We start from the raw sequence: 143213 nt of genomic DNA, 5'->3' as shown, positions 1-143213 counted from the left end.
CTGGGGCTCTGAACTCCCCCGGGTGCTGCGACCTCACGAGGGTGGCTTGTGTTCATCGTTCCGTCACCTTCTCCGACAAACCTTTCCGATGGCCCCGTCTTACACTCACTCCCACCTTTTTTAAGAGTGTCTTTACTTATCGGAGAGAACGCGTGGGGGCGCAGCAGGCGGAAAGCGGACCCCCTGCTGGGCGGGGAGCCCCACCCTCGCACCCTGGGATCCTGACCCGCGCCGAGCCAGAGGCTCCCCCGACTGCGCCCCCCGGCGCCCCGCTGCCGCCTTCACCGCAGCGTGAGCACCGCAGAGCCCGCTCCGCGACCCCGTTCACCGCTCCGCCCCCAGCACCTGCGGGACGGACGAGTCGGTAACCGAGGCCTGCCCGCAGCTCGGCCGCCCGCTGTCCCTTTCCCGTCACCGCCGCTTCGCGCTCAGCGGAACTTTTCTTCCCTTTTCTGAAAACCGCGGTAGAATCCACAACCCGGTGAGCGCAAGTGCCCAGCAGGCCGACTGGATACATTGTATCGCCGTCGGACCGCCTGCGGCGACAGCGGCACCGCCGTCCTCCCGTGAGGTCACCCCGCCCGCGCAGAGCCGTGGCCGGGGCCTGCGGCGGCGTCTGCGGGAGCCGCTGCAGCCGTGCGCGGGTGTGGGGGCGCAGCGGGGCTCCCTGGCCGGAACACTGGGGTGGCGGCTGCGCTTCCTGCTGGAGGATCCCGCGTCGGCCTCAGAAGCCGCGGACGCAGCGTTTGTTTAAGCGTGACGCGGTCACGTGCCGCCGTCCGGGCCAATGAGAGCCGAGCTCCGCGCCAGGCGCCGCCCCTCCCCGGGCGACGGGCCTCGCGGGGGAGCCGGACGGGCCGCCGCCATCTTGCACGTGCCCCGGCTGGAGCGCGGAGACGAGGCCGGGCGCCGTGGCCGCCGCGGTGCGACCGTGAGGTGACGCGCGGACACAGGACGTGAAGGTGGACGCTGGTGAAGACTCCCGGCGGCCTTTTTCTTTCCCGGGAGACAGACGAGCCCGGACGTCCACGCCGCTCCCAGCGGTTCCGGCCGTGGGCGGGACGGTCCCCACCGAAGCCTGCTCGTCCTGGCGGCCCTGCCGGGCGGCCCCGCGGCTCATCGTGCCTGCGGGGCTTGTGCGGCCGGAGCCGTGCGGGGCTCCGGGGACACGGCGCAGCCCTCGCGCTGGGAGGCGCCCCGCTGGCCTCAGGGCGGTCGGGGTGCGAGTGTGCGGCCCCGCCCGAAGCCGCCGCCGGCCCGGAGCACGCGCTGGGGCGGGGGCGGCGGAGAGCACAGGCCGGGCCGCCCGGGCAGTCACTGTCCCCGCCACCCGGGGTCGGGCCGCCCGGGCCGTCACTGTCCCCGCCACCCGGGGTCGGGCCGCCCGGGCCGTCACTGTCCCCGCCGCCGGGCCTTCCGGGGGCGCCTCGCGAGTGCGACGACGCGGCTCCTTCGCGGGGGTTCGCGGGGAGCCGGGCCTGCCGCGCGGGGCGTCTGCACGACGGCGTCTCCGACCTGGACGCCGCGCGGGGCCCGCCGCGACCGCGCGCTCACGACTGTCCCCGTCGGCTCCGGCCGCCGCAGGAGCAGCTCCGGGGCCGGGAAGCCGAGGTGCGCGCGTCCCCACTCGGCGTGGTGCGGGCCCTGCCGGCGGCTCGCGGGGCGCGTCCTGCAGCGTCCACGTGCGGGAGCACCGCTTCCCTCGGCCTCGCCTCGGAGAGGCCCCGGATCCCGTCGGGACGGCCGTGCCCTCCTGACGTCCTCGACACCAAGTCGCCTCCACGGCCCCGCCGTCCAGTGCGGTCGCCCTGGGGCCAGAAAGTCCACCTGGGATTTTGGAGGAACGCGGACACCCAGGCCGCGGCCGGACGCGTCGCCACACCGGACGGAAGTCCCGCGAGGTGACCGGTGCTGCCTGGCCGCCCCGGCTGTCACCGCGGCCGGAGAGCGCCCTGGGAGCCCCGCGGGGCCCGCGCTGGTCGGGCCGTGCTGCAGCCGAGAAGCCGCGGTCGGCGTCCGCCTGTCGGGGAATTCGCGCGGTGACCTGAGCAGGCTGTGCCGCGTCGGAGGGAGGAGCAGTCTGACAAAGGGTGTTTATTTCATCGCTGGGTTAAGTTACTAAATTTAACGTTGTCTCTGTTGAGTTCAGGTCCTGAGTAACCAAAACTCTGCGTTCGGCTATCCAGTGCGGAGACTTGCGTCAGCTCAGAAAGATCCACAGACTCGACAGATCTGCACGTGCCGGTTTCATTTTAGTGTCCAGCCTGTTTCCAGCGCCTCTGTTTCTTTTCCGGTTCATTTTATTTCTTCTCGGTGTGCCAGAACTCCTGGGGCCCCCTGCAATCCGTGTCCTCCTTAATGCCACCCCCAGACTCACCCAACCCCCCATAACCCTCGGTTTGTTTCTCAGCGTCAGTCTTTTGTGGTTCGTCTCCCCCTCCGATCCCCCCCACCCACTTGTGCAGCATAAGGAATAACATGCAGGACGTTGGGAGATGGAGGAGAAGTGAGTCGGGGGCTCCTCCCTGTTTCTTACTGACACAGACTCATCTGAGGAATTAGAAAGAGGGACAGTCCAGGCTGTGAATACTTAACAAGTCATTGTTCTACACTGGATCATTAGGACCTGACTTAAAAGTGTGAATTAATGAAAATTTAGAAAGGAATCGATTGGGGTGGTACACTTGAAAAATTAGGCAGTACAAGACAAGATGTCTTTGTGTTAATTCAGCAGAAAAGTATCTGGTTATCGTTGAGAGAAAACTTAGCATCATAGGGGACACATAAACGTATGCCTAATAGTGATTCACAACTGTAATTTGGGGTCATAATTATGCCTTCCATTATTACGTGTTTTTATGTTTTCTGCTGTATGAATACTTCTATTAACGAGTCAAAGAAAAAAATAAGCAGTGTGCACGTTTGAAGCATTTCAGTGGACTCCTGAATTTTTTTTCATTCTAACGGTTACAGAGCACTCTAGAGATAGAATACACATTAAAGTTTCCCTGTCACATTCATAAATCACTCAGCATTCTATAAGAACCCCTGAGGTTTGTAAACTATGGCTTCATAGCCCACAAAAGGTTGGTTTTCGCCTTACCCGGTAAGCTAACACCTTTCTGCGGTTCCAGCTGCGATCCGTGAAGGGACTTGAACACAGTGTAAGGTACGGAAGTGGGGACTATGTCTAGTTTCAGTGTCCATTAAATCTGTGCCCATGCAGAGAGATGTTTTGGGTTTTTTTTAGATTGACAGCATTTATGTTGCATTCTTTTTGAAAAAGTGAACAAAACAGAACAAAAACCTGCCAATTTTTATCTGAACATATTTGAGAAGCAGGTGGGTCAAAATATAAAATATGCATGAGTGTACCAAATGCCACCCCTACAGCCAATAAATAATGCCTAGATTTGGACAATGGTAGCAAAGCCATCCGGGTTTACTGTCCGAGATAAGCGACTCTAGAAGTTCTATCCTGCCCTATGGGGATTCTGATACCTCTCCTTTGCCCTGGCTCTTTACTGTAATAGATTATCCAAATATTTGTTGACATTTGAAGGCTAACCTTGGAGTCTAGATTAAACTAGATTTTCTACAGCCACTCTAGAAGTATTTGGAGCTCAATGTTGAAAGGAATTAAAGCTCAGAAACCCTTTAAACAAACAAACATATAAACATACCCCCCCCAAGTAGATTTCAGAGTGATTGAAAATGCCTGGCCTCATCCCTTTCCCCAAATCTCTCTCCCTGCCCACTCCCAGGCATATCCCCAGGAGACAGGAGATACTAATACAGACTCCACAAAAAAAGACCTCTTTTATAGGACATAGGGGCTTAGAGATGAAGTAATGGTTTGATTATGCAGACTGTACTCTCTCCTTTATAACTGGTTTAAGGCTGTCTGAATAGAAATTAATAATCTGATACTGCACACCCCCCCCAAAAAAAAGGAAGAGGGGAGGAAAGAAGGAAAGAGGGGTTGGAGGTGAGGGGACACAGCAGAATATCTAACTATGAGTGACTTATTTCACAACAGAATATTTTGTCAATTTATTTCTTGGTAGAAGAATTTCTTTTAATGTAAAATACTTTCATTTTAAAACAACTTAATTTTAATTCCAGTGGGTTAATAACTGCTAACACACAGTGTTACACTAGTTTCAGGTGCGCAACATACTGACTCGGTAGTTCTGTATATTCACGTCACGATAAATGTACGCTTAATCCCCTTCAGCTAGTTCATCCTCCCACCCACCTCCCCTCTGGTTACCATCTGTTCATTCTCTATAGTTAAGAGACATGCTTTTGGTTTGCCTCTCTTTTTCTTCTTTTGTTCATTTGCTTGTTTCTTAAATTCCACATGTGAGTGAAATTATATGGTATTTGTTTTGATCTGAATGACTTATTTTGCTTAGCATTTATACTCTCTAGATCCATCCATATTGATGCAAATGGCAAGATTTCATTCTTTTTATGGCTGATTAATGAGATGATATCGTATATATGATCTGTGTGTCTTCCTTAGCCATTCGTCTGTTAATGGACACTTGGACTGCTTCCATAATGTGGCTATTGTAGATAATGCTGCTTACAAACATAGGCTGCATATATCCCTCTGAATTAGTGTTTTCATATTCTTTGGGTAAATACCCTGTAGTATAATTACTGGATCATAGGGTAGTTCTATTTTTAATTTTGTGAGGAACCTCCATGCTGTTTTCCACAAGGGCTGCACCAGGATGCATTCCCACCAGCAATACAAGAGGGTTCCTTTTTCTCCAGATCCTCGCCAACACTTGTGATTTCTTGTGTTTCCGATTTTAGCCATTCTGACAGGTGTGAGGTGGGATCTCTTTGCGGTTTTGATTTGCATTTCCCTGATAAGTGATGAGAAGCATCTTTTCACGTGTCTGTTGGCCATCTGGATGTCTTTCTCTGGAGAAATGTCTACTTATGTCTTCTGCCCATTTTTTAATTGGATTATTTGTGCGATTTTTGGTCTTGTGTTGTATAAGTTCTTTTTATAGTTTGGATGTTAACCCCTTGTTGGATATGTCGTTTGTAAATATCTTCTCCCTGTCTCAGTAGTTGTCTTTTAGTTTTGTTGGTCTTTTTATTTGTTGTGCAAGGCTTTTTATTTTGACGAGGAAGACATTTTTAATCCCATAATTTACATCATGCTCTAAATTTTTGCATCTCTCCTTGTGTCTATGAAAGATTTGGTATCACCCCCCCCCCCCGAATTTGTTTCTTCTCCTCATAACTTTTACTCTAAGCAGTAGCTTTAAAGCAAAAGGGCTGTTGGGGCTGTTTCATAACTCATAAGCTTGAAGACTGTAGGTTCTTCCTGACTCCTGCTTTGGAAAGTTCATGACTTCAAGCCCTTGAAATCATACCCTCCTCTACGTATATTTTGCCTGATTGTTCCCTAATACTGAGTTTTATCTGATAGTAAAATATTATATGTCCCTTCACTTTCTAGAGAACACCTGAGAACAGCATGACTTAGAAAATAATAACCTAATCTAGTGAAATTAGCAGTATTACATGGTTATGATGGAAAGTGTTTCAAATAACAAATATATTTTTAGAATATTCTGTTTCTAAAAGAGTTTCAGTTATCAACTGAGAATAATAACAAGTATGGGAAGTGCATTTTGCTATGTGTATATGTCAATAAAATCTTCTTTAAAAGAAATATGAAATATGACAAGTTGTAGCTATTGAGTTCCTTTCTGTTAAAAAGATTACCCTTGCTATTGAAACCTTTCCAAATGAAGTCAGACTCTTCGGGGTTCACACACCCTTAGTGTATTGTTTAAATAGATTTTTCTTCATCTGCAGTGACGATGACCACTTTTTGGAAGTATTGGGGTTGCAATTTTTATTCTGTGCTTGTGAAATACATTGTACTAAACACTCCAGAGAGTCAAATCCTAATTTATTCTTATAACTGGTACCACCTGCGGAGGGGAAGCACCACAGCCCCACCCATGACTCCTTCCAGGGTTTCACCACAGACAAGGACCCTGGGAATTAAAGAATCTTGATTTGTAGCATTCAAACATGTGATTTAATCACAGTAAGGAAAGGAGCTCTTACCCATATGTGAAAGTCAGAAATGGTTATAGGGTTTCCCGATGACATCTTCCATGAAGTTATACACTCATGAGTCCCACCGTATTGATTCAGGCATCGGTCCTGTACCTCATTTCCTCTCCCTCTTACCTGTGTGTGATGTGCGTATCTGTGCCTACGTGTCTGTATGTACTTTTCTCACATGCAGTCGAGAGAGTGGCTGAAAGGAGCGTTACAAAGGGCCAGTTAAGCAATCATTACCCAGTAGTGTCGAACCATGTAAGGTTAACCTACCCGTGGACTAGCCAGTATTTCTTGAAGAATAGTCTACCTCCCCAGATTTATTAAATGGGAATCCCTGCCATGGACACCGGGGCATCTGCATTAAAATTTTCTAAGTAGTTCTTACCCATATTGGAATCTAAAGAATGTCCAAGTTAGATCCTTTACTCATTTGTTTGTTCAGCAAACATTTACTCTTAAGTACCAAGAGATACAAACAGGAACAAGACAATCATCCTGTCTTCATGAAACTTAGAATTTAACATTTGCTACACTGTGTCTCACAGATCCCCTCCGTGTCCTGTAAGAATTACACAGTTGTTGCAAAATGAGCAGACTTCTCTGCTGAACAGGACCAGAGCCAGAAATCCACATTCTAAGGAATAAAGAGAACTGTAAGCAACTGGAGACCAGATTCTCACCGTCTCTAGGGCTTAGCAAGCGGCGCTGAACCACCTCCAGTGTGTGGCGTCATCATCCAAATCCAATCCCATTTTCTACGCATGAAGAATAGGGAGGGAAGGGGACGGTGAGGAAAGGCCCAGGTTCAAGAGCCCCAAGTATCAAGTTCTCCCCGCAGTACCATCGCTCCTCACTGTCCTCCCTGCGAAGACAGCAGTGGCCTCCTCACCACAAAACCCAAGTAAAGGAAGAACCAGGGAAGGTCCCTTGAGGCCGGCCGTGCTGTTAAGAAGGGAAGACAGACCTCTAACCTGGGGAAAGGTCTCCTTCTGCCATGAACTTGCTGGTCAGCCGGTTGTGGCTGAGAGAAGCCCCGTGGAGGGGCAGCGGAACAACTTTCACCCGCACAGAAGATCACTGGCCTGGCCAGCACCCCACGGAAGCGGGCAGCTCGTGGGTGGGGGTCCCCAGAAGCAAGAGGCTGTGCGGTCGGCCATGCAGGTGGGAACTTGGGACATTGGACGAGGCCATTCCAAGAGCTCATTAGTGCCTTAAGCAGTGAGGACCCACCTCGGAGAATGTGACTGAGAGCTTTGAGAGAGTTAACGTCCGAACGCCTGTCAGGCCAAGCGGGGCTTCACGGTTAACCCGGCTCCCCACGCCCCCAAATTGACTTCGTAACGTCCTATTTTTTTCCCTACCCCAAATGTCTGTGCTGGGGAAGAGAACGGTGCTTCACTGGTGTGAGACTGAAGGTTTAAACTGGACCAGGTTAGACCAGAATGACCAGAAGCCTGTGGGACCTCACTGTCTCACTATGGCTGGAGACTGTGTTTGAAGGAGGGACCGAACAAAACCAGTATTGCTTGTTTCTACCACACCGCTGCAGGCTGAATGTGTCCTCCCGGGTTTCACATGCTGAAACACGCTCTCCGGTGCGGTGGCGCTGAAAGGTGGGCCCCTAGCAGGTGACCAGGTCATCAGACTGGAGGCCTCGAGAGTGGGATGATCGCTCTTGCCAAAGAGACTTCAGAGGATTCCTCACCCTGTCCTCCGTGTGAGGACACAGCAAGACGATGGCCTTCTCTACGCCAGAACGAACCTTCTCCAGGTACTGACCCTGTTGGTGCCTCTGGAACTGTCGGAAATAAATTTCTGTAGTTTAAACCACCCCGGTCTGTGGTGCTTTTGTTATAGCAGCCTCAGCTGACTAGGACCAACTACGTAAGATTGAGAAATAATGTAACACCGCCCTGCCACTGTTGCCGCCGCTGCCTTCCCGAAACTGACAGTGATCTCAGCACACTGAAGACTCCGGGAAATGCTTCAGGAAAAACTCTGTAATTATGTTCAACCTAGCGTTTTTCTTATTTATTCAGAGAGAACAAGAGACACGGGTGTGTGCCTGTGTGTGAGACCCATAACCTTACCGGAGGCTAATGTTCTATGGAAGGACACACAGGAAATGCAGGCTGGAATAGACGTTAGTTTGTGCAGTGCTCTGAGGTGATAGATCAAAAATTACTCACATCTTAATGTTTTATTATATGATCACATGGTTAATAAAGTAACTTTGAATACATTAGCATTCATAAGATGATAATAACTAATCGTTATTGAGTGCTAACTGCCTTCTGGAGAATAAAGATTTTCCACGCATTCTCATAATTGGATCTTTCCAAGAACCTGTGATGTAGGTACTACAGTCAGTCCTTGAACAACACGGGATGAAGGGCACCAACCCCTGAACAGTCAAAAATCCACGTAGGGGCACCTGGGTGGCTCAGTGGGTGAAAGCCTCTGCCTTCCGCTCAGGTCATGATCTCAGGGTCCTGGGATCGAGCCCCGCATCGGGCTCTCTGCTCGGCAGGGAGCCTGCTTCCTTCTCTCTCCCTGCGTGCCTCTCTGCCCACCTGTGATCTCTGTCTGTCAAATAAATAAATAAAATCTTTAAAAAAAATCCACGTATAACTTCTGACTCCCCCGAAACTTAATAGCCTACTGTTGATCTGAGCCTTATCAATAACATAGTCAATTAATACATATTTTACAGATTATATGTATTGCACACTGTATCCTTATAATACCTTTTATTCAATATTTTCAGTATTTCTAAGCTACAGTAGTACATCTGCAAGTATTTTTTAAATTGTTGCAAATCTGTCCCCAGTTTTTCAGTATGTTTATTGAAACAAGTCTGTGTCTAAGTGGACCTGAGCAGTTCAAACCCATGCGGTTCAAGGGTCAACTGTATCCCGTCAGGTTGTTGTTGAGGAAATGGAGGCCAAAGTTGCGGTCCCGTAGAAAGCCTTGTCTGGCTGAGCAAGCCCTGCTCCAGGCCCCTGGGATAAATTGCTCTGTATTCACGGTTCTCCCTGCATCCTTATGGGAAATTATCCAGACGACGATTCTACTATTCCCTGTGACCACACTGAATCATCAGTCATAGCTGTGAAACTCGCAGCAATGAAATTATCTGTGATTTTCTAGCCAGCATTTTCAGGTTAAACAACAATGCGAGGGTCTCCGTAATAAGCGTGGTAATCATTTGAAATTGATATGAACTACAAGAGAAAGGCCGAAGAGAGGCTGAACAGCTGTACACTTTGGAAACATTAAGGTTCCTCTGGGTGGCATGTGAGTCTCTGTGTGCGCCGAGGGGGCGAGGGGGGCATGGGGATAATATTTATCCTCAATATACTCTAAGTATGAGCAAATTGGTTGCAGATGGCTCACAGCTGTGAGGAATACCTTTGTTTCATTTGAAACTTGTTATAAATCTGTTCCTTAAACTACCTGCTCCAATGGCTTTTAATTTAGAGGATGTCGGGTAAGTCCTTGTATATGACCTTCATATATCATCATGAAAGCTGTGGGGTGGTTTCGCCTGGAAGCCCCTGAGACAGTCCCTAGATTTATCAAAGGGCTGGGTTACCTCGGGCACCTAGGGGAGTTTGAGGAAAGTCTTTTATTGATTATCAACATTGTAAAGAAGAAATCAATTTTTACAAAGAGTGGGATTGAGGGAGAAAAATTCCCTTTGGATTTAATAAAAAAAATACTTACACTAGAATTACTCTTTTTTTCCCTCTGTATTTTGTAAACCAGAAATACTATTCTATACATTAAAGGAGTTTGAGCTGCAATGGAAAAGCTGGGTTTTGTGAGTAAACAGTCTAACTTGCTTTTCTCTAGAAAGGCAACGAAGATTGAATCAATGTCCAGGGTATTTTTGCTGGGGGTGGGAATGGGGTGACAGGAGAGGGATAAACTGATGATCATTACATGACTTATTTGATTTCATAAGTCCAAATTAGTGGAGCTCATACTTGGAAAACAACTTTTTTTCCAATTTTTTTTTTAATTTTACAACAAATGTTCATTAAATGCTTTAAAGTGACTTTATACTTGAAAAAAACTTTTATTAAATTTTGGGAGTTGCTAAATTCCTGTTCTGGTTGTGTTTTATTTTGGAATTTCAATCCTGTGGTCCTTTTACACCAACTCTTTAAAGTCCAAAGCTTTGAACTTAGAGCTTCTTCTGGCTCCTCGAAAAGACTTTAGTCAATGGCTTGGTACACTCTGCACTTGCCTCCCTCTCTATACCTCAGCCGGCAGTTTAGGCTTACTCAGAGAACCGTTTAGGAGGTCAGTGGTCTTGGACCTTCCCTAGAAGTGGGTCAAAACAGAGATCTGGGTCTATTAAAAACCCACAAACCGGGACGCCTGGGTGGCTCAGTTGGTTAAGCGGCTGCCTTCGGCTCGGGTCATGACCCCAGCGTCCTAGGATCGAGTCCCACATCGGGCTCCTTGCTCGGCAGGGAGACTGCTTCGCCCTCTGCTTCTGCCTGCAACTCTGTCTGCCTGTGCTTGCTCTCTCTCTCTCTCTCTCTCTCTAATAAATAAATAAAAATCTTTAAAAAAAAAACAACCCACGAACGATTTATAAGTTTCCCTATCACACAAAAGCCATCCAAAGGAAAAGCAAAATGCGTCTTAAAGAGTGACCACTGAGCGGAACCAGAACAAAGGAGGCCCTGGCAAAATAACAAAGGACATCTGCTCTCCACTCAGAGATTTTCTCCAACATTCGTATCATCAAACTGACAACAATTTTTAAAATCAACCGCTGTAATTTTGAATAAAATTTAGAATCTAAAACATTAAAGAACACTTCTGTTTGCGATACAAAGTTTTGCCAGGGGGCAAATTCATCGCATCACGTTCCTAACTTCACTGCCTGTGTGCTCTAAGATACATCGTGGACTCAGCTCCTACAGAAATAGCCTCAAAGACAGCAAAAGATGCTTGGTTTTACAAAAGGAAATATTTTCCCTAATAACCTAAAAATTTTTATTTCTGTTTTGTGTCTTTACAAAAGGAAATATTTTCCCTAATAACCTAAATATTTTTATTTCTGTTTTGTGTCATGTTCCTTTATTTTGTGACCAATGGGTTTCCAGAGACCAAAAAAATAAATAAATAAATAAATAATTTAAAAAAAAATCCCTAAGCATATAATTGTCCTGTAAGAAATAAAGGTTTTTACAGCTGGCCCAACTTTAATGACTGTCCAGGAACTATATAGTCATATTTTGGGGGAAAAGTATTATCACCCATCAATTCAACTCAGGGTGTTAGTACAGGTTTTCATTTTCCTCTATTATGAGAGTTTTGGAAAAATGGCAGCCATGTTGCAGGAAAGATGGCCCAAATGTTCTAGAAAAATAGTTCTCAAATTATAGCATGCCTGCAAACTACTTTGGGTTCCAGTTAAAAGGCAGATTCTGATTCATTAAACTCAGCGAGGGCCTGAGATCCTGCCTTTCTAACAAGCTAACAAGATGATCCCGATGTTGAAGCTCTTAGAATCCCTGGTACTCGGATGAGTAGGAGGAAAAGAAAGTTCCTAAATAAAGGAAAAGGCACAGCATAAAACACTAAGCACCGTGGCATCTTAGCGGCCATCTAGAAATATCTTAAAATCGATAGGGGTGCCTGGCTGGCCCGGTTGGTGGAACACATTAACTCTTGATCTTGGGGTTGGAAGTTTCAGCCCGGTGTTGTGTGTAAAGATTGTTTAAATAAATAAACCAAAAAAGAAGAAGAAGAAGAAGAAGAAGAAGAAGAAGAAGAAGAAGAAGAAGAAGAAAGAAAGAAAGAGAGAGAGAGAGAGAGAGAGAAGTGGAAGGGAAGAAGGAGAAGGAAGAAGAAGGAGATGGAGAAGGAAGAAGATGGAGAAGAAGAAGGAGGAGGAGGAGGAGGAGGAGGGGGAGGGGAGGAGGGGGAGGGGAGGAGGAGGAAAAAGAATGAAAAGAAAGAAAGAAAATGAACCAAAAATGTAGTTAGAGCCATAAAGATCAACATGGCTGGTTAAGGTGTAGGGAAAGAAATACACAAAAGAGCAGCAGATTGGAAGTCAAAGAGCCTGGTTCTAACTTCAGCTGCGCCACTAATCCTGCGAACGTAGATAACTCATCTGCACAGTGGATCTTGGTTCATCCAACTAATGAAATGCCATGCTAAAATTTTAAAAGCATTTTTAAAAGATTTACTTATTTATTTTAGAGGGAGAGCACACACACACATGCACACAAGTGGGGGGGAGGGGCCGAGGGAGAGAATCTTCAAGCAAGCTCGCCACTGAGCCAGGACCCCGACCCAGGGCTCCATCTCCCGACCCATGAGATCATGACTTGAGCTGAAACCAAGAGTCAGACACTTAACCAACTGAGCCACCCAGGCACTCCTAAAAAACATCTTCTAAGGATTTTGTGATAAGATGTTATATAATAGGCATATGAAAAACTTCTGAAAGGAAATCGACCAGATTTAAATAAGAATTTGTATTTGCCTGATTTTCTTTAGTAAGCATCTAATAGTTTTATGATCAACAATGAGACTTTTTTTAGATTAATTCTCACTGGAGAATTGAGAAATCATCAGAGACAATGTGTCATTTCCTGTCGTCCTTGAAAAGTTGAATGAAATCATTTCTTAGGTCCTTTCCAGCTCTAAAATGCAATCATTTTATAGACGGGACGCTTTTTCCTAACAAAGCAAATCAAAGAATTGAAAAAACTATCCAGATCATCATTCAGTTCAGAGTTTTTGTTTACATCAAGTTTTCAGTGACGCTTATGTAACACCCTCCAATTCCGCTCACTCGATCACATATTGACCTTTCGGGAATTAAATATGACAATCTTGCACATGCCAAAAGCGTCTCCATTTTGTTTGTTTGTTTTTTCCCTTTCTCAATCTTGAAATCACATAAGTGTTGTTTGGTTAATACAAATTTAAAATTGATCAGAAAGCAGAAAAATCTCAAGTGTTAAAATTTACGGAGCATCGCGACAGGCTGGCCCTGTGGAGTAGAGCAAGTTAGACTTACAGGTCAAGTAGTGTGTGTCGGGATTTTATATATTTAGTGATCTATGAAGGCACGTGCTGCGAAATGTTTAACTGACAATGTAGCTGAAACTGTGCTACTTTGTTACAAACATGCATTTTCTCAAAACCCGATTGAATGGCACATGCCTGAGGACATAGAAGAAAATCTTAAGATGCCTTCAGACTTAAAATATATATAAATCTATGTTCATCTCTCTTCCTTTGACCCGAAACCGTCAACACGCAGTAGAATGTCTGCAGTATTTATTAGTTTGGGGCTGAATGATACCACATTTGTTCACTTCCCCAGAAGTCAGGTATGAAATCGAAATCTACACTGTCCACCCCCTTGGCGTTCCCAGGACCTCACAAGCACATTTGCAGACTACCGCGGTTGGGCAGGTGGAGAGGTTCCATGTCAGGCAGTGCAGTAAAAATGGTTTAAATTTGCATGCCCATCAACTGTTTTTATTTTTCCCCTGGATAGAAAGAGGCCAAGTGGAAAGTTTGTAGATGGGCAAATTCAACACCTGTTTTTAAAAGCTTAGAAAATTAGTAAGACGATTGACACCTAACTTCCCAATACTAAAGAATTAGACTTCAGTTTTCGCTTTTCAACCAGCCCGTTCAGTCATTTGACTTGGCCTCAGAGACGAAATGTTTAAAAACCTTTATAAAGAATTCAGTCTGAAGACTTTTCCACTGTCGCCTGGGGTCACTGTACATAATCAGAGTGCACTGTCTGTGACCTGCCCTGTATGTGGCATGTTTGACTCAGAATGTCATTTGGCAACTTCTTGGCAGATGATTTCATCTAGGATTTTTTAGAGTAATGATATCATTATTTTTATAAAAATGATACCTATTCATGATAAAAAAAATTAAGCAGATAAAATACAAAGAAATCCCACAGATGATCCCAAATCTTATCACCTGAAAATAAACATTTTTAATATTTGATGAATATTATTCCAGATCTTTATACATGTGTAGAATAAATGCAAGGGAGAGGAGAGAGGTAGCAGAGAGGAGAGTAAGAGATCATACTGTATCCATGAATTTAAATTTAAGGTGGCCTAAAGGATAAACCCTGATTTTATCCTTTTTTTAACTTCAATTCCATTTCCAAGTTGTCCCAAATACGTCCATAGATCCCTCTCATGCTCATCTCCACCGGATCCATCCACTTTAAGTAAGCGTTTAGCACATTTTCTTGAAAAAGATCCATGCTTTCCTGTCTTCAGTCCTGCTCTTACTGATGTGTCCCGGTGCCCTCCCCGCCCGCCCTGACCAGAACTGCTCTCCTGCTCTGGCCTCTGAAGACATCTAAGGACCCATACCTCTCTTTGGGCACCTGCTGTCTTTATATCATGTATTGTCTTTTTGTGTCTTAGAAGTGTTAACACAATAAAAAAAATTAATAAACGTTAATGTCTTCAGAGACCTAAAAGAAGATGCAAAAAAAAAAAAAGAATCTAGATCCCCAAATAGAAAAATAAAAATAAAATGAAATGAAAGTAAACAAAAAATAAAAACTATATATAAATAAAATTTTTAAAAAGTAAGAAGTTTTAAAAAGGAATTGGAAAGTATAAGAAAAAATGAAAAAATATAAAAGATAAAGACTAGAAGTAAAAGGAAGCTAGATCCTATTTCCCTTAGAGTTGAAGATTTGCAGGACTCTGTGATTAATAAACTTGGTGCCAAATTAAAAAAGAAGAAGATTGTAACCTTCCTCGGAACAAGACCTGTGTTTTCTTCTCCACCAGCCCCGCCGCTGCCCCTTTGGTCGGGGCTTTCCGCGCAGTTCTGAGGACAGCACAGGTACGTGGTCAACGACAGTTGTCCAGTGATCATTCCCAGACCACGCAGACGAAAAGTCTGTATTTTGCAACATTCGGTGATTGTGGTTTGCATGGAGGCACCTGCACGGGGGTCTGGAGCTGTCGCAGCAGTGGCCACCTGTCGCTGGAGGGGACCCCAACGGGAGATTCCAGACACCTGTTAAAAAACGCCTCGCTAGGGGCGCCTGGGGGTTCAGTGGGTTAAGCCTCTGCCTTCGGCTCAGGTCATGATCCCGGGGTCCTGGGATCGAGCCCCACATCGGGCTCTCTGCTCAGCAAGGAGCCTGCTTCCTCCTCTCTCTCTGCCTCTCTACCTGCTTGTGATCTCTGTCTGTGTCACATAAATAAATAAAATCTTAGAAAACAAGAAACAAAACAGCTCACTCGGGAACGACGGAAACGTGCCCGGCAGCAGCTCGGAGGTGACATCCTGCGCCGTTTTGCGTAAAACCCGGCTAAGTGGGGTCAGTGGCTGCGGCGCCCTGCGGGGAGGCCGAGCCTCAGGGCCGCTGGATCAGAAGACGCGGCGGAGAGATGGAACCAAGAAGACCCCGGCGGGGAAGGTCGCTGGGCGCTCCGGGGACGGTCACTCGGCGCTCCGGGGACGGTCGCTCGGCGCTCCGGGGACAGTCGCTGGGCGCTCCGGGGACGGTCGCTGGGCGCTCCGGGGACGGTCGCTGGGCGCTCCGGGGACGGTCGCTCGGCGCTCCGGGGACGAGCTGGGGCCGACGCCGAGGCAGGGGCAGCTCCTTGTCCGCTTGAGCGTCGCCAACCCGCCGCGACCCGCTTCCACGAGGAGCGGGACGTTCCGGGGAGCGAGACCCAGACTGCGCCCGCGACCCGGCGTCAGGCTGTCGGGACGAGCCACCGTGTCTCGTGGGGCCGTCCGCGGAGCACACGAGGTCGCGCGGCCACCGCGGACGCTCGGACGTCCCCGCGCGGGAGGGAAGGGCCGCACGCGGATGAGGGACGTCCCTGCAGACGGCGACGCGCGCACGAGCGGCTCCTTCCTCCCCGTGCGCACGGCGCCGAGCGCACGCGGTCCCGCCGGCGTCCCGCGGGGCAGCGGCTGCGGCAGGGGACGGCGCGGGGCCTCCCGGGGCGCGACCAGGTCCCGCCGCTGCGCTCGGACGCGGCGCCGCCCCTGTGACTCGCCCGGGGGACGCTCCGTCCCTCCCCGGCGCCGCGTCGGCTGGACCGGCCGGGCGCAGCGAAGCGAGGTCCCGCGGCCACAGCCCCCGGGATCAGCGGAGGGTCCCGACCTCGCCGAGCCTGTCGCGGGCCCGGGGACGCTCGTCGTTGCCCGTCAGAGGCCGCGAGGGAAGCCGTGAGGGCGACAGGCCCGGAGTCAGACGGGCTTGAGTCAGGACCGACCCTGCGGCCCGCAGTCCCTCTGGGCCTCCGTGTCCGCAGTGAAACAGAAGCACTCGTGGGACCGCAGGGACGCCAGGACACGCGTCTGCACCGCCCGCACCCGAGGAGCCGACAGGGTCAGGGCAGCCGCGGGCCCAGGGGGACACAAGCCCAGATGCCGCCGCTGGACAGAACGGAAGTGACACAGCCACGGCCGAAAGTCAGAAACTCCAGGACATCCAGGCTGGATACTTGCCCTGAGCAGACACAGACGGGCCGCGGCCTTGAGTCCCACTAAGTGGCAGAGCGGGGCCTGCCCAGGCAGCAGCAGCCGCGGAAGAGGGACAGAGAGAGGGAGGGAAAGAAGGAGAGAATGAACGCTCCTTCCCTGCGTCCCGCCGTCATCTGGTCCATCGTCCCTGCTCCCCGTGAGTGTCGCTGACTTCCCGGACGCAGATGGTCACCGAACTCTGGCTCCCGTGGAATTCCCTCGGCAGATGACAGAGTCGGACACGGATTTCCGTCAACGGAGTCACACAAGACTTGCCTCAAACCGTGTCTTCAGGACGGCGCAGAACTCCTGTGGAGCGTGATGACTTTCCGTAACCACCTCACACGCTTGGAGAGAGAAATCCTTGGGAGTCCGGTAAGAAGCTTCCTGGGGAGTCCGAAGCCAGCGGAAACATCACTTCGGCTGGCGTCAGGCAGGTTCACCCAGACACATGCTGGCGACTCATCCGTTGGAGGACAGACGACAAACCAGAGACTGAAAACGAGTTGATAATGAACGTTGACTCACCCAGTGTGGGGTTTATCCCTTCCCTGTGCTCCCAACTCATGTTCTGCCAAACACGTTTAGCCAAACATCATGGATAAAATATAAAAATTAATAACAAAATGACCCCAAATTATTTTCGATCTATGAAATTATACCAGATTCTTGAGAGGCGGGTGATTACAGTTCTTCTCCTTCAAGAACACATTTACTTCCTATGAACGGGCGACGCTGCCTTGTGCCCTACACATAAAGGGCTTTGCCTCGCTCTCTCGGAGAGTTAGGAGTACGGCAGGAGAATCCAGCAGATAATGCAGAAAGAGATGAAAAGCCGGAGACCAGCAGGACACCAATGCACGAGGACTTCTCCCAGGTCAGTTTACAAACTTTTCTTAAGTTCGTACAACGCCCACAGCAGTGGGTGACTACGTAGGAAGATAGGAAGACCCTATCCTCAAAGGCATTGTCGTTTGATAAGAAAAAGAAGACACGGATACAAATACAGTAACTGTAAGTCTGTGGGAGTGTACTAGAAAGGGAGCGCCGAAGGGCAGCGGAACCAACCAACCCAAGAGATGCCGCTTGGGGATACTGAGTATTTTGAGCCGTTGGCACTTGAAAAGGAGCAGACGCAGGAAGAGGTTTTCTCTGAACTTCCTTATCTGCCTACAGACAGATCTTCCAAAAGGAGCTCAGTTGTCATAGATCCCCTCCTGGTGACTGGCATCAACCAGGGGGATTGGTTTTTGTCCCAAAAAAGGAGACGAGACATTGACACTACACCCAGACAAACCTTGCCACAAGCTGTCCTGTAAGGGACCACTCTTCTTTCCTCAAGATCATTGCTCTCCCCTGAGAGGTCTGTATGTCCTGCCCCTTTCCCTATTAAGATGGTAGTTAAAACTAAAGTCTCAGGGAATTAACTCATTTTTCTCTGGGTGTTTCCCGTGATGTATACAAGAGCCATACATGTTAACAAACTTCTGTTTTTCTCTTGTTAACTCGTATTTTATTACAGGGGTCTCAGCTAAGAACTCGGAAGGGAGAGGGGAAATGACGGTTGCTCCCTTACCACGGCAAGGTCTACAGCAGCGGAAAGCGGGAGCCCCCACCCTGGATTGAGGCATGTGGGTGTGAAGCCAACACGGCATCTGAGCTGGGCCTCGGACAGCAGGTGGGTTCTAGGCAGAAGCGTGAGAGCAGAGAGCACGAGAAGCAGGACTGAGCTCAGAATACCCGCCCCCTCTCCCTGCAGCTTCCTCTCCCTCCCCCCTTCCCATCCTAACCGGCCCCCACTTGAACACTTGGCTCGCTCACGTGACGTCTCATCAGAAGACCTTCCTGCTCTCAGTCCCTCAGTAGGTCGGGCCGAGGTGCTCGTCTCTGTGCTTCTCCGGACACTGCACATCCCCTTACGATGACATTTCTGGTCGGAGTCTCTCTAGGCCAACAGCGTCCCTTAACATCCCTTATTTATTTATTAATTAGAATGAGCAGAAGTCTGCAATATCTTCAAGAAGGAGCCGGAGAGCCAGGGTTGTGGGGGATATTTGAAAGCTCAGAGGAGCCGTCATTTGCCAGCCGGTATGAAAGTTTTGCAAGATATTCCACCACGGACGGGCTGCTGTACTGCTGCGCCCCCGCTGAACACCGGCTCTGCCCCCGCTGAACACGGGCTCTGCCGCTGGACGGGAGGACAGAAACACTACTGAGCAAAGAAAACGCTGAGACCTCATGTGTGCTACGACCCTGGAGATGATCCCTAAAATGTATGCCGTGAGAAAACGTAGCCTGTAAGAGATTTCTAGATGTTCCCAGAGAGTTTCTAAGGCCAAGTAAGATTCAGAAACACCGCGCACGTTACATTCCTCTTCTGTCCCATAACACATTAGTGAATCGCCAGTCCTTGGATGTAGAAAACTCTTGAAGTCTGTTCAGCCCAAGTATTTAATAAACGTATTTCCCCAAGGGAATCCCTTTGTCATGAAATGATTAAGCTTTTGGAGGAGATTAATGTTCTAAGCGACAAGGGTTGGGAAACATCATCCGAGGAAAACCCTCTGCACATTTAAGCACACCCAGACAGGCGAGTCCTCACAGACCGCGCGCCGCTGACGTGCACAAAGGCCAGGTTGTCCTGCTGCCATTATTTTCAGGAGATTTCTCTTACACTTTACTTCAGGGGCTCAAGAGCCCTGACCATTTGCTTGCTTGTTTCCAACCCCCAGCAAAGTCCTCACACACTAACTCATAGTAGTCAGGGGTCAGAAATGTTACCTATAACGAGCAGAAAATGGGGGTGCCTGGCGGACTCAGTCAGTGGAGCGTGCGAGCATCGATCCTGGAGCTGTGAGTTTGAGCCCCACGTTGGGTGTATTGTAACTGAAAAATGAAATCTTAAAAAAATAAAGAGCAGAAAACTAGCATCTTCAGTTTTGGGTAGTGCTACGACTTCTTAACTTTGCGGTTGTAACTAAGAGCAGCCGAACACAACATGTAAGGAAATGGGCATGGCTGTGCTCCAGTCAAGCTTCATTCACAAAAACGGGTAAAGGGCCAGATGTGCCCTGCGGTCCACAGTCTGCCAAGCCCTGATTAGGCTGAGAAGATGGTGACCTCTTTGGGCTCTCTTGTTCTGGCTCCAGAATGGCCTTTGATCTCTTATTCGTGTCTGATGAAGGAAACTAGATCTCAAAGGTAAATTAACTTAAACTTTAAAAATTAATAGAGCTAAGTTAACTGAACAAGTCCTTGTTGCTTTTCAAATCTACAAAAAGAAATGAAGGAGGGTCCAGAGGGCAAGGAAATGACAAAGAACAACGTAAACCAGGCACCAGGGAGTACAAGTAGGAAGGCCTTTCACTGAGCTCCCGAGATATTGAAAATCAGGCTCACTTCAGCTCGTCCACGATGCATTTCGGGACTAAAAGCCTAATGACAATTCTCTGGCTGAGAATCAAGTTGCCGTCACGTCAGCCTTCCTGCTGTTTGCTACTATTTTCATTTGATAAGCAGAACCTTCTACGTGGGCCTAGATTTGAGGCAAGAAGCTCATCAGTGATTCATGGTTTAGAGACAAGAGGCCCCCATCTCCAGATTGTTCGGGTTTCTTTGGCAGATGGATTGGAGATGTTTTCAATTAGGTGAAAAACAAAACCTCCACAGAGTATGGCTTTAACCCAAATAAAACCTCCCCTTGAATATAATCGCTCCCTCTCTCTCCCCTTCCTTCTCTTACTCTCTCTCCCCCCCACTCTGTCTCCGTACGTGAGTGTGTACTTGTGTGTAAAATGGTCGAGACAGCTGCATTACACAGGTGGGATCCTAGGCAGTAAATAATATGGCTTTTATAGATGGCTTGAGACACACAGTCTCAGAACAATTAATTTTACCACTATGCGTCTGACCTAGGAGCACTTTTTATCACAGCAGGAATTCCTTATCAAATTCTCAGGTGCAGGTGCTCCATAAACACTTCGGGGCACACGGACCTCATGGCTGAAACGGGCAGTAACTTGAGAAGGCAGTAAGAGGTGGCCTGGGAAGACAGAGAAATATAAAACACTGACCTCAGCTCAAAAAGCAAACAGACTCGTCAACCCTGCCCTTCTGTGGAGTCTGTATATCCCTCACCCACTCATGACGCGAGGAAACCTGCAGAATTAGGAAGGCAGGCGTCAGGGGAAAGCTCCGCTTTGCTGTCAGAAGGCAGGTGTATGCATGCGGTTCCAAGTACCTAGACGTGTATTTCAAAAGTACTGACAAAAGTTGCCAAGTGGAGGACAAGGAGGTCATCCTAGCAGATCAGGGAACGGAGGACTCAGCAACGCAGCTGGTGGGCAGGGATGTTTCACAGAAAACAGCGCATCTGATGAAAGAGACACGCATACATGTCTTTAAACAGCCGTCTGGCTCTCATACGAGCAATGATTTGTTTTATTCATTCATAGGTTGATGCATTTTATCTCCAGAAAACTCCTAGTCTAATATTTTCTACTGAATTAGCTAAACAGAGATTTACTCAGCCGAGACACACAATCGACAAAGTAAAGATTCCACCAGAATTCATATTTCGGGGGTTTGTTGTTCTGCTTGTTTTTCCATCAGATGGCTGCTGGGGCATGACATTTTTGTTAAAAAACAAAACCAAGGAGGAAAAACTATTAAAAATAGTTTTGAAACTACAATTCTGTAGTCCACCTCTGTGGACTACAATTCTGTGTCCGTTACACTTGGAACACTGGGGCGAAGAGTAGGCTGGGGACGTCTCCTGCGACAGAAAACGCATCCTTCAGACATGGCTCCCTCCGCGGATCTGAGGAAGCCACAGAGCCTTCTCTTCTCTGACCTGCCCTCGCGATCCTTCTGTTCACTTGACGAGCTTTCCCAGGTTCCCCGCGCTTCTTCAGTCTCGCAGAGAATCAGAGAAGTTCCCCAGGTGTTCTAGGAATGTGCTGGGACCACCTTCTCTCTCTCATGTGAGCCAATTCTGGGAGCCTCTTCTCAAGTCCATGTTCCATGTTCCATGTTCCAAGGACATCACGCCGTAGCTAGAGATTAGTCATGGTGAGAGGAATTTACACCACGGAAACTGGAAAAGGCTGTAGCTCAGGACTGTTTCTCTCTCTGGAGATGTAGCTGGTTATTAAACATACAGCCCCATACCCGTGCCTTGGACACGACTCTCCTCTCTCCGCTTTTCCTGTATCAAATCCGATCCAACTTCCGAGATGCTAAATTTAGCAGAGATGGGCAGAGGCTGGGGAGAACATCTTAGAATCAGTGAAATATGGTCATTAGGCTCTCAGGTTCAGACTCCACACCTGGGGTCTAAGCCCAGGGGAGATGGACCCTCTCTGGGGTCTTTTGGCGGTCTTTCGTTCCAACAGAAGTTGACTGCGTGCTAGAATCACCTGGCAGTTCTTAAAATTATCCTGCCCCCAATAAAGCAGAATTTCTGAATTAAGAAAAGATAACCAACTAACCAAACAAACAGGAAACCTCTCCAGGAAATTCTGATGTTCAGCTATTTTTGAGAAGTGCTGGGCCTCATCTTCCCAACCCGTCCACTAAATTTTCTCCTTAAAAACTTTATTACATACAGTATACAAAAAAAGGTAATGCTCTCTGCATTACCTGGATTTCCCAAGGTTAACTTGTCAATAGTTGTTAGGGCAGAAGTAGGTACAACTGATTTTTTTTTTTTTACATTTTCCCCCCTTATGCTCAAAATCTTATCTCATAATTCATAAGTCTGGGTTCATACAGTTGACTTTCGTTCACTATTGCAGATCTAGTTAGTGCAAGTCTCTAGAGCTAATAATTCTTCATCCTTTAAGCAGCATTTTATTCAAATTTAAGTATTTGAAAAACATTTAAATATCATTTTGATAGAAATCCTGAACCTTCCAGTGAAATAACTTTGGTTATAAACTAACAGCATATCAATATCGTAAAATCATTCCTTCCTGGGACCAAATCGCTCCTAGTGCGGAGGGAGTAACACAGTTTATTGGAGACCACAATTTTAGTTGGGGTGTCTTCTCTCGGACAAGGACATCCATTAATCACCCTGGAAATATTCAGTCTTTTTAGCCCTGGAAGACTCTAAACCACAGTTCTTCCCAAACTGATTCTCTGTCAGTTGACTCGTTCTCCTGGCTGCCATTACTAATCCAGACAAGGGCTTCATCAGACTAAAGGAAAGAACTCATGCTCCACCACTGAAAGTAGGTTTGCTCATCTGTCTCTCCTCCTGAGTGTGACAAGGAGGCATGCTCCTCTGATTACCATTGTCCACCAACTGAGACCACGAGGGGAAACATCTTGCAAATGAAATCAACCCTGAGCAGAGCAGAGAGAGAATGAATCTGGGCCCTCAAGAGCACCATTGACTTTAAGTCTTGTGAATTAATAAATTTCCCATTTAAGTCAGTTTGAGTCAGATTTCTGTTGCAGCTAAAAAGATCAAGACTATCCATTTTTCTTCCCTGCATATCCTTCAAATATCTGGATTCTAGCCCTGTTGGAGCTAGGAAGGCTAAGAAAAGAATCAAACTTTGATGTCTGACTCCTTGATTTGTAGGATTTGGAATGGCTTAGGAGGAAGGCAAAGCGGTAGGGGAGGGAGCAGGAACAAGATCCAGAAAGAAAAGCCCTGTGTCAGCTTAGAACCGTCAACTTAGCATTATTTTTGAAGAGTTTATTTATTTATTTGACAGACAGAGATCACAAGTAGGCAGAGAGACAGAGAGTGAGAGGGAAGCAGGCTCCCCACTGAGCAGAGACCCCGATGTGGGGCTCGATCCCAGGCCCCTGAGATCATGACCTGAGCCTAAGGCAGAGGCTTTAACCCACTGAGCCACCCCAGTGCCCCCAATTTAGCATTTAGAGCCTAGATTCCTCACATGGAGGATAAGTCTGTTATTACACGAACACACTAAACCAGGGATCAGCAAACTTGCCTGCAAGACCAGCTCATAAGTATTCTAGGCGTAGTGGATCCCACCATCCCAGCCGTAGCTACTCAGGGTTAGATAGCACCTGAAGGAGTGGGTGCGGCTCTCTTCCAACAACGCCTTCTTCATGCAAGCTGGCAGCAGGCTGGATTTGACCCAAGGCCCCTAGCTGGTGAGATCTGCATGAAACTGCCATCCACATGGAGCAACCAGACATCATACACACCTGAGGTGAGGCCACAGGAGGTATAAAGCACCATCTAGAAAGTGTTGGGCACCACCTCCCTCAGAAGAGTTTAACTTACTGTGATTAAAACGAACTTCCAGTTTACAAGAAATACAAGAACTAAAGAATCAAGTTAAATGATACAATGGGAGAACATACAGACAAATCCAGAATGTAGGACATTCAAGGTGGCTAAGGCCTGCTCCAGGTTCAAAGGGATTCTTCTTCAACTTGGTGTGTGGACTTTGGGTTTGAAACCAGAATCAGACTGACTGTAAAAGAAGAAAGACAGGCCCCTGGGTGGCTCAGTCCGTTAAGTATCTGCCTTCCACTATGGTCATGATCCCAGGGTCCTGGGACTGAACCCCTGCATCAGGCTCTCTGCTCCATGGGGAGCCTTCTTCTCCATCTCCTTCTACTGTTCTCCTTCTTGTGCACACACTCTCTCTCTCTCAAATAAATAAATAAAATCTTTTAAAAAAAAAAGATTTTTAGATACTCAGGAAAATTTGGAAATATTTTTGGTGTTAGATTGATACTAAGAAATTATTAACTGTGTTGGGCATGATAATGACAGTAGGATGATGTAAGAACGTATCTATACATGTTGTGATGTATTTTTAAGTATATATGAGTAAAATGACATGAGACCTAAATTTTTCTTAGAAATGCTTTGGGAAAAAAATTAAGGCAATGAAACATATATGAAATAGTAACATTTTCTACATCTTAGCAAACACATTTTTGGAGATCCTTGCCTTGAAGTAGCCTGGTTCTCAGGGAGGCAATGTTATTTTGACACTCACGTTAAATGGCAGCACGGCATAAATGCACAGAAACACAGCTGATAGGAGAAACCAGAGTGAGATTTTGGTGCAGTGATTTCTCAGAAACTGGCTCTGAAATGTTCCCTGTTTTTATTTTGAGAAGTTGCCTCTATCTTTAGTGCCATGTAGCTCTGCATAAGTGAAATGAAGATCATAAGTATATACCTGCTTGCATGCACAGAAATAAAATGGATCTGGAAGCATGAGCCAAAAGAAAACAAAAAGTGGAAACATCGTTGTCTTTGAGGAGGAACACTGGGTGGCGTAGGATGGAGAAATGAAGGAGATTTTTCATACCCATTCATATCTTTTGAATTTTTAATCCTATAAATGTATTGCTTTTAAAACAAAGAAACACCATTTAAAAAACAAATAGGAAACAGTCAACAAAACAAAGAGGCAACCCACAGAATGGGAGAAGATATTTGCAAATGACAGTACAGACATAAGGTTGATATCCAGGATCTATAAAGAACTTCTCAAACTCAACACACACAAAACAGATAATCACATCAAAAAATGGGCAGAAGATATGAACAGACACTTCTCCAATGAAGACATACAAATGGCTATCAGACACATGAAAAAATGTTCATCATCACTAGCCATCAGGGAGATTCAAATTAAAACCACATTGAGATACCACCTTACACCGGTTAGAATGGCCAAAATTAGCAAGACAGGAAACAACGTGTGTTGGAGAGGATGTGGAGAAAGGGGAACCCTCTTACACTGTTGGTGGGAATGCAAGTTGGCGCAGCCACTTTGGAGAACAGTGTGGAGATTCCTCAAGAAATTAAGAATAGAGCTTCCCTATGACCCTGCAATTGCACTGCTGGGTATTTACCCCAAAGATACAGATGGAGTGAAAAGAAGGGCCATCTGTACCCCAATGTTTATAGCAGCCATGGCCACGGTTGCCAAACTGTGGAAAGAACCAAGATGCCCTTCAATGGACGAATGGATAAGGAAGATGAGGTCCATATACACGATGGAGTATTATGTCTCCATCAGGAAGGACGAATACCCAACTTTTGTAGCAACATGGACGGGACTGGAAGAAATTATGCTGAGCGAAATAAGTCAAGCAGAGAGAGTCAAGTATCATATGGTCTCACTTATTTGTGGAGCATAACAAATAACATGGAGGACATGGGGAGATGGAGAGGAGAAGGAAGTTGAGGGAAACTGGAAGGAGAGATGAACCATGAGAGACTATGGACTCTGAAAAACAACCTGAGGGTTTTGAAGGGGCGGGGGGGTGGGAGGTTGGAGGAACAGGTGGTGGGTAATAGGGAGGGCATGTATTGCATGGAGCACTGGGTGTGGTGCAAAAACAATGAATACTGTTACGCTGAAAATAAATAAATAAATAAATAAATAAATAAATAAATAAATAAATAAGATCCCCTTGTAGACAATTTTGCATTTCTGGGTTTTGTGGTCACCTGTGTCTCAAACATTCTGCTCTCACCCACATAGAAGGAAGCTCATCAACAGTTTTATGGTGATCAAATAGGGCATAATAAAATAATTTGGGGGTAATTGATTTCTTAGATCATGAAATCATTGTGTGTATTATGTGGACACATTAGGCCTTTCCTGAGTCTACTCAATACCAAAGTCAGAATCTCGTTAAAACACAAAGGCACCAGCTAGAGGGTGGATGTATAAGTGGGGCACACGGGAATTAGCAACAGGAATCTACAGGTGAGAACGCTCTTCTTCCTATACCCCCTTTGCCTGTCCTTCTGCAGAGCAAGCTGTCCGCATTCGTTCTCCCACGTGAATGGCCTGGGCAGACTGAGACTAAGGCCACCTTACAGTCAGGGTTTCCCTAAACTGAGAAGGCAAGAAGCGTGGATCCCAGAGGGAAGCAGGTCGTGCTAATCTCTCATATGCCGCTCAGATGTTGCATCTTGAGGACAAAGACCAAGACTCCTCCCCTAACCGGAACCCACCACAGATACAACTTGCTTATTCAGGGGCACCTGGGTGGCTCAGTCGGTTAAGTGTCTGCCTTCGGGGGGCGCCTGGGTGGCTCAGTGGGTTAGGCCGCTGCCTTCGGCTCGGGTCATGGTCTCGGGGTCCTGGGATCGAGTCTCACATCGGGCTCTCTGCTCAGCGGAAAGCCTGCTTCCCTTCCTCTCTCTCTGCCTGCCTCTCTTGTGATTTCTCTCTGTCAAATAAATAAATCTTAAAAAAAAAAAAAAAAAAGTGTCTGCCTTCGGCTCAGGTCATGATCCCAAGGTTGTGGGATCAAGCCCCACCTGGGGCTCCCTGCTCAGTCGGAAGTCTGCTTCTCCATCTCCCACTCCCCCTGCTTGTGTTCCCTCTCTCACTGTGTCTCTCTGTCAAATAAATAAATAAAATCTTAAAAAAAAAGAAAAAGTACTCATTCAGTTTTCCCAGAATATATCATTTAGTTTCCACTTTTCCGACTTTGCTTACTTTGATCATTTCTCCCAGGTTGAACAACTTTTCTCATCTATCTCCTTTCCCGAAGTCCACCCATCCTTCAAAACCCACATCCTCTCTCACTCAAGAGGCCTGTGCAGATCACCCCAGTCCCGCCCAAGAGACAGGGGAGGCCTCCAGGACTGCAAGTTCCGGACAAGGTCAGCAGCGGTCTTTGCTCACCTGCTGCGGCACGTAGGTGTCCGGAACCATCCTGGCTCCTCGGCCGGCAGTGTGCGCTGACTGCGGCGCTGGGGAGCAGGGAGGCAGGAAAACAGAGCGCAGGTGGGTCATTTTCAAGCCATTGCTTGCTCTCCATCCCTCCCTCCTCTAAATTTGTAGACTGTATTGTCTACTTAGTCGTTTTTCATTTAACTAGATTTGCATATTCAGAGCTCCTAGCACACAGAAGACAATAATATTATTACTTGCATAATTGAGCTACCTCTTTTTCTTAAACAAAACTCCCTTTTAAGTGATTTATTTTTTTTTCTTTTACTGACAGTTTATTCGTGTCCTTTTGGATTGTGGAGTTTACCTAAGAAGAAGTGATTTCATTATTTCTCAACAGGTTATGTTACTACTTTGAAGGCAAGAAGGGACTGTTTCTGAGAGGGGAGAGATGGGGCGGGGGGCAGGCCTGTAGGACCTTAGCCTGGCTGTGCGGATTCCCCTCCTCCCACTAAAGCCTGCAGCTCGCAGCTGGCGCTCCAGAAGGACCCAGGGAGAGCCAAGGTGGGAGCCCACACATCCTTAGCGACACAAAGTACCTGGAAACCAACTGTGGTCATCAAGCCTTCAGCTTGCTCCTGCCTTTTGGCTTGAAGTTCCATTCATCTGTGTGAAACGCAAGTGTTTTAAACCCTGATGATGACTCACAGCCCATTAGGGAGCTTATTGATGGAGCGAGTGACGGCTTCTCATTACTCTGGAGGGATTCTAAACATGCCTAGAAACTTGCATTAAATTTTCACCGCTTCACTAAGCTGGATGAATATGTCCACTAAAAATCCAGGATTCAGTTAAATTCAACAAGTAATCATATCTCCGATATATCTCTATTAGGTACAAGATAAATGAATATTTCCATTTCTGAGCTTTCATTGTGGACCACAGCCTGGGCTAAGCATTTGACCTCTATCATCTCATTCAATCGTTACGACGTTCCTATAGTGACTCACTGTCCTCATTTGTCCTTGAAGAAACCGAGGCAGGGGGATTCAGGGGCTTTTTCAGGGCCACTAGCTAACGCAGAGCAGGGCTCCCGTGACACCCGTCCGACTCTAAGCCTGGACTCTTGCCTCCTTTGGCGTCCTCTCCTCTCCTGCTTGAGTCTAGTGAACTGGTTGAGGAATCTGAAATTTGAGCTCAGATCCGGTGACCCCTGTGACCCCTGGCCCAGGAGGTAGTCAAGCGACAGCTAATTCAGTTCCCCTTGACCTCACCTCTTCTAAGTGCGGCTCCAACACCTCCACGAGTGTGTACAAAAGTGCTCCTGAGAGACTTTATATTCCAGCAGGGCACTCCCTGGGGCCCTAACCGTCAAGCCCCTCTTTGCACTCTTTGCACTACCCTGGGAGCAGGGCGGGGTCACAGACGGCTCTCTTTCTGCGGCCTCCTCTCCCCAGACCCCGGTGCCTCCGCCGGACTGAGGAAAGACCAACGAAACAGGATCAAAAAAATTAAAAAAAAAAAATTTACTACAAAACAACAGGAGGAGAGCGACCAGAGATAAGAAAGGAAGGAGAACCTCAGGGGCACGTGGTGGTTCCGTCGCTTAAGCATCTGACTCCTGGTTCAGCTCCCATGATCTCAGGGTCATGAGATGGAGCCTTGTGCCAGTCTTCTGGAGGATTCTGTCACCCTGTCCCTCTGCCCCTACCCCTGATCACTCTCTCTTTCTCACTTAAATTTAAATAAGTTTAAATGAATTTCTTTAAAGTAAAGGTTTAAATAAACCTGAAAGAAAGAAAGGATAGAAGGCAGGAGGGAGGGACGGAGGGAGGAAACCCAGCCCCAAAGCCGAGGCATGGAAAGTTCACAGACCCTAGAGGTTTCCAGCTCACAGTCCCTTCAGGCCGACTCTAGTTTCTTCTCCTCAGCTCCCCGTGGGGACCAGGTGGCTTGTGCTGACAGGGCCCTAAGACAGGGCGGCTCCTCAGACCACTCTAGAAGCCGCTTTCTCTGGCTTGGTTCTGGGCATCGGAATTGAAGGTTTGGGATGGGCTGGGAGAGACAGGGAGGCACAATTGTCCAAAAAATGCTGCGACGAAATGTGCGAACACGAGGAAAAGATGTTAGAGCCGGACAAGGAGGGCCGCGGGCTGGGAGGGCGGTTTGTCCCCGCACTCCCTCTCTCCGCCTCGGGCTCGCTCTTCCTCGGTGAGACCGCAACCCTTCCAGAGCCACAGTCCCCGGTTCAGCTCCCGGGGGAGGAAGGCGCTTTTTGGTCGAGCCCTCACAGTCCCCTGAATGGCCTATGAAGCCACCGTCTTCGCTCCGCAGAACGGAGCCCGACTCTGGCCCGCAGTTGTGCTCCCGAATCTTCTGCGGTGAGTCCCGCTCACCGCCTGAAGCCCGGTACCTGCCCCGACAGGTTCTGATTCCGGACGAGCTCGGGGGCCTCACCGGCTCTGAGCGAGGCTTCCCTCCGACTCCCGCTAAGACGCGTGCCGGCTCCAGAAGCACCAGCCGGGGGGCGGCAAGCAGCAAGCAGACCCGGTAAAGGGCTCCGCAAGTGTTCAGAAGGAGGCCGAGGCCAGCGGGGACACCCCAGCTCCAGGCCGGTGGAGACAGTGTGACAAGGCGCGGAGGACGCATTCCCCGTGGCCCCTCCCCCGTCTAGCACCGAACGAGGGTGCCGTGAGCCCATGCGTGGGACACACTCGGAAGAGAACATCCTCCTGTTTTCCTGAAGAGAAAGAAAAACCGTGGCCTTCGCCCTGGGAACAAGGCAAGATTTTTCGGCCTGTCTGACTCCTCTTAGCTCTCGGGTCTGCTCTGCTCAACATTCACCTGTCGGCCCAGAGCATGTGGATGCTGAGCTCAGAGGAATGAAATCGATCCATGTTTTATCTATCTTGTCCGACCTTTCATTGGCCGCTGCTTTTTGTAAGCAGCAGACGCGGTAGGAACCCCTCGTATCACAAAGGAACGGGGCTCACGCTTAACCTACGCGCTCAACAGTTGTGACCCATTAGGCTATTACCATCCAGAGTTGCCCTGATTCCAGAAACATGAGACCCACAGGATATCGAACCCACATAATCAATAGCTGTTAGAAGGTTCTTTTGTACTTGAAGAACAGCACGTAAAACCGACTCGCTTAGGCAACCATGGGTACATGTAACCAAACAATGTTACTGATTTCTTCTTCCTCTCCTCCTCCTTCTTCTTAGTTGAGATGCCTATGTTTGGCTGAGTACCTTCCCTAGAGGACACATCATATCTTTGAAGCATGACCATGCTAGTCAGGTGTGGATACCGTGACTCAGCTCCTCCGTGTGTCCTCCGAGCTCCTCGCCGCAGGTGTCTGCCCTCATCCCCCGCGCCTGGCTAACCCGCCCCCACCCACCTTCCGGTAACCACCAGTTTGTTCTCTAAGTTAAGAGTCTGTTTCTTGGTTGTCTCTTCTCTCTCCTTTCCCTTTTGCTTGTTTTGTTTGTTGGGTGTTTGGATAAGTGTGAAATCCTACGGTGTTTGTCCTTCTCTACTGACTTCTTTCAGCGAACAGGACACTCTCCAGCGGCATCCGCATCCCGGCTACTGGCAAGGTCTCGGTGGACACCGTGGCTGTTTAAGCCTGGGCAGTGGCTTCATCCCTCCTGGGGCTTTATTATTACTTGGTCTCTCTTCCTTAAGGGTCTGAATGACTTTTTCCCAATTTACAATTGTCTTCTATCTGCTTGCCCTCTGCTTCTCACTACTGCGAGTAGAGGCTGTTAGGGAACAACAGCCCCGACCTCACTGTCTCATTGCAGGACCCTCTCCTCTCAGTGACCCAGAGAGACAGCTCCCTGCTGAGAGCGGGGTGCACACGTGCAGCAGGGCTCTCCCACAGAGCTCAGCAGGGATGTTCAGGGACATTCGCATGGTGAGACACGGTCATTTCTAACAACACACAGGTAAGAAAAGAACCACAGAGACCGTGGGGAGGGAAGGGACCACCATCGCAACAGTGGTAATAACCCATCCTAACTGCAAAAACAGCCTGCTTTGAAAAAAGAAACAAAAAGGAAACAAAGTATATTCCACCTTCATCTTTCTGCGATGATCACCCCAAAAGTTTCCCTGTGGGATTCCCTTGAATGTTTGTCCTTGGTGCATTCTACATGATTCTCTCCTAAGAATTAAAGTTGCACATGACCTGAGAAACACATACCACTTCAGCAAGGGAAGCCCCCCCTCCTGTGGTTCAAGATGAGAGACCACCCGGAGCCGGCGCAAAGGAACACAAACGACTTCCGAAGTAGCAACAGGTCAGCCTGCGGGTCAAGTGCATGCTGAGTGTCTTATCTGTGCCGGACGCTTGTAATTCTCCACGGTTCGGGACAGCAGGCAATCAGACAAGGCCGCTAACCTCAAAGTCACGGGCTGCATTACTCACAGCACACTTAATTTCTCAGTTTTGGGTTGGTTCCTGCATTTAGTTTTCATCTAAAACAGTGACGGATACTTTTGTATAATGAAACTGGTCTATGTACAAACTATTTCAGTTTCATTTTAGTTTTGTCTGGAACAAAAGGATAGTATCCTCCAAAGGTAAATTCAACCTGCCATTTCCAGTAAGACAGAGAACACTTTTTAAAAATGTTAAAGGATGGGCACCTGGTGGCTCAGTGGGTTAAAGCCTCTGCCTTCAGCTCAGGTCATGATCTCAGGGTCCTGGGATCGAGCCCTGCATCGGGCTCTCTGCTCAGCGGGGAGCCTGCTTCTCCCTCTCCCTCTGCTGCTCCCCCTGCTTCTCTCTCTCTCTCTGTATCAAATGACTAAATAAAATCTTTTTTTTAAATGTTAAATGGCATTTTGCTTGGTTTCTCCTTAGAATTTAGAAAAACAACTAAGTCCCAGTCTCCTCCAGGATATCCCCTTGTGTTACCTCTGAAGGAAGAAGAGCTGGGATGTAAAAAGTTACAGTGAGATGCAAACGGGCCCCTGTTAGGAATAATGTTTGAAATCATTAGTGTCAAAACTCCTAAACAAACACTAGTCGACACTTGCCACTCGTCTCTGCAAAGACCTCCTCCGGGGCCGGCTGAGGGAGTCAGAAGCGTGAGCGTCGCGGACCACGACCAGGGCCCCAGGCCCGCGGACCCGACTTCGAGCGCTGGCGGGGTCCGGCTCCGCGAAGGCGGCCCGAGCGGCCTTTCCCAGTTGCTGCTCCAGGGAGGGAAGGCGCGGAGAGGGGCGCAGAGGAGGCCGGCGTCTGCCCGTCAAACTGGCCCCACCGGAAGGGACGAGATCGGTCTTAAAGCAAAGCTCCAGAACCAGCTGCTGTGTTGCTGGGCCACACGCACGACTTTGGAGCTACTCGGCCGAGTACAGGAAGCAGTTTCGACACAAATACTGACCCAACGGCCACTGCTGTGTGAAGCTCCACCTTTCCCAGGCGCATCTTCGTGGCTCTGCCCCTGTTGTGCCCTCAGCGAGGCCCTCGGTAACCGTCGGCAGGAACATGGGACGGAGCCAGTCACCCAGGAGCCTGCCGCTGGCTTGGACGCCGGCACGGGACGGCGTCGCACACTCTGGTGGCCACGCGTGGGCAGAAAGCGGCTCCCGCGAAGTTGCTGAGAAGATGAAGCCTGGAGGAACGCGAGGCAAGCTGGGTCCCCGGCCCCCCGCTCGGGCCGGATGTCAGTCTGTGCTGTGGGGACACTGGCCGAGGCTTACGGCGGGGCAAGTGCTTCTTAATCCCTCGTGGGGTGGCTACAGCTGTCCCAGCCTGAGCGGCCTTCTGGTTGCCCAGACCGCGGCGGGGCTGATCCCAAGAACCCCGCACCTAAACCTTAATGACTCTGCCTCGGGCCCGGCGGCCACCACAGTGCCCTCGCTGCGTGTATCTAGCCTGTGACACATCGTAGCACAGAGTTCCAAGCGGAATGTGTCTGTAACCGTTGTAAACGGGTTTGTTTCTGCGGGGCCAGATTCTTACCCTCTGAACGCAGTAATGACCCTCTCACAGGATAAAAATCTGGAATCCGGCCTGGGGTTTAAGCCCGAGTGTTCGGTTCCTTCCGGAATGTTGCAGTGGGACGTCTGAAATCCTTCCTTCTCACATTTGGGGAATGAGGTTAACTTGCCCTTCGGTAGCGTAAGCAGGACAAGCCACATCAGCACGGATTCCCAGAGGAGGCAGCTATGTCCCTGAGCCATGGAGAGGGCTCAGCGCGAACCCTGGGTGGGAAGGTTGCGAACGGCCCCCGTGCCTGGTCCTCACAGCTGTGGGAAGGCCCAGAGTATCTTTGACACCAGCCTCTGCTGTCACCGTGGCACGGATTTACCCATTAAGGTCAGGGTATCCTCCTATATGTCCATCCACCTTTCAATCCAGAGTCATGAGACTCGGACTGAACTACGGTAACCTCACCAGTAACAAAGACCCAGACATAACCCCAAGTAGTTTCTACGTTTACCATTCTCCCACAGCCCCGTGTTTTGGCGGCGATGCAGACTTTAAAGACGATTCCTTAAATTGTTACTGTGAGTATATTATCACCCATTCTATGCAGAAAGCCCCTTGGAGACCGAAGCCATATTCAACCATCTTTGCGGCAAAAATAGGACAGTGAAATGGACATGGCTTTGGTAGTGAACGGGCCTGTGTTTGAATGACAGATCTTTCCAGGTTGGTAGCCTTGTGTGATTTAATTAACTTCTCTGAGCGTCAGTCTCCTTTTGTGTAAAATGGGAATAACACCCTCATCCTAAGCTCTTGGTTCCTTTCTTGACTTTCCATTGCCTTCCCCCTCACCCAGTGTCCGTTACGATGTCATACGTGCATATGCAGCAGAGACTTTAACATGCGAGCCGAATCCCTTACAATAAGTAGCTAACATTTTCAAAAGGGGAAAATGTTTTATTTATCAATCCTATATATGAATGAGTGAAAGATAGAACGAGAGAAACCCAATAAACTGTCCACGGCCCTATAGATCATGGGTGGCAGGTCCCAGATAAAATCAAGACTCCTAGATCTCAGAGGAGCCCTTCAAGGTCACTGAAAGCGTTTCACAGATGCATGATTTCACGGCGGTCCACGAGGGAACAGGGCAGAGCGGGGAGGTGGCAGGGCCGGAATCCTACCAGAGCTAATGCCGTTCTTGAAGGCCCCACACCGCAGTCGCGTGGCCTCCGTCAAAGACATTAGGACAACGGAGACAGGCTCCACAAAATCCAAAAGGTACATCTTATTAACGAGAAGGATAATGTCCATTCTGTGGTCTCCAAGTGCAGGGAAAGGAGGTAAGATAGAGAAGAAGACACCACGGGATGGATGACCTCCCATCCCCACCGACTCCCCTCACCGCAGGCAGGAAGAGACAGAGAAAACGAGAGCTGCGTGCCGTCACGGCTGACACATTAGAGGACTGCCGCCCGGGGACTTCCCCAGGGGCCCTCCTCCTGGCTCAGGCACAGGCTGTACGGGAGGAGCCCGGGTCTGTGAGTTCTTGCACGCATGAGCCCATCCAAGAGCTCGAGCTTGTGAAAAGATACATTGTGTCTAACCCAGTGATTCCCAAGCGCTTTGAAATGTAAAATGTTTCCTGTTACATTGTCTCCTGCATTTGCTTAGCTGTGCTCTTTCCTAATTGGGAGTCATCCGACTAGCTGGTCTTTTTTTTCCAGTCTTTTTTTTTTTTTTATAATTAACACCTAATATATTATTTGTTTCAGGGGAGCAGGTCTGTGAACCATCAGTCTTATACACTTCACAGCACTCACCGCAGCACATGCCCTCCCCAGTGTCCATCACCCAGACACCCCATCCCTCCCCACCCCCTCAGCAACCCTCAGTTTGTTTCCTGAGATTAAGAGTCTCTTATGGTTTGTCTCCCTCCCCGGTCCCATCTGTTTCATTTTTCCCTCCCTACCCTCCAAGTCCTGGTATCAGAGAGATCGTATAACAATTGTCTTTCTCAGACATGACAGTTGTCTTTCTCAACTTATTTCGCATCCAGCTGTTCTCTTAAATGTGCGACGTGCATCAGGGATGCAGCAGTGAACAGGGCTGCTTGTGCCCCATGGGAAAATATGTTCCCATTCGTCAAACCCACCGAATGAAACACTGTTTAGGACAAGTTCATTGAACAGAGGGACGTGCGGAAGGTCGCACGGTGTGTGAAGTTGACAAATGCAGGGATGGTGGCCCCTGGGGGGCCTTGTGCATTTCTTCCCTAGGGATAGGCTACACCCTATCGACCTTGACCTTTCCTTCAACACCACTGAACAGGGTGGGAACGTTGATCCTGGAGACCTCGATCAACACACTCGTGCCATCAAGGAGGGCAACCCTCGGTACCACTCCATCTCCTTCTGCCTGGGACCATATTTTCCGTCATCTCCCGCTCCCAGACTCACAAAGGAGAAAGGGCAGCGTGTTGGGACTGCAGCGCGCCTTAGACTACGTAAAACATCCCCAAACGCGCCCCCACAGTGGAATATCCGGTCATACTCGGAAAGCTGAGGTCAGGGAGTGGACTGCCGGAAATCAGAGAGTCGCACGCACAGTACCACAGAAGGAGCCGGCCCTGTCCGCAGGGCACACGGTGTCCACGCGGGGCGGGGCACAGGTGACCTCAGCACTCACGCAGCTCTGTCCCCAGGACCTCCAGCCTCGCCCTTTGCTCTCTTTGGCTTGTCTCTGACAGGCGAGACAAGCTGCGGGGAGGAATGAAAGGCATGTATCGTGGGGACGCTGTGCCCCAAGCCGGAGGAGCACGTAAGGCAGAGGCGGGGGAGATGGGAAGGAGGAGGGCAGAGGGGCCAGGAGTTGGACATGCGGCCCCCAGAAGGTGCCCTGGAAGCGAGGTGCAGGCCAGGGAGGGGAGCATGGAGGGAAGCGGCTGGGACCGTGGGGAAGGGAGAACCGTGTCCCCGCTACATGGGCTTGGCAAGGCCGGACCTTCTGACTTTTCCAAAGCAGTTTGAAACTTTCACGTGAACGCTTCCTGCTTTTGTGAGTTGGTAAAAGGCCATTCGTCCCCCAAATTCTTGCAGGGTGGACTGGAGGCAAGAGCTACGTCTGAGACCAGCATGTCAGCAAAGAACGGGGGAGGAAAGGGCCAGACACCTACCGAGCACAAAGGGTTGATTTTTGCCTGAAGGACCAAAACGAAGAGAGGGAGACTCGGCCGAGCCAAGCCGGACGCCAGACCAGTGATGCCCTGGGGGAGCGGCTCAGGCGCGCGTCTTGGCACCTGGAATCCCGGTTGGATGCCAGGTGTCACTGGGCGATTCATTTGACCTCAGGGGCTTCTGCTGCCCTGGTCGTGAACAGAACGACACTGACCTTGCCTGGCTGTCAAGAGGATGGGGTGACCTGCTCTGTCTGGACGCGCCTGGCTCGCAGTCGGGGCTCCGCGGATGTTGGTCCACTTGCCCCCCTCCCCCCGGCAGAGGGGATAGTTGGTTCCCAAGAAGAGAACTCCTTGGTTTAAGGGACCAGATTGTTACGCGCTGGAACGCCGTTTAGTGGGGTCACGAGGAATTAGGAATCCTCCTAAGAACTCCTGAAATGTCACTCTGCACCTGGGAGGGCCACCGAGATACTTGGACACATCGTTTGTGCACAAGGAGGAATCCAAGGCCATAATGGAGACCAGGTGTCCCCTCTCTGAAGGCTTTGCCCTGCACGTGCCCGCAGAACACTAGCAGGGAACAGTACCACACGCTCCCACGATTTCCACCCGCCCCATCTCTTGCTCTAGACTTGGCAAGGTCATTTTCAAAGGCTTTTTGAAAATTCCATCTAAACCCACTCCTCACCTCTCAGGAAGTACCACACCTGACACAGAAACGACTCTAGTATGTAACTGGTCTTTCTTCTACATTTACCCAAAACTCAAGGTGTGTGTGTGGGGGGGGGGGGTCCTCTAAGCGTTTCCTAAGAGATACATTTGTAAATAGGAGTGATCCCTCTCCAGCTGAAGGGGAGTTCCTACCTGCTGCGAACTGAAGGTAAGTAAAGAGAATCATGCGGGGAGAAAGGGCCTGTGGGGATGGAAAGGGAGTTGGGTCTGAGGAGATCCCAGATGCAAGCAAAGCACTCTTGACCTCTGCCGGCCCGCGGGAGGTGGGGAGCATTTCCTCAGGAAATCCAGAGCCTCATGGTCCGCCAGGCAAGGCTGGTTTGGGGATCTGCGTTTCTCCTTAACTCAGGACCACTAAAGAGGGCAGGTGGCACCTGCAGGAAATGAGCAAAGCCTTCCGGGAAGTCCAAGCGGAGCAGGAACTCCCCAGCTCTCCAGCGCCCGGGTGACCGTCTTTCAAGTCGCTGACTCTGGAAAATGAAGATCAGCAGCCCTACTTCTTACGGCTTATTCAATGTTAAAATCACGATTTCGTAAGCAGCATTTCCCCAGTTTTATTATCTATTTCTCCCCTTACCGCTGTGAAGAAAGGGAAAAAATATAATTGACAAGAGGGGGTTGTTGTAACATTGTAACATTGTAAACAATGTCCTTGGACTCTTTGCTGGGAAACCCGTGTTTTGTGGGTCCTGCGGGCTCCTCTGCATGGAGATCTGCCTTTTATACAGGACCAGCCCCTGAGCAGGTGCTGACCTACACAGCGGGCCCCCGGGAGGAAGCGGCGCCACAGGCTTTCAGCAGAAGCTCAGCTAAATGAATCTTCAGTTCAGCTGGAGTTCTACTGAGTTGCCCTTGAGAAACTAGAAATTTGCGTTCACTTGTAAAAATAAAGACTTATTCCTGCCATCCTACATTGTATGGACTGCTACAGCCCCAAAACAGCATGCGGTCACAGATAATTCAGTGTGAATTGATGTAAGCAGGACATTTATTTTCTAACTGGAGGAGGCGGGGATAGAAAAACACAAGAAGCTCCTGCGATAACGGAGGCAAATAATCAAGGGAAATAATACGTGTTGTGTTCTGTGTTGCGGTGTCCATTTTACAGATAAGGAAACTGAGGCTAAGGAATTCATTTATTTATGGCCACACAGAAGTAACAAATCTGTCACTCAAAAACAGGCTACGTCCTTTCTGTACCAAAGGGAGGATGGCAATGTCAAAGGTCTACCCTGCCGGCTTCACACTTGCTCAGGGCCAGGTTCCCGCTGGAACAGGTGCTGATTTCTCCTCCCCAAACGCAACCATTCTGGGAGGCCTCGGTGCTTCTCTGCATCGGCCACAGGGCGGCAGCGTTTCCCCAGCGAAGCGGCTGCCGGCGCCGGGATGGCGGGAACCCGGGGACGGAGCCCGCGGTGGGAGTCAGGACACAGCTAATGCGGACACGTGGAAGAGGAGAAGTTCCCAAGCTGTGATAGCACCTAAGGGAGTGAAAGCTTTTAAACCCAGTCATTACGTTCAAATTTCAGAGCTCCCAGGCTCTCTGCTGCCGGAAAGTGACTCCCGTGGAATTATTTTAGAGCGATCCTGGTTTCCACCACTGGATGGCAATCACGACCCTGCGAATACCCCAAACACGTGCTTTTTCTGGGAAGTTGGGAAATGTCAGCAGCCTCCTCGGCCTTCATCGTCGTCCCGCGGTGGGACGGGAGGGTGGGTGTGGCAGGTGACACGAGTGGGACACCCTGACGGTTCTCTCCACTGCAGCCTCCCTCAGCAACCCGGGCGTTGGGACGGATTCACACACTCAGGTCTGCTCTGTCTGGGTGCAGTGATTTCCTAATTCTCCACTCAAAGCGTCATCCCGCCGCGGTCTGGGTTGCTCCTTCAAACAGCTCCTGAGACAACCAGCTCCGCCCTGCCCGGCCCGGCCATCCCCACGTGCGACTGCCACGATCGTCCCCTGCCTGCCGTGGCTCCAGGGCCTCAGACACGGGCGCGCTGTGCGATGCGGCTCCTGACTCACACACCTAGCGGCCGCAGCTCTCGGACGGCCCCTGAGGCTGGCCAGGTCTCGGGCCCTGGTCATGAGGCCAGCTTCAAGGCTGCAGGACGGAGCCCAGGGCCGCGTCTGCAGGATGGCTAATGATGAAATTGTGGTTTCCTTGGCTTCCGTGGGCTGATGCTAGATTTTCAGTGTTTCTGCTCCGACGTGAGCCTCCCACTGGCCGCGGTGGTCTATGAAGATGCTGACGGTAGGTGAGTCCACGTCACATAGAAGAAAGGCAGAATTCGTGAGTGAGGCGAGAACACTGTGCGCCGTGTGCCAATCCCAGAGGCGGTGATACAGCCTTCAGGAGCGGTGAAGCCCGCTCTGCGCCTTCCTCCCTCTCGACTGGGGCGCCTCCGGGATCCGCAGAGGCTGGCATGTGATGTCAAGCCTGTGGCGATTTTTTTTCTGAGATGAGTTAAGTTACGCATCGAGATGCTATTGCTTCGGCCCTCTTAGTGGTAATCTGTTGGCTGAACGCTGCTGGAAAGAAACGATGGAGATCGTTCAGGAAGGCCGTGCTGTGACGTAAGCGAAGGAAAGACTAGAGTCCAGGTCCTCGGAAGTGGCCATCAGGAAGGCCGAGGAGAAGCGTCTCATGGCTCCTTGAGTCCCCGAGTTCACGAAGGCAGAAATGAATGAAGAGGGGGTGTCCTCGCGGGAAGGAAGCAGTCTCCCGGAAATCACTCTGATCTCTATTCTTTATTTTTCTGCGACTCTAACCGAGGATGCCCCATCTCTTCTGTCTGCCGTGCAGCTGCCCAGATCGTATCTTTGTGCCGAGTGAGGCAATGGTTTCTTGGCATCCACATCACACGCACTGGGTGTTTGTCGACAGTTACCGTGTGGTTAGTCATTGCCTGGGTAGCTCTGCTTTCATGTCTCCACAGAAATGAATCCCGCCCTCTCCCTCGGTCTTGTCTGTCCTCGTTCTCTGATCTTCGTCCAGCATTTCCATCTCCTTCGGGCCCCAGAGCACCTCACTGACAGCTTATTGTCAGGTGAAATACTGGATCTACCCAGAAGAAAAATAGGGTTGTGCAGACTCAGAGGGAGAGTTAACCCTTTTTGCACAGTTTCGAAGTTGGGAGCTTCATTACTGGCCACCTTATTTGGGTGAAATTTTGAAAGCAGGCCTCTATGATACTTCATAACCCTCTGTCCCCAAATACCAAAGCCTTAGAACAGGGACAATAACCTTTCATAAAAGGAGATGCGGCAAGATCCCAGGCGAGTGGAGAAGGTGGGAGGAGACCAGGAAGGGTCTTGAAGCTTTGGGCAAAGAGCCTGTGCCCAGAGGGCCCTCGAGGACAGTGGTGCTGGCTACAAACGCAGACGAGCAGGTCAGGAGGGTGGGGGCCGGTGGAGGGAGGTGAAAGTTGCGTTGATTTTCCCATCGACCTCGATTTTCTTGATGAGTCAGGAGGCGAGACCGTCAGTGGAGTATGAACAGGGGTGGGGACGGAAGGCGTGTTCGGAGCAAAGGCTGGAGGACCCCAGGAAGGGGGAGGCACGGAGAGCCGGGCTGAAGCAGGGAGCCCTGACCCGGGAGTGGCTTTCCTCCACAGCCCTATGGTTCTCTTTTCAGGCCGACTGTATCATTCTGACTGTGAGACGCGCTCATACTGCCCCCTCCTCACGGCTGCTCTCCACGTGGCTGTCACTTCTCACCGGTACCCGATTGGTCTCATCAGCTCCATCTCCTCCGCCAACTTTCCGTCTTTCTCGTCGCTGCTGGAGTGACAGTTCTTTCTTTCTTTCCTTTTTTTTTTTTTTAAGATTTTATTTATTTATTTGAGAGAGAGAGAGCATGAGAGGGAAGGTCAGAGGGAGAAGCGACTCCCCGCAGAGCTGGGAGCCCGATGCGGGACTCAATCCCAGGACTCCAGGATCATGACCAGAGCTGAAGGCAGTGGCTTGACCCACTGAGCCACCCAGGGCCCGGGAGTGACATTTCTTAGCACCCAATCTGAGCACAGGACTCTGTGGCGTGAAAGTCTGCAGCGGCTCCCTTGACAGTTGATTAGAAACCACGTTCCTCTCCTTCGCACATGAGGCTCTGGTAAGTTGAAAAACAGCCACGGATGGTTGCTTTCCCCGTACAGCAGTTTTGCAAAGTGACATCGCAGGTCTTCCTGTTGAGGGATGGACTCCTTTTCTCCGTCAGTCTGGGCTTGGGCACGAGACGGGCTTTGAGTGATGGAACAGCCAAGGCGCTACAGGCCGAGACGTGAGAAGCCCGGGTGCCGTCGCTTGCTCTTCTTGGGGACCATGGAAGTCCCCGTGAGTGAGCTCAAGCCAGGAGGCTGGCGGATGAGAGACCACCTGGAGAGACCGTCCGGTTGTTCTAGAATTTCCAGCCGGGGCTGCCACCAACCGGTCCAGTCTGACCAGGGACGCGTGAACAAGCCTAGCCTGGACCCCCACAGCTGCCGGCTCGGCTCACTCCAAATTACCGACCCAGAGGTTCACGAGTCAAAACACGAAGCGTCGGTCGAAGATGGGAACCAGGGTAAAGTGAGTGAGACAGTCACTGTGCAAACGGTAAGGAGGCTCCCATGCACATTTTCACACACTGAGCGGGAGTGCTGTCTTGTACCCCACACATCGTACTGGCCTCTCCCTGGCCCCAGTCCTGGCCCTTCTAGGTGTTCTAAGGCCATGGGTGATGGCCCAAGGATCTCCTTGACCCGGCTCCTGAGTCTTTATTCTGGTTGTTGATGGTCACAACATCGATACCATGGACCACTGCCTTCATCCCCTCAAATGTGCCCTATGATATATCTCCCCGTCCTACTCCCAGTGACATCCGCTGAGTGCCAGGGGCTGGCACCTGCCCAAAGCCACAGCAGATGAGGAGCGCGCTGGTCCGAAAAGTTCTGCTCAAAACAGGTCAGTGATGCTTCTCTAGGCCGAAAGCTTCTCGACCCTGGGTATGAACTCCTGCGTACGAGGTCCCCAGAGCATCCTGAATCCTGAATCGCTTTCCAGAATCCGCCTCCGTTAAGGGTCGCTACATTACAGGGTTTCCCCCCAGATTTCCTTGTGATTCTTGAGCTAACTTGCTGGGAATTTTCCCTTAGTACCGCAAAAGTCTCTTCTTGAGCGTTTTCCCTCCCCACGTTCTGTTCACCCTCTATGCAGAGTGACGCTGCCCCTGCCCCTCTGGGCACACGGCCCAGCTGCTCGGCCGGAAGGCCCTCCTTTCCAGATCTTTGACAAGACACTGTGGGTCTGGAATCGGTTCCCAGGCTGCGTGACCGCTGGACCGTGTCTTGGGCCCTTCCTTCAAGTTCAGCACCTTCTGCTGCTGGCGGCCACACCCAGCACCTGCGCCCCTCAGGGGACGGTACTGGAGAGGTCCGCCTCTTCCCCGAATGCTGGGGCTTCACGCCCCCGCCCTGCTCCTCCGTCAGGGCACCAGGGACGGATGGCTGTGGAAGTACGAGAGGCCCACTGTTTCCGATACTTCCCCTCCAGAAGCACAAACCCTGAGGTCCTTTATGCTCCCGAGCTCGCTATGGACATGGGACTCCGGCTGCACTGGGGACTCCGGCTGAAACTGCACAGTCGGCCCATGACCGGTCAGTGGGCACTTTGAAGGCCGGGTGTGGTCACACAGGACATACTTGTTGATGAGAAAACTCCTTGCATGGACGTGAAATCTGCCGCCTGCCATTTTGCCTTTCGGACCCTCATTCCTCTGTTTCACGAGGAGGAAGACTTCTGACGGGGGCACTTTCCACCACATCTTCGCTTCTGGTAAATAACTGTGGGGGTCACATCCTTTGATGCTGAAACTTTACCGTCCTTATCACGGCCGTCATGGTGCTCCCAAGTTTGTCAATGTCCTCGCCAAGCCTGGCACCCAGAACTAAAAGCAGTAAGATGACCGGTCCCTGGGCGGTTCAGTCCGTGAAGCGTCCGACTCCTGCCTGTGGCTCAGGTCGTGATCTCAGGGTGGTGAGACGGAACCCCGCGTGGGACTCAGCACAGAGCCTGCTGCAGATTCTGTCTCTCCCTCTGCCCCCGCCTTTAAAATTAAATACATCTTTTTTAAAAAGTTAAAGATGAGAGGATGTCGAAACAACAGCATGACCCGAACAGATGTCGGTTAGCAGCCCCCTGACTACAGACCTCTAGTCTTCCCCATCAGGATGTAGGATTTGTCCCAGTAAGAAATGGTACTACAGGGGCACCTGGGTGGCTCAGAGGGTTAAGCCTCTGCCTTGGGCTCAGGTCATGATCTCAGGGTCCTGGGATCGAGCCCCGCATCGGGCTCTCTGCTCAGCAGGGAGCCTGCTTCCTCCTCTCTCTCTGCCTACTTGTGATCTCTGTCTGTCAAATAAATAAATAAAATCTCTAAAAAAAAAAAAGGAAAGAAAGAAAAAAGAAAGAAATGGCTACTGCAAATACCTATTTGGGTCCAATGACGATTCACGTCAATTAAAATCACGAGCGCCCTTTACGTGAACTTCTGTTAAGACCCATCTTCTTCCACCTGAATTTGCAAGAGGGAGTTTTCCTCCAACTTAAGTCTGTCAAGCTTCGTCTAGTTTGGTGTAATTCGTCATCGCAGTGAAACGAAAACTCCATCGGTACCGTGAACTTGTCAAGCGTCATGCTGGTCAGTGATAGAAATGAGGACAAAACGAGGCCAGAGTCAGAGCACCACATCCCGTGACCCACCGCATGCGAGCGGACGCTGACGCCTCCCCGCACTCTGGGTGCCATTGCCCAGTGAGCTCGAAGTCTCCCGTGCTGTGTGCTGTGATGTGGCCTAAATCTGTGCACCGATAATGCCAAAATCAAGTTTTCTCATGTCTTTGGGATCTTTCTAATCTCAGAAGCAGACTTACATGGCGAGTAAGGGCATGACTCTTCCAGTCGACACACACGGATAGTCTAAGCTGTGTCGTTTACCAGTTTTGCGATGTTGAACAACCCTCCGACATTTCTGGGCCACGGTTTCTCCACCCCTTAAATAAGAATAAGAATGGTCTCTATGTCGCAGGATATTTGTAAGTAAATTAGTTTATTTCTACCAGGAGTTTAGCAGAGAAGCCAGCATGTAGCGGTGAGTGTGATGTGTGTTATTACCAACTCAGAAACACGCAGGGAGGGGGCTGCGGATTGAGGGAAAATAATTCTGATCACCAATTCCAACACGTGAGGGGCACACCATAAGCCATTCTCCAAAACCAGCGGGGGGTCCCATGAGTCAGTGAATTCTGAGTCCGACCCGTAGGTTAAGGGCCAAGTCTTACAATATTGCCCCCTGCTCCCACTTAAGCTGCCAATCGCAAGTCCAGGTTGTAACTTGAACTTCTGACCGACTGGCTATAGATCTGAGGTTTCCACCACCTCGTTCTTGCTTCAGAGTAACGTTTTAGTAGATCACAGTTTTGTTCTAAAAGAATGTGACTCCGGAACAGCCAGCTAGGAGAGAAGCACAGGGGACGGTCTGGGTAGGAGTCACAGCCTCCGCGGCCTCTCAGAAAACAGCACTTTCTCTGCTTCCCCACGTGCTCACCGACCTGGATGGTCTCTCATTTGGCTATTGGTGATTGATTCCACTTCCAGTTTTGGGAAGGTCTGGAGGTAGGACTGGAAGTCCCAACCCTCTAACCACAAGGTTGGTTTTCCTGGCAACTGGCCCTCTTCCTCCGGGGCTTTCCAAAAAGCGCCGCGTTAACATAACAAAGGACACTTTCAGGCTGTCCTCACTTAGGAAATTCCAAGGGTTTTAGGCGCCGGTTCAGAAACCAGGAAGGGGAGAAAACCAAATATACGTTTCTTGTTATAATTCACAATGTCACAAGAGGGCACCAACCAGAAGGCCTCACTGAGAAGGAGACATCTGAGCGGAGCTGGTGAAGAAGAAAGGAGCCATGACGTTGACCAGGGGAGCGGGCTCCGTGCCAGGGGGATGGTTAGGACGAGGCTCAGTGTGTGCCTGGCCAAGAAAGGAGCGTGTGTCTGGATCTGAGTGAGCGAGGCGGGGACGGCAGGAGCTGAGGCTGGAGAGGCAGCGGGGCTCAATCTTGGGGACCTCAGACTGACCTTCGCGGGCGATGTGAGACCATTAGGGCAAGGGGTGAGTGACATAGACGCACTTGTGTCCTACACCACCACCCTAGCCGACACGGCGCAGAGGCCGCCGAGTTTGGAAGGCCGTGTAACAATCCGGGAAAAGCCGATGGTGTCTTAACCTGGTGCAGGGGCAGCGGTGGTGAGAGCAGTCAGTTTCCACGGTGCGGACGCGGCATACCGGCCCCTGGTGTGCATCGGGAGAAAGAGAAAACACGGCTGAGGCCACGTGATCTGGCCAGAGCAACCAGAGGACTGAACTGGTGTTCACGGGGTTGGAAAACGGGAGGCAGGGCCTATCTGGGAAGTACATGAGTCAGGATGGGCTGAGAAACGCACTCCCAGGTCTCACTGGCTTAATCCATGCGAATCTCCTTCCCACTCCCTGTACCTGTCTGTTGCCTGGTGGCAGGGAGCTCCGCTCCGCGATTTCACTCAGGGACCCAGGACCTCCTCCTGACACCTTTCCTCTGTCGCCAGCGTCGGAAGGGAGCACCGCGGACTCAAGTCTGTCGCCAGCATCGGAAGGGAGCACCGCGGACTCAAGTCTGGCTTCGGAAGCTCCTGCTGGGAAATGAGAGCACTACCACTCGTATTTTATCAGACAAAGCAATCGCAGAGCCCTGGCTCACTCCCAAGGACGATGGGAAGTGCAGTCCTACCGAATGCCTGGAAACCAGAGCTGAAAGGCTCAGGGACTAGCCCCGGTGACAGCCACCGGTGAGAAATTCCCAGTTGTTTTGCTTTTGTGTTTTGGACACAACCATCCGAGCAGAGGTACAATGTACAGGTCCAAAGTCCAGGGGGCAGTAAGATGTGGATCCAGGCTTGCAGGAACCCAGAATTTATATGATTTTAGGAGAAGCTTCTTGAAGACAAAGACTTTGAGACTCAATAGAAAATTGGGGCCAGGGACTTCGAAGGGCTTGTACACGTGAGAGGGCCTGAAGCTTCCAGGGGAATCCGTCTCTGAAAAAAGGCCTAGACCCTAAGTGGAAAAGCCACCACGTGCAGAGGATTTTAAACCAAAAGGACCACGAAGTCACCTTTGGAGTGAATGTAAAGGAGCCCCTGAAACCGGGGCCACGCGGTGTTCTGAGAAGCGATCGATGAAGGGGGCTCTCACGCGGTTGGAGATGCTCCGTAAGAAAGCAAGTCCCTTCCTCCTGATGCTTGCTTTGTGCTCGTTCTGCTCCGGCTGCTGCTTACGCTCACCGCACCCCTTCTCTGACTCCCCACAGGACGGCGAGCCTCACCACGGAGACTGGAACTCCGACCTGCAGAAGCCAAGAGCCCAAGAGCGGCTCCAGCCGTCTGTTCCAGCGGAAGCTCAGCCCTGACCCAGCGGCAGGAGAAAGAACTGGCAACAGGTACAGAGATTGAGCGTTAACTTCCAGCCCCGTCACCGCCGAGTTCTACCAGCCCCGGGCCACATCGGTTCTCCGGGCCTGAGCATCTGCCCGGACATGCCGAGGGAGCACAGTGTTTGCGGAGCCGGTTCTGACTCTGCCCCTCAGCGGGATACTCTGTCTCCACCTGGGCTGGTCCCCGGGACTGGATCCCATCAGCAGGGGATTTAGTCGCTTTCTGTAAACATTTCAAGTTCCCCCTTCATTTCACATTGATGAAGATAAGATACAACGGAAGGTCGCAATAAAGGAAATGCGGCACCTTGAAAGGATGTTTGCAACAGGGTGGAAGAGGGCGGTGGTGGAGTTCGGAGTCTGCGTGTCGCCCAGTCCCTTTACGACCTCGTCTTCACTGGAGGACGTCTCCTGCGCGGGCGACTTCACCAGCAGGGAACCGAGTCACCGGAGACGCCGTTAGCTCGCGGTGCTGCTGTGACGACCAAGTGCCTCCGACGGAGCGAACGCACAGCGGAGACAGACGCTGGCAGCCGGGCCGCCCTGCTGGAGACACAGGGAGGACCCGGCTCCGAACCTCTGGAAGTTCCTTGACGTGTATTCACGCGACTGCGTCCCCGCAGGGCCATCTCCCCGCGTCTGTCTCTGCTTCAGCCCCCCCCCGAAAGACACAGTGATATCGTTCCGGGGTCCCCACTAATCTCTGTAAAGACCCTCCCTCCAAACAAGGCGGCATTCTCGGGACTCGGACTAGGACGCGGGTCCCTGTCCCAGGTGCTTGGACTCCGATGTGTCTTTGTAGGGGACACCATTTGCCGGAACACAGACCTAGGACAACCCCCTCAGTCACCCTCCCCCAGGCCTTCTTCTCTGCCTTATTGTTTTCCCAACCCTCCCTCCTCCCCCCTCCCTCTTCCAGCTCAGGCTCTCCTGACCACTGTCTGGTCTAGACCAGCATCTTCTGCTCCGTCTCCAGAGTCACCCTCAGGTCCCCCTCCGCAGGCCAACTCGTTGTCTCGGAGCAGCCAGTGTCCTCTGGCCGAGACGCACCTCTGGCCTCCTCACTCATGGCCGCAAACCCTTCCGCGGCTCTACACAGACTTGGAGGGAAAGTGCAGTGTCTCAGGCCAGAGCCCAAACCCTGTCCAGCGGCTCCCACCTCCCGCTCAGCCACAGCTCAACCCTCAGGCAGCAGGGAGAGAGGCGGTTCGTCCACCAGGGCACGTCATCTGTGCCCTTCTGCGGGGACGGCTGCTGGCGGCGCGCCCAGTCTGGGGGCAGTGAGGGAAGGGCGCCTCACGGGAGGCCGGGTGACAGCAAGGCGCCCCGGCCTCCTCCTGGAGGAGCTCGGTCTCTGTCTCCATCTCTGCACAGCTTGGTGGGGTGGGAGGACCGGACGGGGGGCGGGGGGGGCGGGGGAGGGGGCTCTTTGGCTTTCAGCAGGGACCGGCCTCCTCTGCCCGGGGGCAATTCGAGGAAACAGGACGCAGACCTGCAGGCAGGAGGAGTCTCCCTGGGCAGACGTCAGTAAAACCTCAGGTTTGCATCCGCCCTGGAAAGGGCTCTGGGCTCCCTGACTACTGAGATAGGAAGAAAGCGTTCGGGGGCAGCGTCCAGAAGAGAAGCGCCCCCCACACCTGTTGTGCCACGGAGGGTGATTTTCTCAGGGGGAGGTGAGCCCCCCAGCCTAGGTGCTGGGTCTCACTCACACCCCGCATCCCCGGCCCTTGGCACTGCGCGCGGCAGGCACAGGAGCTCAGCAGATCTGGGAGACTTTCCCTGTGTTTTCTTTGGTTTTCTTGACAGAGAATCTGTAACTTCCAAAGTGCCGGATACGGTGTCTGGGCGGCTCAGGTCGTGATCCCAGGATCCTGGGATCGAGCCCTGCATGGGGCTCCCTGCCCGGCCGGGAGTCTGCCTCTCCCTCTGCCTGCCCCTCCCCCTGCTTGTGCTCCTTCTCTCTGTCAAATAAACAAAACCGTAAAAAAAAAAAAGTGCCGGGATAGCTGAAAACAGGAATTGCTAAGGACGGGAAGCTGGGCAGAGCCCTAGGCAGGCTGGCCGCCTTCGAAGGAATCTGCTTAGGGCAGGGAACAGTCCCGGAGTGTGGTCGGGTCCCAGACCGCTCGGCAGCCAGCTTGAGAGCTACATTAATCAACTGCTTGGGAAAACTTTCAAATCTCTTATATTTTAGGGCTTTACAAGTCCTCCTTTTCCTCATGTATCTCCTCGTTGCATACATTGTTAAATTTCACTCTACTGGACGCCTTAAAATTCTGCCAGTTAGAAAGCTAACGTAAAATGACTCTTAGTGATCAGTAACAGTGAACGAGAGTGACAAATTCAAACCTTCCAGTCGCTCGCCTGGATCGGTTACGCTGAAGACTGATGTCTTGCTCTGGAGTGAGGCGTGATGGGAAGCTCCAGGACACAGAGCAGGTGGGAAGCTCCAGGACACAGAGCGGTGAAGCAGGTAGGATGGGGTTCTGCCAGCCTTCCTGGGAGCACTGTCGTCCGTCATCAGCAGGGCTGAGTTTCCTGCGTCCACCCCAGTCCGCTGAGCCCCATGACCATCGCCGTCTGGGGCCCAAGCGCATTCCACGTAGAGATCATGGAGAGGACTCGCTGTCCGGCAACGAAAAGAGGCTCTGTACGGACAGACGCACCTGGGAGTTCTGCTACAAGAGGCGGCTGGTCTTAGCAGCAACACAACTATTTCCCCTCGTTCCTTCATCGCTGCTGGAGCCCGGAGTTTCATGGAGGACGGAGTCTGGGAAGTGACGCCCGGGCCAGGCTGGATGGGGCTGACTAAGACCCCTTTGGGCTTGTTCAGGATTGACAGCTGCGAGCCGAGAAAGTAACTCGAGGAGAAACGCCAGAGACCTGTTTGCACCTTGTCCCGACCTCTCTGAACCTCGGAAGCCCCATGTGTAAGAGTATTTTCGTAATAAGCCTGTATCCTCGCTGCCTCGCAAGATGTCAGGGCAGAGAGCTAAGGGATCCCACTCACTCGACTGCCCCTGACAGCGCACAAGGCTGGACGTGTGTGAGCCAAGAGACTGGTCTGAAGGAAAGAAAGCATTTCACGATGCCCGAGCCTTTGGGGGCCCAAGAACCCCATGGGTTATCCTTACTTCCCGGCTCCAAACTGGCTCCAAGCACTCCAGTCAGCTTCTCCTTGGCCTGCAACAAAGGCCTTGGTCAGTTTTTTTTTTTTTTAATTTTTATTTATTTATTTGACAGAGTTCACAAGCAGGCAGAGAGGCAGACGGAGAGAAGGTGGGAAGCAGGATCCCCGCTGAGCAGAGAGCCCGATGCAGGGCTGGATCCCAGTACCCTGGGACCATGACCTGAGCCGAAGGCAGAGACTTTAACCCACTGAGCCACCCAGGCGCCCCTGGTCGTTTCTTTTTAAGATTTTATTTATTTGACAGAGAGAGAGAACAGCAGAGGGAGAGAGAGAAGCAGGTTCCGCCTGAGCAGGGAGCCCGATGTGGGGCTCAATCCCAGGACCCCAGGATCACAACCCGAGCTGAAGACAGATGTCTAGACCGAGCCGCCCCGGCGCCCCAGGGCGTGGTCATTTTTGAATAAGAGGAGAGGGACCGATGATGCCCATTTTCCAGAACTTCATTAGAGGGCACGGAGTCAGCTCAGTAAGTGACTGTATGTAGAAGCAACCCTCCCCAGGTCTCATGGTGGAATATCTACTTCGGTAGCAAGCAGGTCGTCGCTCCCCGCATAGTCCCAGCCTCACTGCTCCGCCAGCGTCTGCGCGCTCCGAGCGTCTCAGCAGCTCTGACGTTGCCGTGTCCCACGTCTTCCTAAACTTGCCAAAAGCTTTGTGATGTACAGACCCCCCCCCCATATTTTTTCTCCCTCTTCTGAGTTCGTGCCTGTTGCGATCTTCCCGGTTTTCCCTCCGCGGGTCTCCCTGCATGAGGACCCCGCAGCATCGGCAGCTCCAGGAAAGGTGTCCGTCCCCCGGGACCAGCGTGCGGCCCCTCCAGTGTCGCTCAGCGTGGGACGTCCCCCGACGGGTAAGTCAGACTCTGCCGCTTCCCACTAAGGAGGGCGCCTCGGGCCCAAGACAGCAAGTTGACAAACCTCGGGAGCGGGCTCTGACCACCGGTGCGAATCCGGGTCTTCTGAGCCACAGCGTGACTCGTGTGCAAGTGCCCAGGTGCGAACAGGTGATTTCCGTTTGATTTTATCCACATAATCAGGCACGACTACGACAGCCGCTGTGGCAAAGGTTAGTCCACCCCACAGAGTTATCCTTGTCGCCTTCGGAAACTGCGTTTCTTACTCCGGCACCTCTCACCATTCCGCTGGCCTTGCACGGGCGTATTTTCTGGTGTAACGGCCACTCTTCACTGCGGAGAGCTCTGTCCCGGTGTGTGTGGGACACGACCCGATGGCTGACTGGAACTTCTATCCCTCCTTTGTCTCTCGGATCCCCTCCGTCCTCAGACACAAGGACGCACACACCGAACAGGCCTGTGGGAGAAGAGAAGGCTGCGGCCCGGTGCGAGACGCCGCGTTCACTTGCGAATTCGCCTTTCAGCCCGGCAAGCCCAGGAGGCCTTCCCAAACCACAGACCCTTAGCTCAGGAGTGGTCATCGCACAGCAGTCAGTCTGGACCCGTCGCTCACAGAGGAGGAGTCCGAGGTTCAGAGAGGAGGGGAGACGTCCCCAAAGTCCCACAGATCTCCGCAGGGTCAGGTTTAGCACCCGAGCTCATGAAATGTGTATCCAATACTCTCACGGAGTGCATTTCCGACTTATCCTAGAACCCTGAGCAATCTTGGTCCCAGGTTTTTGGTCTTTTTTTATGATGGATTGTAATATTATTTTTAAAGATGGGTTTCTTGTTATGATTACTGGTACTAAACAGAGGGGGATGAGAGAAGTCTAACTAAGCGTCATCCTAATGAAAACCAACCTCAGTGCCTTGGATCTCCCTTGCTGGTCTCTGGGCACCAATGAGCATGGAATTACTTAAATTTCTACTTATTTCCGAAATCCAAATGTCTCAGAGGTACGGCTGAGATTTAATCAACTCAAACAAAGCAAAAACCTGTGAGTTTGCAATAACCAGACTGGTAACTGGCTCGCTCGTGCATTCAGCACACTTCTGGGCACACCTTAAGTCACACCACTCACCTGCCCGTGTGAGATTTCGTAACTGCTTTGCAAAAAACTTAAGAACACCCGCAGTCCTCCAACTCCGTGTTTCAGCCAAGTTGACACTATACTGTGCTGACCTTACTTTGCCGCAGCAGTCCATCTAGAGAAGGCTGACTTCCTGCTAACTCTCATTTTCTCCAAGGGAAAGAGGGGAAGAACGCAAACTGTGTTTCACGGCTTGGCGCCCTCCAAGAAGCACATCATTTTCTTCTTGATTCTAAGAAATATCATTTCCCTTCCCCCTCTTTAATTCTCTAAGTTGTGACCTACAAAACCTGTGTCTTGAAATCCAAAACTTCTGGCTATGCATTCAGTTAAAATATATACATATACATCCTTTAGGAGGAGTTGAGTTTTCATACAGAATTAGGGCAGTGGTCTTTTTTGCATGAAGCGAAACTTATTTGCTAGTTTTGAACGTTAGGCCCCTAACCTGTTGGGTTCGGATGCACAAACCTCAAACCCCAACATGACTTTTGTCAGCTTTCAGGGGAGCCAGTGGGCCTGATTACGTGAAACAGACAATTGAGGGGAAGATCCGACCATTCAAATCCAGAAAAAAACGGTGGCTTGACTTCTCCAGGAGGTTTTAATTTTCTGCTGAAACTCTCGAGGGCCGAATCTGGCAAACATCTTTCCTTTTCAAACGCCTTCAGGGTTGAGTGTGCTACCGTGGATCCCGGGGCTCCAAGTCGAGCCGCACTGTGGGTGTAGAGATGACTCAAAAATACAATCTTAAAAGAGAAAATGTCTCAAGGGTAGAGCTGACGGAGCTGCTATCAGAGTATCTTTGAGTTTTTTATGTTTAGTTACTAGTTTCCAGGTAACTCACGTTTCCCCCCCAGGCAACGAAGCTAGGAATTCCTTTGAACCCTCAGCTCCAAAGGAAAATGACCCACCATTGTGCACCCCCGTCAGGATGGACGACGGCTCTTACTGGTCACAGGGTAAACAGAATGTCCCCCAGCAGCAGGTGGAAGATGTCAATAATCCACAAGTCAACATTCCTGTAGGGTTTAGCTACGGCCCCCACGGTGGGCTGTGGTTTCTGGAGATTCTACGGGCAGGAGGCCTGCTGGCGGCAGTGAGAGAGAGGGAAGCACAGAAAGAAGCTTCTTGCAGGAAAGCACCAGACGGCTGCGGCAGGGCAGGGGTTTCCAGGCGGGAGCTGGGTCCAGGGGAAGGTGAAGCTGAAAACCTCCCATGGTGAGGGTGAGGGACGTCCCCACTTGCTTCCTGAGAGGAAAGGCTGCTCCCAGGGAGCTCAAGCCCGCGGGCAAACACTGGGACACGTCCTTGGAGAAAGGTTCCTTCTTCTCTCCCTCCCCACCCCGGGTTGCTCAGGGCTCGCCCAGGCCTCAGCGCAGTCTGCTGTGGAATGTGCGGCACCTGGACAGGGCGGCCATCCATTAAGACAAGAGGCTGCATGTGATGATGGACTTTCCGCGAAAACTCAGCTTCCCAGGTTTCAAGCCACTTCCCCTTCAGTCAAATATCTCCAGCAGCCACGTGTGCACCTCGTGCCCCACGAGAGACCTCACGCCGTCTCTGCACACTCAACTGTGGGACGCGCAGGAGCAGCACGTGGGACGGGGGACCCGCGGGCAAACGTGGGCAAAAGTCCTGGGGGGGGGGGCGTGGGAGGCTGCGCGGGCCACGTGGTCTCTGCCGCAGCGGGACGACTCCAGAGCAGAAAGCAGCCGCAAGACGGTGCGTGACCCGAGGAGCGTGGCTGCGTTCGACTCTAAGGACAGCGAAATGTAAATTTCATAGGATTTTCACAAATCGGAAAATTTTATGCTGTTGGTTTTTTCCAGCCGCGGTTAGCTTGCGGCAGATCGGGCCAGGAGCCCGCAGTGGGCCACCCCGGATGGGGACGGTCCAGAGAAAACACCCCCGTGGCCCAGCAGCAAGGACAGGGGCGCAGAGCTCGGGGAGGGGCACTCCCCAGGGAAAGCCCAGTATGTCGAGGCACCTTTGTCCTCTCAGCAGATCCCAGGACCAGTGAGTTAGCACCCTCTGTGCCCTATCCCAGACCTACAGAACCCAAAGCTGCTCCCCAGTGAGATCCTGGGCTGACAAGTCCGAAAGGTCCTATCGAAGCTGGAGAAGGCTCTGCAGCGTCGTTAAAGCCTGGCCTCTGGAATCCGAAGGCCTCCGTCCAGTCTCCGGGCCTCTTAATAGCCATGTGGCTTAGACAAATTATTGCTGTTATTATTACTACTATTAACACGCCCGTTTCCACGCCTAAAAAGGGGGGATGGTGATCCATGCTAGGCACTCGCAGGCCTGGCCAGTGCTCGTTATGACATGCCTCCGACCCCTTTCTAGAAGACAAACGTCCCACACTTACTCTGGCAGGTCTCTTCCTCCAGGACAGACACACTCATGCCGGTCGTGGAGCTGAATTGCTCTGACAGGCCCCCCCCGGCCCCCCACGACCCCAACCATAAAAGAAGACAGAGACGCCACAGCTCCTGGCCGGGAGTGTAAACTATATTGACGGTTGTCAAGGGACAACTTGGCGACACTGGCGGTCTGCGGAGGAGGCGTGCAGCACGCACATGCTCTGTTTTGGGGAACCATGTCATTAAGTTCTTAAATACGTCTGTTTTCGAACATGATGTTTTGTTTTCTGCATTAGCGGTTTACTACTCTACAGTTTCTCCTGGAGTAAATACACAGGACGGCTGTTTGCAGAGCAAGGACAGGCTTTCTGAGATGTTTAACAAGGTGAACTACTTCACAATTAGATCGACCTTTCAGTACAGCAAGATGGTTTTCGTTTGTTTTCCTTCACTGCCGCGGTGGAGGGGAGGCGCGGGTTCCCATGTTTCGTCACCAGCAGACTCCCAAACAGAATGAAAAATAACAGTCTGTTCCAAAAATTAAGTTGTAATTAGGTCGTGGGTTTTTTTCCAAGACTCTTAAAGTCAGATAATTTAGATTTACAAGAGGGAAAAAATAGGCATGATGGAAAACTAAGTAACAAAACAACTACTGAAAAACACATCTGTAGAACACAGGGGTCAGTTGTAAACAGCTCAGAAGGGCGGAGAAAACAAACAGTCCTTCTAGGACGCAAGTACAAAGTCTGCTGCTTTTTCCCCGGTGGCCTTTCTCCTACCACAGTGCTGAGCTCCATTACGTTAAATAACTTACATGGGTAAAAAGGAGTTTGCTAACCAGCAGCCAACTCAAAATCTCGCAGGAAGAGGGGGGAGAGGAACTGGAACACTAAGGGGAACCGAAGTCCGCGGCGGCGTCGAACCAGTCCTACCCCTCCTGGCAATGCCCGGGAGCTCACGTCCGGATCCACAGGAGGGTTTTCTCCCCTCCCTCCTCTCCCTTTTTCACTTAAGTTAAAGAAACATGGGCTTCCTAAGAGCCAGCCCTCAGCTGGGCAAGTCCCATTAGCAGCAAATGTTCAAGCAAATAAAAAAAACACAAACACACACAGAAGAAAGCTCCGTCCAGGTGCAGAGCTGTGATTCACATGGAAATTCCAGAAGATGAATCACAGGCTGAGCCGGTAGAGGATTCTTTCCCAAGCGTCTTCCGTGAACATCTCCGTCTCCCAGAGTCCGAGTCATCTGCCGGCCGCGGGACGTTCGTCCCCGTCTGCCCGGAGCCGGCCTGCTTGCGGGGACTACGGGACACTCTGCAGAACGGGTGCGGGAGATGCAGGCCTCGGCGGTCCGCGCGGCTCAGCGGCGGCCACGGTCAGCGGCCGCTCCTCAAACTCTGCCTAAGAGGCTGGACCTGACGGACAAAGATGACAGTGAGAGACCAGATGTGGCGGCGGATTTGGGTCAGGGTTACAGTGTCCCGCCCGGTACCTGTCCCACCTCTCCTAGGCGACGAGTTCGATGACGCAGAGTTAGAAAGAGGAAGAAGCGTTCCCGTCTACGCTGGTCTGGTCACGGGTGGGCTTACTCGGGAAGGAGAAGCAACTGCACATTCCAGTGCCCCCGGAGGGCATTCAAGCAGGCAGGGACAAGACAGGCGTCTGCCCGCGGGGGACGTTTGCCATTGCCACTGCTGAGCCTCAGTGAACGGCACCAGCGCCAGCCAGAAAAGCGTCTACGGGGAGTCACTGATTGCCTTGTACGTCAGTGGTACGCGCTTCAGGGGGCACTACCAGCCTAGAACAATCAGCCTTTGTATCCACTTCACACGCAGCTTTGCAAACCATCAAGGCTTATTTTCTGTATCCTCTTGGTGGTTGCTACAATTTGGCCAACACCGGCCGCAACCCGACGTCCCTCCCCAGCGTGGCAGGAGCGGCTCAGCGCCGCAGCGGGCACGGAAGGCCTCCCGTTGCCCTCGAGGGGCTTACGTTTTCATTGGGGTAAGAAGCAGGGCACTAAAAACCGCCCGTCAGCTGGGAAGGGGGGAAGACATCTGCCTTGTTCTCCATCAGAGGAGATACGGATCAGAGAGGGGAGGCAGAGTAGCGCGGCCTGAGATGACCCAGCATGTGGAAAGGGCACAGTGAAAGTCTGTTCCTCAAGGCTCCTTAAAAACAATTTCCATGTAGAAACTAGTGTGTGGTACCAAGAACACATCTTCCCCGTGTCTGTCTACACATTTCCCCGCACACCGCTCTGTCTCTTTGGGCTGGGGCTGGCCCCTCGGAGAACACTTACAGAAGCGTGGCTACTGAGCACGTCTGAGCGGAGCACAATCACGGGCAGACTCACGGATTTGTCCCTGAATTTAAGCCAGTGCAGGGGACCCTCTTTTTCCCTTCCTACTTCTAAACTGTCCACTAACCTCTCCGGTCATGTTTCAACCAACCGAACGTTCACCGTCACTGTATAGTGTGTGTCCAGTACACGTAGACATGGGAAGAGGTTGTGTATCTCGGTCTTTAGTTTTTACTGTCAACGCTCTGACTCTATGAGCCAACTCACCGCTAACCACGAGGGATACAGCATAAAGAATAACAATCAGGGGCACCTGGGTGGCTCAGTGGGTTAAGCCTCTGCCTTCAGCTGAGGTCACGATCCCAGGGTCCTGGGATCGAGCCCCGCTTTGGGCTCTCTGCTCTGCAGGGAGCCTGCTTCCCCCTCTCTCTGCCTGCCTCTCTGCCTATTTGTGATCTCTCTCTGTCAAACAAATAAACAAAACCTTAAAAAAAAAACAAAACAGAAAGGGAAGTAAAAAGAAGAGAAATATGAGAGGCAAAGAATGAGGAGTCAGTCATTCCTAAAGCTCCCACCAGCACTGAGGAGCGCCCAGATATCCATGAACCCAACAGAGTACTATGGAATTTTAATATAGATACGTCACTGGCAGGCCCACAATTTCTGCCAGTGCAGGCCCTGCAAGCCTGCTCATTCCCCTGATGCCAGGTGTCAGCCGCACCTTCTTCTCTCTGTGTCTGGAATAAAAGAAACCAATCACTCACCCATCACCTTGACATGCTCTAAGGATAACGATTCTACTGTCTCTGGACCTCATCCCTCCTCATTTGCGTCCAAAGGAGATCACACAAAACCAAGTATAACGGAGACGCCCTGGTTCACGAGATCACACAAAACCAAGTATAACGGAGACGCCCTGGTTCACGAAATCACACAAAACCAAGTATAACGGAGACGCTCTGGTTCACGAAATGTGGTCCAGTACCAAGCGTCATGAAGACCCCCAAGCAACTCTGGGAAGAAGAGAAACATGCTCGTCCACCTGGGACAACAAGGCACGTGTTCCCAGAGTCTCTTAGCAGAAATACAAATAGAGCAATTTTGACTATGGGTTTACTGTATCCTGGGCTATTTTACTTATTAAAATATCTCAAATGGTTAAAATATACATTTACCTATTATCTATCCTGTTTTTTTTGGAAAATGCATTTACTTGAAAATGCCAGTAGATTAATACAATTCTTTAATTTGAATAGATTCGGGATCATGTTTAAAGTCCCAGTTTCTGGGGTGCCTGATAGGCGCAGTCGGTTGAGCGTCCGACCGGATTTCTGCTCAGGTCGTGATGTCAGCGTCCTGAGATCAATCCCTGCATCAGGCTCCGTGCTCGGCTCTGGATTCTCTCTCTCCTTCTCCCTCTAGCCCTCCCCACCTGCTCAAACAAGCGCATCTTCAAAAGATAAAGTCCCAACTTCCTCCTTCTCTCAAACCAAAATGGGGACCAAAATGCAGTCGCCAAGAGAGTGACACACTCAGACCGACTGAACCAACCGGTACTTGGGTCTCCTTTGTCACAGGTCAAATAACATTTTAGTGCTAGGATCTTCAGAAATAGGCTCTGAACTTATGGCTCAGATGAAGGGAGCGAGTCGGAGCTCTTCCTCCATTCACACTGTGCGGTAAGTAACGAGAAGGAAGGGGAGCAGGGTCACTGCACATGCTACAGCATGAGAAAGTGAAAGGCGATCAAACTGGATGAGGCAACGGGGATTTTCAGTCGCAAAGATTCAGGTGACAAGAGGAAAGGAGCGGAGCGGACTGGGACACACAGGAGGGACGTCCTCCAGAACGCGCGTGGCTCCCCCCAGTAAGTCCCGCACGGCCCGTCGAGCTGCACAGCAGCGAGAAGCAGAGACTCACCTTAAGGACTTCCATCGGTCCTTCTCGAGGTGATTTTCAGGTCCTTCGCTCTCGTAGGAAGCCAAGTAGAGCGCTGTGATCAACCAAAGTGAGAGCGCGTGAACACTGAGGCCTTCTCCCGCGTACCCCCCCCGCCCCCCGCCGACCACCCCGTTCGTCAGCCGATCCCGGAAGCAAGACTCCAGCACGGCATCTCCGACGGGGAAGCACCGGCTGCAGCGAGAACACAGGACGTCACTTGGCCTGACTGACCATCTCAACAAAACCAAGCGGCCAGGGTGCCTGGGTGGCTCAGTTGGTTAAGCGACTGCCTTCGGCTCAGATCATGATCCTGGAGTCCTGGGATTGGTCCCACATCCGGCTCCCTGCTCAGCGGGGAGTCTGCTTCTCCCATTGAACTCTCCCCTCTCATACTTTCTCTCTCAAAGAAATAAACAAAATCTTTAAAAAAAAAATAATTAAAAAAAAAACAAAAAAAACCCAAGGGGCCTCTGGGCCAAAAAGGCACCCAGTTAACTGACGTTTTCGAGGGGAAACAGCTTCCAAACATGAGCCGCACGATGTCATCATACGCTCACATTCACGTTCTTTGTGGGGGGAGGTGATCCTCTCCTGCTAACCTTAATTTTTAAAAAAGCATTTTTTTTCTTTTTTTTATTTGTTTATTTTCAGCGTACAGTGTTCATTGTTTTTGCACCACACCCAGTGCTCCACGCAGTACGTGCCCTCCCTATTACCCACCACCGGGTTCCTCAACCTCCCACCCCCCCCCCCCCGCCCCTTCAAAACCCTCTGGTTGTTTTTCAGAGTCCATAGTCTCTCATGGTTCATCTCCCCTTCCAGTTTCCCTCAACTCCCTCTCCTCTCCATCTCCCCATGTCCTCCAGGTTATTTGTTATGCTCCACAAATAAGTGAGACCATATGATACTTGACTCTCTCTGCTTGACTTATTTCGCTCAGCATAATCTCTTCCAGTCCCGTCCATGTTGATACAAAAGTTGGGTATTCGTCCTTTCTGATGGAGGCATAATACTCCATCGTGTATATGGACCACATCTTCCTTATCCATTCGTCCACTGAAGGGCATCTTGGTTCTTTCCACGGTTTGGCGACCATAGCCATTGCTGCAATAAACATTGGGGTACAGATGGCCCTTCTTTTCACTAAATCTGTATCTTTGGGGTAAATACCCAGCAGTGCAATTGCAGGGTCATAGGGAAGCTCTACTCTTAATTTCTTCAGGAATCTCCACACTGTTCTCCAAAGTGGCTGCACTAACTTGCATTCCCACCAACAGTGTAAGAGGGTTCCCCTTTCTCCACATCCTCTCCAACACACGTTGTTTCCTGTCTTGCTAATTTTGGCCATTCGAACTGGTGGAAGGTGGTATCTCAATGTGGTTTTAATTTGAATCTCCCTGATGGCTAGTGATGATGAACATTTTTTCATGTGTCTGATAGCCATTTGTATGTCTTCGTTGGAGAAGTGTCTGTTCATATCTTCTGCCCATTTTTTGATATGATTATCTGTTTTGTGTGTGTTGAGTTTGAGAAGTTCTTTATAGATCCTGGATATCAACCTTATGTCTGTACTGTCATTTGCAAATATCTTCTCCCATTCTGTGGGTTGCCTTTTTGTTTTGTTGACTGTTTCCTTTGCTGTGCAGAAGCTTTTGATCTTGATGAAGTCCCAAAAGTTCATTTTCGCTTTTGTTTCCTTGGCCTTTGGAGACATATCTTGAAAGAAGTTGCTGTGGCTGATATCGAAGAGGTTACTGCCTATGTTCTCCTCTAGGATTCTGATAGATTCCTGTCTCACGTTGAGGTCTTTTATCCATTTCGAGTTTATCTTTGTGTACGGTGTAAGAGAATGGTCGAGTTTCATTCTTCTACATATCGCTGTCCAGTTTTCCCAGCACCATTTATTGAAGAGACTGTCTTTTTTCCATTGAATATTTTTCCCTGTTTTGTCGAAGATTATTTGACCATAGAGTTGAGGGTCCATATCTGGGCTCTCCACTCTGTTCCACTGGTCTATGTGTCTGTTTTTATGCCAGTACCACGCTGTCTTGGTGATCACAGCTTTGTAGTAAAGCTTGAAATCAGGCAACATGATGCCGCCAGTTTTGTTTTTGTTTTTCAATATAGCTAAAAAACCAGATTTTCCAGGCCACTTTTTCATTCTTCTAATTTTTCTTCTTTAGTTTTAAATCAAAAAGAATCTCACTCAAAGATTTAAAAGCTCGGTATTAATCCCACATGTAGAGGTTACGAACCATCAAGTCCCCTCTGGAATGGGTAACGTTACTGCAAAATGCCCTTCAGTCATGATCACAAACACCATCAAGCTACTCCGAGAAATTACTAACACCACTGATTTCCAAGGTATTAGAATATAAAACATCAAAAGAATAAATCCCCAAGTCGTTTATAAACTTTACTTCTCTTCTCATCATTTTTTTTCAGTACAGACAATCACTGTTTCTGCTTCAAATTCCTTAACATCTTAACAGGTCAAGACTTCCCAGGACTTCTTCAAATAGCAGCAGGCAGCGACTCTTTTTGTTTGTTTTCCTAATCACTTTAATACCAACGTGCCACAAACAGAACCTTTCTTTTTTTTTTTTAAGTATTTTTTTAAAGATTTTATTTATTCATTTGACAGACAGAGATCACAAGTAGGCAGAGAAGCAGGCAGAGAGAGAGGAGGAAGCAGGCTCCCCGCTGAGCAGAGAGCCCGATGTGGGGCTCGATCCCAGGACCCTGGGACCATGACCTGAGCTGAAGGCAGAGGCTTTAACCCACTGAGCCACCCAGGCACCCAAACAGAACCTTTCTTCTCCAGTGAAGCACGTCTCAAACAAGGTGGGGAAAAGGCCCTTCAAAGGACTGTCCCCGTGTGTCCCCAAAGCTCGGCAGCGCTAGATTACAGAGAATGTTTAAACGCGGAAACAACCTGTTTTTGGGTGAAGAGCGAGTGCCTGACCAATACTTTAGGGACCCACCACGTGGTTTCCTGCGCAACAGAAAACTCTTCCTACAGAAGAGGCCAGAAGACAGGCCTCGCGTCAGTGACGGACCAGACCGAGGCCTGCTGCACCCGCGCCGCGACCCCCCATGGCAGGCTGTGGGGATGCCGGCGGCTCTGCCCCCAAGGCCACTCACCGTCCTCGCTGAAGACTGGCACCGTGAGCAGATACTGCAGGATCTTCCGGTCCCTCTCAAAGGGACACTCCACCTGTTTCCACGTCATGAACTCACTCACTTGTTTGGCCAGTTCCCAAAATTTCTAAGAAAAAAGAAGAGTTGAAAAGCGGTCACGAAAAATCGCGAGCGTTCCATGGCTGTTTCTTCCCCCTCTGGCTTTGAACCAACTGAACCACGTGATTTTCTTAATCTCACACAAACTAGCTCTAAGTATCTGTGCGAACACGTAAACATCTGCGCACATCCCTCCAGATAATTATTAATAATAACCTTGAGCTCATTTATTCCACTCGGTACTCGGTAGTGGTATTTCCTTACAAAACAACAGAGAGAAAACTTGGTTCTAGAACATCAGAAGTGGCTCTGGAGGCCTGGCCGGGAGGGAGACGGCCGGGCGCCTCCCCCCCCCCCCCCACCCCGCGCTGGGATCCCGCGGCCTCCCCTTACCTCGAAGTTGACGTGGCCGTTTGGAAGTCGGTTGGCACAGCCCTCGTTGAGGAAGTAAATATCTTTGATTAAAAGACTGAAGAATGGTATCACGATCTAGAAAAAAGAAAAGATTTGGGTTTGCTCGGGCAAATAGGTTTTCAGTCTCTCATCGAACAGTACAAGGATTCCTGACGGCCAGGAGCGCTGACTTGTGTAACAGGCAACAATGAAGTAAGACACAGTGTTTCATTCGCTGAAATGAAGTAAGACACAGTGTTTCATTCGCCGCCCAGGACAGCACTTTCCTCCCTTGCATAATTTTGCTAAAGCTGCAAATGCTAATAGTAACCAAAGCCCAACAGAGACACAGGCATTAGGAGGTGGAGCTGGCGGAGCTTCTGCAGTCTTCCCCACGGCCGCATCGTAAACGTACACGTCCTAGTTAGAACCAGGGGAGAACTACAAGAACTCCGGCTTCTCGTCTAGCGAGCCCTTCGTCGAGCAAAGTACTGACAGAACCTGTCACTGCAGGTATTTTCAGATTTTAAGACGTGTGACCCACTGCCCCACTAGAAATCCGTACTGCTGTATCCTTTAGTCTTAGACGAATCTCTTTGGAGATGAACATTTTACTCTTGAAGCCATCGCTCAAGATAACGTGAGAGCTCAGGGTTTTAGGTCATGGTGGCCGCAGACTTGCTATTGGGTAAACCTGGCCTTCAGCAGAGAAGCACCTGTTCTCGTGGGAGATCACCTGGGCAGAACCTTGCACAACGTGTTGTGAGATGTGTCCGAGCGCGGAGGGATATGCATGTGTCTGTTAGAATGAATGGCTATTTGAAAAGCAGTAAACCTCCAGTAAGACGTTCCTGCCTCGGGTCTTTGATTTGATGAGGTGGTATTTAATTAAATTGTTACTAAAATAATCATCTCTAAAAAACTATCTTACATCCTATGAAGCCCGTAACGAACAAAGAACAAAGCTCAGATTCTGCAACTTCCACCTTGTCTCAAACAAGTTTTGCAGATTCTAAGTGTGCTACAGCACGCAATGCTCCAGTCACGAGCCCAGGCCTCTGCAGTTCACCGAAGAGCAGGTGTTTGGAGTTTCCTAAGCCCGTGACTCATGGGGCACATCCACTGCAGACGAATGGGAGCTCTGGAAAACACGTTCTTGGGCTCACACACAAAAATACGAGCTATCACTTTTCACTTCCAGAGGTAAATTCAGATGCCCCCAGTCATTTAAAAAAAAATAAGACCTTGGTTATTTTTTTATTTCATTGGTCGCTGGAATAGCCAAAGTGAATCTGTGGTTTTGACAGTGTCCCTGAGTCACTGTAATCATTGCTCTGGTCTGTAGAAGCCTCTCGGTCAGGATGCCCTCATCGCCCCCCTTCCAAGATCACCGGTTAATCCTCTGTTATTTGAGGACTACATGGCCGTCGTAACAATGAAAAGGCACATGCCGGACCTCGCTTCGTTGAAAGGGCACCTCTGACGGGGAAGCCTGGGTTTCGGACCCCGCCAGACCTCGGCTTCCTGTGGCCCCACAGTTTACGGGCAGCGTGAGCCGGGAGTCCGCACACAGCGGCCCGCAGCCCGGCCCAGGCCCTCCCCGTGTGGCCAGGGGCCACGCATTTTACATTTTTAAGTGGCTGGAAAAATATCAAAACGATATTTCATGGGCATGAAAATGACAGGAAATTCAACTTGCAGTGGCCCGACAGCCTTATCGGAAAAGAGCCCCGCGCGCTCGCGCATCTACGTGTCGTCTGTGTCTGCTTCTATGCCTGCGCGTCACAGTGGAGTAGCCGCGTGGCCCACAGAGCCTAAAATACTTGTGACCTGGCCCTGGATGCGAAAAGTCTGCCGACCCCTGATGCAAGCTTAAATGCAAAGAAACCTAGTTTCCTCACTCAAAATGGGAACCACAGTAACCGCCTCCCTGACTTGTGGTGAGGATTAAATAACACAGGTCCGACCTCAGGTAAGCTCTCCCCAAAAGCCAACGGGGCCCACAGAAAGGGGAAAACATGACAGATGCACCTTCCCGAGAACAAGGATGTACCGACACGAGGGACATGAAGACTCAGTCATGGTCAGGATGGCACAGTATGAGTTTTCAGCAAGAATTCTCTTTATTCTCAGCGCCGGGCTGTGAAAGCCACGCGGCGTTGAGCGTTCTGTCTCACACGGATACCGTAAACTTCTCATAACCCCATGTCATGGGCCTCCGGCTGAGGCACAGGGCTACACCTCACGGAATGTTCACACTCATGGTGCCTCCAAGATGACCCTATATACAGAGAGAGAGACTTCACGTATGAGAGAGAGCATCTGGTATCTGTCTGACTTATTTAACTCAGCATGACGTCCCTGAGGTCCATTTATGTTAGAAGTCGCAGGATTTCTTCTTTTTCGTGGCTGAGTACTACTCCACTGTGTGTTAACCACCTCTTTATCCATTCACCCACCGGTGGCACCTCTGCTTGTTCTCCTGTCCTGGCTATTGTGAATCCTGCTGCAGTAGACACAGGGGTGCGGAGAGCTTCTTGTTTTCTTTGGAGAAATGTCAAAAGTGGAACTGCTGGGTTCATCCCTGACTAACGGCTTGGGTCACTCTTCCAAGAACACAGAAATGTGAGTTATCTCCCTTCACTGCTCTGTTCCTTCCATCCATACGCCTTCAGCTTCTAGTTCACTCCCGGACAGTTCTCTTCGTATCTGCAGCCCCTACAACAAACCTAACCTAATAAAAATCAGGAGACTATAAGGGCTCTGGCTTCCCAGGCACTAAAGGTAGATGTACGGATTACCAATAGGAGGGTTTCTGCAAGGTTTTTGGAGGTCCTGCCAATGAAGTCTTTCGTGGGAGAACTTCTCAAGTAATGATGTTTTCTAATTCACTTTCAAAACATTCTTTTTTTTTTTTTTTTAAGATTTTATTTGTTCAAGTAACCTCTGCCCGCAAGGTGGGGCACAAACCCACGACCCCGAGATCGAGAGCCCTATGCAGGCTTCACCAACTGAACTAGCCAGGCGCCCTCTTTCAAAATATTCTTAATTCAGAGATTTAGCAAATATGCTTTAGAGGCACAGTCGGTTTCATGCCTAGAAATGCATGCTGTTGAGCGGGAACAAGTTCCCACAAACACAAATGGAATGGTGAAAGGATTTAAAACCATGTAATCGTATGGCAAGTGGCTAAAAACCGGAGGCAGGATGCATAGGAAAAGTCGCTATGTAAAGATCATTTAAGGGCCTCCGTGCAGAAGACAGAATTGATTGTTCTAGGCTATGGTACCTAGAGATGTACCACCTTGGTCATAAACTCACAATCTGAAAGGATATTAAAGATGCTACTACCCGAACTGTGTTGCTAGGAAGATTTTTAAATTACTTGGGAATAAAGAGAGTTTCTCCTCACTTCAAAAAAAGGAAAAATAAACGCCAACCCTCCTGAATAAAAGATGTGTTTTACCCAGAAATGTTCTCATTCACAGCCTTTGAGATCAATTGTGAAAAAGCAACGGCATTTTTTTTTCATGATGGTGATTTTGTTTGTCTTGCAAACGAGAGAGAACAACTCATACTCCCACACAGAACTGGTTTGAAAGGACAGCAAAACAACAGCGGACAGAGTGTGTTAAATGACTAAAGGGTAAATACTTCGGACTGTTCTCTGGAAAAAGCTGTTGGAGTCCCAGAAGTCTAGTCTCTCTGGGGCCTGGACTTCAGAGTGAGGTTGGCCAGGGCGCCCTGCTGGAGGTAGGGATCGTCAGCCTCCTGGCTCTCCCGGAGGGTCCCGCAGAGACAGCCTTGCACCCCCTGGGGAGGGAGGATGAGAGGATGCGGCCCCCCATGTGCTGATTTCCTGAAGCCGAAGCAACTTCTGATTAGAATTTTCTCAGTCTTGTCACAGGAGTGCTGAGACCTGAGCAAGTAAAACCTCACAGCCAGTCTGCTCCGTCCGGCTAAATGGAGACTGTTTTCCCTGCTTCAGCTCCTCTCTGACCTGGTCTCTTCAAAAAACTTAATTATTGGGTTCCCAGCGTCTCTCAAACGTTATCAGAACTGATACTCTGGACTTTGTGGAGAAGCCGTTCGACCTTTTCAAAAGGCGTTTCCTCTCGTGTTTTGTTTTTATTCTAGATCACTGAGGCTGAAGCTTTTTTGCAGAAGGGACTGAGATGCCCTGCGGTGGTTTTCACCCTCATTTCTAAAATTTGTTGACAATACAGTTTGACTTAAAAGATGGACAGATAAGCGAAACATATTTTCATCAACCTCCTCAGCTCGTTTACCGTAAGCAGGTACTGACTTCACAAATGACACGATCTCTAAATGTCAAAAGGACTGTTCCTTTTCACCGAAGAAATAGGACACTAACGTGGGCCGAGAAAGGACCCACAGAGTCGAGCGTATGACAGAGCCAGGACTGAATGAAACTGTTTAAGGGATGAGCAGACAGAATACGGACCATTGGTCTCTCAGACATCACCCCTGCACTTTCTGTCGCCCACATGCCCACCTAGTAACAGCCTAACTCTACAGTGACCAACCTCCTTCCTGCAAATAAATGACTTAGCCACAGGAGGTAAGTTAATTCTTGTAAGAAGAAAGCTTATACTCAATCAGCTACCTTGTGCCGAGCTGAAATGTCTGTTTTCCATTAAATCAAATTACTCTAATGTCAGCTGTCATCTTAACACATGACCTCATTTATTGCTTGAAAAACAACTAAAACATAGAATAAAATGATCATTTAAATAATGCAGTAGCAACACAGTACCGTCCATGTATAACGGATACTAACTCGGTACCTTCCTCTAGCATTCCCCTTCTCCACGTGGCAAGGCACAAACCCTTCCGTAGTCTCTCAACTTCCCTCCTGGATCTGAAGCTCGGGGCAGGAGTTCATGGTGCATTTTAATGCCACACGTGGTAACTAACATGAATACAACTCCTGTAGGCACGTACCTTCTCCCGGCTGCTGTGAGCCGTTAAAGACCTTTGCGCTGCCCCACGAAGAGCTGTTCGGTAGTTGTAGAAATTACTGGAAGGGTCCATCTGATGCTGCCCACAAAAGAGAAAAGAGTATTAATCCTTTGCTTCCCACCAGCACAAAGTCGGCAAGACCATACTTTGACCCTACATAACAAACTGCAGTAGGCAAGGGGCCCAGGGAGCGTCGTGGGTTAAGTGCGCACTCTCGGTTCCAGCCCAGGCCCCGACCTCAGAGTCACGAGATGGAGCTTGCTCAGGGCTCCAAGCTCCGCGGAATCTGCTTGCATTTCTCTCTCCCTCTCCCTCCCCCCACCCCTATTACCTCTTTCTCTCTAAAATAAATAAAAAGATCTTTAAAAACAATCGCAATAGGTGAGGCAACTCATTAAGGACAGGGATGACCCCTCGTACACACGCAGGCATAAAGCCCGTCAGAACACACATTTTCTTTGTTGAGCTTTGATTCATTTACGTAAGCTGATGTCGGCTTCAACAAGGTCAAACCTAGACCAAATTCTTTCCAGCTTCACCTTGGAGATTAGACTTAAAAATGATACCAGAGAATCAGAAGCCAGGATAGGAAACCATTTCCAGATTTCACTCGAATGTTAACGGACCAGTTGCCGGTTGGCCGTGCATAGTGACCCAACCCATTGGTGTGAACGTGTTCTCTGCAGGGGGTAACAAATCGCTCATAGGTAAGGGAGGCTACTGTCTTATCAGAAGGAGAAGACATTAGACAACACAAATACGAATAAAGGCATAATAATGCAATACGTCAGTGCTGCTTCCCAATCTGGAGAAAACTTAGGAAAGGACATTTTTTTATTCTCTCCAAAGACCACTGATTCAAAGCACCAGCACGCAGAGGAGATAGCGACATGAGTATGACCCAAACACAAGTGCCTTTATGGACAACTCTGTCCTCCGAATTACCCTGCAGAGCCTTTGTACAGGTTAGCTAAATGCGCTAAAGACGGCGAGTGAGTATTTCTAGAGGGTTGGCACTCTTTCCCGGGACACTGCAAACACAGGCCATCAGCCGGCCCGAGGCAGAACTCCCAGTGGCTCAGGATCCAGACTCCCTCCTGGCAAACAACAGGATGTAACTGACAGGTCGCCATTTCTTAAGCCGGTCTGCCCCAAGGTGGACCCTCTGTCTACGAACGGGCCGGGCTACAACCCGATCTCTCCTCCCCTCTGCCAGTTCTGACCCCCTTCCCTGTGTCTGTAAGGAGAGACGGGCTTTCTTCCCTATAGGACGCCCTGACCAAGGGCAAAGCTCACACAGAAGAATCTCACTTTCTGGCTATAAATGTTAGCGGCAAGGCTCCAGCTCCACGTACCTCAAGAACATCAAACTTTGCAGTCTTCACTTTAGCCCAAGTTTTTTTCAGTCGAGACACCGGGCTCATGTTCATGCCGGCTTCCCATTCGAAACGGAGTGGAGACGGGAGAAAAAGTTGAAACAGACGAGTAAGAGAAGTCATTCGAAATTATACTCCAAAAAGTGTTCATTACTAAGTGCAAGTTAACGTGATAAAAAAAACACCCGCCAGTTTCCCACAGTAGAAATACCGTCTCACACCCCACCAGTAATACAAGGACTTCCTCTTTCTCCTCATCTTCACCAATACCTGCTTCACCCAGTCCTTTTTTTTTTTTAAGATTTTATTTATTTATTTGACAGATCACAAGTAGGCAGAGAGAGAGAGAGGGAAGCAGGCTCCCTGCCGAGCAGAGAGCCCGATGCGGGACTCGATCCCAGGACCCTGAGATCAAGACCTGAGCCAAAGGCAGAGGCTTAACCCACTGAGCCACCCAGGCGCCCCTCACCCAGTCCTTTTAATTTCAGTCATTTACTTCAGTGTGTAATGGTTTTACACTCTGATTTTAATGTGTATTTCTCTGATGACTAGTGATATGGAGCACATTTTTATATACTATGATCTATACTATAACAATAAGTATACAAAAGCAAACTTTTGGGACATATCTGAGTATCTGCCCTGTTTTCCACTGGGTTATCGGTCTCCTTATTGATTCACAGAGTCCTTTACAGAGTCTGGATGCAAGTTCGTCGTCAGCCGTCACGTGTTACGGGTACTTTCTCCCACGACATGGTGTGTCTTGACATTTTCTTAGTGGTATAAGGGAAATTAAGTGAACGTCTACTGCCTAGACTGTGGACTTTTGGGTCCCTGATTTACATGGTCTTTCTCTTCACTATTTTCAAGAAGTAAACCAGACAAAAAGCCAAAGTGTGGTATTTTTAGCAAGAAAACAAGGAAAATCATGTTGAAAAGAAAACGGAATACAGAACTGGTGAGGGGGAGTTATCGGGATCAAAGCACTGAGTCACATCTGGTAGATTCTCCAACGTCAAACTGACTCTGACTCTAGAGGGTCCGGTAAATATTCACCTGTTTATCGACTACCTAAAATGTGTATGATTTATCCTATAAATAGGGTATTGTCGAATGAAAGAGTCACTACCGATAATCGTGGCATGACCCGGGCACTCTGTTTACAGGATGAATGAAAAGAAACATGGTCACTGGTGTTAAGACCCCATGTTACAAAGAAGGAGCAAAGTCCGTCCACCAGAGTAATACGGGGTTGCGGGAGGTGAGTCCTAGGAGCAGGGACCGTCACAAGATCCCCTTTCTCAGGCCACCCTCCGGTCCGTGCTGCTAACATCACACATGTTAGGTTCAGATCATACATTCTGTCATGCTTGACACACAAGCTGCCCAAACACCTTTTAAAACCCTCCATTTAGACGAATCTCTCCCTCATGAGTTTCTATCGGTAAATATTTAGGTGAGGACAAACTGACGGTACTCCGTGAAGTCCCACACGTCAAACAGAGTGTGCGCACTCGTACGATGCTGACATTTAAAGCATCCGGAACATTCTAGAACCCAGGATTCTAGAAAAACCCAGGATACAGTTTTCATTAACGAAACTGTACTACGTGTGCATTTTAGTGGACTCACTTCCCAAGACCTCACAAGTGAAGGACCCGCGTCGTCCAGAAAATACTCACAGATTATGGCCATCAGGGAATTGAAGTTGCCGATGTTGAAACACTCCCGAGCTACGTCAATGAAATACTCGATCATCCTTGCCCGGTGCTTCTTCTTTACAGGCTGTACAGAGACGGGGAGAAAGGAGGGCAGTGATCCAACACATGGACCCAACAGATGGAAAATAGTATGAAATAACAGGGAGAGCGAGGAGAAAGGGAAAACTGGCTTCTCACCATGCAGATCTCGGTGGCAACCAGGTAGCTGAGCCGGTTGAACCATTCCACATACGCCTCCAAGTTTCGCGTTTTCTTCCGTTCAGTGTAGCAGCTCTAGAGAGAGCAAAGCGAGCAGATGAGTTGGAGACCAAGAGAAAAGAGTGGACTGGGCTCTCGTTTCGGCCAGACACGGGCCTTTAGTCCAGTTTATGGAGCAAGACACCTTCCAAGACAAGGGGATGGGGAAGGAGGGAGAGAAAATCACTAACATTCTGGACTCCCTTCACAGAAATACCACAATCTCTTCCTATGGTCCAGTGAAACCCATAAGATCTAGCCAGAGACGTACTCCGAAGTGTTCAAAATAGGGCCTTCCCACCCCCCGCCCCCCAGAAATTAAGTCACTCTCGGTGGGAACTGTCTTCCGAAGCACAATTCAAAGGGTTTGGCTGCGCTCCAAAGCAACCTGGACTGACGAGTGGGTGGGAATGCCAGCTGCTAGCGACATGGCGAGGAGAGGCTGAGAACGGGACTAGGGTATTTTCTCGTAAAATGCAGTCCAGGACAAAATTTCGGAGCATCATGTAGCAAGAAACTAAACATCTTCCAAGCTGGGTAAATGAGAGTCTGGGCCGTCCCAGTCCTCAGGAGGGTGAACGGCGCGTTACTCAAAAGCGAAAGGCACTCAGCTCATCTTGGCGCTCAAGGCCAAGCCTGACCGGGTAATTACACCCCTCTTTCCTTCCTTCCAAAAAAATCTAACAAAAAAAGTCCTCTAGCCTCCTACCCAAAGCGTAATCCTTGCTTCCTGTACTGAGGGAAGCTATTCTAAGGCCGGAAAACAGCTGTTCCCCTAAGTTCCAACGGGGGTTTCACTACTGGATGACCAGTCTTTTCCGAACAACTCGAGATGCTTCTGGGGCCACTGGGGAAACGTCTCATGTGAGTTCACTGACCTCGCACCCACGCGTGTTACTTGCTTCACGTGTGGCTCACTCGGGCAACGAGCCTGTCACGAGAGATGGACCTTAAAACCAGCAGCAAAGCGGCGGAGACCCTTACTGGGCACGCCGCATGTGTGTCCTGCCTTTCCCGCCCCTGTGACTGAGTCACGAGCGGAGCATTCTCTGGTATTTTTTCTGATTTAATCTGCTAAAACCATTACGCCTTTATCTCCGACCTTCATCACCGCAAATCCTGTGTCTACTTGCTTATTAAATTTCCCAATAAGGAGGAAGAAGAGGCTCGGGTTTGTGATAGGGTAAGAATACGGTGACGGTGCTTGAAGACCAGGATTAAGAAAAACGCAATGAATCAGATGTGTCTAATGAAAACAAACACCCTCTGACTGTAAAGCCTAAGACAAAATAATTCCAATCTCTGTCTCTTGCATCTACTATCACACACTAAGAAGTCCCATTTCCAGTTTCAGAGCTGACCTCTAGGTCGGCCGATTACCTTGTCATTGTCCAAAGGGTCCTTCTGTACAAACGCCTGAACAAATTCTTCTGGCCCAATATAATTGAGCCTTTCCTGAAACACCAAACCAGCAGGTCAACGTTAATAAAGAAAACGAGAAGAAATGGACTGTTAACTCCTTCTGTTGACTTCTGGCACGGCCTCCGCTTTTTATGCAGCTTCTAAAATGAGCCTTTAACCCTAAATACTGTCATCATCTTCGCGATCTGAGCAGAGGCAACTCTCTGCTGAAGTCAGGGCCACACGGCGTAGTGAGAGGCCAGCAAGTCATGAACGGAGGGCAAAGATGAGGGAGGTCGGTCGATCTGCCCTTCGGTCTCGCTTGCTAGTGTTTATGTGAATTTCCCAGGGCGCCTGGGAAAGTCGGTTAAGCGTCTGCCTTCAGCTCGGGTGGTGATCCCAGCGTCCTGGGATCCAGCCCCACGTCAGGCTCCCTGCTCAGCAGGAAACCTACTTCTCCCTCTGCCTCTGTGCTCTCACTCTCACATAATAAATAAATCTTAAAAAAAAAAAACAAAACGGAAATCCCAGAATGTCAAAAACATTCATGTTCAAGGTCTAAGCAAAACACATCCCAGCTCCTGCCCACAGTGCTCCCCATTTGGGTCACGCTAACAGAGTCTCCCGGGACGTGACTGCTGACGGTGTGTGCGGTCCCACAGCAAACGGTGACAAGGACCTTACCAGCTCGATGTGAGTCAGCTGCTGAGCCAGAGTGTAAGGGTCACTGCAGACGGTGATGACGTCCCTCTGAATGGACTGTGGCTTGGTCTTGAGAACCGTGAGCCGATCCGTCGACGTGGAGCTGATTTTCGCCAGGACTTCCTCGTACTGGCTGAGCGTGGCCAGTTTGCGGATCAGACCCTGAATCATCTGCTGGACATTCTTCCTGTACGTCTGCCGGGGGCAAGCGCAGGATTACGCTCACTCCGCGTGTGGACCTTCCCCCCCAGGCACACTCAGGCCTGTGTTCCCAGGTGCTGGAGAAGCCACGGGCAGTTATGGGACGACCGAGTCCAGCGCTGACAGTCCGAGAGGGACACGTCGCCCCTAAGGGGCCTTTTCAGACCTGGAAAGTGAGCTCTTTGCTCAGGCTGCTCCGAGAGCACGATTCAGGCTGAGCCAGGAAAACCCCACAGCGACACTTTGATGAGTTACTGCACAGAACTAAGTGCTCCCTGGGCGGGCACAGGAACGCCCCGCTTCACCCCGCGCAGCTAGAGCACACTGACCTCCGCTCGGGGCAGCCTCTTCCTAAGGCTTCTCCGCCGGGCCACCTGCTTGATCCCCCTGCGCCTCTCGGCTGTGTCTCGGTCGTCTATAAGCGACACCGGCCGGACAGAAAATACCACTATCCCCACGTCCCCCCGCCCGCACCCCCTCCGGACTTGCACAGAGGACGCGGCTGGTGCAAGGAGGCAGCGGACGTTCATTGCTGGCACCTGCCCTCCACGGGACTCACGTCCATTTCTATCCCACACATGAGTCAGTGCGAACGCTCGCGACCAGCCAGCCTCCCCCGCGTGGCGGTCCTCCTGGTGATGCTCTCCAGCCGCAGTCCGGGCCGTGCTGCACGACAGCCGCAACCCTTAAGACCAATCAGCTTCCAAAGAAACTCACGGATCGAGACAAATGTCAGTCTCTTGCTTTTTACAGCACTCGTTAAGTCAAAGAAATAACTTCACAATCAATCCATCCGGGGGCCTGCACGACAGAAGCTACGGCATTATCTTCTTCTGCCTTGTCTCGCCCCAGACTGCCAAGCAAATGACCACCCCCTAGGTAAGTGACCTGAGAAAGGCCCCCACGCTAACCCGGTCCTTAGGTCAGCACCTCCGAGGAGGGCCGTCCTGGTGAACTGAGATGTGGAAAGGCCTATGGTTACATTCCTCTGCTCAGTCAGACCCTTTTTAAAAGGTGTTCCCCACGATTGCTTTCTGAGATTGTTTGGAAACTGAATGGCATCTTACCTATAAGTACAAGAGCCCTATCATGTTACAGAGGCAACCTGGTGTACCAGAGCCAATTACAGAAATCCGAACGGGCAGATATCTGCATACAAGGAAAATCCCAAATGCATCTGGAAATGACCGATTCTCACTTAGTCAAGGCAAAAGAAGCTTACCAGCCTTCCTTTCCTTTTCTCTGTCTCCACTTGTCTGGAGTATATGCTACTCAGTTCTTGAAACTGGCCCATTAGGTCACCTCTTTTTCCCCCTCTGTTATCCACAGACCACCCTAAATCATTAATGAAATGCCTAAGTGTTTAAAAAGTTGAACCTGGGGCACCTGGGTGGCTCAGTGGGTTAAAGCCTCTGCCTTCGGCTCAGATCATGATCCCAGGGTCCTGGGATCGAGCCCTGCATCGGGCTCTCTGCTCAGTAGGGAGCCTGCTTCCTCCTCTCTCTCTGCCTGCCTCTCCGCCTACTTGTAATTTCTGTCTTTCAAATAAATAATAATAAAATAAAATCTTAAAAAAAAAATAAAAAGTTGAACCTTCCAAAAACCTATCTTCCACCCAGCATTAACGTTATCAATTTAGAAGATGCTATCTATTTGGTAATAGGCTTGTCACTCAAAGGAAAATGTCTTTTTCTTTGGAATTTGAAGCTCAAGACTGAATTAAGGGCTAACTAAATCCCTCATGGTGGGGTGAAGCCTAGGACGGGGGATGGGTAAAACGGGTGAAGCTGGTCAAAAGGTACAAACTTCTAATTATAAAATAGATGAGTCCTGGGGACATGATTATGGGACTGTCGTTAATAATACTGTACCGCATCTTTGACACGCTATGAGCATGGATCCTCAAGTTCTCATCACAAGGGGAAAAATTCTGCAACTGTGTGCTGACGGATGTTAGTAAGGCTTACTGCGATCACGATATATGCAAATATCAAGTCATTAAGCTGTACACCTGAAACTAATACCGTTAGATGCGAATTACACCTAACAATATATAAAAACAAAACAAAATAAAATAAATCCCTTGTCCCCGTCTCCCTTGCTTTTCTGCTTTCATCATTTTGAGTTACACTAAAAATCTGTGAACTTAAAACGGTTTCTTCAGTCCCTGTCCCAAGGTCATACCTCACATTCCGGGTGATTCTGGTCTGTAGCAAAGGACCAGGATCTACGCTCTACTGGCATGTCTGGTGAAAGATTCTTTTTTTTTAGATTATTAACTAGCTTTATTTCATTTATTTATTTAACTTAATTTCTTTTCAGTGCTCCAGAACGCATTGTTTAGCAGCAACCCCAGTGTTCCACGCAATCCATGCCTCCTTAACACCCAGCACCAGGCTCCCCTAACCCCCACCCTCTCCCCTCCAAAACCCTCAGTCTGTTGCTCAGAGTCCACAGTGTCTTATTCTACACTTTAAAGTATACGTTTTTAAGGGAAGTGGTTGAGGGATGGAGCAAAGATTCAGCTAGTGAGCAGCAAGCAACAAGCTATAAGGGGAAAATGTATCCAAGAGGGTGTAGGGCAAAGCTACTGAAGTAATGAAGAACGTGTGTGTGTGAGAGACAGACAGACAGACAGAGACAGACAGGGCAAAGCTACTGAAGTAATGAAGAACGTGTGTGTGTGAGAGACAGACAGAGACAGACAGACAGACAGACAGAGACAGACAGACAGACAGACAGACACAGACAGACAGACACAGACAGAGACAGACAGACAGAGACAGACAGACAGAGACAGACAGACAGACAGACAGAGAGACAGACAGAGACAGACACACAGACAGAGACAGACAGACAGAGACAGACAGAGAGACAGACAGAGACAGACAGAGACAGACAGAGACAGACAGACAGAGACAGAGAGAGACAGACAGACAGAGACAGACAGACAGACAGAGAGACAGACAGAGACAGACAGACAGAGACAGACACACAGACAGAGACAGACAGAGACAGACAGACAGAGACAGACAGACAGACAGGGACAGACAGAGACAGACAGACAGAGAGACAGACAGAGACAGACAGAGACAGACAGACAGAGACAGACAGACAGGGACAGACAGACAGAGACAGACAGGGACAGACAGAGACAGACAGAGAGACAGACAGAGACAGACAGACAGAGACAGACAGGGACAGACAGACAGAGACAGACAGACAGACAGGGACAGACAGACAGACAGACAGAGAGAGTGTGTGCAGGTGCGACCTCTTAGAAGCTCCTGCCGCTGTCTGAGCCCATTCCAAGTGCTGTTAGGCGCGCTCCCCTCCTGAGTCACGAATTGCTAAATATGCACTATTCCTTTTTATACCTTCCAATGCCAGTGACAGCAATTCCCTGGCAAAGAAAGATAGAAGAAGGACCAGCCCCTTAAGGAAGAGAAAACTGCGTTCTCCCCACTACAGTCACTTGTCATATAATTCAGTCATTAGCTCCATTTCATGTTTCTTGCGGGCAAGTCCTAATAAACCACTTCATTTGGGGAAAATCCCCAAGGGGGAAACATAGTAAGCCAAATTATGCAGAACTGTCCCAGCAGATTCAGCAGAACCCGACAAAATCATACACAGGGCGCACCTGGAGTCCACTGATTGCCAAAAAAATCCCTAAAGTCTCGGGCGAGAAGCAACAAGTCTCCAGCCAAGCCCACGCTCCTTCCTGCAGAGGGAAGTATGTGTTTTCCTCTTCCAGTAACTGCAGAGTTCGCTCCTTCATTCACGCACGGGCTACTGAGTACCTAGGCGATGCCGGGCACTGAGCTAGGAGTTAGGGACGCTACAGTGAACAGAGCGGCCCCAGGAGCTAGGAGTTAGGGACGCTACGGTGAACAGAGCGGCCCCTGGAGTCGGCGGGGGGGAGGAGGTGGAGAACAAAGTATACAAAAAAGCAAGTGATTCCTAGCCACAGGGTGCTCTGGAGAACACGGTGGTGGTGAAAGCCAACAATGAGGGTGTTGTAGGGGGACGGTGGTTGGGGCGGTGAGGGAAGGCGTCTCTGAGGAAAGCATCCACCATAGTCTTAGAGCGGACATGGGGGTTAACAGCATAGTTATCTCCTCGATGTGCAGGAACAGAGAAGACACAAGGAATCTGGGGAACCTGCCGAAGCCCACTCAGATCGGCCAGATGCCAAGTGTGGCCGATTCCGAAAACGGGACTGAAGGGGCCAAAGGAACGGCCTCTCCCTGTAAAACCCAACCTGGTCGAGGCAGGGGATGTGTGGCGACTCGAGCCATGGGTGGTTAATCCATTCCTTGGTTGGACCTGGCTTCCCTTCCTCTTTTCTCACTCAAAACCACCTGGCAATCTCAAGGTTTATCAAGAATTTGCTATTAACAGACAAGAAGCCAGTTCGAAGGCCCTGGGGCCCTCTGACTTCCTCCCAACCCTCAAGGGGCTTGAGCCTGACCCAAAACACCAGACAGGATCCAATCCAACAGACACAGATAGAAGTGATCTCCTCACTGACGACCACCACAAGACAAAAGGCCGCCCATCGGACACTTCCAGAACGCTACCTTTTCATCTGTAAAAGATTGGTCAGGTGTTCCTTTGGAAAGGATCAAGTGACCATTCCTACCTTTTAAAAAAGCAATGCGGGAAGGTCAGTTGACTGACCTGTCCAGTTAGGTACCTAAATTACAGCTTAACTAAATGTGGTACCGACTGACTCCAGACTCAGACTTCAGACAAGAAAAAGTCCTTACAATGCCACTCACCTTTTGAGCATCTTGTACGAACCTGAGTTCACTTAACCAGGACTGACGCTGCCAAGCAACCCAACAGATACAGGCCCTCTAATGTCAGATCGACTGGAAAACCGCCCTGTGCCACTGAATCTGCCTTTGTGCGTGGAGGACGCACCAATTCATGCCTGGCTGGAACCCATCACAGGCAAACCGGCAAAATAATTTTAACAGTCATAACTCGCAAAACGACTCAGGAACCCACTCACTCAGCCTTACAGATAAATCACAGCCGTCCTGATCACAGGGTTCAGTACAACGTCACATGGGCGCAGCAGAAGGGTTAAATCCACTCTCATGAGGACGTAACAGCAGGCGAGTCAAGTTTGTCAACTGCAAATCTGAAATAATTTTTTAAAGCGGGGGGAATGGTCTTAAAATAGATTCACCAGAAGCAGACACAACAGAGAGGGTATCTTGTTACTGATCTTTAGGAGTGCGTTCTCAAGGAAGGTCACTCCGAAGGGAAAATGCATTTTAAGACAAACGAAATAAGACATCTCTCCAGCGCCAAACGCTCTGTCCATCTTTCCCTGCGCGAAAGGCTGTATCTGTGCCCAAGGACTCTGTCCCCAGGAGCTCACTGGCTGGAGAGAAGCTACAAAGACACCCTTGCCCAACAACCTCAGCACAAAACACCAGGCCTCCAGGCCTCCTTCAGAGAGGATCACCCTGCCTGAATATAGCAGCTAGTTAGCTCTTGTCGAAGGCTTGGTGCAGGGAAGTGGTATTTATGACGGAGCATCCAAGAGACTCACTTCTTTTCTCCACCTACCCTAGGTACTGGCCTTGAACCAATTTCCGGCCACCAGAAGACTTGGATCTTTTCCTCTTTGTCTTCTCCTCTCCAGAAGAATGACCTTTGCTAATGACACAGGAATCGTACAGCCTCGGTTTTTTATCAAGGAGCATGTGTTATAAAACCTACACAGAGCAATCTCCCTGATCCCATTCTGTGCCCCCTGGATAAAGTCCTCCGTAAGAAAGTTCTTAAAATTTCATTTAATTTAATGCCCTGAAGAACTAGTAGGCTCTCCTTCCTGATGGTGAAAATCCCGTAACAACCTGTATTTCTATTTTACCCGAAGTTGACGCCGAAACCACAGCAGTCCTGTCCTGCTGGCCTGCTTCCAGACCCTGTGTTTTCTCCCTTCCGTGGTTACAAAGTGTCTATTTCTGATGTATCAACACACAACTTATCATCTATTAACACGTTACCGTGTTATTTATGTTGTATCTAGTTATGCTTAGCTCTATTAATATGACATGTATTCTCGTACATGCTGGGTAACTTGCTGTGTCAAATCTTTTCAGAAGGAAGAAAAGTACAAGTAAAATGAAGACACCCTTGCAACGTGAACCCTACGCGTGAATGGACATGAACATACCCCCAGGTTAATCACATAAAATTCCAGATGATAGCCCTCCGAAGTGGGGTTGTGTAATCCTCCCCATTCCACACACCAAACGGGCACGATGCTATGTCGAAGACTTGCCCAAAGGCAACGCAGAAAGGAAGACGTGGAGATCGTGATACATAATTCAGCACCAGATCCCACCAAGGCTCGGCCTGGAAATTCAAGTACTTTTGCTAAAACTCAGGATACCAACCTCCTCGCCGCTGGCTATCCGGTGAGCCAGATCCTTCAAGTTTCTCATCATTCTTTCATCCCGAAAATCATAAGGAAATGTTTCCGTCCATTCCGTCAGAAGCTGAAGGATTTTGGGTGCAATTTTTCTTATCTGGTTCTGGAAGAAAGAGCACATCTCGTTCAGTGATCTCTATCACCATGGACGGCGTCACATCTGTAACTGAGCAGAGTCACTGGTAAACGTCTCCTGTAAAGTCTTTGGGCTTGAAGAAGTCTAGTCCTCCTCCCCCAAGTCAATGCCAAGTGGCACCAACTTTAGGCAGGATCTAGGGCTCTTCCATGGCCTTTAACTTACACTGCGGGGGCTGGTTGGTTTCACATGAAGGACATGGTGGTTTATTTTTTAAAAATTCCACCACACTGATCATAACGACCGGCACACACGATGCAGGCTTTTCTCTTGGGTAGTGACACTGCAGTATTTTTATAAACTGAAGTGATTCAATAGGACCAAGAACGTTAGAGAAAGAAAGATCTTAGATGAAAAGGACCACTAATTCCGGTGTCCAAGCCTCCACTGTGTTCTTTACGCCATCCCCGTTGCCTCTGCACAGCCGTGACACACTGATGCCCTTCAGCCCGGGGAAAGGGAGCCAGCTTCCCAAAAGCTAAGCGACAGTTACCAAGCCTAGCAGAGAACAGTAAAGTTCAAGGCATATCGTTACCTTATCGCTGTTGGGATCACTTAGTCTCTGGTGCTCAACACATAAGTGGCAAACTTTGGCCATTAACTCGTACGGATGCATGAACAACCGAGAACTGAGTAGGAAGGTAAATATGTACGTTCTCTGCGGCGAGAGAAAAAAAATCATCATGGTTACATTGTCTCTGAGCTAGTATCTCTCCCATAGTTTACACATCGCATTTCACTAAGTTCTCTCGATCAAAGTTAATACACTGAAGCTTCAACAAATAATGCTTCATAGTAAAACTCCTTAAGATGGATTTTTCCTTTGCCTTCTGATGTCCCTCTTCCCTTCAACCACACTAAAAATAACAGAAGTACAAGATAAGTTTATCTACTGCAATTATTCAAAGCACACTTTCACGTCTCTCCCTCTGGGTGCCAGGACACCAGGACACATAACTCACTCTCGCTAAGGAGAATGAAATTCAGCCCAGAGACATAGATCTGACTTAAACAGATCACCCCTACAGAATCTTGTTCTGGGTCCAGATATTACGGTAATTCAATGGAAACCAAAAACACAGCCCACCACAGCTCAAGGATTCTCCAGTGTGTCTGGTGGGCACCCAGCAGAGTCTGTCCGCTTGTGCTAGAACATTCAAAGGCGGGCTTTCAAGTAATCTGCTTACTCGCTGGGAGGCTGAGCAACTTGATAAAACACAATATCACACTATATGCTTTTCTTTAACTACATTGTCTCCCAAGAAGCCAGTAATGAAGTAGGGCTTATTTGCTGTAACAGTTTCAGATTCCCAGTAAAAAGAAAAATCTAGGGTTGTTTCTCATTTTGTTTTGTTTTTTGTTTTTTTTTACCCCCGCCTTCCCCCTCAGGCGCCTTTACTAGCTCATAAACACTTACAGGGCTGAACAAGGGATTCCTTTTACTTCTGATCACAAGTTTTCCCTGTGTGGCAACATATTTCAAAATGCTATGTAACAAATCGCACAGAGAGAGAACTCAGGGAGAAACTATGGTGAACTACGGTGGCAAGCACAAATTATCCTTCGCACACCAAGGTCGTTATATTTATAAAAACGTGAGTCTGTGTCTAGGTAGTTTCATGAACTCCTTATCAACAACCAGCTGCTGTTCAGTAACAGGGGCAGCTCTGGCACCAGTGAAAAGGGAGGGAAAAACACCACTTGCCCAGAAACAGAGAAACCTAGGTTTGATTGCCGATGCTGGGCTGAGACCGTGCGCGGCTTACTCGGCATTCTGAATTTCAGTGCTCTCCTCTCTGGCCTCTTGGAATTGCCGTGGAGAGTGAGAAAATGTAAATGACTTCTCTAGACTAGAAAGTATTACCCCTGTAAAGGTCGGCTCTCAAAGTAAAACATAAGAACCACATCTTGAATATGCCTGTTCCCCTTTCTAGGAAGTCTTCCTGTCCGACTTCACTTTCCTCAGCATGGAGATGGTCTTGGAAAGAAAACAAGGATTGAAGCATCCTTATGCACTGTCCTCCGGCGTTTCTATGCAAGGACAAGGTATGTGCATGAATTAAACCTACAGATACCTCATTTGGATGGCATCTGGCCATCTACAGAGTGGTACCAGCCCCGAGAAGAAACTGAGACGCAGACAATAATCAAAATGTGAAACACACACGGGATCCACTGGATCTCAAAACCCTCGGTAATCAATAGGCATTTTCTGATTTGAAAAATTCTTAGCAGCCCAGATACAATTCAGTATTATCTAGGGTCCCTGCCCCCTACATTGGAATTTCTTCTAAAGACCAGCAGGGATGCGCTTCCGAGGGACAGGGGCACCTACGTCCGGGTAGTAATCCACGTTGGGCACCAAGTGCTGGATGAGCGCTTCCAGAGACCCGGACAGGAGGTTGTTGTCATGGTAACACAGGCCCGCGCAGCCGGCGTCCGCCGCCTGGTACACGTTCCGGTTGTGACCGCTGCTGTCGAACATGGCCGAGAAGGGAGGCGTCTGAGGCATGCTTCCCTACAACGGATTTAAAGGGAGAAAACGTAGCGTCAGTAATACGCCGTCCAGAAGGAAAGTGCACTTCCACAGCCACGAGGGAATACGTAACTTTAAAATCAGGTTAGGTTCGGATGCAACAGCAGCGCCATCGAGGACGCAAATCGCCCTTGGAGTAACGCGCAGCATGCGACTGGGCACAATCCCATTCAGTCCACTGCCGGGCGTGCTTAGATCAGAGGATCCAGCGTGGATCTGAGTTCATGTCTCAGGCTGCGCAGCAGAGATCACTCCTTCACGTGGGGACGGGCACTGGGCTCCACACTGCTTTATCCCACGGAGCCGAGGGCCGGCCAAGGGAGAACGTGCAAGCCCTCGACTGCTGGGAAGACTTCACATCACGCACGAGCAACGCCGGACTGCCACTGGGTGTTAGACTAGAATTCAAGTACACTGTGTGTGAGCGTGCGTGCGTGCGGGTGCACGTGTGTTTACAGATGTGTGTGTCAACAATTCAAGTACACTGTGTGTGAGTGTGCGTGCGCGGGTGTTTACAAATGTGTGTGTAAATCCAGACACTCAACGCTGACCCTCCAGCTTCCACTGGGAGGTCTGACACTGCCGATTTTCACCCATTTGTGTCAAATCCTCGTGGGGTGGGGGTTCTACAAAGCCTCCGTTCTCAGCAAACACGTGGCCGAGACGCTCCTGATTTGGGGGACAGAAAGCCTGGTGCCAGTGCTCTCCGTTCATATGCTTTGCAACTCACAGAGCCCTTGTTAGAGGGGCTCAGTAGAGGCCAGAGGCTATTAAGTTGTGGCTCGGATTCCTAGGGACAGAGCTCGGGACCCGAGACTAGACGGTCGGTTTCGGGCGGCATGTCTGGACAATGGAGGCATTCAGGAGCCACAGACTGAGGGTTTCAGAAGGCAAACAATGCGGGAAGCCAACCCCTAGCCTTGGACCCAGGGGGACAGGGAGTGTGAAGGCTGCAGGAGGACACAACCTGGGCTAATCCTTCTTTTCAAGATGCCAAGGATATTTACATCTGAATGGGAGAGGGTGTGGAGGCCTGTCTGGGAAGGCACATCCTTCACTCCAAGGGCATCTGCTCCAGCGCCAGCCAATGGGGACCACGGCATCATAACATGCGCCTAGAACCATGAATTTTCTTCGATTTCTCCATTTATTCATCACTACTGAAACCATCCTAATAAAGTGATTCGGGGAGATGGTTGGCCAGAGACTTGGGAATTTCAGAAAAATCAGAAAATGCTGAAAGTTCAAAAGGATCATAGAAGTCATCCCGTGCGGGATGAAAAACAGACTTCGCCTCGCTGTCCAACTGCCGTCGGTTAGAAGTGGGTGCCCGGCGGCCGGAGGGGGCGTGCGGAGAACTCAAAGGCTGCAACGAGGTGGGAGAGCACGTGTCCTAAGCGATTAGCACTGACCGCAGAACGGGTCACGGAAGAGGCCGGAGCCCAGGTACCGTCACAATCTGCTCCCATCACCTATTCGTGCTCATGTGCAAACCCCGGACAGTGGAACCAAGTGACCAGGCTGGGACGTCGCAGCGCCGTGGCTGCAGTGGACCCCCGCCCCGCGGATCTTGCCCCCTGCCGCCTTCCGCTTATTAACAGTAACCACTCGTCCTTGAGAGTCAAGGGTCACCCAGCTCCCTTTCAAGGAATCAGCACCAAAGCCACAAGTATTTGTACTTCTCAATTCCCTACTCCCACGAAGCAGACAAGGACTTAGATCTGACCAAAGAGTCTGATTTAACGAAGCCCCGATCAGGTGCTTCACAGCTGTGAGAACTGCAGAAGGTAACGCACCACCGCTGCCTCGCCCGACGTGTGTTTTATTTAGAAAATGGTTCTCAATTTTGTTCACTCCTTCCCGAACCCTAAATTGTAACAAAGCTATTAAATTCTCTTACAGCAAAGTTCTTCTTAGAGCATTGTTGGATGGCACGAGGCTTCTGTATCGTTCCTTGGGAATGTGTCACTCCCGGGGTTTCTTTGATGAGGCACAAAATATCCACACTTCGACACCCTCCCCAACCAAGCCCCAAGGAAAATGCTGCAAATAACCACGGAGACCTGCCTGGGGCGGATGAATTGCTCAGCTCATGACAACTACGAATCGGTTTCAAGAAGCGGGTATGTCGCAGGTCACTTTCTGCCTTCTAATCACCCCCAAGGTCTACTGCTCATCAGCTGAGCTCATTCTCCCACGAATCATCGTGACTTTGAACCTGCACACAGCGACAGCCAACCGCTCAGACCCGAGTCGCTCCGAGAGACACCAGGCCCTCATTCATGCACGTTGGTCCTATTTTTCTGCGTTGCCTTATACTCCAGACGGCTTCTCTCCCACGCCTTCGGCCCTCTCCCTCCCTCGCATTCTGCTACTATGGGATCCTCGGAGCAAGGGAAAGGTCTCCACGTTCCACCTTCCCTAACTGCCCTGATTCCCCTTTCAAAGCCGCTCGCCTGGAAAAGCCTAGACACACAGCGCAGAAGGCTCTGAGGAGGTCAGCAGCTCTGGTCTGTGTAAGGTTTCCTGCCTACAAATGCCTTTTGGGATTCTTAGAGCTACCCTTTTTGGCAGACATCCTCCCATTGTTTTGACTGTGTAAGCAGCTACCGTTCAGAAAACCTGTCATCACTGACTGGGGTTACATAGCAGATAAGGGACAGATAGGACCGTGTTTCAAACCTAGACCCTCAGGTTCCAAATTTGTTTTACATCATGTTGTGCTACGACTGGACGTCCTTGAACCTGTAATATTTAACCATAAAATGAAAAATCTGCCAGTCGCTCCCAAACTGTAGGCTCTAAGAACAATCCCTGTGCTTCTTATGTAAGTCACTGTAAGTCATTGCTCTCAAGATGTATTAATGCCACTAATTATTCTTATTAAGAAGCAATACTATGGGGCGCCTGGGTGGCTCAGTGGGTTAAGCCTCTGCCTTCGGCTCAGGTCATGATCTCAGGGTCCTGGGATCGAGCCCCATATGGGGCTCTCTGCTCAGCAGGGAGCCTGCTTCCCTTCCTCTCTCTCTGCCTGCCTCTCTGTCCACTTGTGATCTCTCTCTGTCAAATAAATAAATAAAATCTTAAAAAAAAATATTTAAAAAAAAAGTGTCTTACAATGGATGGCATCTCAGACTCAGAGTCATGCTTGTGTTTACTTCACAGATCTCTAGTTAAAAAACAATCTTACTGAGACAAATGATGAAAATAAAGATCATGGATCATGGTATTCATCACCCGTTTCTGGACAATCTCTAACAAGTGGCCAGTCTAGCCATTTTCTAGAAAGAGAAACTGCCTTGTGTAGGAAATGAATTTGACAAACAAGGGGAGAGCTTGTTGGTCCAGGACGGTCCAGGAAGCGCTGTCCGTGAACCTCACATACCTAAGAAGACAAACATGCAGCTTCTTTCTTTCAAGTATCTTCCCCGGCATCACCACATCGAGAACTACTGCTTGTTCCCTAACACTCAGATTTCTCACCCAAGATTTGAATTCTACTTGCTCCGGTTCTGGAGTTGAAAAACAAGGCTCAGAAGATTAAATATTAACTTGGTTCTGGTTTAAAAAAAAAAAAAAAGCAGAGAAAGTACCCAAGTACTGGACCCGAGAATCCAGAAAAGCGTTTACCCCCAGGCACTATTAATGCCAGGAGTCCTTTGCTGCTGATGATCTCTGTAGTGGAAGAAGGGCAAAGGGTGAGCTGCTCTCATTGCAGAAATCCCGTTTGTTTGTCTGTTTTCGTTTTCTTATCTGTAGCAAACCTTCTCCTTACAGCTCTCGCAATTAATATTATCTACCTCTACGGTCCCTTAAACTCTCAGTTTTCCCCTCTGCCTTTCCCAGTACAATCTCGAAACCAACTTCTCCGCCGTCTACCACCTTTCTCAGCACAGGTGCGCCCAATCCAACAGACCTTCCTGCTCACCAAGACCTCGCTCGGGAGAACCCAACTTTCCCAAAATTAGAATGTGTGACAGCATCAGGGTACACGCCGGCATTAATTTACTATTAAGTCAAATTTCAAAGTAGTTAATTCCTTTAGGGGGAAAAAAAAGAGACTGATATGAGATACTTGAAAAAAACTGCTGACTTTATTCAAATCACTACCAATGAGATAAGGCAGAGGACAGGTTAAGCTCGCAAACAATTCTCACCTTACAAAAAGTTTGATTTGTAAATCCTTTCCTGGGAAACACTATATTCAAAGTGGCCCGTGGCTCTTAACTTTCTGGGGAGTTCACAAACCTCTCCCCACACTGCCCTGAGGGAAACGTACCAACGAGTCTGCTTACACCCTCGGGGAGTTCAGACCCCAGTTTGGGAAACAGGTGCAGACCCGTACAGAGCCTAGATGTGATTTATCGAGTCAAAGAAGAACACGGCGGTTCTGAAGGGAAACTTGGTCTAACGCATTCAAGCCTGGCTCCTTAGAAATCAAATACTAGTATTTTCAGGTAGTGCCAATCAAATGGAGTTAGAGAATTTTAACATGATACTTCTTCTGGTTTGAGTGGAGATATTCAAACAGGTATTTTTCCCCCTAAATTGAGATGGCACTTTCGGGTAGGGAAAGATGTGATGAGACAATAGGAAGCAGATTTCGGTTTTTAAAACCATGAACTAGGCTAAACGAAAGCGTAGAGCCATGAAATTAGCATACAGATCACAGGTTCTGTTGGAAACTTCCCAGGGAAGTAAAAGATCTATCCAACTCAGGTGTACAAGATGAATGTTCTTCCTAAAAACTGACGTGGTAAGCCGAAAAGTTGTTGACAGGCTAGATGTGTTGCATGGGCAGCTAATTCAGTCACGAAGATAGATCGCGCTCTTCCAAGGACTCTGAAAAGTTCAGCCTGACATTGATCCAGAAGCGAGGAAGCAAGCTCTGGGTGATTTAAGGGATGAATGGATTTGAAAGGCATGCCTAATGGTTTCAAAGCCGCGAAAGCACCAGATGAAAAGCTGCCTTTTTCGAAGCAGCAGACTGTGTTTGAATTAGTGACTGCTTCTGCTCCACGTTATTTATGAAGAGGCAGGTGCACCGGGATAAGGTGGTTTCAGGTGACAATCAAACTGGAAAAGAGGCTGAGGAAAAGATGGGTGTGGGAACTAAGTCGAAAGCTATCCTTCCACGTCTGTGGGAGGTGCTCTGTAAATCTCTGCCAGACCGTCAAGTCAGCATTTCTTTTACACTTAAGAGAATGAGCTAGAAAAAGTAGGACTGGAAAAAAAACATAACAAAACAAAAAAACAAAACCAAAAAGAAACAAGGGACAGAGAGTTTTCGATCCATATCTCATCACAGAGTACTTTGGTGAAATATTTAACAAATCCAATGCCTTTATATTGATCACTAACTCTGTTTCTGCTCAAGTGCTGGGCATCTGGCCCAGTTTAAAACAACAAACCCGCTGAAGTAGAGAAAGCCTCCCTATCACAGCTGAACTTTGAAACTGTATTTGTTTAGTGAGGAGAGGCTAATTTAATATCCTGGAAGTACTGGTTTCCCAATTCCCATCTCAGTTCCAAAGGGACTTTGCACTTTGGTGGGAAGCACCCTCTTCCTTTTCTCATTTGAGGTTCCAGAAAGCTGAATGAGAAGGAGTTCACATGTTTCAGCGTGACTCTCCCTGGTTTTCTCAGGTACTCCTAGCCTGCTTTTGGCACCCTGGATCTTAGAACACGAGGACAGACTGTGTGTAGAGAACTCTGGACCGACTCAGGGTGAAAGTAGGAGTCACGTTTCTCACGAGACCTAAAACGTGGCTTCTTTGGAGCTTGAAAAGGTCTAGAAGATTATCTTCTCACATCTTTCCTGAGCCAGTGGAAGTCCTAAAGGCAGAGATTTCTAGAAACAGCTCTGGAAACTGCAAAAATGCTACACTTCTGGTGACGTCCTTGAGGAGAGAGGTACAGCTCCTGAGAGCACAAACAACGCAGAGCAGACGATTCTGAAACAACTCACTTCTTTGGCACGTGAACAAAAAGCAACTCACTCCCAGATGGGTACAGTCCTTGGAACCGAGCCCCAAATGCTTAGTAAGTTTCATAATCAAGGAGGGAAAAATGAGTATTTCTTATTAAAGGAGGTCTTATTTCTCTCCATAATGATGAACTTGGTGGTATTACTTACCAACGTTACAAGATTTCATTAAAAAAAAAAAAGAATTTGCATTTTGCTTGATTTACCCTGGATTCTACTTAAGAAAAACTTTACTAAATCTTCACTAATTTACTAATTGTGACTCAAATAATTGCTATCTTTGGTTTCCCTGGAAGAAAATTAAAGCTAAAAAATTTGTCATCTTTTGACTTGGAGATATCTTGTTAGAAGTTTATTTATGAAAACACAAAACAAAATTCCGCTACATGACAACTCTAAACGGGCCTGGAGAGTCATTTGGAACTTTCCTACAAGATTAATCTTTACTGGTGGGAACAGAACACCACGATATTCTTCATGCCTTGTTTTCAAGCTACAGCTTCCATGTAGTTCCTGAGCTCAACAGTAGATGGCTCCACCTTCCTGGTCTGTGAAAACACTGGTGTTTCCAGCTAGAACAGTGGGTGCTGGTCCGGAAAAGTGAAAGGACAACTGGAGTTCTGGGCGGAAAAAAACCTCAGAAATTGGTGTTTGTGATCCTGGCATATTACTGAGCTTCGGAGAGTGGCACTGTACACGCTGTACAGCTGAAAACAAACACCGGCTGAAAAAGTCAGTCGGTCTTATTTTGTAGGACTTAACGTGCCCAAATACAACGAGAATTAATTCTTTCTTTTTCCCAGGGGACAAAAATGATCTTCTGGCTAATCAAAATCATCCTGATCTAATTACGTGCTGTCAAAAGGAACTTTCTGGGATATTGGAAATGGTCCCCTTCCACACTGTCCAGGACAGTCGCCATTAGCGGCCTCGTAGCTATTAAGCACTTAAAATGTGGCAGGCGCAACTAAGAAACTCAATTCTTAATTTTGTCTAATTTCATCAAACTTAAGTTTACATGTCCCCATGTGGCTACTGGCGACCACACTGGACGGCACAGATAGAAGGTGTGGAATCGTCTGTACGACAGCTCTCAGCAAATTACAGAACATCATATCATCTCGAAAAGGGTTTATGTTTCTAAACCCAATTCATTTCAGCAGGAAAATGACCTGATACTTAGTGAGGACATGTAGTAAACAAGCAGAATTTTCTATTTACATTTATTATGTAACATGGTTCCTGGGATAATTTTATTTTTTGGCTGCATGTTCATGAAAAACTAAGTTTATCCCTCCCTCTCTGTCCTTCCCTTTTCGATAAATAGAACGATCCTGGTGCTTTGCAAAGGGTTTTCCTTCCCTATATGGGGAAGGAAATATATTTTGTATTTTCCCTGTGTGAAACTGATTTTTGTACCAGGGCTTCCTAATAAAATCTGAATCAAATGAATGACTTCTAGATAAAGACACACCTTGAAATGGAATAGTAAATATATAAACCTTAGAAAAAATGACAGGTCGACTGGTTAAAAATCTCATAAATGGTGGGACGCCCGAGTGGCTCAGTCAGTTAAGCATCTGACTCTTGGTTTCTGCTCAGGTCAGGAGATGGAGCCCTGCATCAGGCTCCATGCTCAGTGGGGGTCTGCTTGAGACTCTCTCCCTCCCCCTCTGCCCCTTGCGCTTGGGCTCTTGCTCTCAAACAAATAAATAAAATCTTTTTAAAATTTTCATAAATAGTAACACTGACTTAAGTCAAAAAAATTTCCAACTCAACCTTCTTGATAGTAATTTTTAACACACAGAAGAAAAACAAAAGCAAAAAGGCGGTCAAGAAAATATTGAATCTCTACATAGTTTTTATCAATACAAAGAAACTTTACTCTCTTCTCTTCATTTCCCTGCACCCAGAAAGTAGCTGTACACCTAAATGCACACATTTCATCCTTCAACTTCCAGCCCATTTAGGGCACAAATGCACGAAGTAATAGCACACCGAAATAAATCAGTTGTCACAGAACAAAGAGAGATTCATAAATCACCTAGTTCAACACCCCACCGACTTTACAGACATTGCACATAGAGGGAGAGAACAAATGACTTGTTAGGGCTCCAAAACCCATTTCCCTAATCCCAGGGCAGAAATCTGTCCATAGCACAAGGCTACAATATCTGTTATTTTAAGATAATCAAGGGTGGTCTAGATCTATTTTTTTTAGTAGGTTTAATTGGAGAACCAAAATAGGACAACTATAGTTCTAGAAAAGTGAAGGGGGTGGGGAGGTAACACCTAAATTGAACCACTAACAACAAAAATGCCATAAATTTTAAGCGGTATTTTCAACAGTACAATTTGTCTCTTTCAGGCTTCACAATATGTTATAATGTCTTTTCCACTTATTATTTGTAGCAGCAGAATCAAGATTCTCAATCCCTGTTTCGGGAATTCCAAGTTCTTCTCCAGGTAAAGGAGAATACCTTCTTTTCCCCATCTCTCGTCTCACGGGGAGACTTGCTAGAGCCATCCAAACTGCTTCTCCGAAGTCCGCTTCTTCCAAGTAGCCTTTGGAGATTGATAATGTTGGTTCCCTCACTTCCTGCACCATTATTAGGTATCTTACACCTTATCTAGAGTCTCACCCAGCTTCTCCCCTTCATTTCTTTTTCCTAGATAGGAGTTATTCAGTTGTCATTTTTTTGAAAAGGTCTATTGTACTTTATTAGCTGGTGGTTAATTTTAGATTATCAGAATGTAATGTTACCAATAATACAAGAAATGTGTATTATGATAAATAACACATTTTAGAAACATTAAGTAATATATACCTAAGAATATATTATTCTAGATGCTAAGATGGGGTAAAAAAAGACAATAATTGTAAATGCTTTCTGGAGATTTTGTATTCCAAAGACAGTGTTCTCTCAGGTATCAGGTGTGGTAGGGTCAGAGAAAATGAGCCATGGGAGAAATAAATTCTAACACTCCATTAGACAGCTGGAAAGTACAAGGCCAGTACCCTTAGGAGCCAGAAATGTTGCGACCTCCAGCAAAACAAAGGATTGACCGACATGCAGCAGAATGATGCCAACAAGAAATTTGCTAATCAGTAGCTGATCTTTTCATCTTGGCCAGAAAATCTGCTTGAAAGGAATAATAAAGCAATGTTTGCGAACCCTGATTTCTGTCAAAAGTGGCCCAACACTGTCCCTGCCAAATTAAAATAAGCATTAATGACAGGCTCTAACAAGCTGCCATTCTTCTATTCTGTTAGGGAAATCGCAACCGCGAAAAATTTTTATTTGTATGGCTTTTTGAAAATCAATTCTGTATTTTCCCCAAACCTCATGTGATCAGTTATATTCCTCCCTAATCTGCAATGAGGCACCACTGCGGTGAACTGTAGACTCCTTGTGTGTTAGCACAGGTTTTATCACAGTCGTGCAACTATGTTTCAAATTGAGACGCGGCTATCACATGCCAAGCTCGGGCTGCTGTTCTCGGGAGGAAAGAGTAATTATTCACCCCATCTGAGTCTGACTGTACCAGACATTATTCAAGAGCGCAACACCCTGCTCCCTAGGCTCTTCCCCTTTATGCACCCAGTCCAGAGACCCTCCCTCGGCCTCTGGAGCTCATCCAGGGCTAAATATAGATCCCGGCGCACCAGCGGTTCCGACCGCTGTCACACGGTGCTGCTGACCGCGGGCTCCTTGGAGACACGCTGCGCCCAAACACACATACACAAATGTGTGTGCGTGTCCACCTATACACACCGAGTTCATCCGCGAAGTGGGCACCTCCACATCCGGAGGAGAAAGTCGCGGCCTGAAGATCTCCTTGGCTCTTCGCATCACCTGGACCACCCTGTGCGCCGTCAGAGGCCGCCGTCCCTCGCTCTAGCCTGAGCTGCGTCGGTTCGATCCCGGTCAGGTGCAAAACAGCGGCGCTCGGGCAGTGCGCACGGGAAGCGGACGTCCACACGCGCGCACAGGCGTGCCCACGGCAGCCCCCGACCCGCGCACAGGCGTGGACACGGCAGCCCCCGCCCCGCGCCCTCCTCCCTCGCTCCCGGCCCGCGCTGCAGTGGCGGCCCTAGACAGCCGGGTCCTGGCGCCGGCGGCCGCGGGGCTCCCAGGCCCTCGGGCTCACGTCACCGCAGCCCAGCCAGGTGTCTCCAGAGCCTCACCTGAGCGCGGGCAACAGCCAGGACACCGGTGCGCCCCAAATTCGCCAGGTGAACGGGGGGCTGGACACCGCCTGGTCGTGACAAGCGCACGACTCCTGCTTCCCGTCCTTTCCCAAGAATCGGGGGTTACAGGGCGCCCCGCCGACCGCGCACAGCGCCCCGCCCCCACACGCGGAAACGAGCCGAGCAGCAGCAGGGAAAGGCCGGCAGCGCCGCGGACCGGAGACAGGGACGGACGCGCGCGGCCAGGACTCGGGCCGACCCTCGACCTACCGCGACCTCCAACCCGCGGCCTGGGGGCGCGATCGCGGCGAGAGAAGCAGAGCCAAGCCCGAGCCCGTCCCTGCCGGCGGCCCGGCCCCGCACCTGTTGGCCCCGGTCGGCTCCCGGGCAGTCCCCGGCGCCCTCGGCGGCCGCGCAGGGGCCCCCGCGTCCAGCTTCGGCCAGGTGCTTTGTGCGGGGCACCTGCTCGCAGCGACGCTCCCGCCCCTCCAGGCGCCGCCAGCAGCCGGGGCGCGGTCCCCGGAGCGCAGCCCCCGTGCGCGGTCCCCGAGCGCAGCGCCGCCGCACACTCCCGGGCCGGGCTCGGGCCCCGCGGGGAGAAGCCTGGCCGGGAGCAACCCACCTGCGGACGGACCCCGGGTCTTCGGCTCCGGGCGCTTTGCCGCGCGCCACCAGCGCGACCCGAGCACAGGCGGCCGCAGCGCGCGGAGACGGAGAGAAAAACCCGCCCGACCCGCCGGGCGCCTTGTTTATACTGAAACCGCGGCCTCGGCCGCCGCGCACACCCCCTCGCCCCAAGGGCCCGCCTCCCGCCGCGGCCCCGCCCCGCGCCGCCCCGGACCAATCGCGGCGCGGTTTACCGCCCCGTCCCGCCCCCGCCTCCCTCCGCCGGCCCCGCCCCGCGCCGCCCCGGACCAATCGCGGCGCGACTCGCCGCCCACGCCGCCGCCGCCTCGGGAGCCCGGGACCCGCCCACGCGCCGCGGGGCGCCCGGGACTCCCGCCCCCGCGGCCGCCGGGTGCCCGCCCCGCTGCGTAGACCGGCCGGGCCGGCGCGGCGGTGTTTACCCGCGTGGGTCCGGCCGCTCGGGTGGCGCGCGTCCCTGTCTGAGTCCGCCCGCCCGGGGCTGTTTGCGAGGTCGTGCGTGTGTGTTCGTTCGCCCGCGCGCGCCCGGACCCACCCGCCCGACTCGCTACACTGTATCGTTCTCGCCGCCGGGAGCCCGGGTCGCGCCCGCGCACCTGCGCAGCTCCGGGACGGCCCGCGGCGCGTCTGCGCGGCCGGTCCTTCCGCAGGGCCCGAGCGGACGGGCGGGAAAGCGCGGGGCGGGCTCCGGCCGGGGCAGGCCGCGGGGACACACGGGAAGCAGAGGGTCGCAGAGCCTAGAGCTGCGGCTCTCACGGGGTCCACGAGGGAGGGCATCTGCTGTGACACGGGATTCGGGAGGCGGGGGGCAGTCCTCGGACGGCTGCGTTGTCATGGTAACCACATACTCCGCCGCTGGGGACTTGATAACTATTTCAGAAAAACGGTAAAAACCTCAGTCGTTCACCTTGTACAAATAAAAGAGACTGAAGGGAAGAAACGATGGAAAAAGGGAAGAAAGACAAAACCTGAAGCATCCGGAGACTCTGCTGCCGCTACATGACCTTGAGGAAGTAAAGTGTCTTTCCGGGGCACTTTTCACGAACAGGATTCGTACCTGCGCTGCAGGACTATAACCAGGATTGCTGAGCTAGAGGAGCCTTTTTTCCCTACTCCATCCTCCTGTCCGTCCTCCTTCCTGGCCTGGAAACGGTCATTTTCAACTTCACCTTGTCTATTCCTGGCTGATTCCTCCCCTCATTTTCTTCATCTGCCCCTCCTTTCGCTTCTCTTCCTCTAATTATACTCTCTCCTTTACTCCTGCAAATGGGTCTCCCCGACTCAGTAATTCACTCTGAGCCTCCCTGCAGTGGAAAGGAGAAGCCATGCGGCCCAGCAGGCTGGTGGGAGTGGGCCACGCAGGGAGGCACAGGGGCTCTGCTTGCCCAGCCTAGTCAACGAGGTCGTACTGCTTGTTTGTCTTTCAAGCTCAGTTCTCCATCCTGGGTCTGTAACAAACAAGCCATTGAGGCTGTGCAAGCCATGCTGAGGTTCCTGGGTCAGTAGCAATTAATTGAAAGGATGAGAGTAAACCAGGATTTCTTAGTGGAAATATTTAACACATCCTTTTTTAAAGATTTTATTTATTTATTTCACAGAGAGAGCTCACAGGTAAGCAGAGAGGCAGGCAGAGAGAGAGGAGGAAGCAGGCTCCCCGCTGAGCAGAGAGCCCGATGTGGGGATCGATCCCAGGATTTTGGGATCATGACCCGAGCCGAAGGCAGAGGCTTAACCCACTGAGCCACCCAGGTGCCCCACACATCCTTTTTAACCTCTGGATACACCCACCCACCACCCTGGAAGATTTTGTCCTGTTTCATTTTCGTAAGTGTTTCTCACCAAAGCAAAAATGCTTCTTTTAGATTCTCAAAGTATAAAATGGACACTGTGAAAGTATTGATTTAACGTTTTACTAAACCACATTCCCGCTCCCCATTCTGATGGATCCCATCCACGGCGCGTTCTAGCTCCCTGTGTGAGAGGAGACACCAACGGACGGGATCACCTCCAGAGCTGGGGAGCCTAAATTCGGATCCTGTCCTATGGCTTTGCCAGTTACCAAACCTTACAAAACCCCATACTGAGGGACCCTGGGCTCCAGTTTGCTCATATGATAACAGCAGTCATAGTTTACTAAAGTAACTTCTTCGCAGCATGTCAAGAAGATTCATTAAAGGGACACCTGCCTGGCTCAGTCGGTTAAGCGCCTACCTTCCGCTCAGGTCATGATCCTGGGATTGGGATCGAGCCCTACATCAGCTCCCTGCTCAGTGGGGAACCTGTTTCTCCCTCTCCCTCCCCCTTGTTTGTGCTCTCTCTCCCTGTCTCTCTCTTGCAAATAAATAAATAAAATCTTAAAAAGAAAAAACAGGAAGATTCATGAAAAGAGTTAATACATGAAGTGGGTTTGGAAAACGTCCCTGAGTGAATCCTTCCCTGACCCCCTCCACAGCGTCCTTCCCTCCATTCGTCACTGTTCCTTCTGTAGGACTTACCACCATTTAACATACTGTATGTTTCACTCACTGCCTTTCTCCCTAGTTAGAATATAAGCTCCCAAACATCAGGTGTGTTGTTGTCGTTGTGGTTGTTGACTTCCTGCTGTATTTCGAATGTTGAGAACAGTGTCTGACACAATCAGCACTCAATAAATATGCATTAGTTGACTTCATTAATGCCGAGTAGATGGTAACTACTCCATGAATAATAGCTGTGATGATTATGTATCAATCATTCTCTATTATGAAAAGATATATTTTTTCCCATTTTCTACTTCCCATAGTTTTCTTCTGGTCTTTTGACTCCATTGGCTCAATTCTTATCCGGGTAACATTGACGAGCTCAGGAGTACCGGTCACACTGATGCAAATAAAGCCCAAGGAACAGGATAGTCAGATAATAAAATAACCGCTTGTACGGAGCTTCGGTACACGGCAGGCCTGTGCTAGACAGTATTTTTCTCTTCTTTCCCTCCTGGACCTGAAGTGCACAAAATTAGAGCAACCAGCATGACTAATCCATGTCTAATACTCTTAAATCGGCGGGGGCAGGGGGAGATGAACCATGAGGACTGTGGACTCTGAGAAACAAACTGAGGGTTTCGGAGGGGAGGGGTTGGGGGATTCTGGTGGTGGGTATTAAGGAGGACTGTGGGTATTAAGGAGGTATTAAGAGACCGTGACTCTGAGAAACGAATGGAGGGTTTTGGGGTGGGGGTTGGAAGAGCCCGTGGTGGGCATTAAGGAGGGCACCGATTGCGTGGAGCACTGGGTATGGCGCATAAACAATGAATCTTGGAACACTGAAAAAAATTTAAAAAATAAATTTTATTATTTTAATATATTTAGTTTATATTATTAGTCTCATTTCCCATGGGAAGTCCTAGTTTTCACCACTCCAAAGGCACGGAACTCTCCCGCCATGTCGGTAGTGTGTGTTTCAGTCACTTTTCATGCCCAGTGATGCTGTTGCTTTATGTGAGTTCCGTGAGTCAGTGTACCTCAACGTTACTGTACAATCTGTCTTGCTCTGGTTTTCACTGTCTTCCCTCCATCTTTCGATTTCTCTCATCTCTCCGTGTTGACAGACGTTGACGCTGTTTACCCCTTTCACCTTCTGTTGAGTGTTTCACCATATTTGTGTTGTGTTTTTTACTCACATTAATTTTGATTCTTGGCAAAACTCAGAGAGATACGTACTATTTTCTCCACTTCTGAGATGAAGGAATGATGCCCAGGAAAGTAAGTAACTTGCCGTGGCCGTATAGCTGAAGAGCCCATAAGTCAAACCAGCGTCTCTCTCTGGTGCCAGCACTCTGTCTTCCTACTCTATAAAATGGATTTAATTATGGACTGTAAGATTTGTGAAATAATGTCTAAAAAAATGACTCATTTTACTAAAAAATGACATTTAACTAAAAAAATGACTCATTTACTAAAAAAATGACTCATTTTACATGTCTAAGATCTTGCTGTTAAAACCAGTAGATGTATGCATTTAAGCTAGCGGAGTTTTCATTGGAAAGCAATGTTTATTATTCGTCTGAGACTCAAGTTCAATATTAATCGTGGTTTATGATTTTCTTTTTTTAAAGGATTTATTTATTTATTTATTTGAGAGAGAGAGAGCAGGGGAAGGAGGAGAGGGTGAAAAACTCAAGCAGACTCTGCACTGAACGTGGACCCCGATGGGGGCTCGATCCCAGGACCCTGAGTTCAAGACCTGAGCCACAATCAAAAGTTGGAAACTTGGTTGAATGAGCCTTCCAGGTGCCCTGGTTTATGATTTTCTTAAAACACTTGAACATTAAATGAAAATTTCACAAAATGTAACTACCTTCAAATATGTAAAACTTGCTCTGTGAAAGACGAATGAGGCTCCAGAGCACAAAATCGGACTAAAGAGAGAAAAGAATAAGGGAACAGATCACAGCTTCAGCGTAAGAACTTTACAGATATCCAAGGTGGAACAGCAGCCTTTCTCAGCATTGAACTCCCTCTCTCTGGGTCTTAGAAGGCCTTGTGAAACAGCCAAGTCACTCTCCAAGACACTTTGACATTTTCTCTTTCATTTATTTTCTCCCTGTCACTCTGGAATATGGAGAAGAACCATTTACGTGTAAGGCATTTTAGTCCGAGCTTATATGGGTAAGAAACAAAGGCACTGATCACCCTACTTTTATCAACAATTGATCTAGACCACAACCATGGCCTTCTCACTTTCAAAGCCAAGGAGGACAAACCAACGAAGTATGATGTGCGTTGCCTGTCTTGTCTTTTAACCAAAGACTCATGAGAATTTTATAAAGCAAGAACACGAAGAATGATCAAATGCAATTTTGAGAAAATCACTTGGCAGTTCCTAAGCGAGGTATGTTAATATGACGTTAGCATGTTCTGTTCCTATGAAGCAGAGCCATTCTACTCCCATAGCCGCTGCTTTCACACAGGACGCGGAAACACCATCGTGGCACCGCTAAGTCAAGACAGAAATATTTTGGAGCTGTAGGACTCCTTCTTCGGGATCCCCTCTCTTTGGACTCTCTCCTATGAGGCAGCAGTGGTTAAGGGGAGATAATGTGCAAATGTTGGACAGGCCAGGGGCGCCGGGGTGGCTCAGTGGGTTAAAGCCTCTGCCTTCAGCTCAGGTCATGATCCCAGGGTCCTGGGATCGAGTCCCGCATCGGGCTCTCTGCTCAGCGGGGAGCCTGCTTCCTCCTCTCTCTCTGCCTGCCTCTCTGCCTGCTTGTGATCTCTGTCTGTCAAATAAATTAAAAAAAAAATAAAAGATGTTGGACAGGCCAGTTAGATCAGCCCAGATCCAGACCTTAGAGAAAACCCCTCACCTTTTCCTGGTTGTTCAGTGGGCTTCTCTTGGGCTTTCCTTGCCTCATCACCAGGGCGCCTTGAGTGAAAGGCTCTAGACTTCTTGGCAAGATTTGGTGCCCTGCCGTCTTCCTGCTCCTATCCTAAATGAAAGGAATTCTCTCTGTGGGCCAACCTAGCTCGCTGGTGGACCATACTGGAATTTCATAGTAATGGAAACTGTGTATGTGTTTGGCATGGACCTGTGTGCCTGCATTTCCCTGGAAACTGAGAGAAGAATGATGAAGGTAGGACATTAAGATTTAGATATTAAAGACCCCGAGTCCCTGCCCAACTGCGTGAACACTTTCATAGCCCCGCCATTTAGAAGGAATTTTTGTGATGAAATATATGCTTGGATCAGTCTTGGAATGATCAACTCAATAGTAATTCACAACATTTATTACTGTTTACAATGTTTTTTCACATCCCCTATCTCCTTTAGGGAGAACATTGGGTCGGTGAAGGGCATTTAGTTCTGACAGCGGTCATTACAGAGGCATATCTTTCCCTTTCCTGGGATCACTAAAAATATTGCAGATTGTTATTCATCAAACTTGCTGAGAAGATACTCCTGAAGACAAAGGAACTGACTAAAAAAGAGAACTCCAGGAAAGTCTCTTCCACAGACCCACGTGATTTTCTATCACTGTCACTTTTTATCTCTCAGACCTTAAGTTGCACAAAAGAATGTAATGACCCCATGGGAAATTCCACAACAGATATAGTGGGTTTTCAAAATCCCCTAGGGAGATGTAAAAAAATTAATGGATCTTCATTTATGCTTGATAAGAACTGCTGAAAGGCAAAGTTATTATTTTTCCTTCATCAGCGTTACTGCACTCATTCGCCCACTCTTATTTACTAATACAAAGTATTTATTTGTAATATCCTCAGGAGGGATATTGATGTTGAGAAATAATAGAACTTGGCCTGATCATGAGGTTATGAGACAATCTCATCATCTTCATTGGTTATATAATGCACAGTGACTTATTTTTTTCTGCACAAAGAAATATTTCATAACCTTAAACAAGCATTATTTTGACAAGATGTAATGGTGTTCTGAGTGTAAATTCAAATTTGTTTATCATGAGTTGTTTCGATAAGTATTCATCCTATAAACTCTTCATAGCGAATAGTAATTATAAATATATTTCTCTATTTCTATTTTCTCTTTCTAGCAGTTTTTGTCAGCTTTCTCGTGAGTAAATTGATCTTAAAATGAATTAAGATAAGGTTTTCTGTTTCAAATTCTTACAGCCTTTAATGTTAAGTCTGATCACTTTGCCAGAAGATCTCCTTAGTTTTGACTAATTACCAATCTATGTCCTAGAACATTGAGTGGGAAGGGAGAAGGGAGAAAATGAATAATAGAATAATAAAATTTTAGAACTGGTAGAAATATTAATGACCATCTCTTTTAATCTTTCCCCACCCCCATGCCACCAACCAAGGCTTTTTGAAAGGAAATTGAATTCTAGAGAGATTTAATGATCTTTCCAAGGCCCTCCAACAAGATAATAGCCAAGTTATGCAAGTCAGAGAGCCTGGATGATAGGCCCAAAACTTCAAAAACGACATGATTTTATTTCCTAACTATTTCTGCAGGCGTGACATCTGGGGAATGACTTTGACCCAGTCGAAGGTGCAATCCGTTTTCAAATATGCTCAAGATATCAAATATCTCTTGGTGAAATGGTAAAGAATTCTAGATGTTGCTAACACTTTTCATTAGAATTCTCTAAATATTGCCAATCCACCTATCTTATTTAATATCCAAGATAGTAAAATAGTAAACTCCTAGTTGCTTTATCATTAAAGTAACCATAGTGTAAACTGTTCATCAGATGTCATAAAGTGATTCAAGAAATTATGTTGATCCAAAAGTTTCTCTAGTAAGAATTTACTGTTATCATCATGAAAACACATGCCTACTATATTTTCTCTTTCCTCTACTAAAAGAATTGATTTAAATAAGACTATATCATTTTTAAAAAATACTACAACATTGTTGTGATTTCCAGATAATTTTGTCAAGTTTAATTTGCTAAAATATCCAAATATTTATATTGACACTTAAATAATATTATTTCCATTGGAAACCAGCATTTCTGTACATATGTTCAGATATTGCTATGGAAAACATAAGGCTAAATATATTTTCCGCACACAAACAAATGGAGAGGATTGTATAGTTTAACTATTTCCCTGGCTAATTAGAAAGAACAGTTGTCTCTGGGAAGGAGTGACGGTGGGATAGGATGAAGGCCAAGGGGGCTCCAAAGTTTTGTGTTGTGTTCGATGTCTTTCATAAAGAAAGACATAAAGCACATAGACAACACACCCATTATCATCATTTGTGGGTGTTCTCATTGGAAAGCAATGTTTATTATTCGTCTGAGACACAAGTGGGTGCCCAACGGTTTGTACTTTTTAAAAATTATGTAAATTTCTCCCCAAACATCCCCCCAATTTTTATAATTACGGCTGGATATTTTCATATAGCTACACTGCATAACCTTAAAGTTCTGCATTTAAAGCTTGCATTTTAAGGCAATCTGCACTGGCGAGGTTACTGTTTTACTTGCTCTGCTCCCTGATTAGCCACATTTATGAAGGATGACCGTCGACAGAAGTGCAGGGCTGTGTCTGGTCTTGCCATACAGAAGTATAATGTGTGAAAAGTTTGTTAAAGAATGTTATACATCTCCCAAAGTTTATCCGAATTAGCTTCCTCTCGCTTCCTGATGTGATCGTATGTGTCCCCTCTCACACGGATGCGAACTGTGAGTAAAACCCGAAGAGCTTTGATTCTTGACTGAGCCCTGCTTTCCAGTCAGCTCTCCCTCAGACTAACACCACTAGCATATGATTAACGTTTCCAGGGCCTGGAATTCATGAGTGATCATTTTAGAATCTACAGTTATGCACATAATTGTCTCCAATTGGCTGTCTCTGAAGAGTGGTCAGGAACGAAGGGAAAACGGAGCTTGGACATACGGACAGGCCTCCCTCTTCGCGGAATGCTCCATCCATGTCCGATGGTCGAGAGAGCCACGGTGCATGTTCGGAGACGTGTTCGATGCGTCCGTGGGGGAGAAGGATGTAGCTGTTGTTTGGAGAGGGGGAGCTTGGGCAGATTGGAAGAAAAGAGGAATTCTCGGGCCCAGACTATTGCTCAGTGATTTAAAGACATTATCTCCTAAGAGAGAGCTTGTTAGGAAATAAGCCTGACAAAGACTAAGGCCTTCTTTATGGAGGTATGAACTTCATACCTCTTACAGCAAGAAGTTCGTAACGGAGGCTCAAATACGATGGCAGGTCTGCACAGGTCTCCCGAGACAAACAAAACCCTGGTCTTGAGTCGTTCTTTTTTACTGCGTTTTCTTCAGAACCCATAAACTCTTTTTGAAATCCTCTTCCTAAGTTAAAAGTTAAACACCAGATATTACAAAAGGCCGTTGTGAATCCAAACTTTCTAACTTCTAAAATACTAACAAGTTGTGTTTTTTTTCCCAAAATAGTTGAACTAGGACATACTGTTTTGAAAATACCTCTAAATAGATGTGATTTGGGTTAGCCCTGCCCCCACTAGCCCATGAAGCCTCATGGCAGACATAGTCTCACTTTTTGATTCACAACACAAACAAAATAAAAATGAATGTGAATTTTGATCTGTGTCTTTCCTTTGAAAAGGAAAGGTTTTTCCTTTGGTAAGGAAAAACTCCCACATATAATGCTGAAACCAGTCCTTGAAAGTGTATCTCAATGACATAAACGCCAGGAAACTCTCACCTGACAAGTAAGATGTCTATTAGGCCTTAGACATTTTTATAGAAGTTTTGAGGGCATGAGGGAATATTTGAACCTGTTAAACAGGAATTCTTTTGAGGAGAAACAACCAGCATATTGAAATAAGTCATTTGCAAAAAAGGCTAGCAGAACTTGTTCCAGAGCAAATGAGGAAAGAAATGCAAAACAGGACAGCTGGTTGAGAGCAAACAATGGAGGGGACACATTTTCTCACCTAGAGACCAAGAGCAGTGACCACTATTTCAAAGGGACCCTGGTCTGTGTGGGAGCAAATAAAGAAGATCCTATAAAACTAGGCTCTCCACTAAGGAAATTAATACTCAGATTCTGAGTTTCCTCAACTGTAAAATGAGGAGACTGGATGACACGATTTCAGAGGTGTTTTTTCACTGTCAAATGCTACTGTATTAAGTTTTTGTTAGTTTTTAGACACGTTCCGTCTGATAACTCAGCAGCCAGGCAGGAGGCTTGAAGAGTCCCAGAAATGATAAACTTGGCTCAACCCCACTCACCTTATGACTGTGGGCACTCCTTTCCCGGAGTTCAGTGTCCGCATTATTAGAGGGATTGTGATGTTTGGAAGAGGCCCTGGGCACCTGCTTTCCCTGGTCGCTGAGGCTCGGGCTACGCTAGAGGCCGTGACTACCAGTAAGTATATCATGGCATAGTGACCCTTCTGCTCTGGGTCTGGCAGAATGAGATCTGAGTTTCAGCTTCAGTCACGGAAGGTCTGGGACAATTCACTTGGGACTGTGCTGGTTTCAGCACCGAAAACCACATGTCGTGGGCATATCTTCTGCTCCAGGCACATTGGGAGGGTCGGCTGCCCTAACTCCACAGGTATTTACCGGAGAGAGAAACGTCCAGGGGCCAGGCCCGGGAAAAGGCCTTGGAACCCAATGAGAACAAAACAGACAAGGTCCCCACTGTCATGGGACATCCCTCCAGGTGGGCGAACACAAGGAAATAAACAAGCAACCAATGGTCACAGACGGTGGTCATTACTGGGACGGAGAACAGGGCGCCCTTCTCAGAGGGCATCGAGAAAGGCTTCTGTGGAAGCAACCCTGTAAGACAAGGAGTCAGTCATGAACATCGCCGGTGTGGCTTAGCTCTAGGTCATTTCCTAGAATGAAGAGGTCCTTCGAGGAACCCTTCGGATCATATTAGCACTCCCTAAAATCACCTTTTTTATCCATTTATGTAGTTACTACTTTAAGTTTGGGGTGAACGTTTTAATAGAGTAATTAGAATAAAAAGTGCAAGTGAAGAAAGACCTTATCCATCACATCAAAGGCCACAGCGACACTTGGTGTGGAGTGGGTGTTTGCTCTCGGTTGAATAACGAGAATAAATGAGCATATTGCTACCTCTTCACCTACTATGTAGTTCCCCAAACTCACTTGCCCTGAAATATTCCCCTTTGCTCAACCAGCTGTGCATGAAGCTGACGGAGTTGCTGATCCTACGGGCCGTGGAGCACCTGTGGGGCTCAGGCTAGGGCTCTTCTGAGCCAGTGTGTGCCTGCCGGCCCGAGAGAGCGTTCTGAAGCACTTCGCTTTGCTCCGGGCCTGCGTTTTAGCTCAGGAGATGCTGGGTACTCAGCCACCCAAGTCGAGGACAGCTGTGGCTCGTCGTTTTAAGTCGTCCACTTTAGGATGACCTGTCTCTATCAGTGGGTTGTCATGTTACTAATTAAAACGCGGCAGAGGTCTAATAAACTCACAGCCTTAACGCACGGATCGTAATGACTATCGTATTGACAACAAACACAAGTTTGTGCGCTAGCTGAGTTTTCCTGCTGTGGGCGTAGGTGTTCAAAGCCACGATCCCTGATGCCAAGTCCATAGCTAGTGACTGCAGAGTCCAGCATTGGCAATCACTTTGAGCATCTGGTGTTTTCCCGTCACTTGTAGCCATTCAAATCTAATTTTTAAAAAGCTGGGGGATGGGTGACTGGCGTTTACTCAGCATTTACTATAAACCACGGATGTGCTAAGCACTGTCTCTGTACATCTGTTGAAGCAGCCTAACAATCCCATAAAGAGGAGTCCGTTTCTAGAAGAGGAACTGAAACTGACGGAAGGTTTTTAGAAAAGCTGCCTGAGAACAAACATCTAATAAACGACAGATCCAAGATTTAGACCGAGGTCGGCCTCGCTCTGGTCTCTGTATGGCAAGGAGGACCCAGTCCGTGAAGCGGACACACGAACACCGGACGGATTTGCCTCGTGATGACTCTTGCGACGGAAGGCGTCCACAGCGCGTGCTTTCCCCACCACGCCTGTGGCTGCAGCACGGTCCAGAGGCGGGCGAGGCCGCCTGGCGATCGAGGCCTCCCGCAGTGGAAACAGGAAGGACTGGGTTTGGATTCTGGCTCCGTGTGAGCCGAAGCTGTTTACTTACTACAAGTTTCAGTTTTCTCATTTGTAAAATTAAAATACTAATAATGCTTGTTTTAAAAAGGAGCTAATACCCGGTGTATAAAGTCATTAGTACGGTACTGGAACATAAAACTCAATAAATGGTTGTTCATTAAATATAATTATCACCGCTACGCAGCGGCCTCTCTCATCTTTAATACCTCAGCCTCTCTCAGACTCCTCAGAAACGTGGGACCGTATTTGCTTATCTCTACGTGCGACGTTCATTTTCTGTTGTTGAAAAACCACTTGAAAGTTGCCGGTAGCGCTGCTCACTTGAGCACGCATTTCCGTACATTCCTGTGCCTAGATAACGACGTATCTAACACCTGCAAAAATCAACCGTATGAATTAATATCATCTGATTTCTAGTGTAAATGTTACGTTTCCTAAATTGTCCAAAAAAATTATTCCCAGAGATTTCTCTTTGAAGAAGGATATAATCAGGGTGTTCTGTTGGGTTGTTTCTTTGTTTTCTGTGAATCTTTGTGCGTCTCCACTGCACTCCCAGCCCACTCTGCTTTTCTTGACATTGGCTTTTTGGAAGACACCAGGCCCTCCACCTCGGAGAAAGTGCCGCAGTCTGGACACGTCCGGTGTTTTTCCTGGAGATGCCGTCTCACCTGTTCCCCTGTCTTCCAACTCACCTGCACCCTGGAACGCTGGCTTAAGGCTTCATTGCTTCTTAAGCTAAACATGGTGCCCCCAATGCCTCAAAGTCCATGCTAGGCCGTCCGTATTACATCATACCAAAGTTTCCATGACCACTTCCTCTTCAAAATACCTCGTGGTTTTGTAGGCATCTCCGGGGTACGGCCACACCAGTGGTTTTCCACTCCAGCTTCGTTTAGAGTCATCTGGGGAATTTTAAAAAATGTTCCCGACTTGCATCCTTAGAGTTTCTTGTCACCGGCCCGTGCGCTGAATGCTTGCAAAGCTTCCCCACGTGAGTCTCACAGAATCAGGGCAGAGGGACTGGTTTATAATTCTGGCTCCGAGACAGCAAGGGGCACGGCCTTCCTACCCACTAATATCCACTCTCAGTGTCCAGTAGAGTGTCCGGCCCGTCGCAGCTGCTCGGTAATACAGGCGGCGTCCGTCGGCTCATTAGTATTCAGGGCAGAGGGAACCTCATCCCCTCTCCTACTCTAGCTTTTCCTTTTCTTCTAACTAGTGCATTAGGAAGTCCAAAGGCTAACTTTATAGCCTGGGCAGCCACATCAGAACAAGCCACTCCTTTTCAAATTTCTGAAAACAATATATCAGCAGGTAAAGAGTCCTTTTCACACATCTAAGAGAGGAAAAAGGGACGGTCATCTAGCTATACCGTTAGACTGATTCTGCAGCAGACAATTCCGCTTTCTTTCTTTTCACCATATCAGTTCTTCCAGCTCTCCTTGGAGGGACTGGTGGAACGATTCTAAAATTCCTTACGGAGGAGGAGAGATTGGGAGTTTGTCCTCGTGGTAATTGTTTCTTTCAAAATAACGAGCAAAGTTCAACCATGTGCAGGGATGCGGTGGAAAGAGGAGGACTTCGGGCGTTGCTGTATGTCTATTCGTTCGAGTTCAACTTTGGCCAGATCTTAGACACAGAACAAAAAGATGCATGACTTGTTAGTGTTTGTCAAAACTAACCACCTGTAACGTTCAATGTGAAGGAGATAAGAACGGTCACTTTCTCCTAAAAGAAAAGCCTATTCCATAGCAAACTAGGAAATGGTAAATATACACGTATTTATTGTCTTGGCACTAACTGAACATCAGCACCAACCGAGAGCATCCCAGCAAAGGACTGAACACACGCGTTTGTTTCTGAAAAGGCTTTTACCCCAAGGAAAAATGATCCATCTGACTCATATTAACAAAAACGTAAATTAAAACTGCACCGAGATATCTTTTTCTTTAGCTCATCAGGTTAATAAAAATCCACTGTTGTGGGAGGTTACAAATGCACGGATCTTGGATCCATCGATAGCGGATAAGGAAAATCATCCTAAAGATACAGTCTACTCGCTACACGAAGTAACACATGAGCAAAGCTATTCGTTTCATCAAACAAAAGACCATCATTAGAGAACTGGACCAGCGAGTTCTGACACAGTCACGGAGTCAGACAGGCTGCAAGCATAACAGAATGAGAAGGAAACTGTGCGGATACGTAACGCACAGCTGCTACGTGGTCAGAGGAGGTCCGGTTGTCACACAGTGTTTGCTATAATGTATAGAAAAGGATAAAGCAGGAACGCATATATATCTGAATTGTAGTATTTCTCACGTGAGAAGAATCCGTGGGCAGATAAACAAGGAACTGGTCGGTGGTCGGCTATCCGGGGAGAGACAGGAACTTGTCGATGGGCACAGCGAGAGTGACAAGCAGGAAGGAAACTCCTCACACGACAGGCACCTTGTCACGCTTTATCGTGTTTAACTGTGTGAGTGCAGGACACATTCACAATTCCTTTGAAAGTCCTTGAAAATGTAGTTTAAAAACAACAGAAAATAACCCAGATAATCTTACAGTTCTTACCCAAATCGTGCCGTTTCAGAGTCAACCCTGTTATGTCTCATTTCACTAAAAACGAAACTGAAACTCTGTGGACTTCTCATACACCCAGACCTAAACCATGGATTCGGAAGAAAACTGATAATTTCCAATTTTGATCTGTGTTGCTCTACAGAAGGTCAACACTTCAGGATATGTTAAAACACGCACTACTTGAAGTCCAGACGGACCGCGGTTGAGAGACATCCAACCCAAGGCTGGTGCCTGCATGAGGAGGAAGTAATGATGTCAACGTACAGTGAATCTCTTCTCCCACGGGGCCCTTCATGGAACGTGCGGGCGGCGGGCTCTCTCCTGCGACGACAGGGAATCCCAAAGAGACAAAGGGATTCTGTCTCCACAGACAACGAGATGAAAAGAAATTGTGGTTTATTCAATAGGTCCTTCCATCCGTGACTTTCAGTTCTCAGTTGTCTGCGTGTGTGTGTCTGTGTGTGTCTGTGTGTTTGTGTGTGTCTGTGTCTGTGTGTTTGTGTCTGTGTGTGTGTGTCAGTGTGTGTCTCTGTCTGTGTGTGTCTGTGTGTGTCTGTGTGTGTTCTATTACAAAAACCTGTGGGACTGTCACCGTGTCGCTAGCATTTTGCCCCACGCCATGCAGACAGCGTGTGGAGCAGAAAAGCCTGACGGGCCCCAGTAAAATACATCTGGGATCTCGGGTCTCTATGATGTTGCCAAGTCACACATCCTGCTCTGTCTTAGCTCAGTGCCCTTATCTGGAAATAGAGTGAGAGCCTAACAGGAAGACCTCGCCATTCTGATATGGGGACCAAGTCATACGGTAGGGAGGAAAGACTTGGGAAGTGTCTGTTGGAAAGACTACTATTGTGACCGCTGTTCTGACACAGATATGGACAGACAGAGCAGAGGAAGGAGAACCTGATTCCAAAACACGCATCGCGGAGAACTCGTGTCACTGTTACAGATGAGCGCAAAGAAAGCCAGAAAGGTCACAAAACTTGCTCGGAGGCAAGGAGCCCGCTGGGAGCAGAAGTAGAGACGAGCTCCCACACCGGTGTCTGCACTGAATGTGTCTTCTATCCTCTGCTGCGGTTTCGCCCTGAGCCTTGAGAGGACGTGGAGCATGGGAGGGGGCAAAGGGCACTGGATGACCCTGGTCACAGGAAGGCTGGAGAAACATGGAAGAAAGGGTCAGAGGAGGCACAGACGGACAACAGACAAGACGTAAGATGGCAGACAAGACGCAGTTAAGGGCTACGGGCCGATAAGGTGCAGGACGGTGATGGAATCTGGACGGACGGCCTCTAGGTCAGGCCCTTCACCATCAGCCTCATTCCACAGTTACTGGTGAGGGCCACGGAGGGTGTGGGCCCAACAGAGGGTGGTAGATATTTAAAAATATATATTTATAATGTATGCTCAATGTTTTAAAATAACTGATCTTTGCTAAATATCTCCTTTCTGAACCTTTGGGGTAAAAGATTAGTAGAAATCTCCAGATGGACTCATGTTGGGTATTTTCCGCTTGAGTGTGAAAAACCTGGGGCCGCTTCTCTGAGAGGAACACCGTTAGAGTCCTCCTTAAGAAGGACCAGAGCAGGGCGCCTGGGTGGCTCAGTGGGTTAAAGCCTCTGCCTTCGGCTCAGGTCATGATCTCAGGGTCCTGGGATCAAGCCCCGCATCGGGCTCTCTGCTCCGCGGGGAGCCTGCTTCCTCCTCTCTCTCTGCCTGCCTCTCTGCCTACTTGTGGTCTCTGTCTGTCAAATAAATAAATAAAATCTTAAAAAAAAAAAAAAGAAGGACCAGAACAGGGGCTTTGAATCAGTGAATAAATACTATCATATAGGAGTCTTAGAATGAAATTGGCCTGGGGTATTTTTTTTTCCGTGCTAAGTAAATTCCCGAGTAGTGATAATATCCCACACATACACAGAACTTTCTAAGCACCGTGCACTCTTCTGAGAGGTTATGCGTTCATTGAACGCCCATAACCATGTGAGGGCAGTTCTATTACTATTTCCATTTTCCAAATGTCTCCCTGAGACACAGGGAGGCAGGTAACGTGTCCAAGATCAAACAGCCGGAAAAGCCACCATTGAGCTGGGACTCACAGCCAGGCCGCTCGGCTCGCAGGACTTAGTGTGCCCATTACATGGCACTTTGCATATTCTGCCTCCTAGAACGTCATTCAAAGAGCCACCTTGCCGCCTACACGGACACCTTGGACTTCTGGGGTTGGACAGATGAGAGCTCATTTCTTCATTAAGTCAGTCCAATATTCATTCAACATGTCTTGTAATCTTACCGTATATCAGGCTCAGCGATAGCAAAAATAGATGTGGTTTCTGCTATCCACCAACTCAGAGTCTGGGGAGGAGAAATACTTATCAAAAAATGTAAAATTACAAACTTTCCTAAGAAGCAAGAAGGAAATATATGAGATGTTCTAAGATGACATGAACATTTAAATTGGCATCTGTCCTAGTCCAGGACAGGCTCTCAGGGACTTCGGCCTTTGAGCTGGGATTATAGAACAGGAGACCTTGAGTTGTTTAACATATCTAAACCCTAATCCTCACCTATAACACGGGGGCAATGGTTCAGGACATTATCCCAGCACTTAGTAACTACTTAATTAGTGATAGCTATAGCCTTGTTATTTTTAATTTTCCCATTACTCTGTGACCCGTATCCACTTAGAGATTACGGCATAGGAAACATAAAGATTTAGAATAATATATTTAGCAATCATAAACATGGAAAGGAGTGGGAAGAAAAAGAAAACGATTTGATAATGCTATGGATTTAATTTTTGACAAGTGGAGTGCTTCAGTAAAAGGAGCAGTCCATGGGAAGGACCCAAACGGGAAACTAGACGCATCCAGGAAACCCGATGCTTTGCTCATGTTTTTTCTGATGCCTCAGGATCCTGTCACAACGTTGCTTCTGTCTGGCTGGTAGCGTATTCTCTGTGGCTTTCAGTATTTCTCCCTGCCCGAGTCACTGGACAGATGGCCGGACGTGCATGCCCTTTCCCCAGAGCTTCCTGCTGCAGCGGGAGAAAGGGCTGGACTGACCTCACGGGCTGGGTTAGGACAAGGCAGGGGAGGTGGGGTGCAGAAGCGCCACTCCCCGAGGAGAGATGTCGTAAAGCCATTAGGAGGGCCACAGAGAGCTTCCGGCCCGATGGCTTCAGCTTCGCAGGGAGCAGCAGGGACGCTGTGAGGTCGGTCGACGGAAACCCACGGACTCCTTCCCGCCATGCGAGGTGTCCCTGGAAGACCCCCGGGGATGAGCTCAGCGATCCCACATTTTTCAGACGGGAATCTGCCTCTGCCCCTTGAGGAGAGCACTACAAAGGGTCAGCGACACGGCAAAGGGCCGGAGCCCTGTGCGGCGCGGCTGGAGGTGTGTACCGGCCCCCGTGAGTCCCCCGCCTCAGTTCCTGCCCTCCTGGGCACCTTTAGGCCTGGACTTTCCATCAGTCCAATATTTGCTTTTCCTCAGGGAGGCTAGCTGCAGCTGCCACATGGTGCTGGCTTCCTGTCTCCTCCTGCTTCTGGGAGAGATTCTAAACCCGCGGAGGCGCCGTCACACAGGAGACGCAGGGCACCGAGCACAGCAGCCCCGCGAGCCGCACGGACTGCGAGCGGGATCGCGTGCAGCGGTGGTTTTCTCATCACCAGGGACAAGCACTGGGGCATCTCACGTTTCCAGGGTGATTCTGGGGGTCCTGACCTTTCATTTCAAAGGCAAGTTTTGTAGCTGCGTGTGGGCTTCCCCGTGTATCTGAGAACAGACGGATGCCAACGGTACCTGCGCCCCGCAGCACCCACGTCCCTGCAGGACGGTGGGGGTGTGAAGACCAGTAAAGGAACAGACAGGAAAAGAGCTTTACAGGCATAAGGAAGCAATAAATAGCATCCCCGTGGCAAATCCAGAACTAAGAGAAGCTTCCCAAGGCAGGATCGCCCACAAGCCTTTCTGCAGAAGCGCCCGTCGGCAGCCCCCAGCGCACGGGCAAGCCCACGGCGGGCTCCGTCAGGGCCGCATGGGCGGAATTCTACCGAGTTCAGACTCTCGACCTTAAAACGGCGCAGCCAAGAGGACGCCTTTTCCTCTCTCGAACGTAGAGAATGTGTTTCAGAATAAACGTCCCGTGTACGCTCAGCCGTTGGGTCGTTCACCACAGCGCGGGCCGAGCCGGCGGTCAGTCGCTGTTGGGTGAAATGGGTAAAGTCTGGGACACGGCGTGTGTCTCCCGACGACCGGGGAACGCACTCCCGCCGCTGGGGAAGACCCAGAGTTATTCGACGTGGGTCACACACAAAAGACCCCGGTCTCCCGGCTCTCGCTGAACCCCCCGGCCACAGACAACAGCATCGGGTTTCCTGATGGACCTGCGACTGCTGTGTCTGGGCTTGAGCTCTGCAAACGGAGGGAAATGAGATGTCTTTAAACAACTCATACATCGAAAAAGGACCCTCCCCCGGTGCTGTTTGCTGCCGCCTTCTTTCCCCCTCTGCTCCCTTCTTTTCAAGCGCTACCTGACAGACTGTGAATGTAAGTAATTTCCGTATTGACAGCCTCCCATTCGCCCTGACATCTGCCAGCACTCCCTGACACTTGAATAAGCATTAAGATGTTAACAGTCTGGCACAGGTTTGAGGGCTGGAATAGCAAGGCTTGGCGGGCCCGCTGCACAAAGCCACACGCAGAGAGACCCCCACTCCCTCGGCTCGCGTCCTTCTGGCTCGAGAACGCGGCGGGGCCCCGAGTAAATGCCGATTATTCGCTTGACTGCCCTGGCATTTTGGTGTCTCCTTCGACAGGCCAGATCGTGCATTAAAAGAAAAGAAAAAGAAAAACAAGAAAATGCCTGCCTGTGAGACCCTGTAAGGGAGAAGCGGAAGGTTCAGGAAAAAGGCAAGTCTTTGCTCACTGGGATGAGCTAATATTTTAAAGGGATTTGCCTTAACAGAAAAAGCGAAGTCAAGCTCCCGGACCCACACACAGGACAGTCTGCACGGAGCTTTCTTCTGATAATTTCAAATTCTTCCCAAACACTAGCTGGCAGGTGCCATCTTTGCGGCATGGACTTCTCGTCAGATCCTCGCGCCGAAAATTATGAGGCCAGAACACCACAGTAGGCTCTGTTCCCTGAGAAACGGCAAAGCTTTACCACCTGGAGTCTTAAACCGTGCAGTGAGTCAGAGAGCTGTCTCTGTTCTATTCCGGGCAGGGCTTGTTTTGGATCAAAACGCAGCAACCCACGCAGGTGATGCTAAAATGAACATGAACATAGAAGGGCAGAGCTGCGAAGGTGACACCTGTTCCCGAGGGGAAATGACTCACCACGGCTGCCCTCGGGAAACACAGGAGGAGTTAAAATAGGTTTTACCAAAGCTCAAGGTAGTCCAATGACAGGGTCGGGTGAGATGTTCCCTTGGAAGCATTTTGGGGCTCAAGACTTTGACGACATCTGGGGGCAAAGAGCCCAGATTTCTCTCACTCCCCGCAGCTGGCCACTGTCACGACCCGGTGATGCCACAGAGAACAGCAGACGTTTACATACTGATTCTGCCCCGAATCGCAGGTAGTAAATGGCGGAGGCCCAGAGTGACCCTGGGTCCTGTCTCCTGGGCTAGAGTACTTCCGCGGCTTTGGCTCCCAGCCCCGGGGGCTTGGTCAAAATTCCCAGAGAAAGGAGAGAGTCAGCCTGGAAGGACTGTGACTGCCTTTCTAGAACCAAAGAGCCGTCTGTGGTCAGGAGGAGGCTGACTGACCCGGATCTGAGAGGAACCAGCAGAATCGGCTCCAGTCCACAGCAGGGGCGCTCAGGTGGGATCGGTGGTTCCCTTCAGACTGACTCGTTTCTTCCTGAGCACAGCGGGGACAGCACCGTGGTGGCCTGGGTGTGTCTGCAGGCGCTTGGGCAGGGGAGTTCGCGTTCTCAAACCAAAGCCCGGGCCACCCCCAGTTTCCCACTCCAAACCTTCGGTGTGAAGGGTATGGGCTTGGGAGTCAGTGGGACCTGAATTCGAGTTCCGCCCCCCATTAGCTGGCTCAGGTTGGCCACTGAATCTCAGCTTTTTCACTTAGAAGACAGTGAAGACAACCCTATCTTCCTTCTTAGACTTGCTGCGAGGGCTAACGGGGCTACGCTGGTCAGATGTTCAGCACAGTAACGCCCCAAAATAAACGTTAATATGTTGTTATTATTAATTAATATGGGGACTCATGGGAGCCTCCTATGTCTCTGACTCCCGACTCGCCATCCGCCTGCGGACGTCCTGCCGTGAAACTGCTGTCACAGCTGATAATCGGCTCCCCCAGGGCTGGCCTTTGTGCTTGTCCGCCTCACTCTCGTCTCTGCACGTCTCCCGCTTACGTCGGATGCGCGCCCCGAGCCAGGGCACCTGCCTGTCTCCATGATAACGTGGTCGTCGAGAGCGCAGTCTGTGCTGCGGACATTACTGACGTGCTCAGTCCTGCAGGTGAGGGGCTACATTTCGCTTTTGCAGGTTGGGCAGACGGAGCTCAGAGAGGTTAAGTAACTGACCCAGAGCTTCACAGCTGTTAGGTCTCAGGCCGACCTTCGCCGTGGGTGGGTCTGGTACCAGTGCCTGCTCTACAGCTGAACCACCTCGCCCCTCCTGAGATGAAGCTGCGAACCAGGGAACCTCGATTCTTTCATCCGCCTCGGTCTCCCGTGGACACCGCTGGGGGCTTCTGTCCTGCTCCTGCGTCTCCCCGCAATGTTTCAGGTCCTGTCCGGGCTTCGCGTTCACTCTGACCACCCGGTTCGGGACCGCTTCCCTGTTTCCTGGATGTCAGATGTTTTCTGGACGTCCCTTCTCCACTTCAAGTCCCTTTCTAATTCACTCCCCCAACACACAACGCACGGTGCTGCCTGCTCAACCCCCAGAGCCTGGCAGAAGGCACTCAGTGACGACCCACATTCTGCAGAGGAAAAACGATACTAGTCAGCTTGACAATCAAGGTCTGCCTCCTCCGTAAATGTGCAGTTTAGCTTTTTGGTTCTCATTATATCACTTTGCACACTCAGCAAAAGGCACAATGCATGGGGCCAGAAATCTGTGCCTCTTGTCTGTTGCTGCTTCCTGATACCTGGAGTAATGGCTTGTTTACACTACGTGCTCACTAAACGTTTGCTGGTTGAGTGAACGAATGAATGAATGAATGAAAACAATTTTCCCCGCTAAAGTGATGATCCTTTCCACTGTGCTGTACCGCAGAGCGATTGGTCATTTCAAGGCAGGAAGTCTGCTCTCCTTCTTGAAGCTGCCGTCGTTTTTAAGGATGAAGAAAAGCCAACACAGGATTTGTAAATATTTGATATATTGTAGAAAATAGTGTTTATCAAAGTCATGCTTTGGTGCTTATTAAACACAATGCAATGTAACGGTGTTCTGCACGGATAATTACGGGAGTTCTAGAAATAGTCATTATCAGTCACAATAGGGGATGTGACCTGGTATGGGAACAGCAGTTTAAAATCAAGTGACAAAGGTCGTCTTTGCTTTTGCCACCGTATGCGTTGCCGCAACAGGGCATAACGGCTTCTGATGCCCCCGCCGAGTGGGGCCTTGAACTCACAAAGCGTGTGCTACCTTCTTCACGCCTCCCTCCCCGCGTCCCCTCCCTCCCCTCCCCCGCAGTTTCACACCCACCTTCTCCTTCAGAGGCTCAACAAAACGCCCCTCCCTCACCCTCCTCTAGGCCTCCCCAGGACGAAATCTCTTATCACTGTCCCGTGGCAGTTTCACGTGGGGTCAGACACGTTACGATTATGACTTTGGTCATTTGAGCGGTGGCTGTCCCGACCGGGTTTGTGAGAAAGGCCCGTCCCCCGTCTCCGAATGATCCGTCTAACTGCTCTCCGCCGACTGTCCCGTCATGTCGCGCTCGCAGGTGCTCAGCACGTGGTTTTCGAACGAGTGAGTGAGCGTGGCCGCAGGTAGGAAACGCAGGGGGCTGAGGCTGGGCGCGAGGCCTCGGGCAGGCGGACCCGCGGGCAGAGGGTGCGGGGCAGGGAGGGCTGCGCCACGGGGCTGTGCACGGACGGCAGCGTGTGTGCGGATGACGTGGCCCAGTGACTGAAGCGTGGGCCGCGCCGGCTGCCTTCAAAGACCAGCTCTGTTGCGTCACTGCATGAACGCGGGGCGTCCAAAGGTGTTTTTACCTGTTTCGTACATTTTGTGATTGAAGACAAAAAAGCTAATGCATGGGAGGCGGTGTGATTCCCTGTGGTAGGTCGCAGGACTGTCTCAGATGTTTTCCTGCCTTCCACGTTGCAAACTTCTTAGTGGACGAGACACGTTAAATCGGATCGGTCTGTGTTACATGTGTGCGTATAAAACGTCTCTGCGCGTGGCCTCCCATCGCTGCTCACTGGCACGGGACTTGGCTGTGGTCCTTTCACTGGCGTCAGGCTTGCTCATGTGACCTGCTCGACCTGTGGACGTAAGCAGAAGTGGCATGTCCTGTGACCAAACGGAGCCTTTGGGGCCGCTGCGCCTTCTGCCTCTGCCGGGAGACCGACATGTCTCAGTAGGGTCATCGCCTTCCTGCCGCACCCTGCGTGGAAGCAGCCTTGTGGGGCAGCACCTCGGCCACCACGGCCCGTACCGACACGTGCGAAACAAGCCTCCGCGGGCGCAGGCCCCAGGATGTGGGACCTGTCGCTGGGACTAACGTGCTGAAGCTGAGGCACTGCGCGGTGAAAGGGCGACCCGTCCACGGAAAGCGCTCGGAGCGGCGCCCAGAACCCGTGAGGGCTCCGCGGCGACTACACGGCCAAGCGCTCCGACGACACGACTTCCCAACTCGCGCTTGCATGTCTTCGATTCAGAGCCTCTTCCTTGGACTCTTCAGGTATTTTGTCGTAGAGGATCTCGGGATGAGAGCCGGGAGGGGTGTGCGTTCCATCCCGACTGGCTGCTCTGGGGCTCCGTGTCCTCCTGGATGACTGTCAAGCTTGCTTCAGAAGAAATTTCGGAGCCACGGCCAGGCCGCCGCGGGGGTCCTGCGGTCATTCCGCAAACGAGGGTTGGCTCTACCGCTGGCCGCGGGCGGGGAGTTCAGGCCCTCAGCCTCTCCGTCCTTCCCCCCCGCGGGACTGACCTTCGCTTTGGCCGCTGCCAGGTGTCAAGGCGATGGAGGCTGCGTGGGCTCCTGGAGCACAGCTCGATGTTTTGTTTTCTCGCTCATATTAAGTCACTAAACTCTCAGCCAGAGGAAAAAGGGATTTCCTAGAAACCAAAAAACTCTTTGGCTCACCAAGGCTGTGCTTAACTGGAAGGACTTAAAATAAAGAGCAAGGTGCGATCCGCGAAGAAAACGAGGCTGCCGAGGTGGGCAAAGGTCTGGCCTAAAAATGAAAACTTCGGGTTCCAGCCTTCTTCCCGCCGTCGGCAGCCCCATGGTCCTGGGACGGCCTCATTGCTCCGGGCTCCAGCTTCCCTGCGTGTAGCAGTAACAGATCTCCAACTCCCTGTCCAGGGTTAATGTTTCGTCACTGTAATCCCATCAAAATCCATGGACAGAAGTTTCTTTTTTTCTCTTTTGCAAGTTTCAGGTGTCAGTTCTCTTAATTTGTAGAGTCGGGGAAACACATTAACGGAGGGAAATGTTTACAGGGGAAGTCCAGCCCACACAAATCTTCTGAGTTGCTAATAAATTTTGATCTTAAAGGAGAAATAGAAGAAAGACGTGATTTATAATCATTTAACACAAACAAGCACTAGCTGTTTGCCAGAAGAACAGGTGGCCTAGAACCTAGAACCTAGAACCTAGAACCTAGAACCTAGAACCTTCTCCTGCCCACTCGCAGGAGACTTTCTGCTCCAACCAAGGGAAGCTGATGGCTGCCATGTTCCTCGTAGCTCTGCTGACGTGTGTCCAGATCCTCAACGTCTCCACCAGACGTCTGTCAAGTCGGGTGTGGGCACCAACGCTGTCCAGGCCCTGACTGGTTTCCAACACCAGGTTCTGCTCCCATCGCTCGGGATGGCAGGTGCGTGCTGTCCCCACGCCCCGGCCTTGGCCGGACCGACGGTCGGTTTGCGCACCTGCTCTCCTGAGATGCCACCACCACACCCTGTTGTCGGCCGCGGGCAGAGACAACCCCGAGACTGGATGTGGTAAGGACACAGTCTGGGATCACACGCTCCAAGAGAAGCCCTGAAAGCCCCCCCTTGAAAATATGCCGTCCTCCTCCCAGAGAGTCTGCATTTACTGGAACGCGCACGAGTCCTCCCTCGGCCCCAGAAAGCCATTCTGGAAGAAAGGGCATGAGGGCGCCCTGCTGAGTCGCCCCCTCGGAGAGAACCTGTGCTGGAGCGTTGCCTCCCGCTGCCATGTTGTGCATTTCCTGAGCGCCCACGGAGAGGCCACACTTCCCCTAGGGCTGCTCCAGACGAAAACTGCGCCCACTGGGGAATTAGAACCGGGCCGTTCCTGGCTCACGGGGATTTCCTCCTATGGGTGCTGTTGGCTTGGGGACTTCCCAGCAAGATGGTCGAAACGTTCTCAGAACTCTGCCGCGGTCCGAAACTCTTCCTACCCAACCCTTCCTTCCCTCTTCCCTTTCCTAGATCTCAGGCCTGCGCCCTACGCCGAAGACTCCCCTGCCTGCTCCTTCCCTCCCCCACGTTAACCCTTATCCTTCCCGGGCACTTTCCTCACCAAGCCTCCCGCACAATCCCTGCCTTTAGGCACCTGCTTCTCAGAGAAGCAGGGCACGACACTTTCAACGTTGGCACGTCTGGTCCATTGTACTAGGGCTCTCCAGAGAATAGAACCACTAGAAATGTATCATCTGTCTGTCTTCCCTCCGTCTGTGTATCATCTGTCACGGATCTACCCATATTACAAGGGATTGGCTCGTGTGATTACAGAGTCTGAGAAGCCCCAAGATCTACAGTGGGCAAGTTGGAGATGCAGGAGAGCCGATGCGTCATCCTCGTCAGAATCTGAAGGCCTGAGAGATAATGGTGTACGTTCTAGTGTGAAAGCTGGCAGGCTTGGACCCAAGAAGAGCTGATGTTTCAGTCTGAGTGTGAAGAACTGAACAGCCAGGCAGGAGGAGTCCCCTCTTACTCTTCATGGGATGAGGGTTAGTGTGATGGCCGCAATATCAGTCTTTTTGTTCTATTCAGGCCTTCAACTGATTGGACGAGGCCCACCCACATTAGTGAAGACAGTTTGCTCTGTCTACAGATTCTGATGTTAATCTCACCCAGGAACACCCTCACAGGCACACCCAGAGTAATGTTTGACCAAAATCTGTATACACTGTGAGCCTGTTAAGTTGACACCTAGAATTAACCATCACACCAGGGAATCCAGTGGTAATCAGTTAAAGTACTTCATGAACACAAGTCAAGGTAGAGTATGAATTGCATGTATGTTTATATCTGTCTCTCTAAAAAAACCCTCGAATAAAAAAAAAAAATCTATGAATACCTGAAGGTGGAAACCACGTCTTACTGACTTCCAGATCCAAAGAACACACTGAAAATTCAGTAACTTGAATTCCTACTCTGTGTCCTGCACAGACAAAATGCTAAGGGTAGAGCAGAAAGCCAAGCTCAAGCCAGGTTCTTGAGCTCAAACAGCTTACATGAAGGTGAGAGAGACAAATAATATACCAAACGATTGAATAAATACTGTAACGTGCCGTGATCAGTGTGAAAAGGGGAGAGTGAGTGGGCAGGAGGACCGAGAAGAGTGGGGAGACGCTCCGAGGTGCTGAGCAGGTAACTGATGGGTGAAAGACTCCAAACGGGCTATTGGGAAGGTGGTGTGAGTGCGTTGGGATGAGCAGGAATTTGGAGTTACCCAAAGCAGAAGGAAGGCCTCCTCCTCTACCCCGAGAATCAACAACTAAAGTGTTATTTCCCCCAGTTCTGGCCGTTCTTCTCCTCCTCCTTCTACGGCGTTTCTTACCGAGCGGGCCCAGACTCCCTCTCCCTACGAGACGGCCTCGCCGGAGCAAGTTTTCGAGTCAACCTTGTCGCTTGCCTTGACCTTCCCCGGCGTGAGCGCTCCGGGCCAGTTTCCACTTCTGAAGAAATTCCTCTAAAAGTGGGGCTCTGGAGACACTTCAGTAAATGAAGATGAACTTGGCAAAGAAATTCCAAGCGTACGGGCAGATAATTAAGAGAGATTTTCAAAGCCTAGGGGGAAACCCAAGACCATTATGTCTGTCTGGTTTGCACTACACCAGTTTTATTACAACCTGAGCTCCATACAGCTGAGCAGCCCCTGAGCAGTGGGTCTGCACAGCCAGGGAGGGGCGGAAGCGCGGGTGCTAGCCTTCCGGCTGCCCACGGGAGCCACACGTAAGCGGAAGTGTCACAGCTCCCGAGGAATTACAGAAACCCAAATAGGTGATCTTATCGCCATCCTAATCAGGAAACGATGGCATAGCCATTGAGAAATTTAAAAAGCTTTAAAATTTCCCTTTCCCTCTCCTGCTGCTCTGATTCAATTCCTTATCCTCAACAGGGATGTGGTAAGAAGTACGAGATTTTCATGGAGGCCTCCGAAGTCTTTGGGAGGTTTAGTAGACGAGTCTGGGCTTTGGAACCGGGCAGGCCTAGAAATGCGACTTCGTTCTGCCAGCCGGAGCTGTGTGATCTTGGGCAAATTACTCAGTCTCTCTGAGCTCCACTTTCCTGTAAAATACCCACTTGAGAGACTTGCGACGATCCCGCGAGATAGGGGAGGAAAGGTGCCTGGCACGTGATGGGTGTTCAGTGACTGATGGTTCATCTTTCTGGAGAGGAAGGTCCCTAAGGAGCTCAGAAAACATTACCATACTTTCTCTTTATGATTTCTAATAAAGATTATGACGTCAAAAAGGTCTTTGTCAAGAGAGTGATCACAAACGCAATTGTCTTTGCAGACCCTCAGTGGATTCGATTTGTGATGCACAGAGGGGAACTGTGGCAAAACCGCAGCCTGCGCTGCCCTAAAGGGCCAACGAAAAGACGTTTGCCTGATATGAGGGGGTGCCCCTCAGCTACTGAGGGCCTGAGCCCCATTTAAAGGGAGGGGCAGCTGCTACTTAGCTCCTTCCCAAGGGTAGCGCAGACCTGCGACTGCCAGATTTTTTTAATCCCTGAATCCATTACTATGTGAAATTTCCGGTTCACGTAAAATGGTTCCTACATCAATTAATTAAAAAAACAACACAACACAACACAGAGACCCCAAAAGCATGTTTTCAGGCTAGACGTGGCCTGCATTTGGCAGGGATTGCCCGACAGCAACTTCTGGAAGGGGAACATTCCATGATTGCACTCTCACTCCTTGTATAGTAAAATATTTTCGTTTTAAAATAATTCTTTGAATAATTCCATGCAGAGCAAGGAGTTCAATGTACAAATAAATCTCTTCCTGCATATTTCTATATCTGGGACCTCAAGGGCCCAAAATAACCTAAAAACCTAGGAAGGATTTTGTTGTTATTTATGCCTCAGGATTCAGAGATCGCTGGAGGGCACGTCCTGTCGCAGGGTATAGACAGGACACAGAGCTGACGCCTGCCGATAAAGCTGTTTTCTAGACGTGCCCTTACAAAATGTGATGTGCCCTGATACTTTCCCCGGTATCATAGGGGGCTTAAATTATTAATGAATAGTCCAGGAAATCGTTGCCTTCACGTCTTAAAAGAGAGGGCAGAAAGAGATTAGAAGAAATTTTTTTTTTTTTTTAAAGAGTCTCTCTGTTGGCCCCAGACGAGCCTCACAAAGCAAGCGTCCAGAGAAGGTCCTGAGGGGTAAAGAAGTGCTGGTTGTTTGCGTAACGGCGGCTGAAAAGTGTGTTAGTGACTTGTTCCTCTCCACTTCTGAGCTTAGAGCAGAGGAAAAAAATCTGTATTTCAACACCAAGAGGCACAGTAGAAGTTAAGTCCATGTTTGACCGTTTCCCCCCCACACACCCTAAAACCAGCATTTACAGGGACGCCAGCAGGCTTCTGGAGTGTGCGGCAATCCAGATACGTGGGCGGGGCTTACCCACAAAAGTCGGAAGGAGGGGAGAAGCGGGGGCGGGGGGGTGGGTGGGATGTGGGGGGGGGCGGGGTTGGGTGGGGATTGTACCACAACATCCCTTTTGGTAGGTAACGGGCACATTAGGATGGGACAGCCTCAGGTAGCATGGGACTGTGACAGCGAGAAGAGAGAAACCTTGGACCAGAGGAGCTGTAGGGCATCTTCAAGGATCGTGCTGAGTCCCCTTAACAACACAACCAGCCATTTGCAAGAAGCCGAATTACCCAGACGTCTTCTCTGGACATCCTTGTGTTCTGCGCCCAACAATCGCTCGGTCCATAACCATCCAAGTAGTATCGGGCAAGGATGGCCTCTGAGGTCCAACGGATTCTCTTTACACACTGGCAACTGCGGTGATAATGCAAAACAACGAGTGAATTCCGTGATCTTCGGCCTGTTTTTCCAAGTTTCCGACCCCGCGTGGAAAACAAACGCCATAAAGAGAACGTGGCCCGATGCTGGTCCCGTTCCTTATCCACTCCAGGCAGCACAGGGTCTCCTTCTCTCTCGAAATATTGGGTTCAGAAACAGCAACAAGCATACACAGAAAGGGACAAACATACTCATTCAACCAAAATGATGTTTCACGCGTCTGCTATAAAAGTAAAAGATTCTCTCATTCTTGGGGAAAAAACCACCTATTTTTGAAGTTACAAATTTAGAACCTAAGACAGCAATAATGAAAGGATTCTTTTGGTAAAATCTCCTGAGATCTTGGGGAGGCAGGCCCTGAACGGCACTGTTGCAAAACAGCACATCGAATAGAAGTTCTATTTGAAAAACAACCCCAGTTCCTTCTCTTATCTCTCACCCCACTTTTTCTCGTGACTCCTTATCTCTACTACTACAATGACCCAATAATAAAAATATTTTGCTTCGGAAATCTCATTTGAATGTCCAGCATATTTTAATCACAATATTAAATGCACATTAGTTTGAGAAAGGCTTTTTGGAAAAGATAAGTCAAATTCAAGCAAGTGGAAGCCAATCTTTTTGCAACCCTGTTCCCTAGGATTATGATGTTCCCAAGATAATTTCATAATCTCACTTGGGTCAACTTTGCAGTCGACTTGAATGGCAGAACGCCAAGAGAAGTTGCTATGCCAGGTTTGGCCCTTAACGATGCCCGGTTGTGTTTCCTTTGAGAGGGCGCGCCAGTGTGGGGACGGAATTCCCAGAGTGGGACTCAAGGGGGTGGTCGAGGTTCGGGAGGAGCGGGTTGGCATTTGGGCAGAAGACAGAACACAAGGTTTGATGGGGACGGCGGTAGCCTTTCAGCGCTCTCAGTGCGCGCTGCTCAAATTCCCGCTGTCATTTCAATTAGAGCCAATGGCCTTCTCTCCTACCCGTTCCCTCAGATGGGAAGTGTTGCTGTGACCTGCCAGCAACGTATTAAGTTTCCTTAATAAAGACAAATACACCACAGCAGTGGGTTAAGTTTTCCAGGGAACAGTTAATTCTCGCTTCATTAAGCCAAACCAAATAATTCTCATTTAAATGAAGAAACGCATCCTGCTTCCCAGTAAATATTTGGTAGCAGAGCGCAATGAACACTCATGCCATGTAACCCTTACGTCTCTTTGGGGGCTCCTGGAACATTTCCACTCGTGCCCCGTTGAGAATGAGAAACATTCAAAGCAAAATGATACTTGTCCACATAAATGGGTAAACTAAGCTTTGTGGAGTCTCCTCCTAGAGTTAGTGGGGTTTGTTTCTTGTGTTCTAAGAAGTGTGTTCACGCTGTTGTTCAGTCGAGAACCTGCTGTGATCCTCCCTGGGCCCCTGGGTCATTAGTATGAGAAAGTCCTCCTGGATGATCTCGGCAAGTCACGGTGGAGAGTGCCGGGGCTTTTCAGGCTACGTGCACGTGATACATACAGACCATCATCACTTTGGGGTTGATTAGAAGAGGGCAGGTATTTTGCAGTCTTGGCAATGTGTGTATGCCGGTGGCAACTGATTAGCTATTCCAAATTAATAGCTTAAAATTAAAACGAGCCTGGGGTTAGAAGAAAGAGAAATGGTTTTTTGTGTTTTTTTTTTGTAAGAAAAGCTTCAACCTCTTCCAAAAAGCCCCTTTCCTCCACCCTCATCCTTTCGCTCTTCCTCTTCTTATCCAGCCTAGAATGGTATCTGTCCGCCAGAGGACAGACAGGGACGTGACTTATCATGTGAGTTTCCAGAGCTCACTGGGGGGACGGCAGAGGGGACTATGGGGAAGGTAGATGTCAATGAAATGTATTTTTCTGCGGGAGCTCAGAAGGTTCTCAGGGGGCGTAGCCCTGCTGTGAGAGTGACGGGATCCTTCTGTCTGCACAAGCCATCCTGCCTGCGTCAAGCAGCTTCCGGAGAACAGTCTGTCTACACCCGCCATGCCCACCACGGAACTCAGTTGTGAAAAAGAAAAAGAAAAAGAAAAATTCAGTGAAAAAGAAAGAGCCCCAAAGAGAGGAGATGGTAAAACAAACACACACTCTGGTTCCAAGGCAGGAGGGAGGCTGAGGAGGGGGAGAGGGAGTCATGTGGTCGGAGGTAGAAGGACGGTCTGGCTTTTGAGAAGGAATTTTAGGAGACCTTTTTTGCCTTTGCCTTCTTGGCATTTTGGGCCTAGATTTTATTTTGGAAAGTGTTCAAAATGACACTTGTACTATATTAGTTTGTCTTTGAACGTTAAAAAGAGAGAAAGGAAGAAAAAAGTCTGTCTTTGAAACACCCTCTTACAGGCAGTAAGTACCTCGAGACCTGGTTGGTCTCCCAGAAACTGAGAAGCCTAAAGTCTGTCTAACCTTGTGATTTTTTTGATAGTTAACTAAGATGAGCAAAACTCTATTTTTTTAACTATTGACTTCATTTCCCTAGCGATTCCCCCTTGTTTCCATATTTTATCTGATAAAGAGACGCTGTTCCCTACACAATTTTAATCTGATTTTTCAAAAAAAAATGAAAATGCCATTTTAGAAGCAAAACTAATTTTTTCCATCAAATTACGCACTAGGAATGAGTTGTACAATTTTATGTTCTTCAGACCGTGACCCCCGTGACAACACCGTATTGTAAGTTAAGTCAGGTAAGTAAGTTATTGAAAGTTAAGTCAGGGGCAACGAGGACATTAGCAAATGTGTTTTCAAATCTAGCTCTGCCGCATGCTCTCTGCGTGACAGTGCGTAAGTCACTAAGTGTTTGTGAACACCCCGTTCTTCGCCGCGGAGAGATAAGTCTAATAAACACATACTTGGCGTCGTTTTGTTGAAGTTTCATCAGATAACCAAGCACGAATGCCCATCGTGGCGGATACTACGAAGTTGTTCTGTTCAGTCTCTTCCTCCCAATTCGAAAATGCTTTCTAGAAGGTTTAACTTAACGGGTACCCTTAGAACACCCAGCAGTCCAGCGAGCTCCGGGGTAGGCGTTACTGAGAAAGGATGAAGTGGAAAACCCAAATTATGTCTCCGAAGAACAGTCCTTCTGTTTGAGGAAACAAGATGTGTGAAAGAAACGCAACCGGGAAGCCATTAGGGCGCATACGGACAAGTATTCGAGCTTGTAAACAGCAGGTGCCAAAGAAGATTCTGGGAAAGGGATGGGTTTTATTTAGGCTTTGGTGGCACAGAGAATTTTAACTGGCACAGACAAAACAAACTACTTCAAAAACAAAAAAACCTAGGGAACTTTTTTTTTTTAATGGGAAGAATACGATTTAAGATCTATTAAAATTTGCAAGATTTAAGAGGGTAGGAATGAGCCGAGCAGACATCGTCAGGAGACTGACCGACCCTGCACGGAGAGCTTCACTGGGGGAAATAGCTCAAAAAGAGGAAATTTGGATCAAATGGTGACGAGGCTTGTGGATCATCCTCACCAGCTGGGTCTGAGGCCTGAGGTCTTCAGGAGCATGAGAGCGGACTCTGGCCTGGTCACTGCTCTTCAGGTGGACCGAGCACCGGCTTTATGCCCAGAAACTCTGCTAGAGCGGTGTGCTCGTGTGTGTGCGCAGTGTGCCCGTGCTCGTGTGCGTGCTCGTGCGTGTGCGTGCGCGGTGTGCTCGTGCGTGTGGGGCCACCAGGCTGTGCATCCCAGATGCTTCCTTCTCCCCAATACGGTGGTTCGATCCATACGCACTCACCTCAGGAACTGGCCTGGAAGAGACAGTTTAAAGCGTGTAGAAAGAGACCGAGAACTATTAAGAAGAGCAGGGTTTATAGAAATAGTTTAGCCTAACGAGCTCCCCGCGAAGAGAAAGAGCATTCTGGAAAGTTAAGTCAGCACCGGAAAGTCTGCGGTCACTCCTGCGTCAGTTAAGCGAACATGTGCTCAGCCGCACGGAGTGACAGGCACGCGGGTGACAGAAACAGCAGGAGGACCCTGAGAGCTCGGGGCGCCGGGGGGCTCAGTCCTGAAGTGTCTGCCTTCGGCTCAGGTCAGGATCCCAGGGTCCTGGGATCGAGCCCCGCATCGGGCTCCGTGCTCGGCGGGGAGCCTGCTTCTCTCTCTCTTTCTCTGCCTGTGTTCCCTCTCTCGCTGCTTCTCTCTGTCAAATAAGTAAATAAAATCTTTAAGGAAAAGAAAAAAACAGAAGAAGGATACTGAGACCCACACGTGGGGTCTGAGGTCGGAGAGGGAAGCAGGGGCATCCGGACACAGATGGGCCCCAGGGCAGGGTCTAGGAGCTGATGCTCGATTCTCTCTGTGGCCACAGCCACGGAAATGTTCTGGGAAGTTTAGAAACCAGTCGTTGAACTTCAGGGTACAGCATCATTCGTGGCGGTACAGCATCAATATAGTAGTTCACCTCCCACGGAGTACGTGTGTTCGTGCCAACGAAGCCACTGCACTGAAACGGAGGTCGTTGTGGGTATGAACGAGAACCGGACGTAACGAGCTCTCAGAAGCTGACTTTCAGGTATGAAAATGGACCGAACCGCTGCCTGAAGACTCACTGTTTTCCACGGGAGTTGTTTGCAGAAACAAAGAAATTGCCTATGTATTATGTGTCCAAATCAAGGAATAAGTTAAGTTCAAGGTACATTTTAAGAAAGAACAGACTTGGGGGGCGCCTGGGTGGCTCAGTGGGTTAAAGCCTCTGCCTTTCGCTCAGGTCATGATCCCAGGGTCCTGGGATCGAGCCCCGCATCGGGCTCTCTGCTTGGCAGGGAGCCTGCGTCCTCCTCTCGCTCTCTCTGCCTGCCTCTCTGCCTACTTGTGATCTCTGTCTGTCAAATAAATAAATAAAATCTTAAAAAAAAAAGAAGAAAGAAAGAACAGACTTGGAAGGGGAGGGTGCTGGGTGGCGCATCGGTTAAGTGCCCAACGCTTGGTTTCGGCTCAGGGCATGGTCTCAGGGTCGTGAGATCGAGCCCCGTGTCAGGCTCCTCACTCGGCGGTCTGCTTCAGCGTCTCCCTCCCTCCCCCTCCCCCCTCTGCCCCTCCTGCTTGTGCTCTCTCTCTCTCAATAAACAAATACATCTTTCAAAAAAAAAAAAAAGAAAGAAAGACAGAATGAGACATGCCTGGCTCAGTCAGTAGAGCATGTGGCTCTGGGTCTCAGGGCTGTGAGGTCAAGCCCCATGTTGAGTACATAGACTTTAAATTCTAAATTTAAAAAAACTTACAAAATCTAAGAGAAGAAGGAGGGGAAGGAGGAGGAGGGGGAGGGGGAGACTGGAATAAAATCAATGGAAGGGGAAACCACGATCATACAATGGGGTAGGTCTTACCAGAGAGGCTCTGAAATGTATAGGTCCCAAATTAAGCCTCATTCCAGATTTTTAATGTTTTGACAGCTGATGTATTTACATGTTTCAAAATCAAAACAACACAAAGTAATACACAGAGAGAAGGTACATTCCCACTCCTATCCCCGTCTAGCCCAGACCCTCTGAGGAGTCCCGTGGGCAGCCGTCTTTATTAACTACTGTTGTGTTATCCAGTCGTCCTTTATGCATAGCCCACAAACATGTTAGTAGTATGAAATATAATTAGAAAACAAAAGAGGGGGCGCCTGGGTGGCTCAGTGGGTTAAGCCTCTGCCTTGGGCTCAGGTCATGATCCCAGGGTTCTGGGATCGAGCCCCGCATCGGGCTCTCTACTCAGCGGGGAGCCTGCTTCTTCCTCTCTCTCTGCCTGCTTCTCTGCCTACTTGTGATCTCTGTCTGTCAAATAAATAAATAAAATCTTTAAAAAAAAAAAAGAAAACAAAACAAAAGAGGAAGGAAATAAACCAACCTTCACTGGGCAGCCACTACTTGCCAGACGCCATCCGGTGTTCCTCGAGTTGGGTCACTGATTCCTTAAAACAGCTCCGTAAAGGGGTCTGTCCGTCTGCCCCAGGCCCAGACCTCACGCCAGGTGGGCAGAAACCCAGCCCTTTGCATTGTACTTCAGAAGTGTTTCCTTTCTTTTTTTTTTTTAATATTTTATTTATTTGAGAGAGTGAGCAGGAGAGAGCACGAGCGTGCACACGCCGAGGCAGAGAAGGAGGAGAAGCAGACTCCCGGCTAAGCAGGGAGCCCGACACAGGGCTGCAGCCCACGGGATCGGGATCTGAGCAGAGGCGGACGCCCCACCCCTGAGCCCCACAGGCGTCCCTACAAGTGCTTTCTCTCCCCTCTTCGACCTCTCGAGTTTCATGTGGATTGAACACACCTTTTGGTTTTTATACTTCAACTCATTGCTCCACCTCAATAACACCCTTAAAAGACCATCTTTCGGGGTGAGTTTCAGGATGACGCCGAGTTGTGGACACAGCGTGCAGCCACTTCCGTGTCTCTGCGAGAACGTCCTGCACCGGCCCACGTTCATTCAAAGTGTATTGATTGCTGTTTGACTCACAGAGGTGGTCCCATTTTTGGATTCAGTCTATTTTGATGCCAAACTTACTCCTGAGGGAGTAATAACCTTTGCCTAATCCTTACAAAAATAGAAGTAAGTCTGGATATTGCATCACTAGACCCTTTTCTTGCACAGCCAAGTTTAAAGCCTGAGAACAAGAATGACCATATTCACTGTGCATCAAGGGTCAGCAAGTTTCTGTAAAGGACCAGATAATTAATATTTTTGACTTTTTGGGTCTGTGTCACAACTATTCGACTCGGCATCGTAGCACAAAACAGCCACAAAAGCAAGCGCAGCTCCGCTCCGATCAAACTTTATTACGGACACGGACATTTGAATTTATATTTAACATTAAGAGATACTAATGTTGAATTTCAATTACATGTGTTTCAATGTATTTCTCCTTTTGCTTTTTTTCAGCCATCATAACATGTAAAAACCCTTAGCTCGTGGGTCATACCAAAGTTGGCATAGTTTACCAACTTCTACCCTAAATTATAATGATTCGATAAAACCCCTCTTGAATCTGGCCAGTTCTCTCTCCCTCTCTCTCCCTCTTCATCATTTTCTCCCACGGCCCCACTTTCATAAACAAGCAGACAGGAAAACAAAAGGCCCTTCTGCAAGAAATACTCCTACTAACCCACAGAGCTACAGTTTTATTTCTCGTAAGCAGCTTGGGGTTTTGTAAATACAATTTAGGATTCGTATACAAGCGTAGGTACAGGTTTGGGTTGATATCAGCTAAGCATCAGGACGTCAGGGCTGGGAAACAGTGGCGGACAGCTCGCCTCGCTGCTGGGAAGTAAGCAACTTCGGCATCCCACGGTGTGTCATTACTTCATTTGAACCAAACTTCGGAGACGATTACTGGCCTTCTAGCATCTTCTACTCATGCACCTTAAAGGCAGAAGCTATTTGGCCAGGAGATGCAGGCAGCCCAGAGAGACCCCGTCTAGCCTCCCTGGGTCTTCGTCCTGGCCGAGAGACTGGAAGTCAGACTTGGCGGGGACAGCGCTTTGGAAGGTGGCACCCGGGCCTCCGCAGCTCCTCCTCCGTCTCCTGCCTCCGTCCGCCTTCATCGGTCCCCTCTCCCTCACCACGATGTCCTCACGAGTCCAGGCCTCCAGAAGAGGTGGGTTGTCTGTGGAAAACTTCTTTCCTCAACCCACCCTGATCCGAAGGCAAAAGGAGCACAAAACCCTTGCCAACTGTTTAGGAATGGTTAGGGGGAAATACTTTAGTAGTCCTACAAATCATCCTTGACTCCTAAAGCATCTCGTTATCTTCCGGGGGAGAGTCCCAAGTCCACTCGGGAAAATTCCACCCTCCTGTGGATTTTTCAGATTTAGGAATTCTTGGAAAGAAGATCTGGAATGCTGATGTGACCCGTGAAACTTCTAGAATTCTTTTTCAAATTGTTGTTAGCATGGAACCTAGCCCTTTACGGTGCCCAACCCAATCTTGATGTTGACATTTTAAAGAAATATTGGAACCGGGGCTAAAAATTACAACTGTCAGGAGACGAGTGGGGAGCTGGTAAGGACGAAAGTGCAGGGACTGAAGCCTTGTGCTGTTTGAAGCTGCAGGCGAGCAGGAGCTTGTCTGTCTTACCGCCTGCCGCCCCTCACCATCAGCCCTTCAGGAGCCTCTCGCTCACCAGTATCTGCTGAGTGAATGAACGAGTAAACGGATTTATAGAGGGAGGAGGGAGGAAGAAGACCATAAAGACAAAGTCTGGGGCACCCGGGTGGCTCAGTCGGTTAAGCGTCTGCCTTCGGCTCAGGTCATGATCCCGGGGTCCTGGGGGCGTCGGGCTCCCTGCTCGGCTGGGAGCCTCCCTCTGCCCCTCCCCTCTGCCCCCAGCTTGCCCTCTCTCGCAAATAAAAAAATAAATTAAATCCTAAAAATTAAAAAAAAGGTACGGTTAAGGGAAGAAAGAAGGACTGCCGAAGCGCCTGGAAAGTCCTAAGCGGAGGCCCAGGGCCTTCTTCCGCCGAGAGCCCCGGTGCAGGGCTGCAGCAGCCATTGGGCAGAAGAGAATCAGTGACTGCCAGAGACGCGCACTGAAGTAGGGAGGACGTGAGAGAGACAAACCTGACCTCTCCCTCCTCCAGTCCTCCGTGTTCCCGCCAGTGCCTCCCACCGGCCAAACCCCACTGGAAGCCAGAGGCTGTGAAAACGGGGCAGAGAAGGGTGTAGAACGGATCCAGGAATGGGGGCAAACCCATCGTCTGTGGGGTGAAGCGAAGCTGCAAAGCTGGTTTTCAAACCGACCCACAAATGACACACGGCACCGTGTCCGTTTGAGAAGTGCAGCTAAGGGTCTGACGCATGTGTGCATTGCACAGCGGTCACCACGAGCCTAGTGACTACTGTCACCGTGCGTAAGCTACATTTCCTTTCCTTTAGGGGGAACTTTTAAAATTCACTCTTAGCAACCGTTGAGAGAGCTGGTTTGAAAAAGTCTCCTGCCTTTGCTTCCCTGTGCCTTCGATCATTCTCTGCTCTCCAGGGATACATCCTGGCCCACGAATCTCTTACCGATTGGACTGATTGGCTATTAGCTGCCATTGGAGACTTTGAACAAGGAAGTGGCAAAAAAATAAGGTTTTGGGAAGTCTTATCTGTGTTCACATTCCAGCCCCCGCCACTCCTTAACTGTAAACGTGGGCGAGTCACTGAAACCTCTGTGTTGCTTAAAATCTCAATTTCCTTATCCGCACAAGGAGAGAAATTATGCAGCCGTCTCCTGAGGTGGTCAGGAGGACCAGTGAAGCCATCGAAGTAAGATGCTCGGTTCTGAAGTGTTTGCTATTTAATAGCTTATTTTGGATCGGATTTAAGCAGATTTGTTTTATATTGAAAAATTTGCTCTCAAATCAACGTCAGGGCAAGGTTGCGATGAACTTGGCAATCATAAGTGAAAGACGCGAGTCTTTTCCATGACTTCATGACCATGTGCTTTTATTCTGCTTTTGTCTACCTGAGTGAAGAAGTTTCCTTCCTCAAGCATTGACTTTTCTGCCTTTAGATAATGCTAGAATGTTCCGGGGCCTCGAGGTAGCACCGGGGAAGCCCATGTACGCGTGATCTCCATGTGCGGCTGCGGCGTAGCTACCAGCGCATTCCGAAAGTTGCTTCCTTGGCATTTCAGCATTTTATCTGAAAGAACAACTGAAGCGGAAAGAAAACCGAGCACGGACAGGACGGCTTCATTTTCAAACTCGCTCACCGGCAAACTAAAAATCTGCTGAGATCAGTTGGGGTTTCAAAGGTGAGAATCGGCTTCTGAAGGGAAAGTCCGTAGCTACAGTTTAAAAGTCTGCAGCAGATTTCTTCCCCTTCCCCCACCACTTCCCTATTTTTCTTTTTTTTCCTAATTAAATGATTGTTTCCAATTTTTTAATTTTAATAATTTTCCTATAAAATGTAGACCTTTGTAGACATATACCTATATTAGGATTTTTTTTTGTATTTTTATTTATTTTTTATTTCTTTTCAGCATAACACACTTCCCTATTTTTCTAACGAGTTTCATGTGCCTTCTTGATCGACGTGGATTTATGGCACGCGTGTACTCCTGTTTATGCCATCATTAAAATTTAAGCAGACATGTACTTTATGGAAAGACTGCCCATAATTACGATTTTTAAATCCCTTCCCCACCTCCAATTTTTAGCACTATAAAAGAAGCACTACTCTTACTGAGTTCCTGACAAATATTTCTGGAAATTTCCAAAATCATGAATGCATTTGTAACGTCTATGCCCGATGCATCAATTCCACTTGCTTAGGTTAAATAAGAAGAGGAAGGAAAAGTATTTAAATATCAGCTTGACACCTGAGACGGCTTGTTACGTCAGCATGTAGGCGGCCTTCATGATGATTCTTTTTTTTTTAAGATTTTATTTATTTATTTACAGACAGAGATCACAAGCAGCCAGAGAGAGGGAAGCAGGCTCCCTGCCGAGCAGAGAGCCCAATGCGGGGCTCGATCCTAGGACCCTGAGATCATGACCTGAGCTGAAGGCAGAGGCTTAACCCACTGAGCCCCCCAGGACCCCCTTCTTGATGATTCTTAAAGACAAACTGCTTATTATCATAAGATACAGCTCCTCTGAGTAATGACGACTCTCCCGGTGAATTATGTTTTTAAAATATAGTTTTGAAAATAGTTTCTCTTGGGCCACGAAAGGCCTTAAACAATGATTCTCAAGGGTTTCCCCTGTGATCGCTTAATAACATTCAGGGCCTGCAGACCTCAGAACGACTTCTCAAGCACTGTGTCTACCGCACAGTCACACCGTATCTGAAAAAAATGCGCCCAAACCAGTTGTGTAAAAAGATGGGAGGGAACGCACCAGACTTACCAGTAGTTACACGTGGGACACAGGAATAAAACAAAGGGGTAAAAACAGTGCTGATCCGTTCCTAGGGACTCCTGACCCCGTTTCCCAGCCCTGTTCCGGAATAACGTGGCGGCGGCGAAGGGCATCAGGTCTGGGTCTGGGGACGGCCGCGCCGCTCACTGCTGTGTGTCCTTGTACGAGGAGGAGCCCCTCGGGACTCAGCCCCGTCATCAAACAGAAGGGGCGACAGTCATATTTTCCCGCCCGGCTGAGAGACTAAGTGCGCGACTGTGCGCGTCGCTTATGCCTGCTGCAGGGGTCACCGGGAGGCGTCATTCTGTTTTTCAGGGTCAATCTTCTCCCGCAGAAGTGACCTCCTGAGAGACGTGATAAATTGTCTTTCATGTCCCTGGACCCGCATACAATGGCCAGCAAAGGAGAGATGCCCCGTGAAGACTGGTGACCACGGGAACGAGTGAATTCCATGCGCAGCGTCAAGTGACTCAGAATGTCACTACTTCCTCGGGGTGATCTCGTTGAGATGGTCCTATCCCCCGTCTGCGCTCTTTACTGTAGCCGCCACTGTTTGACGTCCGCCCCGAGAGTGCTCCAGGCCTGGCCGCACTGACCCGGGTCACTCGTGAGTGGTTCGATTCATGATGACACACGTTTCGCCCCACAAGGAGCACTTCAGAGGACTCTTACTCTCGGGGCGCTTGGCGCGGCCGGTCAAACGGCACCCCCTTGGTTTCGGCTCAGGTCCTGACCTCAGGGTCACGAGATGGAGCCCCGGGTCCGGCTCCAAGCTCAGCATGGAGTCTGCTTAAGCCTCCCTCTTCCCCTGCCCCTGCTCTCTCTCCCTATGAAATAAATAACGTCTTAAAAAAAAAATAGGAGAATTACTTTAAGATATACCAGCCTCCCTAGTGTTAAAAACGTTTCATTTCAGACTCTCACCTGGGTTATAAAGACGAGGTCACACTGAAAGTGTAAGTTTGAGAGTGAAGGGCACCGAAGTCCACGTGCAAAGTCAGGGTTTTTGAACCCATCGGTGTGTCTCGTGAGTGCCACGCTTCTCTCCCGCTGCTGCGGCCCAGAACGACGGGGCAAAGCTGAACTTGCCCCAGACTGTTCCAAACGGGAACGGCTGAGCCACACCTCCCCAGGGAACAAGTCTGATTGCTTGAATTTTCTCCAAGCCTCCCTGGATTTTTAAAACTAATATTATTTGATAAAAGTGTGACTTGCTTAAGACCTATTCAGAGTCTCTTGTGATGACACAAAAATGATCAAATTCAACTAATACGTATTGTAATTTCTAGTCTTTGTCTCCCTGCTAAGTTAGTTGTCGGGAGGAAACGGTCTCCTCGGAAGCTTCCGTCTGTCCGGGTTTCAGTCCTCATTCCCGCTGTCCTGCTAAGGCAGACGCCAGAGTAAAAAGCGGTAAACACGTACAGTACGTGCGTTCGAGAAAAGACACGCACCGTCATTCCCCCCGAGCTGGGGCTCCCAGAAAGTAGGGGAGAATGACTCACCTCTGGGAGCACCTGCAGGGCTACAAAGGGCTGAACCCCAGCACCCGTAATGCCTTCATTAACCCATTACGGGTCATTAGTTTATTAAATGAAACTATTAAAATACCCAGGGGATGAGGGGCGGCGCGATTGGCCGTAATCAGTGCGAACGCAGTGCATAAGGAGCAGCGCCGGGCACTCGCTGCAGCGGGGGGGCGGGGGGGGGGGTGATTGGATCACGCCGGCCGGTACCGAGACACTGTCCAGTGCGGAGAGGACAGGGAATTAGCACAGGTGGGGAGTCTTCACCACCGTACAGAGTCTCTAGACCTTGAAATTGTTCTGTTGTGACTCTAAGTGCCACCGAGGGAACGGAACGTACGGGGACTACAGAGAAGTCTGGACACACACTCCTTACTTCGCTCTAAGTGGAAAATATGTGCACCAGAATCTGCCGCAAAGTTTTGAACTTTGATACCATTACTCCTTCGTGTGGAGTTTTTTTATGTTGTTGTAGATTTTCAACACACAAAAGTGGGTTTCCGGGAGCTTTCATCCATCCGTTGCCCAAGCCCCCGTCCCACCGCCATGCGACAGACGTGGTACGTTCAGTATCGAGGCAGAACTGTAGCACGAGGACAAAAATGACCAATGTCCCTCGGAAGCCTGAGGTTGACCAGGAAGAAATTCACATTTCTGAGCCCTTATTCTGACCCAGGCTCTGGGTCGAGAAGCACCGTTTCTACTGCCAAACCCCAGGCACCCCTTAACTCAGTGGCCGCTTGTCCTCTCTGAGCACAGCCCAGATCAAGGCCCAAAGAGCACAGGGTGCGAGTGTCCACCCCCTCCCCCCCCCACCCGCCCCCGTAAAATACTGTTCCGGATGAAACTTCAGAAAAAGGAGAGTGTGAAGTCTGAGAGAGCCGGCCTACTCACCCTCCCAGGGGGCCATTATGTACCATTTTACTGCAATTTCTCTTTGCTTTGTTTTTTGCAATGATGCATTTAGCTATAGCAAGTAGAGAAAAACCCTATTCAAGAGAGTGGGGTCATTATCCGCACACAAAAGGCCATTTAGAGAAAGAACAGCCCCTTCGGTTCAAGCTGCGCTGCCAGAGTCCAGACCCATTAGCAAAAAGGTTAGCTGTTTAAGTGGGAATGTGAAACAAAATGTAATAATTACGGCTAACTCTGGGCACCCTCCCCCTGCCAAGAAAGCTGCCTGGGATCACAAACTCATTCCCTGAAAGTCCCGAGCTTAGGGGAAAGCAAATCATCAAGTCGGAATGACAGTTCGGTAGTTAACCTTTGCCCTAGAGGCTAGGTTTTCATCCTTTATCTCTTTCTCTCTTTCTTTTAGGTATGTTTTTTATAGATGTCACTTTTATCAGGTCGGGCTGTTCTTTTTCCTGCTTACCACGAGCGACGCGTTGCCGACGACTGTTGTACACGTGCGCGCACGTGTGTGTGAACCGCGAGAACAGACACATTCCACCGCTAACAGCAGCTTCTTCAGTGACGAAACATGTGCGAGAACTGGAATTAATTTTTCTTTGTTTCCCCTCTGTGCTCCCTAATTTCTCATTCATTAACAGGTCATGTAAAAGGGAGGGGGAAAAGACACGTAAAGTATTTCTGATAAAATCTGCTACCGTGCTTCCGTCGAAGGAGGAAAAACCAATCCGAGTCTCCACGTGATTAATCACGGGGGAAAGGAGGCAAATGCCGCAGAGAAGAGGCCGCGTCGTGGCGGGCTGGGAACTGACACGAATGTTAACCAGACGTCGCCTCTCCGTGTCCTCAGCCATTCGGTGGCATCGGGATGAAAGTCGTTTCAGACTAACAGATATTTGTAGTTGTTAGTGATACAGGAAACGCCCATCATTTAGCGTCCTGTTCCGGTTGATGAAACGATAGTAGCACGTACTGGTCATTAAGTAGCTACGGCTTGTTGCATTGATGGGCTGAGGTTTGCTTGTTACTGGAGGGTAACCGCGTGCACGGGGCACGGATAACCAGCCTTCGGTAAATAAGACGGGCCTCAAGTGCCGGGGCAAATGTGATGTCTGATGATCCAGAAGGCGCTCTGGGAGCCTGCAGAGCCTCGACTCATTATTCAGAACAGCGGTGACGACTGTAACACAGACTTGCGTAAGTACAAATTTGTAAGAAGTTCCTATTGCTGGACTATACGACAAATTTGTTTCTTAGGCAGTATTTCTAAAGGTAAAACGGAGATAGGGACCAACTGCTTAGCACGTAGAGATTAGGAATTTTATTTTTGCCTTTATAGACTTTCGCTAACACTTGTTTTCATTTTTATGGCTCTCATAACAAAATACTCACTTTCATCCAAAAAGCATGATTCCTGTGTTCACATTGCTTAATTAATAATTTAAGAAGCATTTATGGTAACGGCATTTCCTTTAAACCCCATGAGATTCCTTTTAAAATTTTTCACCACAGAAGTTTGGTGTAGGTAAAGTTTTTTTTTCATCCTTATTTTTTAATTAAAACTTTGCGAGTGTCCTTGACGCGCATTGTCACGGTAGTTTCAGGTGTACCACACCTGACTCCACTCCTCTCTCTGCTAGGCTGTGCTCACCACGAGGGCGGTCAGCATTTGCCACTGCGTACCGTCCCTTCAGTGCCACCCGCGACGTCCCCGTGCTGCCTTCGTATCCCTCTGCCCCACTCTGGCTGGAAGCCGGGACCGCCCGCTCCCCTCACCCACTTCCGTCTAGGTAGAGCTTTGTATAGGCAGAGCAAAGGGAAAGAGACAATCTCGAAATTTATAATTGCATTTTGGTTTGTGGGGAAAAGGTACAGGCCAGTAAAAGGTTGAGAGAAGGACATGAATTCAATTCATCAACAAACATTTTGGAAGACCCGCCGTGTTCCAGGAGCTGTCGGAGGCCCTTGAGATACACAATGTCAATAGAGGAGACAAGAAACGGTAAGTGCCGTAAAAACATCCATGGTGCTCGATGATGCTGAAAATTATCAAAGAATAGAGCAGGGCACGGGAGACTCAGAGAGGGGTCGCTTCTGCGATGTAACAACGTGAGGGGGTAGGCTCCTCGAGGAAACTTTCCAACAAGCCTTGAAGGAGGTGAAGAGATTCGTCGCATGGATACGGGAGGGTGGACAGGAGCGGGTGTCCCAGGCTACAGATAAGAACAAATGGAAAAACGGAAGGGGAAACTGTCCGTTGGGGGAGGGGATAGGGCACGGAAAGAAGAGAGCTACAGTCATCCATGGCGAACAGGCCATCGGGGATTCTTTTTTTTTTTTAGTGATTTTATTTATTTATGTGACAGAGAGAGACAGAGATCACAAGTAGGCAGAGCGGCAGGCAGAGAGAGAGGAGGAAGCAGGCTCCCCGCTGAGCAGAGAGCCCGATGCGGGGCTCGATCCCAGGACCCTGAGACCATGACCTGAGCCGAAGGTGGGGGCTTAACCCACTGAGCCACCCAGGCGCCCCGGTCGGGGGATTCTTAACATAACTTTGAAATGCTTGGCCCTGGAAACGCCTGGCAGAGATGATTAAAAAATAGTCATTGTCCCTGATTAGCATGTGGAACACGGATCTACAAAATAAACCCGTAACGGAATCCACTGACAGACACCTACAGACACGTTTTCCAGGCAGCAGCCACCAAACTGAACACATTGTCGGATCATTCACGCTCTGGAAGCTACACGCGCCCGCCACCGTGTTAGGAACGAGGGGCACAGTGATGCCCAAAACAGACGCAGTTCTCGTATTCATGGCAAAGATGTAGTTTATTTAAATGATGCGCTTGTTATCTCCCTATCAGTCTGTGGAAAATCCCACGGAGCTCGGAAAGTATGTGGTGAGTTACATGACCAACTCTGGGAGTCAGGAGAAGCTTCGACCAGGAAGCAGGGTTTGAGCTGAGACCTGGGGGTGCATGAAGGTTAAATAAGGAAAGAGACTCTCGACAGCGGTGGAAGGAAGCATGGCCTGTGTGATGCCCTCAAAGACCAGGGGCTTGAGGAGGGAGAGTGATTCAGTGAGGGTCTAGCAGAAGGCAGGGCGCTCTCAGACGGGACCGCTGAGGACAGGTGAGCAAAGGGACTCTTTATAGTGGCGTCTGACAGGTTAAGGGGAATCCACGAGGGACGTGCAGCCCCCGCGATGAATGCAGAGTTGAGAAGAATGAGAAGCTGCCACGAGGCCTGGGCACCAGGGTGGACAGTGGGAGTGTTCGTCGAGGACAGGAGCTGCGGGAAAGGGCTGAGTCCCTATACCCGTGGCTGCGAGGAGAAGCCGCCAGTCTGAGGCTCCGCAGCAGGGAGAGGTCCAGGGCAGTAAACGCCGAGCCGTGCTACAATTTCCCGCTGCTTTCCCGTCTCCCATCTTTCTAGTCAAGTGAGCTGTAAATCAGACAGCGAGGGAGCCCCTTGATGCAGAACATAAAAGTCAACTCCTGGACACAGAATGGGTGGAGAAGGATAGAGCGGACGGGGTGGGGAGAGCCGAGAATGCCCCGGATCTCATGGGCCAGATCATCCCGGATCTCACGGGCTCAGTCTTTATTTTTCTGAAAGTGGTAGGCAGCGAGGGAAAGAGGTGGTCTGATGGGCATTTACAAAGGAAGCTCGCTCACGTACCGTGAGGAGACTGGAGCTCCTGGTGGAGGAAGGAAGCTGATTCGGAGGCGGTCTGTGGACTCGGTGACGGATGGGGGCAGCTTCTGCTGTCTGGTGGTTGGAGACGGTGGGGAGGTGTAGGAGACCCAAGAGGTAATGAGTTGGATTTGATTTGGGCGTGGGAGGTATGACAGGTCTAGAGAGGAATTCCAGATGTGGGTTTGCAGAAGTGGGTGGGGGATGGCGCCCTTCTTTAACGGAGGACCAGGTTTGGGGGAGATCGCGAGCTTGGTTCTGGGCCTACTGAGTCTGTGAGAAGATCACTGCAAATTTCAGGTCTGCGCCTCCACTCTGGTGCGCGTTCTCCAGCCGACTGTTACTGTGCCCCCACAAGACATTTTTTTTTTAAGATTTTTATTTATTTGTCCGAGAGAGAGAGAGAGAGAGAGAGAGAGCGCGAGCGAGCACAGGCAGGCAGAGAGGCAGGCAGAGGCAGAGGGAGAAGCAGGCTCCCTGCTGAGCAAGGAGCCGGATGTGGGACTCTATCCCAGGATGCTGGGATCATGACCTGAGCCGAAGGCAGCTGCTTAACCCACTGAGCCACCCAGGTGTCCCCCCACAAGACATTCTGCAAGGCCTTTTATATAAAATGTTTTCTCCAATCCTCAAAATGTGGGGGCGGACATCATTTTTCCCATCTTACAATATTCCGCTTGCATTCAGCACTTGGAATCCAGACATTCTAAACCCCAGCTGGAGCTCTTTCTCGTCTCTACTGTTTTACTGCAGGCCACTGAGACCTCAGAGAAGGCTGTACAACAGGCTGAGCAGAGTGAAAAAACTGTTAGGAGATCCTGTTTCATTTGGGGAAAATGTGGGTTTTGTCTCATTAGACTCTAGAGGAGGCTTCCATGAGTTTCGATTCATCAATCAGTCAGCACTCCCCGGGCAATCATTATATGCTTAGGACTTGGCTGGCCATTATAGAAAGATTATGAATACTATAAAGTATGATCCTTGATTTCCAGGGCTTAAAATTTCATCAAGGAGGCAAATATGCTCCGGAAATAACTTGACATATGGTAATATTAGATGCTGATAACAACATGCCCGATTGCGTGGGGCCGACAGCCGGAGGAAAGGACCCCGTATACCATGATAAGGTCTTATTCAGGGGAGACTTGCACTGTGTGCACAAAAGGAAATTGAAGGACAGGTACTTGTGACGACGGTCTCAGATATTTGAGCAGCCGAGTGTTGGTCTGCAGGTTGGATGACTCCTCGGGAAATTTCCTAAGACACACAATTTATTATAGTCACTAAGTGAAGTGTGCATCAAATGCGCTGAGAGTTGAAGTTTCTGGAAACCTGTTTTATTTAACACTGATGGTTGCAATTCCTGCAAGCAGAATGCTTTTGTTTTGTTTTGTTGGGGTTTTTTAGAGACAGGGGACAGCAATCTGTTCATATCTTTGTTGAAGGAACGCTGAAATTGCAAATGTGTTTAAATCTGATACGATCTAAATCCTTATCCCAATAATGAAAAATGTCATCAGCAAATCTGACTCTAAGATCTTTGAGGCTCTGTAAAGATTATTCTTTACGGGAAACTCACCTCAAATTTCTTTCCAGAAGGAAAGATGAGACCTCTCTGAAATAATGGCATCTGGAAAATTGAAATTTTCTTAGCAGGAAGCATTTTAATAACTGGCATTTGTATAGAACCTTATGATTTGCAGACCACTTTATATACTTTATCTTATATGATAACTAAACAAAGCTAAAGTTTTGTCAGAAATTTATGTTGGACAAATTGTTTTCTGGAGAGGAAAAAAATGTGTGGTTTTAACCAATTTAGAAATTAAAAAATCAGTCTTAGCTTCTCAGTCATTAAGAGGGAGGTCATGGGTTGCCATACCGTAAAACAATTGTTAACGATATAGTAATGTTGATAGTTATAACAATTGTAACAATTGTTAACGATATAGTAATGTTGATAGTTATAACAATTGTAACAATTGTCTAATGATATAGTAATGATGATCATTGTAAGAATAACATGATTGAGCCTTTGCTGTGTGATTGATACTGGTCTACTCATTTGTATGTATTAATTGGTTAATCCTACAAAAATCCTTGAAAAAGACATTATTTCCGTATTACAGATGAAGAACCAAGGCACAAGTGTTTAAGTCACTTGTCAAGTTCACAAGACCAGAAGGCAGAAGAGCTGGACCTCGAACCTAAGTCGTCTGGCTCCAGAGCACTCCCTCTTCATCACAAAGGACTCCTTCCAAAATGTAAATTGTCTCTTATAGAAACAGTTTCTTAAATAAAAATTGTAAAACAGCCAACGATTTGCAAACGAAACATGACGGGGAAAAGGAAATAGTACGGTGAATGCGAACCAGGCGTCCTCAAAATAACACAGAAAGGAAGAACGATCATGAAAAATAAAAAAACTGCCTAAAGAATTAGAAATTGAAATATTTCTAACTTTGTGGCTATCTCTGAAAAAAGAGAAAGGAAGGGTCAGAAGGAAGAGACTAATTTATGATCCAAGAATAACCCAATGTTATCATAATTATAAAAATACATGTTTAGTTCTTCCTAAAAATATTTCCTGCTTTACTTGGAGAGGACGTCAGTAGTTCTAATACAGAATAATTCCATTCCCAAGCAAGAGAGAGAGTCTAGAGACAAACAGAACTTTCTAACACCATGGGAACCGCACTGAGGACCCCGGACTCCTTAAGCCCTTCCCCACATCGGGTGTGAGAGGCGTAAAGGGGAAAGTGGCAAGGGAATCTGTTCTTCCAACTCCGTCCTCTTTGCGGTGAGGACACCTGGCACACAGATCTACTCAGCATTCCAGAATTCTTTTGCAACAAGAAAGGAACTTTGTCCCTTGAACTTTGAAGCTGTTTGTGATTGGGATGGAAAATAATTAATCCCCATCAGCTCTGATAAAGTACACGAAGGAACTTTTAGGGCTCTTTGCATTTGGGCCTGGATGCAAGAGACTCTTCTCCGATGTTCTCCTCAGGAGGTTAAAATACAGAATTTTCCCCAGTGTCTTTATGCAGTAGAGAGAAAGAGGGTTGACCTCATGGCACCCATTTCTCTTGCCTACTGCCTAGAGATGGAAGCCCACAGAGGGGATGCTCAAGTGTAAGACTTAGGTTTTTGACGCCTAATCTGGAAAGCCACCTATTATCTCCGACACAAAAGAAAGAGTGTTTTGTCTTGTCTCATGACAAATTAAATTTCCTAAAGTGATGTGCAAAACTATCCTATTAAAACCTCTGATACATATTGTGCTGAATTTTTCAAAATCTAGTTTAGATAACAAAGACTTCTAGAACATTTAAGTTTGTGGAACTTCGTTTTTTTTATCTCATTAGGGGAGCTTTATTGATATGAGGGACGAGTTCTCATAGTGATAGTGACCATAGTGATCATAATAAAGAACACTGTGCATTTCAGGAATTTTGCTACATTGTTTTTCTTGACCCCAATCAGTTTCATACTATTAAAAAGAAGAAGGCTCTACTTCTTGACCTCCTAATTCATGCTCCTTGAAAGACTTGGAGCAGAGTTTTTCAAGTTGTGCTCTGTAACAGCGAGGGCAATGAAAACAATTTGGTGAAAATAAAAAAGTTAAGCGTTAAGTGTTACAAAATAAGAATGAAATAGATGGACTGCATTAGAAATATTAGGGTACACCAAACATGATAAAAATAACATTATTCCATTAATCTTTGCGTCAGTTGTTTATATGTGTATGTATACTGGGGTGCAATATAAAATATTTGTTTTTGATAAGGGTACAAAGAAAAATTGTGGAAACCACTGACCCGGTGAGATTGCTGGACAACTACCTAGCCCAGTGCGGAGTTAATCCTTTACTCATAAACCCCAAAATCCAGAGCGACTAAAATAAAGTCTCATAAAGAATATTATACAGCGATGACCAGGAGTAAAGAACAGCTTAAAGCAACAATATGGATTAACCTCAGAGACATGAAATTGAAATGAAAAAGGAAGTTGCAGAGAACTACACACAATACACTACTTCTGTAAAACTCAAAAGCAAACTTAATTTTGTATTAGCTAATGATCCACGCTTCTGCGATAAAAGTATTAGAATAAAGCCAGAGAGCAGCCGCTCCCTGCGGGCCTCGGGCGGAGGGTGCTGGGGGCGGCGGGAAAGACGATCCCACGGTGTCCAGCGCTAGGCTCCCGGGCGGGGGTCCGCTGTGTCCCCTGACGAACACCTTCCTCCGTGCGTGCCGCATGGTCTTGACGGGCGTCCGACAGCGAAAGGAACTTGCTAAAGCGGTTCTACGAGGAAATGCACCTGTTTTTACCGGAACCCTATTTGGCAGAGGTCGGTAACTCCCGCAACCCTGAGACACAGCGCTGGTCCCAGACGGAGCGGCCGGTGACCCCCCGGCGCCGCGGCCTGCGAACAAGACGGAGAACCAGGCGCGAAGCCGGCGGGAGCGGACGACACGGTCCTCCGGACCAGCAGCCCCGCGGCCCGCGTCTCCAGCGCACGACACCGGCGCGGGGACGAGACCGGCGCGGGGACGAGACCGGCGCGGGGACGACACCCGCACGGGGACGAGACCCGCGCGGGGACGAGACCCGCCGGCCGCTCCCGTCCCGAACGCGCCGCGACCACGCGCCCGCAGACGGTTCTCGAAGCGGCCGGACACCGACCCGGGCCCGGCTCTGCGGCGGCGAAGGGGCAGGGGCGGCCGTCCGCGGGGCCGGTCTTCGCGGAGTTAAGTCACCGGAGCGGGATCCGGCCCCGCGGACGGTGGTCCGACCCGCCCAGGCTCAGCCCCGGGGCCGCGCACCGTCCGGACCCGCCTCCGGCCACGGTCACCGAGAGCCGCCCGGCGGCGTCTGTCCCTCCGGAAGACACGGGGACGCCCCGGGGGCCGCGTTTAGGGGAGAAAGCGCGGACCGGTCGGGTCCCTCCTGCCTCCAGGGCCCCGGAGGCCGACGGCGCGGGCGGCTTCTCCGAGGGGGAGGCCGAGGCCGGGCGCCGGGGACCCCGTGCGC

At 49.3% G+C, this 143213-nt stretch overlaps 1 protein-coding gene and 2 long non-coding RNA genes across 4 annotated transcripts; 1 reads left to right on the top strand and 2 right to left on the bottom strand.

The window, feature by feature from the left end:
• Positions 1–54700: 54700 nt before the first annotated feature.
• RASGEF1B (RasGEF domain family member 1B) lies at positions 54701–92742 on the bottom strand. Its single transcript, XM_045998383.1, has 14 exons — positions 92595–92742; positions 81594–81776; positions 79794–79916; positions 79088–79225; positions 72447–72659; positions 71742–71816; positions 70302–70397; positions 70086–70188; positions 68383–68462; positions 67010–67105; positions 62045–62140; positions 61556–61679; positions 58391–58463; positions 54701–55583 (listed from the first exon to the last, which is right to left on the bottom strand). The coding sequence occupies exons 2-14, from the start codon at positions 81768–81770 to the stop codon at positions 55559–55561; spliced, it is 1419 nt and encodes a 472-aa protein (XP_045854339.1). The 5' UTR covers positions 81771–81776; positions 92595–92742; the 3' UTR covers positions 54701–55558.
• A 5616-nt stretch (positions 92743–98358) lies between these two features.
• On the bottom strand, positions 98359–105267 carry LOC123936772. Its single transcript, XR_006817389.1, has 3 exons — positions 104867–105267; positions 102309–102863; positions 98359–101405 (listed from the first exon to the last, which is right to left on the bottom strand). It is a non-coding gene; the product is annotated as an uncharacterized LOC123936772 (long non-coding RNA).
• Positions 105268–130355: 25088 nt separating this feature from the next.
• LOC123937573 lies at positions 130356–140076 on the top strand. Of its 2 annotated transcripts, XR_006817493.1 has the most exons (5): positions 130356–130444; positions 130692–130934; positions 134884–135674; positions 136347–136479; positions 139169–140076. It is a non-coding gene; the product is annotated as an uncharacterized LOC123937573 (long non-coding RNA). The 2 variants fall into 2 exon arrangements; XR_006817492.1 differs by lacking the exon at positions 130356–130444 and having other exon boundaries at positions 130460–130934.
• Positions 140077–143213: the final 3137 nt, after the last annotated feature.

Source organism: Meles meles, chromosome 2 (genome assembly GCF_922984935.1).
Source record: "Meles meles chromosome 2, mMelMel3.1 paternal haplotype, whole genome shotgun sequence".
Taxonomy (NCBI): Eukaryota; Metazoa; Chordata; class Mammalia; order Carnivora; family Mustelidae; genus Meles; species Meles meles.
The sequence above is the reverse complement of the archived record's forward strand: the minus strand, read 5'-3'. Positions and strand labels throughout refer to the sequence as shown.

Coding starts and splice junctions, on each gene's coding strand:
- RASGEF1B (XM_045998383.1), bottom strand. CDS start 81,770: ATGCCTCAGACGCCTCCCTTCTCGGCCATGTTCGACAGCAGCGGTCAC. Junction 71,817..72,446: donor AGCTGACTCACATCGAGCTG/GTAAGGTCCTTG, acceptor TTGGTGTTTCAG/GAAAGGCTCAATTATATTGG. Junction 70,189..70,301: donor TTGCCACCGAGATCTGCATG/GTGAGAAGCCAG, acceptor GTCTCTGTACAG/CCTGTAAAGAAGAAGCACCG.